This window comes from Spermophilus citellus (assembly GCF_964194105.1).
Source record: "Spermophilus citellus genome assembly, chromosome: 15".
Classification (NCBI taxonomy): Eukaryota; Metazoa; Chordata; class Mammalia; order Rodentia; family Sciuridae; genus Spermophilus; species Spermophilus citellus.
Genome location: NC_138195.1, coordinates 37498034 through 37624551, shown reverse-complemented (window position 1 = coordinate 37624551; position 126518 = coordinate 37498034). Strand labels below are relative to the sequence as shown.

General features: G+C 40.3%; 1 long non-coding RNA gene across 1 annotated transcript; it reads left to right on the top strand.

Moving 5' to 3' along the window:
- The first annotated feature begins 60153 nt into the window (after positions 1-60153).
- On the top strand, positions 60154-119833 carry LOC308634310. The gene is made up of 3 exons (XR_014018994.1): positions 60154-60258; positions 118766-118927; positions 119496-119833. It is a non-coding gene; the product is annotated as an uncharacterized lncRNA (long non-coding RNA).
- The last annotated feature ends 6685 nt before the right edge of the window (positions 119834-126518 follow it).

Below are 126518 nucleotides of genomic sequence, written 5' to 3'. Positions count from 1 at the left end.
TAGGGTTCCTAGCCTGCAGTTTTGTTTTGTCCTTATTCATGAAGTGGGTTTGAAAGGTTTTTGGTTTTTTTCCCTAGTAATCCTTATTCTTATATTTGCCTTTTCCATGATTATAGAACATGGCAAATACATTGATAAAAACTTGTTTGTTTTTAGATTAATTTACTTATACTTAGTTGTATTTGAAATATTTTGGGCTCATATCATGACTTTTCTTTCAGATTTTAAAAAATGTTAGCATGTATTTCTCAGCTTATATCATGGATGATTATCAAATGGAAGAAAAATAAATAACTGCAAAGTCAGAAAAACTGGTGGCCTGATTTTACGAGTAGCTGTGTTAATTCAACAAATCACTGACTTCACTAGATGCTAGTTTCTTTATGGTTGTGTAGATGATCTGTAAGATTTCTTCCAGCATCTCATTAACCCAACACGGAGGACAGAAACAGTTATAAGGATGATTCAGAAAAAACTAAACATGTCTTCTATTTTCTTTCATCTTAATCTTCTTACCCAGTCCATCTCCAGTAAGATCCTATAAGGTATCTCTGCAACTCTAGTTTAGCCCTGTGTAGTTGTCAGAATTCACATCACTGTGGTGTATGGGCTATTTAGTTTAAATATGCTAAACTTGGAAATTTCTAGTGTTAGGGTCAGACTTTAAGTGTAGACATTGTAGCTAAATGCCTAATACGTTGTAGAGGTTGTATTGTGTGACATACACCATAGTCATCATTTTCTAACAGTAATTCTGTAGACCAGTGCTTTAGGGTTGGAATGGAGTTAGACTTAAGCTGATTCTTGTTTTTGTTTTATTTTTCTCAAATCCTCTTCCTTGCCAGGGTCATATTTATTTCAGGCAATGAAAGACAAGGGAGAAAGGAAATAAAAGTTAGGAGAATTTGCAGAGGGAGCTTGAGTGGGAAGAGAGAGAGAGAGAGAGAGAGAGAGAGAGAGAGAGAGAGAGACATACATGTGTGTGTGCGCGCGCGCGTGTGTGTGTGTGTGTGTGTGGGGGGGGGTATTCTTGAGTTTTCATGAGGAGAAGCTTTTGTTATGCCCAACCTGAAGCATTGCCAAAAGCCAGGTTACGATTTTTAGAGTAGATTTAAGACTATAACACCCCCTCCACCAATTTGATATTGGAGAGGTTTTCCTTTGTCCTTTAAGCAATGTGATTATTATGATACCCAAAATAGTCATGAACTGTAAATTAAATTCTAACACACTTTACCTCTCTTAATTAACTCCCTCCACCCCAATTTCATGCTTGTTTTTCTTTCTCTTTTTTTCCCTCCCAAGAAGACATCAGCTATCTCCACCTCCTCCGCTTTCCCATCTGTCCTTTTCCTCCTGGCTGAAAGAGAGATTTTTACTTTATATTTACTTTAATTAATCGATTTTAAACACAAGTGGTGAAACAGTTGATGTTCAGCTTCAAGAGGCAGTGAAAGGGAAAATCTTTCATAAGTTGCCAGAAAAGAACTGTGTGTTCGTTGTTGGTGCCTGCCTGAAAAATGACTGCAAAAGGGGCAGGCTAGGATTCCAGAGTTCTGTGGTCTTGCAGGGAACCAACACCATATTCCTGGTTTGAGGGAAGTGAACGGTGATTGGAAAAAACACTCCTGAGAATGAAATTATACTTTCTTGGGAGATGCCTTTCCCAAACAATATTTAGTAAATACTGCTTTATGGATAAAGCAAAAAAAAAAAAAAAAAAAAAAAACCTTTAAAAAATCTGCTGCCTTGAGAATTCACCTTAAAATACATCTTTTATTAATTTGAAATATATATATTATTACACATGAAATGCCACTAACCAAAGCCGTTTTTTTTAAACAAACAAAATCAATCATTAACCTCCTCCACATATATGCTCTGTTATATCATTTTAGAGAATGTGTGAGAAGTAACAGTACAATTTGAAAGGGGAATAGCAGGAATGAACAGGGAAGAATAACGACCTGAGAGGACACCAGTGCTACTCCTGGTCCTAGCAACCAGCTAGCTATGTGACTCAGAGCAAGTCATTTCACTTCTTAGAAACTCAGTTCCCTTATTTATAAAGTGAATAGTTTAATCTGAATGATTTACCACTTTCTTTCCAGCTTCTTAAAAAAAAGTATGAATTTAAAAAATTGTAATTATGTGAAATTAAGTAATATAATTTCATATGGTGAACTACTGCAGGGCATCATAAAGAGACTTTTAAATGTATTTTTTAAAACAACACATGAAAAGAACACTCAGTAACATGCATACAATGATATTTGATTTCTCTTTTGTGTCTGTGTTTTTCCTTTTTACTTAAAGTAGATTATATTAACTTTTCCTGAATGTAGATCATTGAGTAAAATGAGCAGGAGTTCTTGTTTAAAATGTTTGCCATTATTCTTAGTTTTCATAGTGTAATTTTTAAAGGAAAACTTTTCTTTCTTAGCATAAATTATCATGTGGTAAGAGTGCCATGTATTGCTATTGGGAAAAGCAAAACATGTCTTGAGTTAAGTACACATTTTAACAGGACATGCTGAGGTAATTGACAACCAACATCACTGTGCCTAGAAATTCCTCTAAGGCAGCAAAGCTTTCATTTAATTAGATAATTAGCCCTGGTCAGCCTATAATGAATGCACAGGCAATTAGCAATGAATTTGGACTGCTAACGCCTATTTTTCCTCTTTTGTGTTCCTTTGCTGTCATTAACAACTCTAACTACTGAACAATTTATATCTTCACACTAACAATCAACTTTATTGTCATCAAACTCTTTGCTAGCGATAAAGCAATGAGACCTGATGTTGGTTGCAAAACATTAAGTGATTATGTTAAGTAATGCCATTTATTTGCCTAGCCATCCTGCTGCTATATTATGTCAAACAAATAGAGCTTTTAGAAGCAGTGCACACTCCATGATTTTGATGATTGCTTTATTTGTCAAACCCAAGCAACTAGCAAGGGATGTAACTCAATTTGTAGTTCTTTCTCAGTAGCTTTCAGCAGACTTGAATAAAAGAAAACAGTTCTACAAGTTTACCAAAATCAAGACCCTCAGAAAAAGAGTCTTTCTTTGTGGCTTGAAGATTCTTATGTTTGGAAAGCTTTAGAGTTTCAATAAGTGAAAATCATAATGTTTCCTGTGTGGGTACAGTTTTCAGTCTTAGGGGTAACAGGAGAATCCATAATTGCTCTTCCTCACATGATTCTACTATAAGTCTTTCCCATCCATCTGGTGTTTCCTAGGAGAATGGCAGAAGAGAAAGGGAAGAAGAGAGGGACTGATAAAGGTAAAAGAGAGAGCTTTCAGAAGTGGAAATACAGAGGAGTTGTCAAAGAAGTATGGGTTCCATTCCTAAGACTTCATAAGTACTGATGTCATGAAGGTATTTATATTGCCTTGGTTCTGTGTGTGTGTGAACTGAAATACTTCATTGAATTGCAATCAGAAATGGATTTTGAAAAGTGGACATTTTAAGTTTCTACAGGCATTTTATATGCTGACAAAGATATGTCACAGGCAGTAGTATTAGAAACCAGTCTGATGCCATTAGAATTTATAAAGTCCTTCAAACACAGACTGTTCTTATACAAACTGTTCTACTTATTAATAAACTAGTAGGATTTGGAAGGTTAAACTTCCTTAGAATGTTAGAAAATTAGTTAATTAAAATCAGTTCAGGAGTTAATTAAAGAAATGTATTGCTTACTATTTAGGAAAATTTAAAATGTATAAACAGAATTTTTCTTCTGATTGGAAGATGAACATTGGCTTATAATTTCTTATCTTGAGACTTCCCATCTGGCTGGTCTTGGAAATATTTTTCTTTACTTTTTTTCCACTAGCAATGCAATAACTAGCAATTAGAGTTTCAGAAATGCCAATTTTAATCATAACTTCCATTTCCAAAATAGAAAAGCTTACATGAACTATAAAAAGCTTCTTCATTTTATTCAATTGACTGTTTTGAAAAATAATTTAAATAATTCAGAATCAAGATTAAGGTAACCAAGAAATGTTAATAGTGCTAACCCTAATTATGGTCATTTTTACTCTTAAGGTGAGAATAGCAATTTCACTGGGATTAATGTTTATACCAACCACATATCAGCTTTATAGCAGTTGGGCAGGGTTTTTCAACTGTGCCACTATTACCATTTTGAGTTGGCTAATTTTTTTGTTGGGGTGTGTATGTCCTCTGCATTGTAAGATGTTTAGCAACACTTCTATCTACTAGGTAATAGTAGCACCAACTCCCCCTGGAAATATTTATTTAAGCAAAAAATATCTCCTTCTGTTGTAAGGTCCTAAGACTGGGGAGGAAAATCTCCCTGATTGAAAAATCAATGATATAAAGTAAGAAATTGGCAATTTCTTCTTTTAAAAGCATTACAACATAAAAAAATGAAGTGTGTTGAATTTGGAAGTCTAGATAGTCTTTAGAAAGTATTACAGAGGTAATGCAATCAGAACCTGGTGAACTCCAATTTGGAGTGGTTTGGGAAGTACTGGAAAAGTGTTCCTGCTCTCAAATTCTGATTGGCCTTCCCAAATGGCCTGCAATAGTGCTAAAAGTTTCCACTCTTTGAAAATCTTTCCTTCTATTAAAATGCAGATATTCCTAGAGGACCATTCTTTTATGCTAAAATCAAACCTTAGTTTTCAATTAAAAAACTAAGGTATTATCAACATATCTAACTTTCTAATTATGATAAAGACATTCAGGAACAGGACCCAGGAATGTACAGTGGGAAGAGAAATTTAGGGTGAATGGGAAGCACATCCTGTTCTTTGGAGAAAAAAGGTTACAAAGATGCTGGGTGTGGTGGTGTGTGCCTATAATCCGGCTACCTGGGAGGCTGAAGCCAGAGGATCCCTTGAGCACAGAGATTGGAGGCTAGCCTGGGTGACAGAGCAAGACCTTGTCTCAGAAAAACAAAAATTAGTGAAGAGGCAACCAAGATAATCTTTAAAGGTAAATAAATAAACAAACTATGGTCTATCCAGACCATGGAATATTTTCAGCACTTAAAAAAAAAAAGCTATCAAGAAACAAAAGATTTGAAGGGAATTTACTGCATAGTACAAAGTGGAAAAAATCCAGTCTGAAAAGACTACATGCATACTATATGTATCCAACTCTAATGATATTCTGGAAAAAACAGAACTATGAAGACAGTAAAAAGATCAATGGCTGCCATGGGTTAGGGAGTGAGAGAAATGAGTAAATGGAGCACAGAGAATTCTTGGGGCAGTGGTTACATACACTATATGTTTGTCCAAATCCATAGAATGCACAGCACCAAGAGTGAACCCTAGTGTAAAGTGTGATAATAATGTGTCAGTGTAGGCTCATAAGTCATAAAAAAGTACCACTCTGGTTGGGGGCTACTGATAGTGGGGGAGGCTATGCTTGTGTGAGGAAGAAGTACAGGAAATCTCTGTGCCTTCCTCTCAGTTTTGCTGTGAACCTAAATCTGCTTAAAAAAAGTTTGGTTTTGTTTGTTTCTGTTTTTGTTTTTAAAGCTGACAAAGACTATATAGACAGTATAGTAGTTGTTTTTAAGTGTACTTTCACTCACATTGAGTATCCAGAATTACTTTTGAGAAGTTAGGGTAAATGAAGCCTAAAAGCCTAGAGAAGTATTGATTGATTAGATCACCTGATATGTAACCTTATCATTCATGCTACCAGATTAGGTCTGAAAGTTGAGGGGCCTACTTCTCAGTTGTTGTCTAACAATTAGTGACTGGAAATTTTAGACCTAGACATGGCTGCCTGGCCCTTCCAGGACCACACAATAGATACCATGAGGAATTTCCTTCCTTGTGGATTCCACAACCTCTGATATAAGTAGATGTTCAGGCTGATGATTAAAGCAAAACAAAACCTCCTAATGATTGACTTAATATCAATTAAAAGGAATTTCCTAAAATGTAGGAGGAGGGACATGGAGATCTAATGCCTGGCATGCTAAAGCTGGCTCCTGGTTATTTCATAAATAGTAGCTTCCTACCCTGAACTTCCATATAATCTATAAGATTCCAGTTTCTAAGCTTATTTTTTAATCTGTTTGATTTTTCTTATGGATTTATTGTGTCATAGTACTTAGGCCATGACCAAGCTCTAAGTATAGGTTCTATTTATTTTTCTTTTTACCATCTAGTGTCACCTGCTTCTTCATTTCCTGATTTCTTCCTAAAATGAGAGGGCCAGAATATACCACAGATCCTGCTTGGTTTTAGACAACATTTTCTTTCCAAGAGCCTGTACAGAGCCTGATTTTTGTAAACATTTCACCATTTAATATGTGAAGTTAAGTACTCCTTAACAAGTTTCTAATCTTGTACTTTCTAACAGTTAATCCAGCCTATTTTCAAAAGTTCAACTGAATATCAAAGTAAAATAAAATATTATTATTTTTTGTTTTATTGTCCTTACTTTCAGGTTATGTAGTTTAACATTTTGTATTAACCTTTTTTTCTTTTTTAGGTTCCTTATCTTAAACTCCACTAAATATTTCCTCTTTCATAATTCTGGTTTATACATATTATGTAAGCAATTGTCATAATATTATATCTGAATGATACATTTCACATTTTTCTCTTTTCCCATAATTTTCCCAACCTATAACTCTGTTTTTATCTTTCTTAACTCAGATTTTCATATAAGCTTTCATATAAAGATAGCATTTATTATTAATAATAATAACATAATACACCAAAATTGATGGCCATGAGTTTTCAACTTTTGGTGATTTGTTTTAGCCTTTTTTTTTTTCATCTTAAAATAAAGGGATCTATTCGAATGATCCCAGTTCTGCTTTCAAATTCTGAGTTTCTTTGTTCTCCTGCTTCTTACTGGGGCTTGAAGAATATGAACACCACAGTGTAAAGTAGCAGAAACCCCAGAGCTCAGGCAGTGTGGGAACCCAAGATGGCACCACCTGGGCCATTTCCTTACCACTGGGGACATGGCGGAAGGGGGCATGAGAGACCCTTGAATACCAAGAAAGAAAGAAAACTTGACAAAGAGACACTTTCATGTGTGCTTTGCTGAAGTGATGAGAAGAATAGATTTTGAATTTTTTTTCTTTTCTCTAATAGAAAGAAAGAAAGAAAAACAAGAGGGGAGGGACCAGGGATATAGCTCAGTGGCAGAGTACTTGCCTAGCATAGATGAGGACTTGGGCTGGAAAACCAGCATTGTTAAAAAAAAAAAAAAAAGAAAATAATTCTTATTTTAGATTCCTGAGCATCAGGTCTGAGGCATTAAAATGGACTATCAAAGAAATAAGCCAGTATGAGAGTTCTGGATTGCTGATGGCACTTCACCTCCCCTAGTAAAGAGCACATCTTGGAAGTACATCTGACCCTGTCTGCAGACACCAACTGTACAAAAAAAGCACTATGTCACTGACTAAGAGATGAGTTTTACTGGATACAGGGAAAGGGTCCTGGGAGGAGACTGCCTCTGCCTCACATCTTCCGCTGGTATTTTTGCTTTTCAGGCGCCACAGGGAAGCCACGCCCTCCTTTGGGTCCCTCTCAAATGGGCTGGGAAGGCTCTTCCCAGAATGGCCAGCAGTGGATGGGAGAACTAAGTATAGTCATGACAATTTTGAATTCTGAGAGACTTTGCAATTAGAGGGGATTATCCAATTAATCCTTATTCTGCCCTTAAAGGAGAATTAGGTGAAGTGCCAAAAATTATCATCATGGAAATGTACACCTTAATCACCATAAGACTAGGAAACTCAGGTTTCAGTTACCACACATCATCAGAGCTGGGTGTGGCTTGGGAAGACACCACCCTGCAATGGCATTTGGGACAAATAATTTATCACCTCTTGTCTCTTTAATGAGTTTAAATCTTTTCTTCCTTTCAACACATTTCAGTTGTTCCCTAAACTCCAATTCTCATATAAGGACCACTTGTTTTTCAGGAAAGAAACCTAGAGTGTATCATTGACTAAGTCATTCCTGAGCTCTTATTGAACGTTTTATGGAAGTATTGTACTAAATTCTGTGAGGGAAAAATAGGAGATATATCCCTGCTGATGAGGAAATGATGATCTACATTGAGACAGGATATATAGGGGCTAGACTGAAAAAAGAGCATGTGATGTATCCATATTTAAAAAGATCTGAGTCCATAGAAACATCCAAGTCCACTAGGCAAGATGTGTGAGAGAAATCTTACTGAGAATGTGCAGCTTGATCCAAGAATATACACAAGAACTAGGAGCAAAGTTATGTAAAAGAGACAGTTGAGAAGTAAAAGCTCATTGCCAGGCATGGTGGTGCACACCTGTAATCCAGCAGCCCGGGAGGCTGAGGCAGGAGGAATGCCAGTTCAAAGCCAGCCTAGCAATTTAGCAAGGCCCTAAGCAACTTAGCAAGGCCCTTTTTAAAATATTTTTTTAAAAAGCTGGGGATGTGGCTCAATGGTTAAGCATCCCTGGGTTCAATCCTTGGTACTCCCCCCCACCCCAACACCAAAAAAAAGTAAAGTTTCACCTGTGTTCCCACAGGTGACAAGAGGACTCCCCTAGTCTCTGGCTGTAAGTGTGTTCCTATACTCACAGAAGCACTGCATCTGATTTACTTCCTGGAGTTCTCTGCAATCTTGTGGGGTTGCTACCAGAACTTTCCCACATGAGTGTTCCTCAGCAGTGTGTGATCTCTCCTACCCCAGGTGTGTGTTTTCCTGTCCCTGGAAGCCCACAGCCATGCACTGTAGCTGAAAGCCAGGGACATGAAGCAAATCCCTAGAGTTTTATATATACAAAATGGACTTTAGCTAATAGTGCAGTTTTCTCACTCTGAAGTTAAAATAGAATTTTCTACCTAAATGAATAGGACTAGTGGAATTTTTCATTTAGCTGCATCCCATTCAGACTGTATTCAGACTTATTGTAAAGCATGTAGGAAGCCTACTGGATATGCCTGTTTTCATCTCGGCCCTTTGGTGTCTGCCTTGTAATTATTTAATTCACACAGCACACTTCATGCTTTGTATTTATTTATCTGCAAAGAAAAATATCTGCCATTTTTTCTGGTTGCAGAATTTTCATATTTTAGCAGGTAACTGTTTTAGCATGCTAAAATTGAATTGGTCAGGCAAGAAATTATATTGGTGGGGTAATAGATTTATACTGCTCCACTCTTCAGTGCTTCGGGATATAGGATTTGGAGCTCTGTTTAGATCTCTGTGGGTTATCCAAGAGAAAAAAACTTTATACCATGGGAGTAGGTGAGAAAGATGCTCACAGTGGATAAGTGCTTAGGAGACTTTTAAAAAGTCACTTTTGAAATTAAGAGGCAGTCTTTGTGTATAACTCCTGGGGATCAGAAGAAAGATAAGGTAATATGATATTGGTTACAAGTGGTAGATAACAGTTTTATTTTATGACATAATAGCATTATATAATAATAGTATGTGCCTAGGGAGAAAATGAATGTTTTAAATTGCTTAGAGAATCTCAAGGACATCACATTCACATGTTTTAGTTACATATTTGTATTGGGGAGGTTCTGTCCACAAGAAAATCTGCTTAAAAAAACAATTAAAAACAAGAAAATCTGTTAGCTTTGAACTGAGAATTTCCCATCATTGATTTGTTTATTCATTCTTTCAACAAAAAATGGATTAAACACTCACCCCATGTATTAGGTATGTGATACCTATGGGTGAGGGGTAGGGTACTGACATAGGATTCCTGTTTGCAAGGAATTTACATTCTCGAAGAAAGGGGCCAGACAGTAGACAGAAACAAAGGAGCAGGGTAACTACAAGAAATACTGAGTTTAAGGATGAAAGTAAGAGAGACATGATAGTAATTGGGTGGCTCCTTTAGTTTGGATCATCAGAGGGATCCTTTCTGTGAATGTAGCATTTGAGCCGAACCTGAAAAACAAGGAGGTAACTCTGCCAGGATCTGGACAGGATATTCCTGATGGAGGCTCTAAGGCAGGAATAAGCTTGGTAGCTTGAATAAACTAGTTTTGGGCATACTTTTTTTAGTGTTTGCTCAACACAGTCTTAACCTTTTCTTAGTAATTTATACCTCCTATCTGTCTTCTCCTGATGTTAGTCTTCTGCCATTTACCATCTCAGGAGATCACTCTCAAGAATCTTCCATCCCTTCTTGTTGCTATAGCCTAGGAAGAACCAAAGATGGCCCAAATAGACAAATTTGGTGTTAAACTCAACTTATACCCTCCAAATGCGGGGATACGGCAGTGAAGAGGAAGCCATGGGCTCTTGGAGCATTAATGTATGTAGACCTGACTCTTTCCCCCTTCCTGAATTTTAAAGTTCAGTGCCCAGGTATGGATCCAGATACTTGGAGCTAACATCTTCTGCCTCCTGCTTTCCCCATCTCTCATGCCAATTCCTTTAATGCAGAATTTTGCTCTCTCAGTCTTTAAGCTCAACAGCCTGCCTCTGGGTCTGTCTCCCAGTTGATTAATACTTAAGATCTGTAGACCTACGCCAGTTGCTCCCCTTCATCATCACACCATACACTTGGGCTATAAGTGGTGATGGCATTCAGTAGATGCAAATACTCTTCAGCTTTTTCTCCTCTGTCTACATGGAGATGACTTCAGGAGTCTCTCTCTCCTCTCTCTCTCTCTCTCTCTCTCTCTCTCTCTCTCTCTTTGTATTGGGAATTGAACTCAGGGGCACTTATCCACTGAGCCACATCCTCAGCCATTTTTAAAGTTTTATTTAAAGACAGTCTCTTACTGAGTTGCTTAGAACATCACTAAATTGCTGAGGCTGACTTTAAATTCATGAGCCTCCTGCTTCAGCTTCCCAAGCTGCTGGGATTACAGGTGTGCACCACCATACCCAGCTCTTTTTTTTTTTTTTTTTTAACCATGGAACATGAACACATTTATTCCAAAATTTACTGGTATTTTCCAGGGAGATCTTTAATGGATGAAATTTACTCAAAATTTTGTTTAAGGTCTTTGGTAAGTGGTAAACATCTAGACATTGCCTGCAGAAAAGATTTCCACAATATATCAAAAAAGAAAGCACACGTTTTAGATTCACATGACAAGATGATCTGGTTGTAACTCTGGTACCCCTGAATCAGCTTCTGATGGTGCTTCCAGCATATTAGGCCATGGATAAAAGAGCAAATCAATCAAGTAGGTGTGTACATGTGAGTTAGTGAAGAGAAATGATCTTTCATTGTTAAAATAGTATCTGGTCACTATTTCACAACTGAAAATTCCCCTCCTTTCCACACCTACTAGCCAAACTTCTCTTCCATTTGACATATAGAATAAAATAGTTGAACTCTCTTTGGGCCTTGGGGCTCCCCCAGGGCCATAGGGTGGGAGGTGTCTTTTCAGATCTCTAGGCTGGGGAAACCCCACTCTGAGCAAAGAGCCAATTTTAGAGTCAGCAGCTCATTAAGGAGATTGAGAATCTAAGGAGCCACAAATAAATGATTACAGGAAGGGCACTAGTAAAGGAAAACAATATCTGAATCTGGCGCTCTGACCAAGTTTACAGTTATCTCAGTATCTTAGAAAGAGGCCTATCTATTAGCAGACGAGGCAGTATGGAAGCCGGGAAAGGATGCTAGTTCCCATTTGTGGAAGGGGTTTCATGGGTAACAATCATTGGAAGATGGAAGATGATAAGGCCTTTTTTTTTTTTTTAAATGACCCAAAGAGATACTGTATGAAGTAGGAGAGAAAAGTCAATCTCAAACTTCCTGGTCACACTGCTCGCGAGTAAAAACCAACCCTAATTGTGGAGTGAGGCTCTTGGAAGACATCTGGTTTCTTTTCTGACTCTTGCAGGAATGTCTCTCAGGGGTTTCTGGACCGATGATCCCCTCCCTCACTTCTAGCCCTGATGATGCTGAAGCGTCCACTGTTGGCGATTTGCAGGAGAGGTAGCCATCCTTGGGCTGGATCATGCAATTGGTAAGAAAGTTCTTCAGGTCCAGATGAAACTGGCTTCCTTTACTCGGGAACAGGAGTTCTTCCTTTTGGCATCTGACATGTCTTCTCTCCCTTTCTCATGATTTACTCAGAGAATTTGAAGACCCCCCCAACCATCTATAACTTCTGAGTTTTCTGTTCTCCAGCTTAAGCCTGTCAGATACTCTAGCTCTCCCTCTGTTTATATCTTGCAGGGTCCTGGCACCCTTTTCTGGGTTGACTTAGTTTGTGGAGGTACTTCATGAAACCCAGGGCTGGGAATGACACATGATTGTTATGGTTGAATGTGTCGCCCGAAGTCCACATGCTGGAAAGAACCTTCAAGGCAACATGTTGACAGGTGTTAAGAGGTCAAGGACACGCTGCTTTCACATGGATCAGTGCATTTATTGTGGAAATGGGTTAGTTACTGAGGGAGTGGGTTCCTGATAGAAAGATGAGTTCTACTTCCCTTTCTACCCCTGTCCTTTCTTACCATCTCACCTCTAGAAGGATTTTACAAGATGATGGTACCTAGATATTGGACTTCCTAGCCTTCAGAACTATGAGAAACAAATTTATTTTCTTCATAAATTATCTAGCCTGTAGTATTCTGTTATAGCAATGAAAAAATAGACTTAAGAGATAAACCTGTGGATGGAGTCACTGAAGCTCCTACACCAAAATGTGGAGGACAATGACATGTGTCTATTTGTTGATGCCTTTTTCCTGGCTGTTCCAGCACCCTGCTGTATTTTCACGTGTTGTCTACAAGGATCTCCCCAGATATTTCATCAGATGTTTTGCTGGAATGAAGGCACACTGACTCTGTGGTGTTTCCGTGGTCTCTTTGCTCATTAAAGGTGAATTTGCTGTGACTTTGTGGATTTTAGTGGTCCCTTTCCAAACCCCGATTCCTCCTAGTGAGCCTCACTTTAGGTTTTTTTCTTTTTTTTTAAGAGAGAGAGAGAGAGAGAGAGAGAGAGAGAGAGAGAGAGAGAATTTTAATATTTTTATTTTTTAGTTTTCGGCGGACGCAACATCTTTTTTTTTTTTTTTGGTATGTGGGGCTGAGGATCAAACTCGGGCCGCACGCATGCCAGGCGAGCGTGCTACCGCTTGAGCCACATCCCCAGTCCCAGTTTTTTTTTCTTTTTTTAAAATTGATTTTATTTTTTTAAATACACGACAGTGGAATGCATTACAATTCTTATTACATATATAGAGCACAATTTGTATATAAAGTATGTTCACGCCAATTCATGTCTCTATACAAGCACTTTGGTTTTTTTGCATTACATTCTTATTACACATATATACCACAATTTTTCATATCTCTCTATATAAAGTAGATTGACACCCAATTCGTGTCTTCATACATATACTTTGGATAATGATGTCCATCACATTCCACCATCCTTGCTAATCCCCTGCCTCTTCCCTTTCTCCCCCTCCCCTCTTCCCTATCTAGAAGAAACACCAGGATATAATCCAAGTCACTGCTTTGATTTCCTCATTATGCTCAGTCTTATGACCTTAGGCAAATCAGCTCATCTTTTCAACCCTCCTTTTAACAAATACCTGTAAAACTATGAAGTTATTTCTAGTGTTCTGTAATTTGGAATCTGTTTAACACCCTATTCTACAATTCTGGAAACAATGAGAAGTTTCTGGAGTCTACCTTTGCCTCTCCCTTTTGCGCTATACTTTCCCTTGGAAACCAGGGGCCTTCATCTATCCCTAGGCTTTCTCTCCGACTTCTTTAGTGTTACTGATTATAGTTCTCTGATTACATCTGGTGGGGGGAGGGAGGACATGGGATGTAATTCTCCTTTAAATCAGCAATAACTGCCTGCCTAAAATCTGTCTTAAACATCAGTGCCCTCTTATTGGTAGCTGCTTTTCTTTTCCCGTTTGAAAATCATTCTTCTGGATGAATAAGATGAATGCAAAAGAGCACTAACTGAATTTACTAACCAATCTTCTTCACAGGATTTCCCTTCAAATGATTGTTGGCTCTGTGGATTTGCCATCATTTCCCTTAAACGCTTGCTGCACTCCCTCCTCAAGCAAAAGAAGTCTTGAAATGATAAAGATTCAGGAGTAGGACCAGATGTGGTGGCACACGCCTGTAATCCCAGAAGCTCCTGGTGTTGAGGCAGGAGGATTGCAAGTTCAAGGCCAGCCTAAGCAACCTAATGAGACCCTGACTCAAAAAATAAAAAGGGCTGGGATGTGGGTAGGCATCCCTGGGTTCAATTCCCAGTATAAGAAAAATCATCACTAAGGAGGATATTCTAAAGAAGTTGGTTAAGGCATTCAAGGAAACTGAAAAAAAAAAAAATTCTGTAACCGTTCAATAGCAGTGTCCTTAGGGCAAATGTAAAATGTGTACATTCTTAGAACCTTTTCTAGTAGAGAAGCTTTGCTATATTTGTTTAAAGACAGACATGGTGCTTTGCATTGACCTCCCAGAGCATTTTGAATTACAATGCCTGAACATATTTTAGTTCAGAGAAAATCTCCCAACTTAATGTTGGTATCTAGGAGATAGATACCAACTTCCCCACTGTATATATCAGTTCTCACCTTGGCCATTTGAATCTGAAGGTGGCACTGGACAGACAAACTCCAATTAGCATCATTGATGACCTGTCTGTCTCTTCCTGGCCTGCTTGATTCTAAAGTCTTTTTGACAATCTCATTTGATTTCTCAGAAGTTTTGGTCTGAAAACCAGTTTTAAAATGTAAATACACAAAATCACAAGTAGTACATCGAAACTATGGTATAAAGATAAATACAGTGTTGTGCCCTATTTAGTTGGGAGTCAGGTCTTAAATTCTTCTGCTGTCAAGTCCTGCCAAGGCCCTATGGGCTTGAAAACCTTGGGACAAGCATGTGTGCCGGGTTTCTGTTCTCGCGACTAAAAGGCTCAGGGGTCACTCTAGTTAAACTGGGCTAACTGGGCTGCACGAAATAACCACACAAGAGACACAAATACCTTTTTCTTTGGGGTCGCTGTGACGGCTCCTCTGACCTTAAGGGTCTGCAGAAAGAGAGAGAGCGAGAGCACGCGCTGACCCCTTTTATTGAGGAGAAGCTATTCAAATGAGGCAAGGGGTCAGGTTTCAGGGGGCTGAGTCTATCTTCATGATGTCCACTGTCAGCAGGTTGACTGACACCTGGGTAGGCCACACCCAAGGGCACAGTAAGAGAAGGGGACACACACAAGGCACTTCCATGGAAGATTCTATCCTAAACAGGGCAAGGGGTTGTATTACAAAGGAACAGGTGAGCATAGCTTCACCCATGGGGCTGTAGCAAGACACCCATTTCTGTGACTGAGCGCCTCAGCACCCAGCTGGGGAGTGTAACTCAGTCACCCATAAGGTTGGCCTCCCACACATGTGCATTGTATACTTTTCCCCAGCCAAGGTAGAAAATAGCTATTTAGAACCTTTTTGTACTGTCCTCGTGCAAGAAAGAGTGAGTGAGGACATTTTAAAGCAGCCCTGTACTGGAGCTCGGGAAGTCTGAGGAACCTGTGGAAACTCACTGAACCTCAGGGTGGTGTTGGGATCTAGAGGCCAGGGTGTAAGAATCAAACGGGATTTTCTTTTGCAAATTTTCTTCCATAACAGCATAAAACTGTATACGGCAATTTTATTTCTATAAAGAAAAAAAAAAGTTTGTGCAGCAGTTGACATTTTAGACACCTGATCACATTTTAAGTCTTTTTTTAATAAAAAAAGAATTTATGATAATCACCTAATAGAATCAAATAATTTTCCAATTTATAATACTTCTCTATCTGGATATATCTATGTATTCACAGCTTTTTCATCTCTCCATATAATTTGTGCACAAGACATTATCTTCAGTTATAAGCATGAAAACTCAAAATCATAGCTAATTTTAATAGACAAAACTTTTCTGTCAACATCATTATTCTCCTAAGACTTTCCCTTCAGCCTCTTGTGCTGCTCTGTCTGTGGGTTCAGAGCTGTGCATAGGTCCCTCTTACTGTTAATGGGACACCTCAGGATGGGCACATCAGGACAGGCTCCAGGGAAATAGAGAACCTTCCATGGGGAACCTGAGGAGCTTCAGCACTTGTTGTCATAACATCCTAGGCTGAATTTTCTGACCACATGGGCTTTAGAATATCTGGCTCTGCTAATGCCGATGTGACAGCATGGAGCACAATGATAAGCTGGCTTGTTTATCAAAGTTTATCAAAAGATTGCACATTGTCTTCTGGGGAACTGAACACTGATAAGAGATTGATGCCAATGTTGGTGAAATAAGGTTATTAATGGACACAGAGAGCATGGAACATATGTTAACAGGGATATGACCGGGAAGCAAGGATGCCTTGGGCTCACAGAAAATAAATTTATAAGTCTCTGACATGTGGAGGAATTTATTATTTCACAAAATAAAAAGCTTAGAGTTAGGGCAGTTTCAAGGTTGATGAATTCAGTGATTCAACAATGATATGAAGGCCCCAGTTTCTGTTTTAACATTCTTAACTTGACCTTTTCCTGGGTTTATCCCCTCATGGTTGCAAGATGACTGCTGGATGCTCCAGCCATCATATCCTCACCTGCTTTCTTTGAAATAAAGGGACAATTTCTCCAAGTGTCTCAGTTTATCAAGGATGAAAAATTTTCCTACAAGGGTCTCAAAAGAGTCCCTCTCACAAATCATTAGCCAGAATTGTGTTATATATTTATTTCAAAACCAATTACTGATTTGAGAAATAGTATTACTAGGATTGGATTAGATTAAGCCTCACTTTCTAGAGCTTTAAAGGGTCATCTCGGATGAACCCATCATCAGACAGAGTGATCAAGTTCAGGGTTCACTCAACAAAGAACTGGAGTGAATGGTTGTAAGGTGTACAACCAATACTGTGGGCTATAAGTACTTTTTGATTGAATACTACATTTACTTTTCATTTAGCAGAATGATTCTGTGGTACTGGGAAAGAAAAAGATGATTACTTTTATGCCCTCCCATGATTGGAAACAAGATACACATATTCTGCATTGAAAAGTAGAAGTTGTGTTTTTGTTTTAACAACAAAAAGAAAAATCTTATGCTTTTCATCAAGATATAAAATAAAATCAAGGGGACATCATAAGCAGTATTGGCTACTCAGCTGCCCTTCTTACCTTCTTCATTCCTTCTTCCTTGCTGATGACCCTTGATATCTTCTGCAGCATTGTACCCACTGAATCATGATTACCTAAGCTTGTCATAGCAATCTCATTCCCAGATTCGCACATTTGCAGCTTTCTTTGCTGACAGTGGTGGCCATGTGAAGTAGAAATCCTGTAGGGGTGGGGCTTCTGGGAAAATTTTGGTTTATCTGATAAAAGAGATAAGTGTTGGAAGAAAGAGCTTAATGTAGGAATCTCCCCTTCTGTCTTCTTTCCACCATGAATGTAAATGTGATATCACATGCTACAGCAGCTCCCTTGACAACATGAAGCAGTGATCATGGGGGGGGGGGGGGGCGGGAGTTCACATTAAAGAACAGTGGAAGAAAAAAATTCAAAAAGATTCTGAGTCATGAAATCAAGCCTGGAACTACCTACTTTCACATTTCTGGGTATGTGAGATGGCTGAATGGTCTCATTGTTTAAATGACTGAAGTTGGGGACCCTGTTATTTGCAACTTAATGCATACCAACTGGTAACAGAAGCAATGATGGCATCTTATGTATCTACTACAGCCATCTGGCACCTCTTTTCCACTAACATATCAGCTACTTTAACTCTGGGTTCAGAAGACGGAATAACTTGACCACAGCTATCCAACCCTTGAGCTCTATCTCAGATCATTCTGCTCTTCCACACTCTCAATACTTAAGGATCTACTAGATTTTCTACTTTTATACCTATTCATGTTTTCTTTCCTAACTAGACTTAAAACTCCTTCAGGACAGAGTCTGGGTCATTTACTCTTCTGGTGTCCATTCCTGAATGAGGCATGGAAAGGACTCTCAATGGTGGGACTCTTTCCTTTGTCTAAGTTGGCAGGGAGGAAAAGAATCACATGGCTTATCTTCAGAAGCCACACATTCACTACATTTTTGTTCTATAAGTTGGGAAAGAGAAGCCAATGCAGAGAATTCTTTATATTAAATCGTTGATCATCAGGATTGGACTTCTTTTGGAATTTTGGTTACGTATCAATATTTCCATTCTTTATAAACAACTTAGATGCACGGTTGGGTGGCATCCTGAGATCATAAGCATTTCAAGAAAGCTGTGTATTTGAGTTATAGCTGGCAAATGTGGAATAAGAGAACTTCATAGCTTCAGGCCTCCCATGAACCTTTTGCTTTTGGGGGTGGTTGGATTGCTACAACTAAAAAATTCCCTTGCATGAGTTTGTCAGTTTCAGGGGATTTTGTCATGATTCAGTGAAGTGGAACTTTCAGTTGAAGCGAGAATCTCATGTCTTCTCTGCATCCTCATTCGTGGCCAGGGAGGCACCTTGGGTGTTAACATCCTCCACTGGCTTTGCCCTTGTCCCTATTTATAGCACGTGTCCTTGCTGGACCACCTCCCCATCCAAAGCCTGTGCTGCTATTTCTTTCCCTGGAAGTACAGTGCCTTTTGTGGCCCCAAGATGTAATTCCAATACAACACTTTGTACCAAAGACTGTGGGTTTTTCCTTAAGGTAACTGTGGGTGGCCCCTCCATTTATTTTCTTGCTTCCTTTTTGTTTCTGTAAATTCTGCCCTCTGCTTTCCCCCAAGCACATGCTGTTCATGTAATCTGAATGGCCATTTAGAAGAAAGATCAGAAGTTTGTTGTTTCATTACCAACATAAATCAAAACTTTGTGTTCGCGCTGCAATCCGAGTGAGTCCAGGAATAGCTTTGGGATTGCTAAGTGTCTGGAGAGCACTGACTACACAGACATGTTTTGAAGCTGGCTATAATAGTTTCTACAGCTGTTAACAGTTCCCAGAAGAATGGCAGCATTATATATCGGCGTTTAAAATGTGCATGACTTGCATTGCACAGAAGTCAGATTGGGATACAATCAGATTTTTTTTTCTGAAACTCAGCCAGGAAAGTCTTCAATAACTAGAGAAATTCTTTTCACTACTGAAATCAACATGAAGGACATTGTGTTATTATAATTGCTTATAGCTCACCATGAAAGTTGTCTTTGTATGAGTGGATGTACGGGCTGTACTGTTTTGTTTTTATTTATTCTGCATTCTTTATTCTAATGTCCTTTCCTTTTTCCTGACCAGAAAGATTGTTATTGAGCCCTTCACAAAGCTGAAATAATGCAGTGTGTTAAAAAAATGTTAACAATTCAAAGAAGTTATAAAAATTTATAAGTTGGCTGAATGCTTGAGAAATTTCTGCATATTTTAATATAAATAGGTAATGCAAATATTTGTTCTTTGCATTGAAAGGTGAGTCTCTGTTTTCTAAAAGGCCCTAATATTTAAATTAGTTTTATTTGATTGCATTGAAAGAAGGACAGCTTCCATTTTGAATGATGCCAAAGATTAAATACCACCATTGTTATCAGATACAAAAAAACTTAATAAGCTACTGCATCTTGGGGTTAAACAATTTCCAAAAAGCAGTAGGAATTGCTTTGTGTTTCAAATTCTCATGAAGGTGGCTTGCTTTTATACTTTCTTTTCTTTCTGTTTTCTTCTTCTTCTTTTTTTTTTTTTTTTTTAGATTTCCAAGTTGAGATTGAAGTTTTTCACATCTCTGTACTCTGACACTTTGACTGTCTTTTGAAAAAAAAAAAGTTAACTGACAGAATTAATTAAAGGTAGGGATGGATATCTTGGAGGGAATAAATGTAAATAAAGGAAAAGAAATGGAGTAAAAACTAGGAAAAAAAATCAAAGTCTGAGGGGAGCACCTTTGAGCTATAAAATCAAGGTATAGACACTTTGAATGATCCTGTCAAGGGTCTTTGCAGAAGGAGGAAGATCTAAGGGCCTAGATCTTTCTGAAGCTATGCCAAGTCTCACTTGGCCAGGGTAGGCCAGGGGATGGGTGGAGCTACACAAGAGAAAACCCACCCAGGGGTGGTAGCTTCCAGAAGTAAGGTTGAAGTGCGCCTGGGATCAAATCCCTGGCCTGGAATATCTGCATTCTGAAGACTTTGGCATTGAGCAGCTTCTTTAGCAGCTGAGGGGACAATGGGCTCAGCTTGACCACACTCTCCTACACAAGTGCAAACAGAGTCTCAGACTTCCTTCACCTTTCTCAGCCCCTGCTTTTCCAGCTAATGTTTTAGCAATTAGCCATCAGGATGAGAGTGACAAAGAGAGACAGCAGGATAGAACGATGGGCAACTCCCAAGATGGGGCAAGTGTATCCCCACAGACTTTCCAAATGCCTCACACTGCTGCTTGGACAGGTGTTTGTTGCTAACCCCTCACTCCATGCTCTCAGCTGTAGGCCATGAACATCCTCCCTAGGGCTGGTCTGCACTATACTCATGGCCTTCACGTCTCTTCGGCTTTTGGAAACTAAGGATACGTGGAGGAGTCTTCTCTTCCTTAGGAAAAGTGACTTAAATAGGAATAAAATTGGTAATGCATTCTAGGGAGAAAAGCTATGAAAGCACAGACTTTTATTTCTCTAAAGTAAGAGGACCATTTGATTGAGAAATCCTATCATGGCTGATATTTGTTCAGTGCTTACCATGTTCCAAGCATCACCTTATTTTGTTCAGTAAGATGCCCACAGGTAGCATGGCAAGCAGGGGAATGTAGCCACGATCTGATGGGAGACAGTGTACAGGCCAGAGGTGAACTGGAAAGGAATCAAGGAAAAGACCCAAATCCTGGTTTCTCCAAAATCTGAGGATCCTTGGTAGATGCATTAAAGCCTGACTTTGTTGTAAAATGATATGTACCAGCCTGAAATACACAATTAAGATTTCTCAGCCAGGAAATGGTCCTAGAACAGTGGGGTTCTTTTTTGTGTGTTTGCCTTCATAGAGTCAGGGAACTCTTTTAGAAACTGAGAAATGCTAAGAGCTGTCTCTCTAAACAGTGCACACACACAAACATGTAAAATGTTGTACCCTATTCTGGGATTGCCAGCTCCCTCAGGCTAGTCTTTTTGGTGGGTGGAATGTCTGGTAACAGGAAATACTTGTAGGCAGAAAGACTAACTGGTCAGAGATTCAGAGGGAGCCTGGCAGGGGCTTCCCAGATAGTAGTGAAGCCAGATTTAAAATTAGGCAGTCAGTGTAGTTAGGTAAATTGGGTCTAATATCCAGTGAAATCTAAAATGGAGGCCATGTTGAGAATGAATTTCTGGAAAAGTTGAGCAACTCTTGAAATGTTAATGAAGTCCCCATGTTGATGGTCCAAAGTCCATCCCAAAGAAATGTTAATGAACAGCCCCAGCAGATTTAAAGATAGCCCATCCCAAAGAAGTGTTAATGAAGTCCTTACTTCTTTGGCCCACCTGTGCCAACCCTTCCGGCCTTCCCACCTACATTCCATCACCAAAAACTATAAAATGGAGAGACAACCGCACTTCCAGGGATTCCACCTCTTGGGTCCCCTTCTTCCTCCGGGAGAAGTCTTTTCTGCTGTCCTTTAATAAACTTCTAATTTCTACTCTGACCTTGCCTCAGCGCGTGCTTCTCTGGTGTTATTCTTCAACATTGGGGAAGCAAGGACTCGTCACCGGTCAACAGCGGTAACAGTAGGATGGAGAGAAACAATTGATCAGGCTCCATCTTCATGAGAGCTGGTACTGGGAATGCCTAGCTTTGGTGTCAGAGCCTAGGCATGCAGACTGAGATTTAAGGATAAAATTTCCATCCTGGAGACTCTAAACTACTGGGAAAGGAACCAAGAAAAGGCCTCAGGAAGCATATAAGAAGAGATGTAACTGAAACTGGGCTAGAAGGTATAGGCTGGGTCATAGAGGAAGCCCAGTAAACAAAACCAGGGTCAGGACTGACTTGGATGGGCTCAGGATGACTCAGCAAGATTTCAAGATTTCCCCACCTATGAGGTAGACTCTATAAGATTGGCGCTAAGCCCCCAGGTAGGCAGGGAGGGCCTATCTCTGGAAATATGGTTGGAAGGGAGGAACTGGAAAAATGTTTTTTCCCAGTTGTGCGAAGCACTGTGGTCTCTCCCTCCTCAAAGCTTTAGTAACCTGGCTACGGTGTGCCATTTTCAAAGTTTAACACATTTAACTTTGAGACCAGAGAATGTTTTCTACTTTGTGAAATTTTCTCATCTTGCAGATCTCTCTGCTTGCTTACGGTTACTTTTATCCTGCTACTGCCAGACCATCAGCCAGTTTTGTTCTGCCAAGTGGGAGACCCACTGACCATCAGGCCTTGGCCTTCTTTGGTGAAAGAAGGAGCTGGCAACATTTGTTGATCCATCAAATATTTTGAAATTCTATTAAGTCTAAATGCTGGGAACTATTGAATTATAGTATCCTCAACTTGGTCAAGCAGGTACTTAAGACGTATCTATTGAATGATTGATTAGATAATGTATTAACTATGTCATAGAAAACTAAGGGTTGAAATGTCCACTAACTTGTTTTCCTCACTCTGGTAGCTCTTGAAAGAGTAAAACTGAGACAGGCTGAGGTCTACAGACTTGTGGTTAATTAGCAGACTGGGCCCCTCTCACAGCTCCTTTGCTAAGGAGACAGCAGTCTGTTCTTCTTAAGTGGTGGCACTTTCTTTGATGGCATTTAGTATATTAAGATAATGCAGTTGCCTTTGATAAAGTAGTGATTGTTGTCAGTTATTAGTCAGCTGCTGGAGTTTTGAAAGAAAACAGACATAAAGAAAGAAACCAGTTAGCTGATGGAGTAAATAGGGAAAGCAGATACTCCAGGTTCTTCCCCCACATCACTACAGCAGGGTGTGTTGTGTTGCGTAGAGTAATCTCTGACCTCGATGATCAAGAACACAAATGGTCAGTAGAGGAGAGGGGAGGTGGGGGAGGAAGAGGAAGGGGAGGTGCTGGGGTACCGAATCAGAGCAAGATATATTCCCTGCTTTTGGAGTTATGTCAAAATGGACTCTACTGCCATGTATTCTAATTTACTCTTTAATTCAATAAAAAGAAGCACAATGTAATTTAAAATGAAGTTGAAGTGAATGCAATTTAAAATGTAATTATATGTGAACTGGAGTGTCTGTGGTGAGTTAAATGAATATGCTTCTGGAGAAAAAAAATGGGAATTCAAGGATTGAAAAATTCTTGTCAAGTAGGAAAGAATCAGTAAGCATACAAAGTTCTTTATTTTTTTAAAAAAAGATCTCAACAGAATGAAATAAATAGAAGTGACTAAAAAAACTACTTTTTACCATAGAGTCTCTAATATGGTTCAGATATGAGGTGTTTCCCAAAAGCTCCTGTGTTAATGCAGGAATATTCAGAGGTGATTAGATTATGAAAGTTGTAGCTAATCAGGCCATTCTAGTTTGAATGGATTAACTGGGTGGTAACTGTAGGCAGGTAGAGAGTGGCAGGTGGGAGATGCTGCAGTAGGCATCTTCCTGGAAGGGTGCATCTTCCTTCTGGTACCTTCCTGCTCTGTCTCTCCACTCCCTGATCCCACCAGGAGCCGAGAAGTTTTCTTCCACTGGGCCTTTCTTTCATGACATTCTGCCTCACCTCAGGTCTAGAGCAAGAGAGTCAACCTACCATGGACTGAACCTCTGAAACTGTGAGCATAAATAAACTCTTCCTCCTCTGAGTGGTTCTTGTCAGGTATTTTGGTCATAGCAACAAAAACCTGACTAACATAGTCTCATAATACTTTGAAATAGCTGTGTGTGTCTACAGTAATCTCATAAAGCAGAGTAATAAAAAGAAGGAATCACAAGACTGGTGAGGGGGATCGTTTGCCTTGGGACAATCAGACCCAACTCAATTCCACTTCCCATAAGTACTTTGAATCAATGCCAACACCTTCTTCCCAGGTGAGAATCCAGTTACTTCCAAAATGGATGAAGTATTTTAATCTTGCTTTCTTCTTAGCAATAATTAAGGGTGGAACTCAAAGTCAGGGCAAAGAATGAGGTTCTTGGGAAATGGCAAAGTTTATGAGGGGAAGAAAGTGGTATAAATAAAAGATATAATAAAGGTCTCCAGATGTTCTGAAGAAGTGGTCACCTTTAGGGGCAACCAGGAAAGTCTTCATTGAGAAGATGGTGTTAAAACTGGGCCTGAAAGGATAGGTGAGATTTTGATAGGTAGATATAAGTGGAAGAACATTCTGTGGACAAGAAAACAGCCTAAACAAAGATGTCACAGCACAAAAAACATGCCCCTTCTGGGAATGGCAGGTGAATCAGTGTAGCTGGGTAGAGTGGACAGATGTTAAGTTTCTAAATGCAGTGTAGGATTTTATTTTACTTGAAATACATGTAGACTTATCATGCAAATATGAACTCACCAAATATGAATGCCAATCTCTAAAATGTCTGCTTTCCAAGATTTGGTTTTTCACCAACAACTTTTCTAAAAGCAGGGCACAAATGTGCTCCATTGTTAGGCCAGCTCTTGGTATCTTAAAGGCAGGGACTAGTCTGCTTACCACACGTGAGGACATTCTTGAGGCTCAGGAGTCCACAGCACACTTTATACCTTTAAAGTAATATGCAGTGCTTTCTTTTTTTTCCTTTAAAAAATCACCCATCTTTATCACTGTGGTTACTTACAGAGTAAGGGTGGCAGGCAATATAAAAGTATATTTATTTTTCACAAATGACCAAATCAAGATCTCCCATCCCACATACTCTTTGTATACCATCTTTGACACCTGTCCTATTGAGAAGTGGGATCTGCATCTTCTTTAGGCTGGCCTCTCACCTCAGTGGGAGTGATATTCCAAGGTCAGGCCATAAAAGGGCAGGAAGTTTCCTCCTGGTTCTCTTGGGACATTCACCTTTGGAGCCTTGGCAGCTATGTAGTGAGAGGTCTCCATGCTGCAATGAAGCCCAGCCAATACCTATCAGAAGTGAGAGTGGAAAATGCCTCCAGATGATTCCTGGCTCCAGAGGTTAAATCAGCCCCAAGCCTGCAAGTCCTTCTTACTAAGGCCCCCAGATGTTACCGAGCAGAGCAAGTCATCTGCATTGTATCTTTATCAAACTCTTGGCACACAAAATCAGTGACCACAATAAATGGCTGTTTATATGCTACATTTGGGGAAATTTATGTATACATTAGTATCTATAATACCATTCCAGCAAACAGTAAACAGCAATGCCCTATTCTGGTTCCAGTGTAGCAGGGAGTGGAGGGAAGGAATTATCAATCGTTGGGAAGGCTCTGCTGGGTGGTTTACCTCTATTATCTAGTTTAATCTTCCTAACAACATTATGAGGCAAATATTATCAACCTTATTGCACAGAGAATTAAAGGTCAAGAGAGTGTAAGTGATTTCCCTGAGATCATACAGCTAGAATACAAGGACAGTTTTTCTCAGGGTTTCACAGTTTGAAGGATTTTTTTCCTCACCACATAGGGCACCCTAAGCTGAGTGTGTGCTCCTGAACTATCATGAACAGTAAGTACATTCTGACACCTGACCCAGTTGTCCATCAGATAGCACAGTTGCTGAGCACCTGGGCCAGGAGCTGGGAAGGAAATGAAAAGAGAGGCATTTTCCAGTTTTTCCAGATACTCTGAGCTTATTGGTTTATATACCTGATGTCCCAATGAAATTATTAACAGCATCTCCTTTTAGTCTTACAAGTGACCTGTTCTGGATGATAAGTTATATGATAGCCTTTGGGTAGTACTTCCAAAACTGAACTTTTAGAAGGGAGTAGGTTGAAGTGCTATTGAGTAACTGTGTGAAATGGCATGAAGCAGTGATTAATGGCCCAAAGCAAGTAGTAGTAGAGTCTGCTTATTCAATTAGAAACATGTCCATTCATGTGTCCAACAATGACAAAACCAAATGGTGATGATTTTGTTCAATATAAAAGTCTATTTATTGGGCATTGATGGTGTGCCCTCATTAGACAGCTTTAAAATCCGAATTGACAAAAACTATAAAATCTTCCCAACAAAAAAGTAAACCATAATTGAATTGGTCATCTTGAGTGACCTAATTGTGTCTGGCCGAAATAGCAAGAACAGACCATATCTATCTTGAGGAAAGTGAGGGCAAGTGAATTTAATACAAGGACCAGGCTGCATTTCTCAAAGGTGTGATCCACAAACTATGGGTGTCAGATTTATTTGGGGATGGGGGAAGGCAGACTGAGTTTACAGATCCCCAGGCTCCAACCCAGATCATGAAATCATTCTGCAAGGAGAGGCCCAGGACTCAGCATTTTTAACAGGTAATTCTGCTGTACCCTAAATTTTGAGGACATCTCGAATCAGATGGTTAGGACAAAGGTAACGCTGGGGCCCTAGAAAAAATTTACTGATTTGGGGATTGTTGTTAGTTGATTTGTCAGTTTAAAATGTGAATGCATTGAGAACTTGAACTAGAGGGCTGACTCCAGCCCAGTGTTCCCCTCAGTCAGCACAGGGGAAGAGGATGAAGTGGATCTGTTTTCTCACATGGATCTTAAGCCCTCCAACCAGGATGAGGAGCAGGGGCTATATTTGAACACCAATCTTTTTCTCATTATTACTTGTCATTGGAATTAATTCCATCATGGACTTACCAAGCATTACTTAATAATATTAAGGAACTGTAGAAAAATAAGGGATGTGTCAAAAAGAGCCTGGATCATTAGCCAGGTGAAGGTGAGCTGGCACAGGAGAGTCCTGCAGATTGAGGTGGGTGAAGATGGAATATCTATCTCACTTTCCCTGCACATTTGTGCCTGTGCAAACTACTTTACCACAGAATGAAGGAGCCCAGTTATGAGAGCTAAACTTGACTTTTAGGATCAGCAAGCCCCACCCGCTTTTGTCTAGAGGAATAAACTGAGGCTCAGAGAAAGGAATTGGCTGGAGTAGATCCTGCTCTTCCACTTCCTATCTCAGTCATGTTGGACAAGCCACTTACTTGTCACTAGTTTTCTTTGAAATGCAAGATAAAAGCATTGGGTCCCTTCTGCTGTCACAGAGCTAGCTGATGGTGGAACCAGACCCAGGTGTGGACCTAAAGACTCCCTGGCACTTTCCAGAGTGTGAATTTCCATGGTCTCTGTGGAGTTCCAGAGCTCAGTCACATGAGATACCTGTGTGTTGAATGCTATTTTAAGACCTTCTTACAGAGTGCTCAGGCACAATGAGCTCTGGCTGGCTGCCTCTGGCTGCACAGTCTGTTCTCAGGGGCGGTTGGCCTCTGTGCCCTGGCTGTCTGTCTGTCTGTGCACCCGAGTGGCCCCCATGTGTCTGGCCCCCTCCCTGCTCATAAGCTTGCCTTTGAGGCCTAAGATGCTCCAGTCACTTTATAGTGAGTTTCTTCAGTAAGAGCTGCCCGAGGCTTGGGATGTGGGGGCAGAGGACAATGCATGTGACTTCCAAAGAACCTCTTCTGGTCACTTCCTGGCTGTGGATTTGAGTAAGCTACTGGCCCCCAAATAGCACCTCAGTTTCCTCATTTGTTAAATCTATATCAAGAACACATACAGGATTGTTTTGAAGGCCGATGAGGAAATTCACAAAAAAGCAAATGGTCTGACCTTTGGTCTACAAATGGAAGCTTACTGTTAATTCTTAATGAAGCTTCATGAATTTAGGGGGAAATTAGAATATAAAAAAAACTTCTCTGTGGAAAGGACAAATATCAAACCAGAGAATTGTAATTTGTCATGCAACAATATTTTGAATAGCCATAGAAAGATAAGGCTGAAGTTAAGGGTTGATGGAAAATATTGTATGGCCACATAAAGTTAAAGGAATTGGTGACAGCTTTACAAAAGAAGTAACAGAAGTGACTTTTTTTTCCTTCTTTATGAGTTCTTCACTTTCTTATACCTCCCTTCTTCTCCCTCAGAGTTTGTTATGGTTGTTTAAGAAATTGGTATAAAAATAAACAAATATACCAGAAGTTTCTATCCATGTTTACAGGCCTATAATGCAGGAACTCTGAAAGAAGTTTTAATTAACAAATTATGTCAACAGAATTCATTCAAATTTATACTATAATATAATAGAACCCTGATGGCCACACTGTGGCACACTATGGTAGGCAAGTGAAATATATTTTGCTAGGTTTCAAAATAAAGAAATAAAAATTCCAATTCTCTTTAGAATTGCTGTTATTTGTTAACTAATGTGGATGATGACCAATATAAAACTCTGGCCTCTTAAAAACTTCTGCCATACTGGATAGTTAATACATTAGTGAGAGGGCTGGGGATGTGGCTCAAGCGGTAGCGCGCTGGCCTGGCATGCGTGCGGCCCGGGTTCGATCCTCAGCACCACATACAAACGAAGATGTTGTGTCCGCCGAAAACTAAAATAAATAAATAAATAAATAAATATTAAAATTCAAAAAAAAAAATAGAAGTAAAGAGGAATATTTAAAAAAATACATTAGTGAGAATAAGCTAAGTAATGTTGCAATAATAAGCAACTTCAAAGCTCTCAGTGGATGAAACTATATTTATTTCTTCCTTAAGCTACGTATCAGTTTGTCTGGGGTTCTGCTCCAAATTCCCCTCCCTGGGGACCCAGAATGGTGGAGCAGATACCGGGTATGTTGCCAGTTGCCATAGCCTAGGGAAACAGTAGTAGATTGAATCCAGGTTCTTAAAGTTTCCACCTAGAGTTGGAACATGTCATTTCAGCTCAGATGTCACTGGCAAGAGCAAGAAAACACCCAACTGTAAGGAAGCAAAGAAGCACCATCCCACGGTGTGTTTGGCAGGAGGACAGCAATGTTTGGTGAATAGCAGTGATATTACCACATTTCCATACATGTCTTACCAGCCATCCGTTCCTGGAGGGTACACTGTGATTTGTCCCTTCTTACTATTCTCCCAGCATTAGGCTGCCATAGAAATACAATGGGTTCAATCCCCAGGACCAAAAATGAAATGTAAAAAATAAAAAATAAAAAAAAAGAAAGAAAAGGAAATACAATGGGAGCTATGTGATTGACAATAGATCTGGCACAAGACAGGACAAAACAGGAAGTGGGGTCAGAACACTGGTCTTCTCTCGCTTCTTCCCTTTGACACGCTCTCCTTCCCTTATGCTAGGATTCCAACTCTGGAATTGGTTCTTTGGATACCCCTGGACGATCCTTTAGCCACTCTAAACCTCAGTCTTGCAGCTGAAAACTGAGCGTATTTTGGAAAGTTTACGATGGCATGTGTGAAAGCCAGTGGTCAGTTAAGGCTCTGGCTGTTGTCAGTGGCCTCTATGCGGCCCTTGTATGCCCATGATGACTGAGGTGCCCTACTGAGGCCTGCTGTCCTAGGCAAGCCCCTGCCATACATTGAATCTCTTCTGCTCTTTTCTTCACATCTCTCCTTTTGTTTCCATATCAAGGGTTTACCTATCCTGTATCTGGTTGAATCAAAACTTGCTCTTCTATTCAATAAAACATCCCCTATTAATTCATTAATGGATCCTAGTGTGATAAAAAAGATCCCTTTTCATCCCTGACAATTATTCAAGCTGAAGGACAACCACTCAAAGCAGGCTAATGGCAGTCAAATTCACAACGTGTCCTAAATGAAACACAACCTAGAGATCATCTAATCTGTTAGTTTTCAGACTTACTTTTTCTGGGTTAGGGGTATAGTTCAGTGGTAGAGTGTTTACCTAGCATGTCTGAGGCCCTGGGTTCAATCCCTGACACTACAAACATACACACACACACACACACACACACAGAAACAAACAAATAAACAAAAACACCAAACCAAGTCCATCTCATTTTTTTCTCAGCTGACAGATAATTCAGACTGTGCCTATTAGAGGTGAAGGTTTTCTTTGAGAGGTAATCTGCAGTACCTCTTATGAGGCTTCCTCAAATGCTCTAGGGCATGTGCATTAAATTCCAGCCTAACTCCATTGGTTGTAGATCAATCCTTTTGTCTTAGAGGAGAGAGACTGAGGCTCAGAGAGAGGAAGGGGTATAGAATTCCACAGATAGGCTGCTATAGGACTGGGATTGGAGCCCAGGTCACTTTTCTTCTTGCACTTTGACAAACCTGCCTGGAGAGAAAGAAGTGACCAGAGAAGAAAGGGTCATTTCTGATGATTCATGGGATTTGCTCATTGAAGGGAAAAGCAATTTTTTTTCTTCTAAGGCCCTAGACAAAGATAATAAGATTGAAAAAAAAAAAAACCACTTTTACCTCTAAGCTACCAGTTTGAATGTAGAACAGCCTGTTAGTTACTCAAGGCCATTATTGTGTGATGGGTTATCAAAGGCCTATGTGAAATGTGTGGGATTTTTATGAGCTCATTTTTATTAAGGTAGAATGTTTAAAGGCCTCTTATGTACAAAGTACTTTCAAAGTTCTAATGGGGCCCCATAATCATCCATATAATTATGAAGGTCAAATTGTGCTGAACAAACTTGAGAGCTGTTTTTGATCAAATTAGTGGATGAACAGAACAGAATATTAAAAAAAAAAAAATTGTTGTTGTTGTCATTGTTGTTATTGTTGCCCTTTTCAGCCTTCTGGGTACAATGAACTCTTTCTTGCAGCTGGGAACATGGCCTCTCTGATGTATTTCCCTGCTTCACGTAAACCTTTCCCTGGGTTTAGGGTACAGAATGGACATGTGTACTCTAGTTTTCAGAAGAAAGGGTTGGCTATGATGAGTACTCACATCTATTTGACAAGAGGACTTGCTTTCAGCTTGTGTCCCTCAGTGCCCCAAGGTCAACAGATGCCCATCTGGAGGGAACCTTGGCCTCACCGGATGTCCGTCTACCGAGATGCCTGCTGCTTTCACTTGCCATTCTCAATTTTCCATTTTACACTAGGAAATTGTGAGGTAAGAAAAACAATGGACTGTTTCCTTCCTCTTTCTTTAAACCCAGAGGCTGAAAGGAGGGCTTCGGGTTTATTACTCACAGGCTAGACTTCGGGGTAAAGGTCATTAAAGTTCAGCTATAACAAAAGCTAAAGCCCACACAGGTCTTAGTGAGTTGGGTCAAAATGGTGCTTGCCCTCTCATTGAGTCCTCATCTAAGCCTGAGGCTTGCCTCAAGCTTTCTAGGTATTTTGGGCTAATGTAGGGAATCTGAGCTTGCCACAGAGAGCTCAAGATTCTGGGCATGGAGAGGGGAAATTGACACAAATCAGGTTTAATTTGGGAGCAGTCTTCCCCTCTGGGGCCACCTGGAACTGTCATTGTTATCACTTGAGACAGGTGCATTTGTTAGAATTTCAGATTCAAGAGTACGGTACGATAACTGGCTAAGATGTTTTCTTCCGGCCACTTAAAAAAATTTCCTCTCTGTAATATCCTTCTGCTGTGGACTGTTTTCTTGTGGCTAGACAACTTGTGGCCAGAAAACCCTCATCTGGTGAGTGATGTAGATGCATCAGTATAGCCACATTGCCTCATCACACTGGAAGGGAGAAGGAAACCACCTTTCTAACACCAGGGGCCTGCTCTGTACTATTTTTTAAAAATATTTTTAAGTTATCAATGGACCTTTATTTTATTTATTTATATGTGATGCTGAAAATCAAACCCAGGGCCTCACACATGCTAGGCAAGTGCTCTGCCACTGAGCCACAACCCCAGCCCCTGCTCTGTACTAGTTATGCTAAAAAGCACCTGTGATTTCCATTCGTTGGATCTCCTTGCTGTACTTGAAATCCATGAGGGAGAGCCAGGAATCATAAAGCTGCAGCAAAATGAATGTGGGGACAACAGAGGAGGAGGGCACAATGGGAAACTGCATTGGACCTCATCCTCATGACTTTTATTACAATATGTAGTTGCAATTGTTCTATTTTATAATTATTGTTTATCTCTTACAGTGCCCACGTTATAAATTAAACTTTATCATAGGTCTATATGTATAGGGAAAAAAATCAAATATAAAAGGTTTGATAATATCTGTGGTTTCAGTTTTCTACTGGAGATCCTGGACCATGTCTGCCATGGATTGGCATGGGGTGTGTGTGTGGTGGGTACTGTTCAAATCCTGGCCTCATGAAGACTGCTGGAGACAAGATGTATCCAGGAAGGATCAGAGACAAGTAAAAATGGCAGCAGGCCAGCTCAGTGAGTAGAGAGGTGGTTTTCTTCTCCCTTCTAGAGTGTACTGGTGCATCTATATCCCACAGGAGATGTGGATTTTCTGACCACAAGTTGTCTGTGCACAAGAAAACCAGGACCACTGGGTGATGAGAGAAGATATCCTCACAACTAGCTCCTACCTAGCAGGTGAGGACTCCTAGACACATCCAGGAGGGGAAATGGCTCCTGACTTTTTACTCAGCAACATCTATACCACATCTTAGCTGGAATTAGTTTGAAACTAATTTAGCTGAAACTTTAGTTTGAAAAAAATTCCATATTTCAACCAGATGGGCAGCAAAGGTGGATTGGTTTTGTGTCCCTACAATACTGGTGGAATTGAACTATATGAGTATTAAGACTTCATATATTCTCCTCGGGCTAGGACAGAGAAAGCAGCAAAAGATTGGTCTATTCTAGCTGCGCTGATAATGGCAATGTTAATGGTATTACAACTACCACAGGATTCATCTGAAACATAGAACTCACTGCTGTATGTCCTCATGCGACTTTCAGTGAGGATAGTGTTGACCGCAACCCTCCCTGCCCTTCAGAGGAAGATCAGATTGTAAATGATGGGGAGTCAAGTTGTGAACTGATCTTTCATGTAGAACATAGTTCACAAGTCTGGACTTCAACTTTACCCTCATTTTAAAGCATTCTTTAATCACAACGATTACTGAATCTAGGCTTCTATGCTAAAATGGCCTTCAGTTTCTGCTTCAGTGACATTTCACATTGCCTCTGTGACCCTAAATGTCTTTGAAGATTATGGGTTTGATAAATAAACAATAAACAATAATTTTGAGACGTAAAAATTTCTATGAATATCCCAAGTCAAGTTCAAAGTTTTCAAAGGACCCCACACTAGCTCTCTGTAAGTATATGAGAGTATTGTGTCAAGAATGCAGTTGGCCATTTATTACTGTTTTGTATTAGCTGACTGGAAAACACCTAAATTATAAACTAGTCACCCCCACAGTTTAGGGTTGATTAAACAGCCCATGACACTGTTTCCCTCATAGACTGCTTTAAGAGTGATTGTAATGACTTGCCCATTGACTTGAGTTAATTATTCCCCATTTTTTTGTAGGGTTCCTCTCTGAAAACGTCCTAAAAATATCCTACCATCTTGCACCAATCTTCTGATATATTTCACAATGGACTTGTATAACCAGGAACATTTAAGCAATTGTTTGGTTCAGTTCTTTCAAAGGAATAGATAAATCATCATTGTGTTATACGATGAGAGAGAGGAAATGACAGTTTTTATCTTGTATTCAGGTAGCCTAAATTTACATGAGACCACAAAAAGTTCCTGACAGGATGTTATTGATTGCGTTTACCCTGTCTGGGGCTTGAGCTGGGTCTTCCTGCCACATCACAGACCACCTTCTTCCTTCCATGCCTGCCTGCGAATCAAATCCCATATCTTCTGATTCTCCCACAAAAGTGGATTTTTGGAAACAGAGATTTCAGTTCCTTTGGCAGATTTTCCATCAATCATCTCCCAATTCTGCTCTCTTTTCTCTATGCCAGTTAGCGACAATATCCCGTCTTGCTGGAGGCCTCAAATGGCAGTGTCAAGGAACTAAGATCAAATGTTCATTGTAATGACTGAGGTAATTGAGTACCAGGCCTCCTTATAAATGATTATGTATGTATCTTAGCTCACACAACCTCACAACCACAATATGAGGGAGGGGCTATTTTATTCTTCATTTTACAGGAGTGGAACCTGAGGCCCTGACTTGGATCTACTTAAAGACAAGACAGGCAGGCCTTCCTTCCATTCCTTCCTTCCTTCCTTCTACAAAAATCAAATATATTAATTGAACCCTCAGTGTGCACTACTGTGGGGTGGAAGAAGGCAGTGGACAAAGCAGACAAGCTCTCTATCCTCCTTGAGCTTAACCACTATCCTATGCTGCCCCAAATTGCACCTCTTCCCCAAGGAGTTTTCCCATACTAGTTTTACCCAGATTTTTTTTTTAAACCTTTCTAAGCAATAATTTCAACTCTCTTTCCATTTCAATACACTTAAGTAATTACAAAATTCAAAGTTTTATATTGAGCTAATGTTCCTGCTTTGAAACCTTTTTTTGTTGGCAATGTCTGCTTTTATTATGTACCTTAGGGAACTTGGTGCACACTCTTGGGGGTGATCACAAATTCGATCTGTTATTTTCTAGACTATGTTGCTATGAGAGAGAGAGATATACAGAGAGACAGTCAGGCAGACAGAGAAACTCATCAACAGACAAATGCCTGAGGACTTGTTGGATCCACTTCAAAAAGGGATTTTTTTTTCTGATAAAAGCATTAAAAAAACAAACCAGTTTAGTTTTCAACAAAAATGGTCATAAAGTCAATTTAGGATTTCCTGAATAAAGTTAGCAATTTGGGAGTAGAGTACTTAACCCCCCAAACCATCAATCATACTAGCTTTGGAAATCAGCCATAGCTTTATTAACATTCACCCACTGGGGAAGTTTTTAGATATCTTAACTGCAATCAGTTAAGCTCCTTGTCTCTTTCCTCTTCACCTTTCTTACTGTTTCATTTCTGTCCATATGAAGGTATATAGGGCAGACATGGTTTGATTGGTCGTTTTTAAATCTGACTTAGAGAAAGTACAATTGGGGATACCTTACTATTATGGGATATATTTCTGTGCTTAGGGGTCACTGGCATGTTATTGATAGTTATCCTGGCATAGGCATATCTTCCAGGGAAATCTTTATTGTCCACTGTGCCAACTCACCTGGTGTCATGTCACAAAGATCTGGGGCAGAGGATATGTCTTAATATTGATGTGTCTGAGGGTTTCTAGCACTGAAAGTAAGTGGATTGAAGTGGAGAAGCAAGGTTTGAGATACACAGAGATGAAAGTTAGTCTGTGTATAATTCTTCCAAATCTTACAGCTCACCTGTGGCAGAAATTCAATAGAGATTCTCCCCAAAGTTGACAATCATCTTAAAAATGAAGATGATATTATCATCAATAATAGAAGAGATTTTAATAAACTATGTTAGAAGAAAGACATTTATCTTTCTGTTTTCTCTGTTAAAAATTGTAATTACTGTCATGTAAAGAGTATGTAGTCAAAATGTAAGAAAAAACATCACATAGGTGTTCCTGGCAGTTAATTAATAAAAATACTGTTCTCATTTTGGATTCTGGTATGTTTGTAATATTTGTCAGCTTTCAAAGTTTTAAAGTATAATTTGTTGTGATTTGTGTTTGAGTGTCCAATAAATATTTATTTTTGTACCTAATTTTGTTTGTAATTTTGTATTCTTCAAAAGACCCCAATTATGTAAATTTCTGTTTTCTAAGCCTACATTCACATTATCCAAGAACAATATGATGTGGTATAAAGCAAACTATATGTCCCAAACTATATGTGTGTGTGCCTCTGTTTCTGTGTGTGTGTGTGTGTGTGTGTGTGTGTGTGTGAGAGAGAGAGAGAGAGAGAGAGAGAGAGAGAGAGAGAGAGAGAGAAGGTCACTAGCCTGGACTTTTCCTGAATCACTTTGTCATTAAGATTTTTCATTATCAAAAAAAATTTCGTTTTCACTGTCAAAAATATAAAAGACAATAAAAATCAAAAGATGATTCCCCAATCGGTCATTTAAAATATTTGGTGTCACTCTTCTAGGCACTAAAATATGATATTTTCTTTGCTCTTTGTATTGATCAGTGCTCTGTCAGTGAGCACCAACAGGTCAGTGGCTTTCACATTCAAAGTTGATTTTTCATTCATGTCACAGGCAAGCAGGCACCCCCACAACTTCCATTTAGAATCCTGGGAAGTTAATGGGATCAGAGAAAGGACATGGTGGATTGTATCATAGCAACATTCTAAGACCAGGCCTGAATGTGGCATGCATCATTTTTGTCCACAACTCATTTGCTATGTAATTACTGTCATGTAAAGAGTATGTAGTCAAAATGTAAGAAAAAACATCACATAGGTATCATCATTCATACTGTCTTACATAAGGAGGATGAGAATTTCTAGGTCTCCTCTTCTATAAGGAAGAGAAGAAATATGCATGTAGGTAGGTAGTAGAGTCTTTGCTAAGCTTCATTAGATGTTTAAAAGGACAATTTTTTTGATAGATAGAAATGGTCTCATGGGGAATTGCTCCAAATCCAGGTCTATATGCACCTAATCAGGGTGCCATTGTGCTTTGGTGAAAAGAACATGGAATTTCTGCCTGGATTTGTATTTGTCCTAGCTTACCACTTACTAGCCATGTGACCTCACTTGAGATTCGATCTTTCTGAACATCAGTCTTATCAACTGTTAAGGAGGAATGATAACATCTGCCTCACTGAATGCATAGCTTGTTTTCCGGGTCAAGTCAGATCAGATGAAGAGTTTATTCTCGTCAATCAGATGCTGTCCACGTATAAGTACCCCTCACTCCTCTTTGGTCCATCTCTCCTCTTACTGTAACTGCATTTGCTGCATTTTCCTATAAAGCTGATAAAGATGCTAATGCCTTTGTTACTAGGAGACTAAACATCATTTTCAATCTCCTTCTACAGACTGAATATTTATTATTTGAGGAGGGGAAAAACCCAAGATGGAAGGTTTTTCTTTTGAACCAGTATTAAAAACAGGGAAACAAATTGTCAGCATCCCTAGGTTTGACTTAGGCATCAGCTTTAAACTAGTGTGAAAAATCTTAACTGTCCTTGTCCTTGAAGTCACCTCCTTTGTGCCGCAGAGCGGGGTGGGGGTGGGGGTGGGAGTGTGCCACATATGTGAGGAGTTAGTTTCTTGAAATATTTTCTTTGAAAAAATATTAAAAAAAAAGATGTATTGCCTTAAATTTTCCTTGAGTTGAGGTCTTAAAAACATTTTAAACATGTGGTTTTGTTTTACATTTTAAAATTTGTTTTGTAGATATACATGCTGCAGAGTGTACTTTGACATATTGTACATACATGGAGTATAACTTCCTATTCTTGTGGTTGTACATGACGTGGAGTTACACTGGTCGTGTATTCACATATGAACATAAAAAAGTTCTGTCCAATTCATTCTTTCTACTGTCTTTCCTATTCCCATCCCTGCTTCCTTCCCTTCCTTCCCCTTTATCTAACCCAATGAACTTTGATCCCCTCCCCACTGCTGTTGTGAGTTAGCATCCACATATCAGAGAGACTATTTGGCCTTTAGTTTTTTGGGATTGGCTGATTTTACTTATCATGATAGTCTTCAGTTCCGTCCATTTACCAGCAAATGCCATGATTTCATTTTTCTTTATGGCTGAGTAATAGTCCATTGTGTATATGCACCACATTTTCTTTGTCCATTCACATTTTAAATAACTTCATTATTATTATATATTAATTATTTATATATACATCATAATTATGACCAGCCAAAAAGGATTGATTGATTTTTTTGTCAGTATAAGTAAAACATCTTCATAAAATTTTCTACTCCATTTAATACGCTACTTTAAAAAAATGTTTCAATAAACTCAGAGTGAACTATATATAATTTTTAGCAAAGTGTCTGCATGTGTATGTATTCCCCTGATGGGTGTGTGTGTGTGTACACATACATTTATATAGAAATCATATAAAATAATATAAGCATATGTAATAACAATAAAATAATATAATTTACATCATATATTTTCATAAGTCTTTGCTTTAATATATATTCTTATCTTTCATACCTATATCTCTTCCTTTTGTTGAAGCATTTACTTAATTTTTTTCAATCTTGCAACTTATCTATTACAAAACGACCATCTTCATGTTTTGGAGACAATAAATTATTTCAACATGTGAGTTAAGGACGTCTCTCTTCACTTCACAAGGGAACTGTATATACTGATTACTGGGTTCTCTTTTCAACCGTATTCTCTTTCTAGTTCATAATTTTTTTTTTTTTTTGTAATTTGGAAGATTTCTTCTTAATTAAACCCTGCTCATGTAGTCTGGATTTTTCTTTCAGCATGTAGAACTTCTTGTTATATTTTCAGGAGAATACTTTATTAAGAAAAAATTATTCAGCAAATAAAAGGAAACGAAAACCCCAATGGACATTGTGTAAGAATAGAGTTGTATCATTACCCATGAAATATTCTTTCCTATAAACAAAATGAGGAACCAGACTAGGAGGCATTAAATAGACTCAAATATGCTCAGGTCTTGGAAATTTTGACTGTGAGAAGAACACACATCACTGCACATATGTAAGGGGGATAACTCTCTCATTCTTTACATTCACTGGAATTTTAAGAAGCAGCACTAGGAGCTTTGCAAAGTCAGGGGCAACGGCAAGAGGCAATTGTCCTGTGGGATTGGCAGCCATATTTCAGGTATGAACAGGGAGAGAATATGGGCAAAATGGCCCTCGTTGTGCAGCTGTGGTCAAGATGGGCTTCCCAGCTGTGCAACTGAGAAATGCAGGTGGTGGGCTGCTGCTCAGAAGGCCCCAGAGCAGGAGACACATGCTTCTCACTGTAGGAGGGTGGGTTGCTGGTAGATCTAGCTCAGTCTCTCTCTGAATAGGGAGCATAGCCCCTTGACACAATCTACACCCCTGAAGGGTCATCCTGCTCCCGAGCCTCACACGACATCAGCTCAGTGGTCTTGTGGAGGCATCATGGTTCAACATCTCCCTTTGCCCAATCTTTCTTGCCTCTCTCCCTCATGGGTGTTCCTGAGAGTATTCACACAAATCTCAGCATCTCGTCTGTTTCCAGGACACCTGACTTAAGCCAGGGTCCAACTTTCCAGGAAAAGAGTAACTTCGGTAAACAGCAAATGTCTTGTTTGATGGGTTGAACAGAGGGGTAAAGCGAGGCAGAAGTTTGGAAAGAATTCACCATGGTTGATGAAGGAGCAGAGTTGTGGGGGATTGAGAGTGAGCAGGTTAAACAAGGGAATAATAAGATCAGGGGCAGCTGAATGAAAATAAATAGCTGAAACAACATTAAAACAATGTGCCATCATTTTTAGAAGCAAACCTCATCAGTAGTGGGCCATGTGTTGGGCTCAAGAATCAGGGATGCATCTGAGCAGATTGTCTATATAAGCAATTTTCACATACATTTTCAAAATAGCTGGTAAAGGGCAATGCTTTACCAGATTTCCCTTGACGATACTTATCCCTACTTGGGAAAAACCTACTATGTTCCACAGATTAGACATATTAACACTGAGCCTCCCAATCTGGCATAGTATTATTTTCCCAATTTTAGGGATGGAGGAAACCGAGGCTTGGATAGGGTAAGGAACTGGTCTCATGAGGAAGAGGTGGAGACGGGATTTAATCCCAGATTTCTTTAATTCAGAAGCTGCAACCATCTAGGTCAGATGAGCTGATCCCATGGAGCCCATGATCTGGGCCTCGTGCTCTGGGGCTCTGACTCATCAGGCCTAAGTGATGACCATGACATGTGTTTATTAACCCTCTCAAGTCATCTGTTCAAACTGAAACAGCTGGTCAATAGCTCCAGCAGTGGCCCTGAACTCCTCCTCCTTCAATAAGAGTGATAATCAAGAGAAGCACTTCTACTTTTATAATCTGCAGAGTCCTTTGTGAGCCGTGTTGTTGGAGGTTCACAGCAGAGGTGTGACACAGAGCTCAGACATCATCCCCATGTTCCAGATGGAGGAACCGAGGCTCAAAGAAGTTCCTGAGTTCACCTTACTCACCTCCAAGGGGGCAGAATCCAGCTGGAGTTCTAGGGTTCCCTTTGTGTTCCACATTGCCTCTCTTAAGCCATTTGCTTGAGCATCTGGGAGGAAATGAGGTTCCACAGAGAACGTGTCTCTTAACTTTCTTTGACCTTGGTTGAACCAAAATGCTCCGTAAATACACCCAGATTGAAAGATTCATCAGCTGAGAAATAAAAATGGCACTTTCGAAGTGATTAAAAATGAGGTTGACTTTACTGTAGCTTGCTGGGTAGACACCAGCAGTTCGGCACCCTCATAATCGGCTGTAATTATCTCTAATTATCATTCTGTTCTGGTGGAATGGAGCTTTCTACTTCTATCAAAACCTGATCTTTTCCCCTCACGTCACCTGGAGGGCCCTTTTTCTAAGCTCCGTAGGACTGTCGTTTAAAGTTGATTGCCATCTCTCACCAGAGCAAGAACCCAGGTTCCTGAAATCAGCACCTCCCTTCTGTACCTGACATTCCTTCGTCACTGTCTACCTGTCCCTTTGTATTTTGATAAGTTTTAAGGATTTTCTTTAAATTGTTTCTTCCTCTCTGCTGGGTGTCATCTCATCCAAAGAGCAATGATTTCTATGCTCTGTGTTGTGTTGGGTCGCTGGTTTTGCAATATTCCAGGCACTGGTGAACGCCATAATCCTGCAGGAGAAAAGAATTAAAATGGAAACTACCCTATAATGGGAAAAGGATGATATGCTGAGAGTAGCTGGATCCAGGGGTGGAGAGCTGAATAGTAAGAGAGGAGGAGCAGGCAAAGGACAGAGGTGCCCTTCGTGAGAAACTGCTCCAGATGGGCTTAGTTGGGCATCAGAGCTTCCCTGTTGAGAGAAACTTCCTCTTTTTTGCAAACTCCAAGAAAGTGAATTGTGTGTGGAGGAAAAATGACCTCATACATGATTCTGCTTTCCATGAAGTAAAAAAACTGTGGTGTAAATTTATAAGGAAATCAATTTGATTTCTCCATTTCTCTTGCTGTATGATTTTCAATATTACTCAACACTCCAACCGTTCACAGCTAAGTATGGCCTTAATTTTCCTCATTTGTGTTTTCCAACCACTTCGTTTAGCAGCTTACTAAATATAATGCTCCCTCACCGTGGGTCTTTTTTTTTTTTTTTAAATAGATGAAGGATGAGATCGGAAGTAGTGACATAATTTCCCTGGATTCACACAGTGAGTTAAGGACAGTGGCTTTAGGCTGGATGAGACTCAGATCAGCTCTCCTAGTTCTGCTCTAGGTCACTCACAGTGGGAGACCATCAACTCTCCAGGTGGAGGAGCTCATCAGAGGTTAGCAATTCTGTCCTATAGAGCAGGGTAAGCAAAGCACAGCCTAGGGCCAACCCCATCCTGCTGCTGTCTGTTTTCCATGACCTGTGAGTTAAGAATGTCTTTTGCATTTCTATAGGATTAAAAAGAGAGTCAAAAGAGGAGTAACACCTCCTGGCACGTGGAAAATCATATGCAATTCTAATTTTGATATTCTATGAAAGCAGATGTGTTGCAATAGAGCCCTGCTCATTTATTTGGGCATCATCTATGGCTGTTTTGCCACTTAGAACGGAAGAGGAGAGTAGTTGCTAGAGAAACTCACGAAGCCCAAAGTACTTGATGATTTTTAAATCATTAAGGTCTGCAAAACCAAAAATATTTACTATAGGGCCCTTTACAGAAGTTTTCTAATCCCTAATAGAGAAGATTTGAGGGGTGGGGTGTGGAGTACAGGGGTTTTGAGTCAGGCCTAGGGGTGGGTCTGTCAGTTATGGGTAGGCCGTGGATTAAGCCACAGGAAGAGCCCAGTTTTTCCCACAATGGGCCCCCTGTGTGAATCCTTAAGTACATAAGAGAATTTCCCTTCCTTTCTTTTATTTCTTTATAAGTGGTGTCTTAGTTTTTCAGTTATGGGAAAGAAAAATGAAACTTAGAGAAATGTTATGATTTTTCTGAAAGCCACACACTGGTAAGTGGTCTATGTGGGACTTGAGCCCAGATCTTCCAATTCAGGACGCTTTTAATCACACCAAACTTCTACAGAGAAAAGTCAGGTTTACTGGCAGAAAACTTCTATACTGAGAGAACTGGGAGGGCCCACAGGGGCCTGTGCTACACATGCCCGCTTAGCATGCCCCAACTACAGCACTCATAGCACACACTACCTGAAGTTCTCATAGTCACAGAGTCTCATCTTATTTCAGCAACTAGAATATGAGTGGAGTTGCCTGATCTGATAAATTAAAATGCAGTTAAATCTGAATTTCAGACAAACACTAATAATGTTTTGGAATATGTTGTATCCCAGGCAATATTTGAATCTATTTGCATAAGACATGTTTAAAAAGTTACATTAAAATTATTTATTGCTTATCTGAAACCAAAAAACTGAAAAAAAATCATAGTAGTTATAAGTTCACAATCAACTTGAGAGAAAAGTACAGAGATATCAACATCTCCCACCAGAGTGATACATTTGTTAGAATTGAAACATTTGTTAGAACCTATGTTGACACATCCTAGTCACCCAAACCCCTATTTTAATTTAGGGCTCACTCTTGGTGGTGTATGTTTCATAAGTCTGGACAAATATATAATGGCATGTACCTTCTACTAGAGTAGAAGTAGAGTAGAATTTCATTACCCTAAAATTCTACTATTCCCCACTTAATTCATCCTTCCACTCCTTAGCCCCTGGAAACCACTGCTCTTTTTTATTGTCTCCATAGTTTTTGCCTTTTCTAGAATGTCATAGAGTTGGTATTTCATGGTATGTAGCCTTTTTTGATTGGCTATTTTATTTAGTAATATGCATTTAAATCTCTGTCATGACTTTCCATGACTTAATAGATCATATCTTTTTAGTGCCAAATGCTGTTCCATTTTCTGGATGTTTGACAGCTTATTTGTCTACCCTGATTTTTCCCAGGGTGGGCACTGTATGAATCCTAAGTACGTAAGAGAATTCCCTTCCTTTCTTTTAAAAGTTTGTTTCTTAGTTTTTCAGTTAATTTCCCCCTTTTTAATATTGAGCTGTGAACCAGTCAGGTGTGTTTCTTGGTGGTGGAATTTACTAACAGCTATTATTTCTACTGTGTGGCCATCAGCATCACCCCTAATTTTTTACTTTTTTTTCATGCACATTTGGATTTCCAACCAAAGCTTAAATAAGTGATGCAATGTACTGCACCAGCAGTTGTGGAACCAAGGACAACTACTGACATTCACCTGGAAATATAATGAAAAAGTTCAACATACTCAGTGCAAAATTTTAGAGTATAGAATGCTTCAGCAAGAGAAGAAATCCCTGCTCCCAAATTTTGGTAATTATGAATAGAGTTGTCATAAACATCCATGTGTCAGATTTTGTGTGGACATGTTTTCAACTCCTTTGGATAATACCAAGGGATGCAATTGTTTGAAAATATTGTAAGACCATTTAGTTTAGTGATAAACTGTCAAATTATCTTTCAGAGTGTCCATACCATTTGTAACCCCACCAATTGAGTATACTTGCTACTCCTCCTCGTCAGCATTTCGTGTTGTTGGTATTCTGGGTTTGGGTGTAATGATATCTCATTGTTGTTTTGGCTTACATTTCCCTGATGATATACGACATGGCAATCTTTTATATACTTATTTGCAATTTAAATTGAACTGGGAATCCTGTATTTTATCTGATAACCTCATCTTTAAGGGAAGAGATTGGGGACTGACTTTATCCTTTTTAAAAAATATCTGCCTCTTTCTTCCCATGTTACTGCCAATCACACTTCTAGTTCTATCATGTCCAACACTGTGCCTTTTAAAGATACCTACCTACTAAAATTTAATGACAGCCAACTTCTCTCTAAATTTAATGAGAGCCCCCACCATGCTGAGGCAACTGACATGTAAATATTCATTTCTCTATATTCTGATATACACCAGGGTGAGACAAGAGCCATAGAAGTTTCAAGGAGAGGACCCTTAGTGGTGTGTGGCAGAAATCTGAAAGGTGTCCAAGAGCATATCGGCCCCAAGGAGGGCTTGAAAGTAAGAAGAGGAATTTATTTGACCAGGCCAGTCAGGGAAAATAAAAGAGAGGGAGCAGCATGCACCAGGTTATAACAGCAGAAAGGGTTATAACTGTGCCCAGGAACAGTGGGATGAGCTGGGTGATGGGTACACAGCCTGGGATACCCTAGGCAGTTGATGGATAGCAATTCAAGGATCCGTTTCAAATGCTAAATGCAGCTCCATAGAAGTGGCCCCGGAACCAAGACCACCCATGATCTTTGTTCTCAATACTGAGGTGCTAACTGCCATTTTCTGGGTCACTAACCTAGCAGTATTTCCCATCAATCATGTGTTCTTGACAGGTGCCTGTTTGCTTCAGGTTAGCCCCATGATGTAGTTGCCCCATCCTTGGCTATGGTATGAAGGAAATCTCACAGCAAAGTCAATAATCAGTGACTTTATTTAAACTGTTGCTGGGAAGAGACCCATGGCCTGTGCAGACCTTCTTCTACCTTGAGGATCTATTTAGCCATGAGAGAATCTGTGATTTAGAGAAGTTGCATGTTGTTCAGCCTCATCCCTGTTAACATCAGGGATGTTAACCACATGTACATTAACCACATGCAGCTCTCTTTCCCTAACAACTGCAATGGATAACATGCATTTTTTTTAAATCTATCTTCTCAGATCCCTTCTCTACTCTTCTTCATCTTGCTGGGTACTCAGGAGGATACACAGTGTGGACAGTGCTAATGGATGACCGTGCCCTCACTCAAAGGGTAGAAAGTGAGTGTGGTGGCTCTCATTCTGCTGAGTCACTGTAAGTTGACCATTTTTCTCTACAAAAAGTCATGGCATCCATCAGCCTTTCTCCTTTGACTGTATTTCTGGTCTCAGTAGGCTTTCCTTCCATTTACTGTCCACTACTGTAGGCTTTAGATAACAGTGGCTCCCACTCTTGCCTGTCCTACAGGAAGCAATCTTTCTTCTTGGCTTTCCTAAGCACTGTTCAACAGTCACCTTATTAAAATCTTCACTGATCCAGTTTTAGAGTGCCATTTGTTTCTCCATGGGATTCTGACTGATACCGATGGAGCAAGTATTACAACCATCATTCATTTGCTTATTAACTCATAAGTATAATACTAAAGATAGAGAAAAGATTAATTCAAGGACAACTCATATATTGCTTTACATACATTTATGGACAACAGATGACTATTTATTATGTAAGAAAATATACTGGGTTTGATAAATTGTACTCTCAGCTTAGTATCGTTAGGCAGTATCAAGTGTAAAACTCAAAAACAAGTGAATTATTCAACAGGATTGCTATTTCTTCTGCAGGTGTAGATATAATGGTAAAGAACATGAGCTTTGATGTCAGAGAGATCTAGTTTTGAATTTGAGCCCTTTATTTACTATCTTGTTGTTATGGGATGAGTTCCTATATCTCTCTGGGCCGTATCTGTAATATAAGTGTGACAATTCCTTCTTCACAGATTTAATGAAATAATCTTTGTAAATCACTCAGCTTGCTTCCTGGTACATAATAGGATTATATCAATGCCTAAGTGATGTTTACAGACACATCATTTTCATATGTCTGAGAATTAACCATGGAATCTACAGCAGCATCTTCTAATAGGACTTTACGTAATGATGGAACTCTTCTATATTTGTGTTGTCCTGAAGGTGACTAGTGAATTATCGAATACTCAAAAAGTTTGGTGTGTGTGTGTATGTGTGTGTGTGTGTGTGTGTAGCTGATTTTTAAAATTTTATTTAATTCTCATTAAATTTACATAGCCACATATAGCTCATGGCTCCCATATTGAATAGCACAGATCTTGGAAGTACACATAAAAATAACCAGTCATTTTGTAAGATCACCAGTGCTCTTTTGACATATGATGATGAAAGTCATCAATAGGATAAAATCAGGGTATTGGGGCAATCTATTATACTCTGAGAAACTGATGACTTAGTGTTTGCAATACTCGTTTAATAATGATTTTTGTGCTGGAGAAAGTAGATAAAGTTTATACATAAATAAATATACATATATGTGCTTAAAAGGAATACATTAGATAAGTTTATATTTGTTCAGATGATATGGATAAAAGTCTTCATTTTCTCTTTTGAGAAAGCTATCCTTTCATATTTAAGACCATTCATCTCCACCAGGTTCTGTGCCCTGGGAAGCTACCTATTTATTAATGGCATCACTGGGTTTCCTGTTGGAAGTGGCCAGTTGGAGGCACCAACACCAGCCCTGGTGAACAGATTGTAGTGAAATTGGGTGTTTATTTCCCTGATTCCCTTTATATGGGGACACTTGGACTGTGTGGACCTCAGTATTATGGTAGCTCCTGTCTCCTGTGAGGGACCCTATCCTCCCAAGTCTCTATCTCTTAGATACAGCTCCTTCCCTTTGCCTCTTTAGGCCTAAGGAGAGTAAGGGGAGTACTGCTATTGTTAGCCCCAAATGCTACCAGAGTGTTCTTGTGGCTTCTCTACACCCTGACCACTTCTCTGAAAAGAGTCCCTTTATCATAAGCTATCCTCAAATTACAAAATTTGAGTATGACACTGTTTTCTGCTGGGACTATGAAATAGTATCTGGATGCTTTCCCTCTCAGCCTTTATTCCTAGAGGCAACTGCTATGGGGATAATTTAGGACATTGCTTTTTAAAGCAGTCATTTAATCTCACTGCCTTACCAGACACCAACTCAGAGCCCTCCAGGGTGAGTCATTCTATTTGTGTGGGTGGGGTTAGTAAACTCCCCAAAGTGTATGAAAGATTATCTTGATAATGGTGACAGAGAATTTTCTCAAAAGTCCAAGTGTACAGCCACAAATAAAACAACCCAAAAAACGTCTGTGGGTTTAGAAGCCTTCAGCAGTGACCCAGAGCTCAGCACATCCCTACAGGGAAGGATGTGGTCAGAGTACTGTACACAGTTTTTAGAAAAATTACCCTTCTGAGCTTCTTCATCCTGCATCTTGGTGTGGATAAAATTAATTCCAAGTGAAACATAAAGTTGAGGTATTATGCGGGTAAAATTTGAAGAAGATATTGGAAGAATCAAGACAGCACATTAAGTGCTGGGGTTATGACTCAGTGTTGGAGCACTTGCCTAGCATGTGTGAGACACTGGGTTTGGTCCTCAGCACCACATAAAAATAAATAAATAAATAAAATGAAGTTATTTCATCCATCTACAACTAAAAATAAATTTAAAAAATACAAAAAAATTCAGCACATTTATTTTCTTCTGTCTCAAAGATTATTAAGAATGCTCACTTCCTTTATCTTGGGCACAAGCAAAGAAGGACTGACTTTCCATGGCTTGCAGAAGAGATGGCGACCTTCCTGGGTGGTTGCCTTTCTGGTGTAATGCTTGCAAAAGTGCTAAAAAACCCCTCCTTCTCCAGTCCCTGAAATACATTTCTTCCAAAAGTTCTGTCACAATTCCAGAAATTCCCATTCTTAGCATGAGACTTTCATATTATTACAGAAATCCTTGGCAGGACTAAGCATATATAGTTTAAACTGTTACCACCAAGTAGCTCTTGCAGAATGAGGAATTTGGGTCCTCATTGTGAAGGAAATAAATAAGCAAGGTGCTAGACATAGAATTACTCAAGAATGGCAGACCCATTAAAGACATATGGTGAAGAAGTCAGGTGACCATAGAAGGCACTGAATGCCTGAGTGTGCCTTTTTGTGACTAACACAATCATCAAAGATGAACCTTTTCAATGTCAAAACATGGTACTGCAGTCTATGTAAAGTGTTCAGGTCATAGTTGAATAAAACTATTTCCTTTCCTGCTTCATTTATAATGTAGCTGAAAGATGTCTCAAATAAGAGACTACTCAAGGATACCTAAGGTGTGCCTGATTTTAAACCATTAGGATAAATCAGAAGCCAGAATGTCAATCATCTGTCAGGCTAACTGATCTGGTCTCAATGAATAGAATGACATTGTTGTAGTAATAGGCTTATGGAATTGGGTTTGGGGGTAGGAAGAGATGATATCTACACCAACTCAGAGCCCTCCAGGGTGAGTCATTCTATTTGTGAGGGCTCTGCTTCAGTCCATAATTAAGAATAATTTCTGGGTGTCCAAGGGCCCCAGGTGGGCTTCAGGTGTTCCCAGTACTACTTTCCTTGATGTTTGCTTGTATGAATAATTTGGGTAGGATGCCCTTGGAGGGCTTGGGGATTCAGGCTAAATTCTGATGAGTCAAGTGGCTTGGCTTGCAAATGGAGAGATTGATTAGGAGCACATCTGTTTTCTCATTCCTATCTTCTCTGAGAGAAACCATAGGAATTATCCTTGACTTCCCAATTTCCATCACATTCCCCATTTGATTTAGCAGTGAAACCTGTCAGAATTCGTGCTTAATAGGACTACTTCTTACCACCCAGACTGCCCTCCAGTCCAAACGCCCACCATTGCTCATCTGATCTATTATCATGGATTCCCTTAAGCTTCCTTGCTCTCACTTTGCTCACTGCAATCTGTCCTTCACATAGTTTAAAATGTAAATTAGGTCGATTCATTTCCCTACTTAAAACCCTCTAGCAGCTTTCCAACATACTTGGAGTGAGATCAAAATGCCTCATTGTGGCTTCAAATATCCACATGCTGTGGCCCCTGCCCATCTCTCTAACCTCATATCCAACCAACCTCTCTCTCTCTCTCTCTCTCTCTCTCTCTCTTTCTCTGTCTGTCTGTCTGTCTGTCTTCTAAACCCTCTGATCTACTGTCTGTTCCTCAGTCTTGCCAACCACATTTGACCTCCACCTTTTTGCCAGGTCTGTTCTCCCATAGACGTTTACATGACTTTCTCATTCATTCAGGTGTCCTTCAAATGTCACCTCCTTCTTTGACTTCTTTGTCAGAAGTGATGCCTTTCCCATGTCACTTCCTATTGTCTAACCTTCATATTTTCTTCATGGTGCTTCCCATTACTGCTGGATATTATTTAAAATAGCTCTTTATGTATAGGTTTTCTATCCTCCCCTCTGGAATGCAAGTCTTTGGAAGTTGGGCCTTTGCCTATTTATTGTTTTGCCCAATGCTGGTATGAGTACCCAGAGCACAGTCAGTCTTAGGAAATGTTTGTTGAATGAAGAAATGCATTGAGAAAATAAAGGGGTCTTCTGTAGGCCATGGGGATGTATGTCAAGTCATGTGGGGGTTCAAGACCATATGCTCCTAGAGGCAAGGCAAAAGGCCACCCAAGGGCTGGTGGTCTGGGGAGCCACAAGTCAGAGAAGCATCAGAAAGCACAGAGTCTCTAGAAGGTTATGGATCAATGTCAGAATCCAAGTGAACCATCATGACAGCAGTTGGAGCTCCCAGAGCAGAGAATTTAAGGCATGTTAAGGCACTTTCTCAGATGGGAAGTTTCCTAAATGCTATTGCCAGAAAAAAGACCACAAAGGGGCCTGAGTAGCTCCAAAGTCAAGCTCAATTCAGAAATGGCAAACTCTTTAACCCAAGCTTGGAGATAGAGATTTATGGATATGAAGGCATCATTGGTCAATCCATTTAATTCTGTGAAGTCTGAGGAGAGACCCATTCCTTCAAAAACCAGCTCCCAACACGTTATAACCTCTCCCTTGCATATCCCCCCCTCACCCTGCCGCCAAAAAACACAATTCTTCAAGAGAGCTGTCATGATGTAGACTGTCCCCCAGAGACCATGAGTTCTGTGGCCCACTCACTTCTCATGTCGGGGAACTCCACTCAGCAACCAGGGGCTCTGTGCTGCCTGGGAATCCCCACTGCAGCAGCTATCTTTGTGGCGTTGAGCTACAAAATACTTTTCAGATTTAGCACACAGTCTTGTGAGGAGGGAGAGTTGCTGTTGATTCTGCTGAGAAACAAGGCCAGGGATCTGGGCAGCAGAAAGCTTCTTTCTAGAAGTCAGAAGCAAAGGTGCAAGCTGTAAGCACAGAGCATTGTGTGCCCAGTCTTCCCATCTGCAGCTTTTTGGGCACCCAATTGGGATCTCTGTAGCAAGAAGTCCACTGGGTTTTCAGAACTCAGCTCACCATTTGAGGGTATAAAGAAAAGAGGCTTGGCATGGCTTTCAGAGGAAGTAAGGTGAAGATTTCTCTCCTCTAAACAATTAAATAAACCACTCAGACCTGTCATGACTCAGAAACCACAGACCCTACAGACAACATGCACCAATTCATTCTTGTCGTCTGCAAGTATTGATTGAGAGCCGGTTGTGTGACTAACACTGTGCTTGAGGTGAGAACGTAATGGTAAAAGAGATTCACTCTCTCCCCTCCATCTTGGAGAATCCCGCTCTAATATGCTACATTCTACAGCAAGGAGAGCAGCACACTCCAATAGCAAGGACTGTAAACTGAGTTTTGCTACTATGTAGCTGTGGGACCTTGGGCAAATCACTTTACTTCTTCTTTAGCTTCAGTGTTTAGAATCTTTGTTTCAGGAAAATTATACATATGATTGAATTTAATAAAGTAAATGCCCACTGGCAAGTGTTTAACTCATGTGCTAATAAAGCCTAGCAATAATTATGGCTATGACTTTATTTTTTATTTTTTTAGTTGTAGATGGACACAAGACCTTTATTTTATTTGTTTTATTTTTTATGTGGTGCTGGAGATTGAACCCAGTGCCTCATGCATGCTCAGCAAGCGCTCTGCCACTGAGCCACAGCTCCAGCCCTATGGTTATGACTTTAAGTTAAGACTTGGGAGAGACTTGCTGTTGGGGCACATTTATATATTGAAATATCTATTTATAGGCAAATGTATTTATTGTTAGGGCCAAGTCTAGAAATAATTTGAATAATTGGAACTACCGTATTTTTGCTTCTTGCTCTAGAGCCTGTCTATTCAAATTTCACTTCTTTTCCTTTTCCTGGAGCCCTGTGTGCTCTGGATCTCCCTCTGATTTTCTCTGTTAAAGATGATTAGTAGATTGTCAGACTGGAAGGAATCAAGCAAAGTATGCACATCACATTGTCAATGATTTAGAGCATTGCCCTTCCTAGAAGTAATCACATTTCACCCAAAGGATGGTGTCATTTCAGGAATCAGTAAAAACTGCTTTGGCTCCTCACAGAGATGGTAAGGCAAATCTGCAGAGACAGGAAGAACTCTATTCGAAGCTGGGGTAATTGGCTATGGAAGAAAAGAAACATTCCTGTTGTGTTGTATACCCAAGTAAATTCTAGATGGAATTAAGATCTCTGGAAAAAAAATGGCTTAAAATTTTTGAGAAGTAAACAGAATACTTTTAAACCTAAGGTGCTGCATCTCAAAAGACATACACCAAAAGGAAGAAGCTTATAAACATTATTTAAATAGTATACTTTTGTATAAACAAAGACACAACAAAGTTAAAATACAAGCTGCAGACTGAAAGAAGATATTTATGAATCCTGCAGCCAACACAGAATTTATAATACATTTTTAAAAAAATTCCTGCAAATCAATAGGAAAAAACAATCCAAGAAAAATAGGCAAATAATAAGAACTGGACAGTCACAAGAGAAGGAAAAAAGTTCAATCTCATTATTATTGAAAGGAATTCAAACTAAAACTATAGTGTGATACGATTTTGTATCCCTGAGGCTGGCAAAGAGGATAATAATAATGATAAAAAAAAGTTTTGGTAAGGCTATGGAGAAATGAGCCTTCCTGTCCGTCGCTGGTAGAAGTGTAAATTGGTCAGGCTACACTAGAGAGCATACTGGCAGTATCTGTCAAAGTTGAAGATGTTTGTATCCTAAGATGCAATGATTCTGCTTGGTGTGTGACCTAGAAGAATCTCTTGCACATGTGTACAAAGTGACAAGCAGGAGAATGTTTTTTTGCATCATTGTTTGTAAAGGCAAAAAGTTGGAAACCAATGAAAGAATAGACAATAAGTTGTGAATTGGTCATATAATGCAATATAATACAGCAATTAAGATAAATGAGATAAGGCTGCTTATCACAACGTGGGTCACCCTCTGAAAAATAATATTGGGGTAAAAACAAAACTATAGAAACATCTGAATTGTGTGATACTATAAATATTATTATCATTTATTTATAATTTATTATCTATTCATGTATGATATATTTTGCTTATAATACATACGTTTACTATATATGGGCTTCCAAATCTTATATTTTTAAAAAATACATACATGTTTACATAAAAATACATAGTAAATATATCAAAACCAGATATGGGATGGACATTACCCACTAAGGAAAATTTAGAGATGAAATAAAGAAAAGGAGTTGGCAGTGGAAAGGCTTCAAATATGATATTATTTTTAAATCTAGGTGGTTGATGGAACATTACAGGTGCTTATACTTTTCTATACATTTGATGTTTTAACATTAAAAAAGAGACTGGAAAATAACTGGTTCCTCTTCTTGCTTATGGCTTTCACATTGCATATAAATTGCTATGCAATTAAATAATATATGTGGGGCTGAATTATTCTCTATTGCACATCAGGGATCTGCAATATGTAGTTTGAATCTATGTCAGACTCTCTTCTTTGCTAGAAAATGGGTTCCTCTAGGCCAGGAAGGCCACATGTAGTCCCTTTGCTTCACAAAAGTGCTGACTGAGGGGTGCAAGGGCCTGAATGTAGTCCAGCCTCTGCTCTTTCCGCTTGTCCTCTGGAGCAGGCCTGCATCCCTTGTGGGACTACATCCAACCAGAGCTGGCAACTTTTGCTAATTTTGGTGCCTGGGGAGGAGCCAGTTTCTAAGTTTCTAATTTCAACTGTGTCACAGGAATACCTTTTTCTTTTTCATATATATTTATTTCTTAGTTATAGGTGGACACAATATCTTTATTTTATATTTATGTGGTGCTGAGGATCGAACCCAGTGCTTCACGCATGGTAGGCGAGCGTTCTGCCTCTGAGCCACAACCCTAGCCCCAGGAATACCTTTTTCTACTAGAACAGAGCCATAGTCTAGACTGGAAGCAGACTCATTTAGGAGTTTAAGGTCACACCAGGGCTTCCTGGCTCTATTGTTAGCAATCTTGCCAACTCTTAGTGTTGCTATCAGCTCAGCTTTGTTCCCTCCCCTCCAATTTGAGATACAAATCACAAAGATACAAGCAAGGAATACCATCTGAACAAGGCTTTATTGGGGCTCATGCTCAAAAATAAGGGAGATAGCACATGGGCTATAATCCCTGGAATGTTCTCTGAGGAAGTAGGAGAAAAGTATATATAGTTTGGTGGCCTGAGTGGAAGTATTGGTGGCTATTCTGCACACCTACCTTGCTCTTGACACTGTAACGGTGTGTAGCATAGTGGGCTGCTCATGCATGCTGGGTCCATTAGGGTTTGGCTTGAGGAAGTGCTCGCTATCACCACCTGTTATGGTTTGGATGAGATGTCCCCCCAAAGCTCCTGTGTCAATGCAGGAACACTCAGAGATAAAATACAGGTGGGTGTGGCTGGAGGGGGTGGGTTACTGGGGGCATGCCTTGGAAAGGTTTATCTCTGTTGTCTCTTTCCAACTTTCTCTGTGTGTGTGTCTGTTTACTGGCCCCCTTCAGTGAAGCATCACTCCTCCACCATGCTCTTCAACCATGATGTTGTGCCTTGTGTGGCCCAAAGCAACGGAATTGGCCAACCATTGACTGAACCTCTGAAACCATGAAACAAATTAAACTTTTCCATCTCTAATTTGTTCTTGCCAGGTATTTTGGTCATAGCAATAAAAAAGTGACTAACAGAGAAATTGGTACCAAGGAGTGGTTGTTGCTATGGCTAAACTGGGCTGTTCAGATAGCTTTGGAACTGGTTTGCAGGAGGAGTTTGGAAATGTTTGGAGTTGCAGGATGGAGAAGACTTAGAATGTTGAAAAAAGAGCTTAATGGGTGAGTTGGTGGCGACCAGAATGCTGATAGCAATGCAGATAGTTAAGACTGTGCTCATGAGGTTTCAGAGGGGAACCATGATTCTGTTGGGAATTGGACTAGAGACCATTCATGTTATATTCTGGCAAAAACTTGCCTATATTTTGTCCATGTCCCGGGACTGTGTGAGGTCAAATTTAAAGGTAATGGAATGTCGGGAGCTGCTCTGGACAGGAGCTATGTATATAACTTTAAGTCCTAAGTAAAGTAAAGGTACTGAACTGATATTGCACCCATTGCAATGTAATTGAACCTTACTTCTGCTTGGATAAGAGAGGTGTAGCTCCAGGAGTGGGTGTCATCAGATGGGGTTGGATATACCCACTTGTTGTAACCCTACCCCTTACCTCATTAGAATGGCTTCTCCCCAATAAAACTCGGGTTTGAGGTGTACTCCCTCTCTTTCTTGCCTGCCTTGCCCCCCTTGTGGGAGCTGTGGCTGAGAGGCAGTCAATGAACTCAAAGAAAAGGTACTTTCTGTGTCTGTGTCTTTATTTAGTCAGTCCAAATTCACTTGGAGTGACCCTGATTGATTTAGCCGTGTGTCCCTGCAATGGAATAATTAATCTGGCAAAGGAAATTCCAAGGCAACACAGCTTTCAGGCAGTAGCATGGATATTGCTATTGGCTTTTAGCCAGGTTTACTTTGAGAATTGGGAGCAGAAAACAGAACAGAAGGATTTTAAAAACTTGCAGTTTGGCCAGAAAAGTACACATAAAACTGGGACCAAGTATGGTATAGACATTGAAGAGATTACAACCCCTCAAGAGTACTTTGCATAGAGAAAACAGGAAAGATACTATGAGAGCATCTCAGAAATTGGCAAGACAACACCAATCGCAGGTTTAAGGGTATAAAAGTAAAAATTCTTTGGAGAAAAGACTTTGGGAGTAGCCTGCTCACTCACATAGGGGACATAGGACGTTGTTTCATCCGCCATGCTCAGGCATTCAGGTACTCAGAGGTCACTGTAGCCATGGTCCCGGGGCCCAGCTTTTAGCAGCAGACCTTGACATCATCCACATGGTGTTGGTTCTGCAGGAATGCAGGATGCTGACTTAGGGAGTCATGGAGGCTTCCACTGAGATTTCAAAGGAATGCCTGGGAGGTAAGGCAAAATGCAGCAGGGTCAGAATCCCTGCAGGCAGCCCCTGAGAGGATGATGCCTTAATTTGTGCACATGAAGCCAAAGCTGGAATGGAGATCTCCAGGATTAAGAGATGCCAGTAACTGGACTGTTTGCTGAGGAAAGCTGCTGGTTTCAGAGAGTGCCAGGCTAAGGGAGAGGCCATGAGCACTGTAGCAGGCAAGGCTAAAGGGGCAGGACTGCCCAGGCCCTTTGGAAAAGATATCTAGTAGCCTTGCACCCCATATGTCAGACATGGAGTTATAGAATTTGTTTGCCCACCTGGGTTTTGGTCTTACCCCTTCTTTATGTGCCCCTGTTCCTCCAGTTTGGAATGGGAATGTTTACTTTGTGTCATTATATATTTAATATATGTAACCTGCTTTTGCTTTTACAGGGGCTCACAACCAAGAGTTGTGCCTTGAGTCTCAGATGAGACTTTGAATTTGGACTTTTGAACAATGCTGGAACTATCAAGACTATGGGGACCCTTGGAGATGGTGTAAATACATTTTGCATGGTGAGATGGGCATGAGCTTCCAGGGGCTGAATGTTATGGTTTGGATAAAGGGTGTCCTCCAAAAGATTCTGTGTCAATGCAGGAGCAGGCAGATGGGGAGTGACTGGAGGGGATGGGTCACCGGGGGCATGCCCTGGAAGGGTTTATCTTCTCTGTGGCTCCTTCTGCTCCACTGACTCTCTGTTTCCTGGCCACCATGAGAAAAACAGTGTCTCTCTACCACACTCTTCCCCATAATATTCTGTCTCTCCTTGGGTCCAGAGCAATGGAGTCAGCCAGCCATGGACTGAACTTCTGAAACCTTGAGTCAATATAAACTTTTCTTTTTCTAAAGTTGTTCTTGTCAGGCATTTTGGTCACAGCAACGAAAAGCTGACTAACACACCACTCCAGGAAGGTTGTGTAGTGATCAGAGCCATCTGTGCTTGCAGAAGCTGTGGGAGAGGTCCCTTTGCAAGCTATGAAGAAGGGGGTGGTGTAAATAGAACTATCTAGAGATGTGTATCCTACAAAATCCTCCTTCTTATTAAAGATGGAAAACATGAGTGGGAAATCAAACATTTTTCATTTTATCCCTCTATGGGGGTAATACATATCAAATAGTTGATAACAAGGTTGAGATAACATGCTTATACCACCTGGGAAAGCCAAAGGGAGGATGGAAGAATATTTAACTTGTTCACTTGTCTCTGCTTTAGTGCGTTTTTTCCAACTCTCTCAGCATTCCCTGAATCTGCAGCACATCAGAGTGAACCAGGTGCCACTCACCTGCCCCACTCCTAACCAAAAGGCACCATGTGAAGATCCTCCGTGCATTGTTATATGAATTTGTGGGATTTTCTGATATTCTTGATGGGAAGGTATGGCTGATTGAGGTGTTATATATTAGTCTTTAGCTGGGAAAGAAAACTAGGGTGTCTGACAGCAGCTATTTGAGGTAAAAATCCATTCATTTCACCAGGTGAATTTACCTAGCACTTATTTCAGACTAGGTACTTGGAAAACTAGAACTTGAAGTCATTCTCAGAAAGCCAATAAATACATGATACTTAGGAACATAGCAAGTTTTCATGTTCATTTCTTGCTAGGGGAGTGACAGTGACTACCTACATGCTTCATATGAATTCCTGGAGCAGCAGGAGGTAGCAGTTGAAAAGTGAATTATTTAGTGCAAAGTAAACAAGTATTTATATTCTGTAATTCAAAAGCTGCAACCAATCTTTTAAGAAATTTTTATTGATATTTCCTTGAAAATGATACTTATTAGATCAATACATTATAATTGATTGTATCATAAAATTATAGGTAAACTTAAAGTTAGTATAGTTCATATAATATAAAATATTAGACTAATCTGCTTGTCCATTTTTCCTTCCCATCAATCACTCAAGAAATACCCAATGATGCCAACTATGTGCTATGTGCCAGGATAAAGGACTGAATAATAAATTGTTTCTCCTGTCAAGAATTTGGACTGTCAGAGAATCATACGTGTTTTTGAACAGTGAGAAAAAGAAACTTGGGAGAGGTAGTGAAACTTGCAGCAGGCAAGGCTATGTGCCTGGTCAGGGAAGGTACCCTGGAGGAGATGATGTCTGAGCTGAATTTAAAAAGTTGAATAGGGTTTACAATGGGAAGTGCTTTCCATATAGAGAAGGAAGCTTGCTCAAATGTACTGTAAGTGTTATCAGTCATTTTTGTTCACCCAGATACAATTTTTTTCTTTCCCTGGCTAAACCATGGGGGAACAACTCCTTTATTGAGAGCTATATTGATGGAGATGCCAATTTGCCTGAGATCCAAGTTCCAGGCCGTTGAAGGACCAGAAGCAGCAGAACCAATTTAGCCCTAAAGGACTCTCTGAAAACTGGACTCTTCAGCCAGAAATTGTAAGGAAGGGAGAGTAGTTTGGTTACTTGGTTGTTCCAGGATTACGAAAAGATTATTGACAGGTCTGGCCACCTGAATCCCCAAACTGTTCTGTTCTCAACTTTTCTATGCCTGATACTTATGTTTTCTTTTACTTCGGTGAGTTACCCTATATTCTTTTACTATTTTTTTTTAACTCCAGTTATCCAGAATCAGTATTTGAAGCTTGCAAATAAAACAACCCTAACTGATACAAGAAAAAAATAATCAGTAGTAGAAACTGTATGTCTACGAATTCTGCTTTTTAATTTATCTGCCAGAACTTAAAGAAAATTTCCAAACACTTCAGAGGTTCTACTACAAAAGAAGGGAAAAAGAAGGAATGAAGGAAGGATGGAAGGAAGGAATTTTTCATCATGCCCTGTCTGGGCATCTTGCCAGATACTAGATAGAAGTGATGGAAGGTACATTCCTGGAGATGCTGGGTTTATAGAGAAGAAGGATGGATCTTATCAGCATCATTTAAACCTCTGCCACTAGTTGGTCTCTGTCTCTCCTTCTACAGAACAGATATTACCTGTAGCCTGAAGGGGAAAGGAAAGAATATGATATTGCTTCACACAGCACCCAGAAGAAATCTGCTAAAGACCAGTCTGCATGGGGAGATAATTGACCTGGTTGGCCCTCGGAGCAGAAATGCAAATGACAAGGAGTCAAGACATCAGTTTTTGAGCCTACTGCTGGCTAAGCTTCTAAGCCTCTAACCCACAAGTCCAATGTCTATTATTTAAATAGAGACAATTAAAAGCTCTGACTTTTTCATTGTGTAATTACACCAACTTCTCTGGTACAAATTATGACTCATTTACTCTTCAAGGCAATTAGCATCTAGGCCACACCAAGGAAACCCTTTTTTTTTTTTTTGGTTGTAAAGTGGCATCACTTGGTATCCACAGAACACTGGAGACTCTAATTCTGGAGGAGGAGGTTTTGCTCAACATTGGAGTTGGGGCAAAGTTTCCCTTCTTCATGGTGTGGAATTTTACTAAAAGTACCGGGGCTCTAATACCCCCTTGAAGGATATCAGTATTTACAAGGCTTTGTTGTGATTTCCATCATTGTGCATGCTGCTATTATCAGGATTCATGTACAAAATTACCATGGTAGTTTATAGTCTGCAGAGAATTTACATAAAAATATTCATAAGGCAGTTGCCTTTGAATTTTAATGAATGTGCTTTGATTTCTTTTCAGTTTCTCTATTGGACAATTGGATTTTGTCTGATGGATGCTATCATCTAAATGTCCCTCAAATTTTGTGTTAAATCTGTGATAACCCCCGAGGTGTTGGTATTAGGAGACTGGGCCTCTGGATGGAACCTACCTGATTGGGATTAGTGCCTTTATAAAAAATATCTCAGAGAACTGTCTGGCCCTTCCACCATGTAAAGATAATGAAAAAGACTATGCATCAGAAAGTGGGCTTTCACTGGATACCAAATCTGTTGGACCCTTGATCTGGGACTCCTTTCCCTCTAGATCTTTGAAATAAAATTCTGGCCATGTGCGGTGGCACATGCCTTTAATCCCAGTGGCTCTGGAGGCTGAGACAGGAGAATCGCAAGTTCAAAGCCAGCCTCAGCAATGGCAAAGTGCTAAGCCACTCAGTGAGACCCTGTCTCTAAAGAAAATACAAAATAGGGCTGGGGATGTGGCTCAGTGGTCAAGTGCCCCTGAATTCAATCCCCAGGACAAAAAAGAAAATCTGTTGTTCATAAGCTACCCAGTTTATGGTATTTTGTTATCGCAGCCTGGATGGACCAAGGCAGCAGATGTGTGCAATGGGGAATCAGGATATTATATCTTCTGGTGAGTATTGGCTCAGATGCTCTGTCAAATTGCCTCTAGTATCTGTCACAACTCATGCTATTGCAAGTGACAAAAATCCAGGCTTAAACTAGTTTAAACACAATAGGGAATTTATTGTCTCTCGTCATTAAAAACTCAATGTGCAGATATGACGTTGACTTCATTTTGAGCTCAAGTTTCTCTCATCTTCACTCTGCTCTCTCCTGTGTTGGATTTATTTTCAGGCCCTATAGAATGCCTACAGAAATTTCAGGTTTATCCCATCACAAGGTCAAACCTACCAGAGAGGAGCAAACATTTTGAGCTAGAATTTCCTGCAATTCCATGAAATTTAAAGTTCTTGGATCAATGTGGGTCACATGTACATTCTTGAAAGAGTCACCATGACCAGGAAATATGGATGATTTCCTTGGCTTATGCATCATGCTAGGGGTGAGTTCTTATATCCTGTGGGGCTGAGAATCAGGGAAAATGGATGACCACAAACCAACCAGCAATAAACAATCCTAGGAATTTGTTGCTGTTTCAGGAGGAAAGGGAAACAGCTGCTGTAAAGAAGAGTGTCAAAAGCTCATCACATTTCTTTGCAGAATAGGACACCTCCAAGTGTGCTCTGAGGCAGAGAGAAAGAGCCTCTACTTGGGTTTTGCTTTCATTTTTTTCTCATGAGCTCCAACAATTCCTAAATTCTTCCAAGCCCAGACATCCATAGAGATGCAGCCATGGCCATAACCCTGTTGTGGGGGGTATGAGGAGGAGAAAATGAACATATAATCAGCAGGTTTGTCCTGAAATCTGCAATTATTTATAGATCTACCCAGAGCATATGAAACTGATTAAACAGTTATTTTCTCTGCAGGAATGTTGGCAGATAGATGTATGTAACCTAATGACTTTATAAATAGGTCTCTGAAAACAACTAGTAAGCACTCCCACTGACCAGTAGCTTTGCACAATATATGAGGTCAGGTACTGAAGGTTTTGTTAATTTATTCCTCACAGTAGCCTGTCGGGGAAGATACAATCAACTCCTTTACTGTCCAGATGAAGAACCTTCAGGTCAGGGAGGTTAGGTAAGTTTCTGGGCCCACAACAAGTAAATGGGTCAGCCAGGATTCAAGCCCTGTTCTGTTCAATCTGACAGCTTGAGGCATTGACCAGCATGCTTTATCCTCTTTCCCATTCTATGTGAGATTACACACAATTGACAAACTCCATCTTCCTTGCATAATTAAGCAAAAGGGATGAGAAAGTCTTCCCCCATAATGACAGGATACATTTTTATGCCATTTATAGTAGGAAAAGGCAGAATAGTATTAAACATTTCTGGAGCACCAGCTGGGTTTGAGTCACCAGTAACTGAGGGAACAATCCATTACAGCCTACTGGAAGATGAGTTTTGAGTGGAGGAGATTGTGATTCTTCAGGCTTTCTTAGATACAGTTTATGCACCAACCACAGTGCTAGAGGTTGGCATGAGCAGACACTCCCCAGCTTTCTACCTTCCAGGCTGCAACTCCCCAGCACTAGTGAAATGATGCATAAAAAAGCTGCCCTGACTCACTCCTGGAGTCTGTCCACACCAGCCTCTGCCACCCCCGCTCCATAGAGACCACACTTCTTACTAAGCTCTCTGAAGATCCTTTCGCTCCTAAGCCCACGTGGAAATTCTTCTTTGTGCTTCTTTCTGGTCTCCATGATGTCTGGATCACCCCTTGGTACTCACTATCCTCTTCAATAAGCAATAGCCTCACAGCTAGACTGTCTCTTCTTGCAGAATGCTTATAGGATATTTCTCATCATTGATAGGAATTCCTGTGTGTTTTCATCTGGGATTGATCAGTACCCTAAGCAGTGCCACTTGTTTTTGTGTTTAATATATAAGAGTTCCGTTGTTGTAGAGGTGCCATGGTTTGAACATAGCTAGTCCCCTAAAACTTCTGGTGCTGGAAGCTTTGTCCCTAGTATAGCAGTGTGGAGGCAATAGAAACTGTAAGAAATGGGGCCTAGTGGAAGGCTCCCATTTCCAGAGGTGTTTTTTGCCCCAAGAGTTTTCCATTTCCTAGTGGAGGCTCCACATTCATGAGTGAATTAATCCTGTCCCTTCGGAGTGGGTCAAGTCTAGTAGGAGTGGATTAGTTCCCACGAGAGCACGTTGTTATAAAATTAGAGAGCCTGGTTCCTTCTTGGTCTCTGGCTTTCCTGCTTGCACATGTAACCCTTCTGCTTGAGGCCAGTTTCCTTTTGGCTTTTTCCACCATGTTGTAAAGCAGCTGGTGGTGGTGGGGGTGGACAGGATGTTGGAGCTTCTAGTCACTAGAATTATAAACTGAAGACGATTCTAAACAGAATACCAGGCCCAGGTATTTGGTAAGAGCAACATAAAGTTTATTAGTAGGTCTAATATTAGAGCTCAAGATTTTAATAACTGGCCTGATTTCTGTATTAAGGTTATTGAAGAAGAGCACTGGACACCCAAATGTATTTATTGCCCTCCATCCCATCATAAGCCTGCTATAGAACCATGTTGATAAGCTGTTCTGAACTTTGATATACAGGTTGTTTGCCATCAACTTAAGGCAAGCTCAGTGCAGCTTCCCTCACTTTCACACTAAGAACCTACTGGGTCACAACTTTTTGGTTGTGGTGGAAGCATCATGCCATATCTTGGTTGTACCTTGTTATTACTTTTGGTATTATCTTGGTACCCTGGTTATTACCTCACTTCTCTCATCTTCATTACATCCAAGTTAAATCTTCACTGGCCTCTTTCTCTCATCTCTTCCTTGTCGGTGACAGTTGGTGTAGAGTGAGGAAAACAGAAATCGCACCAGTTATTTTAACAGAGAGGATTTAAGAAGGAACTAGTTAAATAAGAACTGGAAGACTGAAAATGCAACAAGGGGAATAGGAAGTACCTCTGAAGTCTTGACCATGGAATGCAGCCAGGAGAACAGAGGAAAGAGGCTGGAGTAAACAGGAGCTAGAAACTTGGAGATAATACACAGAGCTGAGGCCCAGATCACTGAGGAGGAACATGGCTTACATGGCAGGGAGCTAAGGGAGTTTGGAGAGTATAGAAAAATAATGTGGAAATGGAACACTGCAGCTACAATTAGGACAAAGATCATAGAATAGAAATGATAGGAACAAAAAGAAGACAGGAATGATCAGTCTTTTCTCCCTAACTGTGCGTCTTCCCTCTTCCCCTTTCCCCCAAATCCTCACCATAAGCAGCATCTTAAAGGACCCAGCTATCAAAGGTGAAATAAGATTTGCAGAATCCAGCTCCAGTATCACAAAGCAGAATGCAGAGGAGTGTGTGTTATAGTTTGAATTTTTATGTGTCTCCAAAAAGTCCGTGTGGTAAAGGGTTGGCCCCCAACATGGTGTTATTACGGGGTGGTGCAGCCTCTATGGGGTGGTGCCTAGTTGGAGGTCTTCAGGCCACTGGAGAGCATGCCCTTGAAGAGGAGGGTGGGTCTCCAGCCCTTTCTTCTTTGTCTTTTGCTTCCCAGCCATGATTTAAGTGCCTTTGCTCAGCCACATGCTCCTGCCATGATGGGCCACCATAAGCCCCAAACAACTAGGCCAATGGATCACGGACTGAAACTTCCCCCCAAAACTGTGAGCCAAAATAACCCTTTTATATTTGTAATTTGATTGTTATAGTGCTAGAAAGCTGATTAGCATGGTGGAGCTGGAGCTGAGGGAGGAGAGCTTAATAAACATACATGAACCTCTGAGATCCCCCTTCATCCATTCACTCTCACTATTGTCATCAATATTTCTTCAAGGAGAAATGTATGCCCAGAATTCCCATTTCCTAGGTCTTCCAAGTCATTTTCCTGATAATAAAAGTCCTAAACATATACTTCTTTCATGAGATTGCCCAATTTGATCAGAGAAGATTAGGGCCTTTCACTTAATGATATAACTCTGGATTTTCCTATACCACCTGGTAGAAGTTACCTCCCTTTCCCAGGGAACAACCCCCATCTCACTAAAATATGCTCTTCTGAGAGCCAACATTGGTCAATGGAGATACATTCGCTCTTTCATTTCTTGACCCCTCATCACTTAAGGACTAACAGTTATATTGTAAAAGGGTGGCTCTGTGGAGCCTTTGAATGGAGGTGAGTCAGAGTGAAATGAAGCCAAAGCCCGACTAAACTAAAATCAAACCAACCAAAAAACGTTAGTTACAATTCTATACATTATGCCAGACACAATGGGATTAAAACTGTGACACTTGCACTCATCAAGTGCAGACTTGCTCAACCCCTTGAGTTTTTGTTTTTATTGCTTGATATTGTCCAAAATTTCACTGTCAGTTTTTCTCTTTAGGAACATTAATTTTCAGGGTTAGATAAAGATCAATAGCCACAGTTTGACATTGACATCTTTGGAGGAGAAATATGTTGTGCAGCTGTACATAGATTGGATGGTGCCCTAGTTAAGAAAATGGTGTGTTCTTTCACAATCGTGTTCGTCGACAGGGCCCCAAGCATTATTTTATTCTGTTGCTAAGGTTCTGACTCTTTCATAGAATCATTTCTATCTTTGTATCTATCACTGGGTTTTCTTTCTTATGCTTCCATACTTGATCTCTGGAGTGGAATTTTAAGAAAAGTGGTCAAATACCCAACTCAAGGACACAAGTCACCTGCCCCTCCAGGGTGAGGCTTCCAAACTAATTGGTCTCATTTGAGAACTGTAGAACCATGGATATTTAATTAATTAATTTATTTTGGGGTTGAACCCAGGGGTACTTAACCACTGAGCCACATCCCCACCTTTTTTTTTTAAATTTTGAGACAGGGTCCTGCTTAAGGGCCCTGCTAATTTGCTAAAGCTGGTCTCGAACTTGCAATCCTCCTGCCTCAGACTTCACAGTTGCTGAGATTGCAGGCATGTGCCACTGTGCCCAGTTGACCCTGGGTATTTTGATCTTGCAAAACCCTGTGCAAAGTGGGCAGTCACTTCCCCAAACGTGGCCACTATCTGACTTGGAAGAAGGTAACCCTCATAGTCACTTGGGAGGGAAGGATTCATTTTATTCATTGCCCTTTCGATAAATATTTGTTGAGTGTTAATAAAATGCCAAGCACTATTCTAGGCACTGGAAATACATTAATAAACAAAAAATTTATAAAAATTTCTCCCCTCATGGTGGAAATTACATGTGTGTGCATGTCTCTGTGTATGTGTGTGTGTGTGTGTGTGTGTGTGTGTGTGTGAGTGTGAGTGTGTGTGTGTGTGTGTGTGTGTGTTAGATAGACAAGGAAAAAAAACCAAGAGATAGATAGACCTCTCTATTTCTTATATAGTCAGAAAGGAAAAAAATAAAACAAAAGGTTGTGCCAGGGTATGCTTGAGATGAGAGCTGCCAAGGATGACCTCATTGGCAAGGTGAAATTTGACCAGAGAACTGAAGGAGGTGCAGGGATAATCTCCACAGATATTTGGGGGAACAGCAGCCACAAAGTACTGAAGCATGCTTCGTGGATTAGAAAAGAAGCCAGGCTGGGCTAGGGATATAGCTCAGTGCTTGAGTGCTTGCCTAGTATGTGCAAGGTCCTGGCTTTGATTCCCAGCACCACAAAAAAGAAGCGAGGCTATTAGAAGCTGGGTGCTTGGAGGAGAGAGTAATCAGAGTTTGGAGTGCTGGTGGGCACCATATTGCCTGGAGCACAGTCTCTTGGCTTGATGTCTGCTAGATATTATTATTTAATGTAATTGAGGAGCTCCTATTTTAATATGTTACACTTTCAGATTTCTTTAATCTTTGTTTATTGTATTTCAATATAATTGGTTTATTTAAAAATAATTCAACATATCTTACTTTATGCATTTGAAAATATTATTCTGATAAAAATATGTAAACTTTAATAATTTTCCTGAGAGACTTACATCACAAAGCAGGTCTACAATTCCTGATGTGGGGACCTTCGGCTGTGGCAGTATTCCAACTTTTACTCAGAGGTAGATAATAAGCTATTGAAAAGGACAGATGTGATCACTCTGGCTGCCACAGTGTATATGCCAAAGAGGCAAAGATGGGATGAAGAGTGTCAGTCAGGAGGAGGTGCCGATACTCTGGGCAAATGATGATGATAGCTTGAACCAGAGGGCAGCAGTGGAGGTAAAACAAAAGGGTCATATCCGTGAGAGATTGTAGAGTCCGTGCTCACAGGATTTGTTGGCAGATTGGATATGAGCTGAAGAAAAGAAGTAGAGGATGAGATTTTTGGCCTGAATAACTGGAAGCATGGTGTTGATTTCCTCTGAGGTAGGGTACATGCAGGGGGTTCATACAAGAAGAGTGGTAAAGAGCTGGGTGTGATGGCACAGGCCTGTAATCCCAGTGGCTGGAGAGGCTGAGACAGGGAGATCGAAAGTTCAAAGCTAGCTTCAGCAAAAAGTGAGGTGCTAAGCAACTCAGTGAGAACGTGTCTCTAATAAAAGTACAAAATAGGGCTGGGGATGTGGCTCAGTGGTCGAGTGCCCCTGAGTTCAATCCCCGGTACAGAAAAAGAAGAAGAGGAAGGAAGGAAGGAAGGAAGGAAGGAAGGAAGGGAGGGAGGGAGGGAGGGAGGGAGGGAGGGGAGGAGGAGGAGGAGGAGGAGGAGGAGGAGGAGGAGGAGGAGGAGAAGACTGGCAAAGATCAGCATTAATATCTTATGTTCGAAATGCCTATGATATATCCAGGTAGAAATATCATGTAAGCTGGGTGCAGTAGCGCACACCTGTAATCTCAGTGGCTCAGGAGGCTGAGGCAGGAGGTTCCAAACCAACCTCAGCAACTATAAGGCACTAAGGAACTCAGTGAGACCCTGTCTCTAAAGAAAATGCAAAATAGGGCTGGGGATGTAGCTTGGAGGTTGAGTGCCCCTGAGTTCAATCTCTGGTACTAAAAAAAAAAAAAAAAAAAAAAAAAAAAAAAAAAAAAAGGCATGTAGATAGCTGGAAATAGAAACCTGGAAGTGTAGAGAGCAGTAAAGACTAGAATCACAAAGTTGGGGATTATCAGTCTATACTTGGCATTAAGGTGTTCTCATCCTGGAAAGTGGTTCACATGGGGAAGAGATTAGTTTTGATAGCTGTGACCTGGAGCAACCTAAGAGGATTTGTGAATCCACCACTGAGAGCAGTCATCGAGTTAAGAAGAAAACCAGGATGGTTTGGAAGTCCCCAAGCCAAGGAAAGAAAGTGTTCCCACCAGAGGTTCACATGTAATGTTCACATGATGATGCCTGAGAGCTGACCATGGATTTAGCAACTTGGAAATCACTGATGCCCTAGAAGAATGTTTCAGACAAATGGTTTGGATGAAAGTCTTATTGGAATAGGTTTAAGGAAGAATAAGGAGGTAGAGTCTGAGACAATGGGCTTAGGAAATTCCTTTGGGAAAATTTCTTCTAAGAGAATCATAAAATTTAGATGTAGCTGGAGGGAAATATGGGGAACAGAGGATTTTTAAGATGGGAGAAATGTCAGCATATTTGCCTGATGACGGAAATGACTTTTAAAAAGATGAAACAGATGATCCAGGTGAGTCTGAGGCCATGGGTGAAACAATGCCTTTGGGTACACGAGGTGGATGGCACCTAGTGGAAGGAGAAGGGGTTGGCCTTGAACAGGAACCTGGAGTTCACCTGGAGTGACAGGCACACAGGAAGGCAGAGTACAGGGGCAGAGGCGGCATGATCATCCACTAAAAGTGAGAATAAATAGGGGAAGAGGTTTAGGTTCGAGAAGGGAGGAAAAGGTGTTCAATGGTTGTCTAGGAATGCAGAGGAGTAAATGGAATAGGAAAATGCGGTAAGATTGCCTGGCAGCATTCAGGGTTTTGTTTGGATTATTGGTCAAGCATTTAAAGTGAATTTCTTTGGAAAGCTGCATTTTCCTCCAGCCATACTTAACTATTTGGGTACAGGCCAAATTAGATAATTAGATTTCATAAGTAGATTTCATAGTAGATAATTAGGTTTCATAAGGATTGGATTTTGTCATGTGAGCAAAATGATGAGAGAATAGTCAACCCTTATCTTATACTTTTTCAGACAGATTTTTTTTTTTTGGTCTTAATTTTGATAGATCATCTGCTTTTCACCATGCTCTAGGGTAACAGATGCTCTTGTGAATGTTGGTGAAGGCTGACCCAACTCTTATCCACAAAACCCTCTTTCCTGGACACCATCCAGCTAGTAGTGGCTATGTGACACGATTCTGTCCAATGAAATATAAGCAGAAGTAATCTGAGTGAGGTTTCTGAGAAATTTTCCTTTCCTGAGAAAAAGAGACAGACTTGGTAGTCATTTCCTTTTAACCCTTTGTCCTTCCTATTTCTTTTCCCCTCTGCAAAACAGATGGATTGTCTCAAGGTGTAGCAATCATCGTGTAACCAAGAGAACAGACGTGAAGCACCCAGTGTTCCTACACATGGAGGGTGGCAGAAGAGAAAGTTAGGAAGTCTGGGTTCCCAATAGCTTGTGAACCTCTGTCCAGCCTTCACCTTCTACCTCTGAATTCTTGTCATGCAAGACAAATGCATTTCTCTTCCTTAAAGTCACCACATTAGTTTAGTTTTCTACTGTTTTTAACTTATTTCATCCATAACACATAAGCTACTTTCTAGTGAATGTAAGATGCAAGTCCATTGTGTTTATGAGGGAATTTTATTTTTTAAATATACCTTATCAGATTTTTAATATATGAAAACAGAATGTATTACAATTCATAATGCACATATACAGCACAAGTTTTTATATCTCTGGTTTTATATAAAGTATATTCACACCAATTCGTGTCTTCATGTACGTACTTTGGATAATGATGTCATCACATTCCACCATCATTTCTAACCACCTGCCCCTTCCCTTCCCCTCCCATCCCTTTGCCCTATCTAAAGTTCATCTATTTCTCCCATGCTCCCCCTCCCTACCCCACTATGAATCAGTCTTTTTATATCAGAGAAAACATTCTGCATTTTTTTTGGGGGGGGGGCATTGGCTAACTTCAACTTAGCATTATCTTCTCTATAACTCCATCCATTTACATGCAAATGCAATGATTTTATTCTCTTTTATTGCTGAGTAATATTCCATTGTGTACATATGCCACATTTTTTATCCATTCATTTACTGAAGGGCATCTAGATTGGTTCCACAGCTTAGCTATTGTGAATTGTGCTGTATAAACATTGATTTGACTGTGTCCCTGTAGTATGCTGTTTTTAAGTCTTTTGTGTATAGTCCAAGGAGAAGGACAGCTGGGTCAAATGTTGGTTCCATTCCCAGTTTTCCAAGAAATCTTCATACTGCTTTCCATATTGGCTGCATCGATTTGCAGTCCCACCAGCAATGTATGAGTGTACCTTTTCCCCCAACATCCTCACCAACACTTATTGTTGTTTATCTTCATAATAGCTGCTATTCTGACCAAATGAGATGAAATCTTAGAGTAATTTTTATTGCATTTCTCTAATTGCTAGAGAAGATGAACATTTTTTCACATATTTGTTGATTGATTGTATATCCTCTTCTGAGAACTGTCTGTTCAGGTCCTAGGCCCATTTATTGATTGGGTTATTAGGTTTTTTGGTGTTTAGCTTTTTGAGTTCTTTATATACCCTAGAGATTAGTGCTCTCTTTTATTGTGAGGGATAAAGATTTGCTCCCAAGATGTAGGCTCTCTATTTACATCACAGATTGTTTCTTTTGCTGAGAAGAAACTTTAGTTTGAATCCATCCCATTTATTGATTCTTGGTTTTAATTCATGCACTATAGGTGTCTTATTAAGGAAGTTGAGGCCTTATCGAACATGATGAAGATTAGGGCCTACTTTTTTGTCCATTAGACACAGGGTCTCTGGTTTAATTCCTAGGTCCTTGATGTACTTTCAGTTGAGTTTTGTGCATGGTAAGAGATAGGGGTTTAATTTCATTTTGTTACATATGGATTTCTAGTTTTCCAAGCACCATTTGTTGAAAAGGCTATCTTTTCTCCAATGCATGTTTTTGGTACCTTTGTCCAATATAAGACAATTGTAATTTTGTGGGTTAGTCTTTGTGTCCTCTGTTCTGTACCATTGGTCTACCAGTCTGTTTTGGTGCCAATACCATGCTGTTTTTGTTACTATTAGTCTGTTGTATAGTTTAAGGTCTGGTATAGTGATACCACCTGTTCACTCTTCTTGCTAAGGATTGCTTTAGCTATTCTGGATCTCTTTTTTTTCCAGATAAATTTCATGGTTGTTTTTTCTATTTCTATGAGGAATGCCATTGGGATTTTGATTGGATTTGCATTAAATCTGTATAGTGCTTTTGTATGGTCATTTTGATAATATTAATTCTACCTATCCAAGAGCAAGGTAGATCTTTCCATCTTCTAAGCTCTTCTTTGATTTCTTTCTTTGTGGTTCTATAGTTTTCATTGTATAGATCTTTCACCTCTTTCATTAAGTTGATTCCCAAGTATTTTTTTTCTTGAGGCTATTATAAATGGGGTAGTTTTCCTCATTGCCCTTTCAGAGGATTTGTCACTGAAACACAGAAATGCCTTTGATTCATGGGTGTTGATTTTATATCTTGCTACTTTCCTGAGTTCATTTACTAGTTCTAGAAGTTTTCTGGGGCTGGGGATGTGGCTCAAGCGGTAGCGCGCTCGCCTCGCATGCGTGCGGCCCGGGTTCGATCCTCAGCACCACATACCAACAATGATGTTGTGTCCGCCGAGAACTAAAAAATAAATATTAAAAATTCTCTCTCTGTCTCTCTCTCTCTCTCCTCTCTCACTCTCTCTTTAAAAAAAAAAATAGAAGTTTTCTGGTGGAACTTTAGGGTCTTCTAGGTATAGAATCATATCATCAGCAAATAGTGCCAATTTGAGTTCTTCTTTTTCTACGTGTATCTCTTTAATTTCTTTTGTCTGTCTAATTGCTCTGGCCAGTGTTTCAAGAACTATATTAAATAGAAGTGGTGAAAGAGGGCATCCCTGTCTTATTCCAGTTTTTAGAGGGAATGATTTCAATTTTTCTCCATTTAGAATGATATTGGCCTGGGGCTTAGCATAGATAGCCTTTACGATGTTGAGATTTAATCCTATTATCCCTAGTTTTTCTAGTGTTTTGAACATGAAGGGGGGCTGTTTTTGCCAACTACTTTTTCTGTATCTATTGAGATGACCATATGATTCTTATCTTTGAGTCTATTGATGTGATGAATTACGTTTATTGATTTTTGTATGTTGAACCAACCTTATATCCCTGTGATGAATCCCACTTGATTGTGGTGCACTATCTTTTTGATATGTTTTTGTATTCGATTTGCCAGAATTTTATCGAGAATTTCTGCATCCATGTTCATTAGAAATATTGGTCTGAAAATTTCTTTCTTTGATGTGTCTTTGCCTGGTTTTGGAATCAGGGTTATATTGGCCTCATAGAATGAGTTTGGAAGTGCTCTCTCTTTCTTTATTTCCTGAAATAAATTGAAGAGTATTGGTATTAGTTCTTCTTTAAAGGTCTTATAGAACCTGGCTGTGTATCCATCCGATACTGGACTTTTCTTGGTTGGTATACTTTTGATGGCATCTGCTATTTTGTCACTTGAAATTCATCTGTTTAAATTGTGTATATCATCCTGATTCAATTTGGGTAAATTATATGACTCTAGAAATTTGTCACTGTCTTCAATATTTTCTATTTTATTGGAGTAAAAGTTTTCAAAATAATTTCTAATTATCTTCTATATTTCTGTAGTGTCTGTTGTGATATTTCCTTTTTCATTATATATGTTAGAGATTTAGGTTTTCTCTCTCTTTCTCTTTATTAGCATGGCTAAGGGTTGTCAATTTTATTTATTTTTTCAAAGAACCAAGTTTTTGTTCTGTTAATTTTTTCAATTGTTTCTTTTGTTTTAATTTCATTGATTTCAGCTCTGATTTTAATTATTCCCTGTCTTCTGCTGCTTTTGATGTTGATTTGTTCTTCTTTTCTAGGGCTTTGAGATGTAATGTTACTTTAATACATCTGTCAACTAAAAATATTTGATTCTAGTTATTTTTACAGTTACTGCCTTACCTTTATTCTTCACTTCATTGCCAGACTTCCCTTTTAAAGACAACTTTATTGAGATATCATTAACATACAAAGAAACATACATATTGCACATTCTAACTTATCATATTATACACATGCAATATGTATGTTTCTTTGTATGTCAATGACACCTCAATAAAGTTTCTTTAAAAGGGAAGTCTGGCAACATTCATGATACTATTACCACAGTCAAGGTCATAGACATGACCAACTCCTCTCCAAAGTTCCTTTGACTCCTTTTTTTTTTTTCCTCTGATGAGAACCCTTATCATGGCACTATGTTGTGCAGAAGCCCTCTAGAACTAATCTAGCTTAACAGAATATCCATTTCTTCCTCCAGCCTCTGTGACCACTGTTGGAATCCTTTCTTCTATGACCTTGTCTATGAGAGATACCTCTTATAAGTGGAATCTTCAGTACTTTTACTTCATGGTTGGCTTATTTCACTTAGCACAATGTCCTCCAAGTTTGTCCATGATGTCACAAATGGCAGGATTCCCTTCTTTTCAAAAGCCAGTTTTCTATTGTATGTATATACCACATTTTCTTAATCCATTCATCTGTTGATGAACACTGGGCTCATTTCCATATCTTGACTACTGTGGAAAATGTTGCAATAAACATGAAGTAATGATATGTTTTTGAGATCTTGATTTCAATTATTTTGGCTATGTATACTCAATATTGGAATTGCTGGATCAAATGGTAAATTTTTAAAAAATATTTTATTAGTTATTAATGGACCTTTATTTATTTGTTTGTTTATATGCAGTGCTGAGACTCAAACCCAGTGCCTCACATATGCGAGGCAAGTGCTCTACCACTGAGCTACAACCCCAGCCCCTCAAATGGTAATTCTAGTTTTAATGTTTTGAGGCATCACCATGCTGTGTTCCATAATTGCTACCCCATTTTCCCCCTCCCAACAGTGCACAAGGGTTCCCTTTTCTCCATGACCATGCCAAAATTTGTTATCTTTAATTTCTTTGTAATAGCCATTATATCTATAGGTGAAAGATGATATCTCTTTGTAGTTTTAATTTGCATTTCCTGGTAATGAAATCACACTGAGCATCTTTTTCATACCTATTAGCCATCTTCTTTGGAGATGCATCTAAGTCCTATACTCATTTTTAAATTGCATTTTGGGATGTTTTTACTTTTTCCATCAGAATTACATGAGTTCTATATTTTGGAAATTACCCCCATTAGCTACTTGGTTTGTAAGTGTTTCCTACATTCCATTGTTACTTTGTCTTTCTGTTGACTGCTTCCTTTGCTGTGCTGAAGCTTTGCAGTCTAATGTATTCCCACTTGTCTATTTTTGCTTTTGTTGCCAGGTTTCTTGTAGGATCATGCCCATGTATGCTTTCTCTACTCCTCCACCTTCCACTCATGTACTAGGCCACTGATTGGTCTCCAGATAACTCCACAGAGCTCACAACAAATATTCCCCATGACCATGTTACCTCTGTTTATTCCTCACCCCTCTTGAACCCTGTGTCCAGATGCTTCACATAGCCCCTTCCTTCTTTTCTTCCTCCATGGACTTTTCTTAATTCTCAACATCTGAATGATTTTCTTGCTCCTTTCATGGCATTGCTGTCTGCCTACACTCACAGTCTCTGTCCCAGGGTGCTTGTCTCAGTCCTCTTCCCTCTTCCTTTCTTTCACTAGATTTTCCCTAATGATGTCATCATTTCTAGGTCTTTATTGGCTTCTAAGAGGTCAATGGCTTATGGAATTATGACTTCCACCCAGACCTCTCACTTGAGCCTTGGATTCCTACTTGAAACTCTTTCTGGAATGCCTTATTTCAAACCTTACATTACTCAAACTGAATTTAATCCTCTTTTTCAGAAAACCTACCTGTTTTGTTCTTACTTTGTTTCTCCTATCATCACCATTCATTCGTCCAAGCTTCCAAGTGAGGGACTTTGAATACAAATTTAACTTTGCCCCCCCCCCCCCGTTTTCATTGGCAAGCAGCCCTATTAATGGCACCTTGGAAATATTTATCAAACATCTTTTCTCTCCTCTTTGCCATTCTCATCACCTTTGCCTTTGTTCAGGACCTTCCTATCTATCCCTTGACTCACTTTCAGGGAAGAAAGGTATTTTCTTTAAGTTCCCACCTTTGTGCAGAGCCAATCTCCATGTTTATAGGGGATACAAGTCCTATTTCCAACGTATCATCAATTAAAACCAAAGACCTGTAATCAAAGCCTGCACAGAGTAGGTTCAGGCCTTTGTTTAGTTGAGGCCCTTTCCAGCTTTTGCCCATACAATTTTTATCAAGGGCTCAGTCCAGTAAAGCAACATGAAGGGAGGATGGCCTGAAGGGCCCATCCAGATCAAATCTAACCCTTTTAAATGGGATCTGCATAGAGATAGCTGAAAGGAGATTTTTGAGGGTATAATTCATGACTTTATAGAGCCCTTGTTTCACCCAGGAGAAGTTCCTGTCTTGAGTCAATACCAAGAAGAGTGAGCTACACTTCTCTTGCACAATCAGCAACAAATATGCAGAGCATTTATGTTAACTCTTCATTTGTGATTCCATCTTAAATGGAATTTCGAACCTTGTTTTTCATTCCTATTTTATTCTACATTTATGTTTCTTATGTGTCTTTGGTATTATCTTCAGTTTTCTCTGGAACAAAATGGAAGACAAAACAACAAACATTGATCATTCAGGTCCTTTTTACTTCTTTCCATGGCTAGCTATTTCTTTACTGTCTCATAGCTCTCCTCCTGTAGAACCTTTATTGACTGATCGTGTCATGCTTTATAAAAGTAGTAGTTCCTGCCCTTGCTCTTCAGCAGGGTACATAAAACCCCAGTCTCGCAACTGTCTTTTCTTAACTTCAGCCCCTGCAGATCCCTGTGCCCTCCTTTCTAGCCATGTCAGGACATTCATTTGTGCTCTTGAAACTGTTCTGGGTTTTCATAATTCTAGTCTTTATACTGTTTAAAACTGTAGATACCATTGTTTGAGTGTGTGTGTGTGTGTGTGTGTGTGTGTGTGTGTATATATATATATATATATATATATATATATATATATATATACTGCTTCTTGTGAACTCTCATTCATTCCCTCAAGGCCCATATCAAATGTCACCATTTTGGTGACATTTGCCTTCCCTGATTCCTTATAAAATAATTTCATTTTTCTCATAGTACTTTTGAGTTGTTTCTCCTCCTCCTCCTCCTATTCTTCCTTCTCCTTATTCTGCTAATAGCAATTGTAACTTTGTACTTACTTTACTGATTTGTTCATTTGGATAATTCTTACCATTAGTTTTCATTCCACTTATATGCTTTGGTGTTGGCACAATATAAGCATTTAATAAAAGTTTGTTTTGATTGTGCAAGTGAAATCACACTGGATGTCTGTGGCTGACATTTCACCGCTACATGTTACACCATGGCCACATGACTTTGCATTTGTGGGTTTTGCTTAGTTTCATCCATAAATCACTTCTTTAAAAAATATATATTTGATTCCAACAATAGACTTATTGAGCCATAATAGTCATTCCTAGGTCAAAATAACTGATGTCTCGGAGTCTCTTTGCAGGGGCTCATCAGTCTGTATTTTAAAAATTATTCTATTTTTAATAGAATCTCACTGGTTAGAAGATTAGTGAGAAATTTTTCAAACCTTATCTTGTTGAGTTGAAATCAGAAACAAAAGCTATTACTATGGATGCTGTGTTTATGGTAGATGGACACATAATGAACCATTGGAACAGAGGGGTTTTGAAAGACAGATTTGGCACATTTTATTAACTAGTCCTTAGAAATGTACTTTAGCATCTGCCTGCCAACAATTTAGTACTCATTTTATGTGTCTGGTCTTACCCTCTTAACTAGATTGAAGTCAATCTGGAATCAGGTGTTTTGTATCAGCCTCAAAGGTGAACATAGTAACAGCAAAATGCCACCCAGCATGTCCTTTTACAGCATGTACACATCGTGGAAGGGATGCTTATTGCATCATGGGAACACGGTGCTTCCTCTTCCTCCAGCTGACAGGCTCAGAGGGTTTTGCTTTGTCTTCTTCGTATCTGGCTCTGGGGGAAGTCATCTCACCTTGAGCCCTGGGGAGGGACTAATGGGCACAGAAGATGTTTAGGGTTCTGGTCCAGACCATGCTGGGAAAAATATCAACCAACTGGTAGGACAATCAGCCAGCTCTGAAAATGGGCTCTCTACAAGGATTTTCCTAACCCTGCCTGAAGTGGTTTACTGCATGCATGCAAAAGGTTTTCCTGGAGATAAAAACCTAGGAAACATTAAAAATAAAATTTCTGTTTGTAGTCAGTACACGCTTTTAAGAAGAGCTAACCTAGAAGGTGAGGGTGTGATTTTAGGGGAGCTGTCCTGAAAGCTTTTCCTTGCTTTGCATGTGAGAGTAAGCACAGTCCCTGTGTCTGTGACACCAGGAGAAACAGAATCAAAATCTATAAATACACAAAATAAAGCTCCCAGTGCAGTAAGGAAACACAGATAAGCCAAGACAGATTTGGCTTCTTTGTCTTTGAAAAAACAAACTTCATTATGCTATTATGCTGGCATGGATCCCCAAAGGATCCAATGGTATTTGAATAGTTCTAGTTCAGAGAAGATAATATTTAACAAATGTATTTTCTTCACTGGTATCAGGCTATAGGCATCCACAGGAGCTAGACATTTATAGTCTCTGCTTTGTATTTTGCGTGTTCTCTCTCTCTCTCTCTCTCTCTCTCTCTCTCTCTCTTCTGTTTTTTAAGCATCAATAGTAGGGGTGGGTGGATGAAAATAGTCTCACACTAATTTTAGATAATTTGCATAGCATTCTTAGAACATGGTCTCTCTATACCTTAATGAGATGAACAACTGGGCCAAGGAGAATAGGACACAAATGAGGCATTTTTTGTGGAGATCTTTCGATATTTACTGGCTTACTTGGAGAGTCCTTATTATATATGTCAAATGGTTGCTTCTCTAATAACCTTTTAGGTAAGACTACCTTGACAGAGGTGAAGCTTCCTATTCTTCTCTGTAGGGGGATGGTAACAGTTAATATGTAAGACAGAACTCAAAGTGGCAGAACAATTCCATCACTGTGAAGAGTTAGAGTTCCTGTTAAGTACTAAGAGAGAGGACTGCTTCTTGCAGATCCCCTGTGTGCTCTAGGCATGTGGAAGGAGAGGGGCAAAAGGCTTGGAATTGGTTGATTAAATATTTTGAGGTGCTCTGGTTTTCTTCTGTCTTTGAATGGAGTGCAACACCACTACCACGTCACCTGCAATAGTCATAGAGGTGAAGGTGCCACCCACATGCAGTAGCTTAAAGTTCTAAGAAGCTTACAGAGCGGTTAAATATTACAAAATTAATTTTCTAAAGAAAGATTTCTTGTATTATTTTAATGATGCAATTTTCTATTAATTTAAAACTAAACTCAGCCCAGTGCCTCATTTTATTTTTTAATTTTTATTTTCATTTTTAATACTGGGGATTGAACCTAGAGATGCTCTACCACTGAGCAACATCCCCAGTTCTTTTTATTTTTTCATTTTGAGACAGGGTCTTGCCAAATTGCTTAGGGCCTCACTAAGTTGCTGAATCTGGCCTCAAACTTGCAATCCTCCGCCTCAGCTTCTCAAGTCACTAGAATTCAGGTGTGCACCACCACACCCAGCTAAGTGCCTCACTTTATTAAAAACTATTTGATATATCTTTTGCCCTTTATTATTATTATTTTTTAAATTTAACCTCTTTAGTCAGCTGATACAGAATCATACTGAAGTTTGCAAAAGTCACCCAAACTTAGGACATTTAAAGTGCCTTAAAAGTGCCTGGGAAAACTCACAATCCCTCATGAGATTCTTGAATCAGGGACTCTGATAGTTAGGAACAAAATGCCAACACACCAAGAGGTACAACTCTGTAGCATCTCACAGTGGGGGTTTGTCTATCCAAATATACAGGTAAACTTTTCTCTAACTCAAATCCCTCAATGCCAATCAGAACTCGATTTTATTAAATTTTATTAAAATTTTGTCAAAGCTCTCCTTGGACTGGAAACTTGCCTGCTGAGTTTTAGCCCAAGGCAGATTTTAATGGCCAAATTCTGCAGGCATCAAAGAGAGGAGGAGTTAGCAAGAGGATACCTTCTCTTCCCAAATCGTGACAGCCTGCTCTCCTGTGAAAACTCCACAGAAGCATCACAAGTGAGAGAGGCTGGGACATGGCTGACAGGCAGCCTGGAGTTTAATCACATCTCCCTTCTGCGATGCCACTCCAGCACAGGCATCGCCTGCCCTTAGAAGTTTCCGAATCCTCAAACTGATCAAAGCATTGGGAAGACAGAGCTAATTTCACCTACACACATTCCTTTATCACAAGTTGTGCCTTTCATGTATTAATTTACTTCTTTTTAACTTGGATTTAGCTTTGATTATTCACTCATCATTCATTTTTCCCATTTCTCTTCTCCCTGAATGAGACCCACGGAGACAAAGGGAATTGAGATGTCTGAATGGCCTTGGTGAATTCTGAATTAATGTGAAGACATGGGAGGTTTTGCTAAAAGTTTTTTAATGGGAAAATAATATACAGACAGGCCACTGCCCAAGTTTTTCACCTTCCCATTGTCCGTGTCTTGCCATGGGCATACTTTTAATAAAGAGAAGTTAGGAAAAGGGATGCAAAGGACATGATTTATTTTCTTAAATTTTCTGGGTGGAGGATGCTCAGGGGTGCAACTGGACTAATTATGCTAAAGGGTACCTGTCTGCTGGTGGGATGGTCCAGAAATAGGAATTTCAGACCAGAAAGGGTTGTCTAAAATCTACACACTGGCAGTGTTCAAGGACAGCCATTTAAGGCACAGCTTCGAGTTTGGCTGACAGCTTTGCTCTGCTCACCTCCCTGAACTCAAAGAAGTCAAAGAAAGGAGACCGACCAGAGGCTGAGCTTGTCCAGAATCTATATGGCAGTTCTGGACTCTGGATTTGTGTATGTTGGGGAAGGAGGACTAGATGGGGAGAAAGAGACTGAAGAGAAAACATTCTCAAAGGACCACAATGGCCTGGTATGGTGGGGGCACACCTGTCATCCTAGTGGCTGAGGAGGCTGAGGCAGGAGGATCGGGAGTTCAAAGCCAGTCTCAGCAACTTAGCAAGGCCCTAAGCAACTCAGTGAAACCCTGTCTCTAAATAAAATACCAAATAAAGGGGCTAGGGTGTGGCTCAGTGGTTAAGTGCCCCTGAGTTCAATCCCTGGTACCAAAAAATAAAGACCATGACACCGGCATCAGGTTAGTTAGTGTATCAAACAGTGTCAAACCCATCACAGACACATCAACCTTTCCCCCCTTGAAACCCTCCATTCTAAGTGGCTTTGGGTTTATATGTTCTGGGTTCTTGTGAGAAAAAGAACAATGCAGTTGGGGCCAAGCGTTCACTCCTACGTGGCTTTAACTCCTGAAATCTTCCTGGCCGTTGTCTCCAGCGAGGGTGGGCCTCCTTTTTTGACTAGATTATAAAAATTGAATCTAATGTTTTACTGACACTATTTCAGGCATCCACAAGAGGCAAATTTCTGGCTGATGTGGAGGGGCAGGAGGGGTCAACACCTTGACAAAGTGTCAAAGACCACAACAGGTTCAAGAATGGGTGGCATCTGTGCCATTGTGTCAAAACTGCTGTGTGTTGACATCTCAACTTTCTCACTACGACAAAATCAAGGCCACGGTGAAGCTGTCTTCTGTCTTGGCACCTCCTATCATAACAGTTAATATTTATAGAACATTTTTTAAAAAGCATTTTTGCACAACAAATTCCACATTTATGCACCAATTTAAAAAATTAATTAATAGAAGGAAAGCCAACAGAGTAGAAGAAGCAGATCCGAGAAAGAGGAGGGGGAAGGGGATAGAACTGGGGATTAAAATGGAGAGACTCATGTAGTATGCAGTCACGAAAATGTCAAAATCAACTCCACAATTATATATAACTATAATAAACTAATTAAAATAGGTAGATAGATACATACTTACATACAAACATACATTATTTAGCAGGACAACTCTCCTGCTTCAAGGAAATACTTCCAACCTTTCTCACTTTCTTGGTCTTTAAAGTTTAGAATTATTTTACAATAATTTACTTCATTAAAATGTCCCACTGGCATTTTGATAAGGATTACATTCATTTAATTGGAACACAATGAATGTTTATTAATGTATTCATCATTTATTTGTGCTGATTTATGAAACCCTAAGGCAACTTTTCCAATATACCTGAAATTTTTCTTCCCCATGTATTAAAACAGTATTTTATAGATTTCATCAAAATTTTAATTGTAGAAAATTGAACATACCCCAGGTACCCAACATCCAGCCCCAGAGGACATCTGCCCATGGCCAGTCATGCTCCATTCATACCTCTGTCCACCTTTCCTATATCCTAGACATCCCATCAATTACTGAACACTGCTAGACACTAGTGATTAACAAATATTAGCTCATTTAATGTGCCTATTAGAGAGGCCCTGTTATAATCCTCATTCTAATTGAGGAAACAGGGACACAGAAAAATGAAGTAACTTGCACAAAGCCACACTGTTAGGAAGTAGTGGAGTAGGTACTAGAACACAGGCAGTCTGTCTCTAGAGTGCAGGCTCTGAACAACTGGACATGTGCAATCAACATGTTAGCGTGTGAGCCTTTTTCTATTCTTTGCACCAGGGCCTCTGCTCCCCAGGAAAGGGCTAGAACTAGTGGTAGCTCAACCTGTGGTTAGTGTCCAGTGTTAGCATCCTGTTTATGATGTTCCTTGGGGCAAATGAAGCAACTTTCCAGTTCTTCCATCTTTTCCAGGACCATTCTTAGTGAGGTGTGGGTCCCAGGATGATGGCGCTTCCCAGCTTTCTGGCCCTTAGGGCAGTTTGACAGCTAGGGTGACTATAACATTCACGACTATAACATTTCCATGATTTGTGGGAAAGATAGCTTACCAGCACAGTATGGTATGATCCCACTGTGTGAAGAAAAATAGTATATAATAGTATTTGTTCCCAGACACAGATGAATGCAAACCACAAATACACACAGACAGATGCTGGATACATACTAGGTATACAGATGTACAGGTTTACACACAGATGTAAACCTGTACATCTATATATCATACATCTGTATATTATACAAAAGGATAATACCACAGACAAGCTTGGTATTATCCTTTTGTATAATTTTCTATGCATTTACAAACAAAATTAGAAAGTGCTGTTTATTCCAATTTTCCTTCTGTTGGTGTAAAGTTATATACTACATTTCTATTCTTTTATTTGTTAATCTTATTACATTCAGTTTTTATCATATATACAGGAACATGTTTTTACAATAAAGAACCATTCTATATCTTTCTCTGGGCCAGGACAAGAACCTTTACCTCTCTTTGCTCTTCTTCCACTGTCAATGTTCCAGAAGATAGTTCAAAATGTCTCTAACATTTTAATTAAATAAATTTCTAGCCATCTCAATGAGTGTCTATTTAGAATTAACTTACTTGCAAGTGTTTCTCACGTCCCACTCCTTTCTTCTATGTCCTCTGTCCCTCAACTAGAACATATTCTGGAGTGTTGTTTTTTTAGAAGGTCCTCTGTGAGTGCTAAAAGTCTGAAAATTGTTCTGTTTAATTTTCTCTCTTAAAAATGGTTTGTTGAAGTTTGCAGCTCCTTTGTATAACACATCGCTGATGGGAAATCTGAGGTTAGACTGGATTTGGTCTTCTACATAGAATCAGTCTTTTCTTGGGTAACATTCACATTTTCTAAGTGTTCTTGAGGTCCTGAAGACCTCAAGATGTCTATAGATTGAGTTGAAAATTTTCCCTTTTGGTATCTTGATGCTCAGGGGAGTGGTGGTGGCACTCATTGAATGTAAGGATGCTTGTCTTCCTTTGACTCTGGAAGGTTCTTCCTTCCATTCACTCTATTTTCTTCTCAGAACAGCTTCTATCCTCTTTCAAGTGTTTCTGTGTTTTTAAATTTTTTTTTAATTTTGCGTGTCGACTCCCTCCAGCAGTTTTACTATAATGTGACCAAGCATGAATTTCTTTGTTTTCAGTCTTTTAGAGATTGTTGATCTTGTATTTGGGGGTTGAGGTCTTTTTTTTTTTTTTTTTTTGAGTTTGTTGATCTTGTATTTGGGGGTTGAGGTTTGGGGAAAGTCTCAGCCATTCTCTCCTCTGTGCACACACTTGTTTTTCTCCCCTTTGAAGTCATTATCTCTTTAAACATTTCGCCTACTTCATTCTCTTATCTTCCTGGAATCCCAACTACACACACACACACACACACACACACACACACACACACACGTGTGTAGTCAGTTATATGTGTTGTAACTGTTTTCCTGCAGACTTTATCATTTGTCTTTCAAATATATTTGTGGGAGTATTTTTTCAGTACACACGAAAATTTGAATGTCTTATATAGATGGCAGTGAATAACAATATTGTAACTCTGCATTGTTGTCGTTTTGCAAGTCAGACTTGATTATGTCTAACACGTAAAAATTGGTAGCAAATATATGCCTTTGTTGATTTTACAACAGTTTAATAGTTGAGATATGGTCACATAGCACAGTATCTCGTGATGCCATATTGAAAGTAGCTTTAGTCCAGATGTTTTGGTGGTTTTTTTCTTCTGTTTTGCATTTTGGGTAACATTGAAAGTACTTATTCATTCATATGTTAGAGCTCAGTGTAAGATTTTGTTTGCAAAATATTCTTTTCTAAATGTGTAGCAAAAAACCACTGGTCTAGGTGATCCTTCAGGAATTGGATTTTGATTGTGTTATTTATATGAAAGTCTGTCTTGATTATTGTTTGGGCTTTTGTTGTGTTTTCATTGAAGGACACTTCTGTTATCCCTTTGTACATTTGTGCCAAACATTAGTTCAGTACCCCCAAGGGCTCCCTGAAAATATTTCTGCTCTAAATTCTACTTCTCTGGCCTAGGAAGCTGTATGGACTCCTCTGGAAGATTTTCTTGGCTGACCTGTCTTTCTTTCTTTCTTTCTTTCTTTCTTTCTTTCTTTCTTTCTTTCTTTCTTTCTTTCTTTCTTTCTTTCTTTCTTCCTTCCTTCCTTCCTTCCTTCCTTCCTTCCTTCCTTCCTTCCTTCCTTCCTTCCTTCCTTCCTTTCCTTTCTTTCTTCCTTCCTTCCTTTCTTCCTTTCTTCCTTTCTTCCTTTTTTTTAAAGAGAGAGAGATTTTTAATATTTATTTTTTAGTTTTCAGTGGACACAACATCTTTATTTTATTTTTATGTGGTGCTGTGGATCGAAACCAGCACCCTCGCATGCCAGGTGAGCACGCTACTGCTTGAGCCATATCCCCAGCCCAACCTGACTTTCTTCATTGGATATTCTATGTATGGTGTAGGGTTTCTGAGATTGAAACACTCTTTTTTTAAAATGACAAAACTTTCCAGATTGGTTGCACCAATTTGCAGTCCCATCAGCAATGTATGAGTGTGACTTTTCCCCCACATCCTTGCCAACATTTATTTTTGTCTGTATTCTTGATATCTGCCATTCTGACTGGCATGAGTCTTTATTTGCATTTCTCTAATTACTAGAGATGTTCAACATTTTTTTTCATATATTTGTTGATTGAGTGTGTATCTTCTGAGAAGTGTCTGTTGGAATGGAACCACCATTTGACCCAGCTATCCCACTCCTCAGTCTATACCCAAAGGACTTAAAATCAGCACACTACGGTGATTCAGCCATGTCAATGTTCATAGCAGCTCAATTCACAATAGCTAAACTGTGGGAGCAACCTAGATATTCTTCAATAGATGGATAAAGAAACCGTGGTATATAAACACAATGGAATATTACTCAGCATTAAAAGAGTATAAAATTATGGCATTTGCTGGTAAATGGATAGAGTTGGAGAATATAATGCTAAGTGAAGTAAGCCAATCCCCCCCCCCCAAAAAAAAAAAGTTTGAATGTCCTCTCTGATAAGTGGATGCTGATCCATAACGGAGAGTGAGGAAGCATGGGAAAAATGGAGAAACTTTGGTCAGAGAGGATAGAGGGTAGGGAGGGTGCAGGGGGGTGGGCAGGAAAGGTGGTGGAATGAGATGGGTATCATTACCCTAGGTACATGTATGACTGCACATATGGTATAACGCTTCATCATGTACAATCATAGAAATGATGTAGATAATTGTGCTGCAATTGTGTACAGTGAATCAAAATGCATTCTGCTGTCATATATACATAATTAAATAAATAAATTTTTTAAAATGACAAAACTTAAAAATCTAATTAGTATTAAACAGAAGATAGCTATATCACTGGATATAGCAAATTTTCATTAATATATTAATGAACATCTATTAAATGTGCTTACTAAATTGACATGAAATGGTCCTTTGGGATACTTGTAATACTTTCCGGATTTACTGAAAGAACCAGATTTACTGTGGTACTAATGAAATTTCAACTGCAGGGGACTTCCCTTGTATGGGCACCCAAGAAAGCTTAGAGTTGCTGCAAGTTAGAGTGCTCTAGTGAGGAGGGGAGCCAGGTTGCAATCAGGAAGCACTTCCGTATATGCATTTGTGTAAATAGAAACTAAAGATTTTATTTCTAAGTATTCAGGAATATTTTGTAATTTGTTTTCTCATTTTAAATAGAAATGCACATCTTTGACTCATTTCATAATTGTTTATATTTTTTCCACAAAGAGGGCTACCTATGTTGTATAAGCCTCAGGTCCCACATAAAATGCTTTATGTACCTCAATGACATTCTCCCTGAGCAGATGCAGTACAGGGTACATGACAAAGTGCCTCATGGCTTTGATGATCTTTTGTAGGATACAATATGCACAATTGCATGTGACAACCCTGGGGTCAGTGTAAGGATTTAGGAAGTGCATACAGATTTATAAATGGAAATAAAGATTAATTATAATCCTATCCAAAAATAACCAGTTTATATTTTGATAAACAATATTTTCATATATATACTTATACACAAATAATCAGTATCACACTGCATATTTAATGTTAACGACTACTTTTGCACAATATTTTGTATTAAGTATGTCCTTGTATAGTGAAATACTTTTTGAAACACCATTTATAATCGTCTACATCATATTCTATGGCAGGACTATCCCTTAATTTATTTTATATTCTTCTAATATTGATCATTTAAGTTGGTGTCTACATTTTCTATCATAAATAATGTTGCATAAAGCATCTCTATTGTGAAGTTCAGTTCCAGTTTCTGCATATTTCCTTAGGGAGATTCTTAGAAGTGGAGGTAAGGGTCATGTTCTCAAATCATTTCCCTAAAATGTAATTTGAACACAGGGACCACCATGACCTCATTATATTCTTTACCTCAGTGACATGGCTTTCACTCAATCTGCTCCTTCAGTTTCTGGTAATCCTATGATGTTGATTTGGTCGTGTGACTCTAGACCACAAAAACAACTCACCCAAGGCAATTTAATGTCTGACCTAAATTTTGCAAAACTATCTCATTTCTCCAACCTGGAGTGAAGCAAACACTCATGTCTGACAGTGTTATAAGTAACTCAGATCAAAGTATTGATCAGGAGTGGATATGTTGTTTTCCAGTGGGAGGATAAGGCTTGAGAAGCCAATCTATTATCGTCTCTATCAGCCATCTCACCAAAAAGCAATTGGGCTAATGATACTAACTTATAATTGTCGATTTATTTTAGCTGGAAAGTAAACAATAACTCATTGTATTGTCATGGCATGCGTTAAAAGAATTCTGTTGAGGATGGCAGGTTCCGAATTTGATGTTCTTCTCATCTCATGTACTTGCTTTAAAAAGAGAAACAAAAACTAGTCTTTTCTTAAATGAAAAGCAGAGTTGGCTCTTCATCTTCTCTTCTTGACCTCCAAAACCACATATTTTAGTATTTGATGAGAATTCTCTTCTGACTCTCTGATCTAATGACAAAGTTCTCTTTCGTCAACCACCTTATATAAAATTAATCAGAGGCTAGTCAGTGTCCTGGGTTTCATAAAATAGAACCATAAAGCCTTCTCCTGAAAAGACCCTTGAAATCCCATGGCCCAGAATTGTAATCCTGTAGCCTTTAGGCTAAATCTGACACAGAGACGTTTAGTTTGGTGTGTTGCATTTTGACAGCTTAGGGATAATAATAGGTAATATTTATGGAGTGCTTACTTGTGCATTTTCCTAGATCCCTTACAAGTGCTGTGTCATCCAACCCTGGCAATAACTTTATGAGGTGTCTATTACTATTGTTGTTATTTGATAGGTAAAAAAATATCAAAGTATAGAGATGTAAAAGAACTTGCCCAGTATTGAAGATGGTAAGACAGACCTGAGATTCAAACCCAGACAATATAGATCCAAATTAACTTTCCTAACCACAGAAAGTAATGATTTGCCAACACTTTAAACAATGTCAAGAGGTTTCACACAATCATGGAACTCATGCCCCTCTTCAACAGGTGTAAGATATGGCGAGAGTCCACTGGAGGTGAGTCGGATCCTCTCCTTCTGTTGCTCCTGAATTTACCTTTTTTGTATCTGATCTAATTCTCTCACTTTGTATAATAGCTTGAGCTTTATTGGCATTTATTGACTCCTGGCCTAATTCAATGGTTCTCATCTGGGGTGATTTGGCCCCAGGATATATTTGGCAATGTGTGGAAATGTATTCAGTACTCAGAACTGGGGTGAAGGGGTGATACTGGCATCTGGTGAGTTGAGGCCAGCAATGCTGCCAAACATCTAAAGAATTATTTGTTCAAAATATCAATAGTGATGAGGTTGAAAAACCCTGAACTAATTCAATCTCCCCATTTCTTACATAAGAAAACCAAGACCACATTGGACATAGCTTGCTCTAGAACCCAAGCAGGTGTCAGGTGGGGTGAGAATCTGTGTACTGTAATCCTTCCAGAACTTCTTATTCCAAACTTTGCAGAACCTGAACAGAAACTTTAATAAGGGATATTTTTCTAGTTTGTTTTGTTAAGATGAGAAAAAAAGAGATCTAGACATTACAGTGGTCGTAAAATATCTTCATTGTCTAATCTATTGGATAGAAGATTTGCTAATTAAGAATCTTCTAATTAGCCTGAAGTGAAAAATTGTACTGCTTCAAAGCAGCTGCCAGGATCCAACTATAAATCACACCCTTTTCAAAGAATCTATAATGGTGTATTTATTATATAACATGCACATGTTGGGTGGGAATATTACTGCTTTTTCTTCCCAAAGTATACAACTTACAAGGATGGGGAAAGACATTATGTTCCATTTTGATTCGATTAATAAACAAGGCCAGGAAATCCATAGAAAATCACTATGTTTTTTTTTTTTAATTGTGGGTTCTTATGATTTGTAGTCTGGTGAGGTCAGGTGATAGTTTGAGCTCAAATCTCTGGACCTGATGGCTTTGCTTAGATGCCACTTGGGCTGTCGCCAAGGTTCAACAGATTCTTTGGGGGCTGAACATTTCTGCAAGTTCTTGAAGATCTGGAACAGGTCACACAAGCCCGTTACCTTCGCCATGAGCTTTTTCACTCAAGGGGAAGAAAGAAGACACAGAGCTAGGAACTGTGCACACGTATCATAAATAGTATAACAGCTGAAGTTTCCTCTAAGGCCATAGAAATTTCTTTGTGTGTATTTAATTCCATTTAGCCAGTGTCTTCTGCACCAAATTCTGTTGATACAGGAGGAAAATTTTGTTGTTATATAATCAGGTATGCAAGGTAGAAAAGCTCCAGGGTTGCTTAATCCAATGCCATCAAGAACTCAGGTTCTTTCCTTCATTGCAGCCTGCTCTTCTCAGGGTGGTTGGAATGTCCTTCGGTGAGAGAGCGGTTGGGACAGAGCAACATGGTTGCTGTAATTCCAAGTATCACATTCCAACTTGACAGTTTTTTAGGGGATGACAGAAAGATCATTACCTTCTCTGTGTATGTTTTTTTTAAAAAATATTTATTGTTTAGCTATAGGGGGACACAATATCTTTATTTTATTTTTATGTGGTGCTGAGGATGGAACCCAATGCCTCACACATGCCAGGTGAGCGTGCTACTACTTGAGCCGTATCCCAGCCCTGGTTTGTTTTTAATACAGTGTAGAAACCTTTTCAGAGCTCCTCCTGCCACAGTCTAACCTTCACAACTGATAAACCAGCATAATGTCACTTTTTTATTCCTTAGTCACTCACTCACAAGAGAAATGGGCTTACCATAATGGGAATAATGAAATATCAGACTGTGAAGAGGAGGGTTAGCCAAATAAATTTAGGAGTCTATTAATAGGACAAAAAAGGGAGGAAAAAAAAGAGGCCTGGCTGAGGGATAGTGAGTAAATCAACAGGGTCTCCTCTCCTGGAATCATTTTGAGTTGGTTTGCATTTCTGTTGTTGCTGCCTTACCTCTGATCATGATAGAAAGCCCTTCCCTAAGTCAGTGAGTCACATTTTACACTGCAGGATTGCCCAGTCCAACTTCTAGGGTCTCTGGACAGCACTTGAAGCTGAGACAGTCCTGAGAGAGTGGGTTATCCTACCCCACCAGAGTGACCAAGAGCGAGAGCCCCACATGCTGCTTGTTGACAGGCAGTTCCTGAGGTGCTCCTTGACCTGCTCAATGGCAGTGCCTAGGTGAGCAAGTGGGGGATCACAAATGATGCCAAGGAAAAACTGAACCCACAGACCACCATTAGCTGAAAAGCTTCCTCCCTCAAAACCAAGAAAAGTTTTGAGTCTTCCTCATCTGCTTTAGTGGCAAGTTTGTTCCTTTGAGATGTCCCATAAAGTTCATTTTCTACTGATTCATCCAGATTCACATTGATGAGGAATCCAGCTTCTTTCTTTCTAGACTTGTGCACAGCAAATTAGTGTTTGTATTGGATAAACATAGACACTGGGGTTCCTAATCCAGAATCCTAACTCTACCAATTGCCAGTTGGAGACCTAGTGACTTAAATTCTTAAATTCCAGTATTCCTACTTACAAAATATAGATAATGTAATAACAAAACCTGTCTCTTGGTGTGGTATTTCCTGCGAGAATGGAAAGAGAATGTGTATGTGAATATGTATAGAGCAGAGTCCAACACACAGTAGGTCTCAATGAAATGTAAATATAAACATTATTTTTTTATGACATATGCAGAAGTTCTAGAATATTCCAGATCTGACAAACTAACACACTGCAGTAATCAGCGTCAAGATCTACGACTAGACAAATAGGTTTCTTCTAATTCTGCCTGTTCCTGTATGCCTCAATTTTGTCTTCTAAAAAATGTCCTGCAAATGTAAAAATGAGCCTGTTGTGAGAATTAAAATAGTGTATCCAGGGCTTAATTAAACATACCTACTATAAATAATATTCCAATTTTCAGGGATAAGACTATGTACGTGCCAAGACTGTATTGGGGTTTTTTCCCCCCTCTCCCTTCCTGCTCAGTTTCACAGGAATGCTCTGCAGGCCTCCAGAGACTGTGGAAGTTTATTTAAGCTTCTGATTTACAAACTGGCTGTCAGTTCCCTCCTCTCCCACTCTTCAAAGCCCTGGACCTAATTGGGATGCAAATGTCACCCCTGGTAGCTGAGTATTGCTTCTGTCACCCAAAGAAAACCCTTGGCCATCTAGGGACAGACACTAGGCAAAAAAGACCTCTCCCTGGGGTTCTCCATCTTTGTGGGGAGAAAATGATGATGATGTATGAGACAGCCATGCTGTTGGAGTCCAAGGAGGACATGACAGACAGGATAATATGGGAGGCAAATACTGTCTCCCTAATGGAGACTGATGGCCTGTTCTTGTCTTCCTGGCATTGTTGGGCGGGGCTGGAGCTGAACAGGTCTTCTCCAGAGGAACTTCTCTGGGTGGCAGGTTCAGTATGTCAGCCATGCTGTCCTCAGTGGTAGACTTCAACCAAGGCAGGGTGACGGGAGAAACCCTGGAGGGGCACTTGGGGGGTTGAGTGGGAAACCCAGTGGCCCCTTGGCTTTGACATGCGTGCTTGTCAGAAATGACAGTCCTAATTTAATTGGCTTTCCCTCCCCTCCTCCTTCCACCTTTAACTCCTCTTTGCTCCCCTTACCCCCCACCAAATAAGTTAAACTAAAACTCAGAAACTTAAGGAGAAAAAAAAAACCCAAAAACTTTAAAAACGGATCCCTAAACCTCATGAAACCCCTCCTGCTCCCTCTTTAGGCCACAGGAAAGAAAGCTTAAAACTAGAGTAGGAATGTCATCTTTAGAAATCATCTTTTGGAGCAGTTTTATTAATTTCACTTCTCTGTGGTTACCGCATGTTTGGGGAAGACAATTGATTTCACAGATCTGTGTGGGAGGCTGAAGATTTGGCTCTGAGGCAGCAGAGAAAACCTACCACAAGAACAGGCTCACTAATTGACATACAGCAAAGACATTCTTTAAGGAAACTTTTCTCTTAGTGCATGCTTCTTTCTTAATGCTTTTTAAAAATTTGATTTTAATTTTAATTCAATCGTATTTTTTAAAAGAGAAACGGAACTTTCTTCTCTCTCCACCCATATTCCTCACCTACCATAAGCCCTTTCCCAAGATTTTCACTTAGGAAATTAAAAGCCAAGCCAGACAATGTGTTAAGTCATACATTTGATTTTCGAAGACAATGCCAATAGCCACTAGAGAGGCCAAGGCCCCATGGAAATGGGTCCTCCATGCCTGGGAAGAGAAGTTTGCTTCCATTTCCGCTTCCGTTTCAGACCTCCAGTCGAGGTGGTTTTGGACTGTACAAGGTCTTGGCAAAGTAAGGGAGAGGTGGGGGATTCTGGTGAGTCCATGAGACCTCCTGGGTTTGGCACCAGTCTACCCACGGCCATGGAGGTGACTGTCACAGGACCTGGTTGGAACTTTTTAAGGGGGAGGGGACTGTACTGTTAGATGCTTTGAGATGTCAGCTTGAATGACTGCATCATCCTGATAGAAATCACTTCTGATTCTAAATAAATAATAGACCGAGCTGAAAAAAAAAAAAATCTCAATCACTAGATCTGTGGGTGGTGGTGGGTGAGTCTCTGCTGTTTTAGAACTTTAAATGTGGGTTCCTTGGCATTAGCTTTATTTAAAATAGAGTGGTAGCTCTTTACACCCTCTGAAAAGTTAATAGCCCACCTTAAAGGAGATGGTAGCCCGCAGTGTTTTTGTTACTAATTATATAGCTCTGGTGGGAGGAGTGCAGGGTGCTCTAGAGAACTCATGGAAGATGGGGCTCCTCCCCAAACAGCTTCTCTGATGACTGGAGACAGGTGAGGCTCATCAGTGCAGATGTGGCCTGATGTGAAATAGATGTGGGGGAGTGGGGCCAAACAAAGAAATTCCCAGGTGGTCACTCTGGCATGGCTGAAGCCCAGCTGGGGTCACCTTGCTCCTTCCCTTTTTCTTCTCCTGTGTCTCTATTCATTTGTTCAGAAGTTCAAATTGAGCTGGGAAGTGGGACCGAGGGGGACTTTCCCCCACTATCCTGGTTCTGCCCCCAAGTTTTCCTGAGTAGCATAAACGCCAAAGTGGATCAAGCTGCATGGCTGAGCTGATCAGAGATGTGGATCCTGAACGACTGACTGTGTGAAGATATGGGAAGGGAAGGAGGCACCAGAGAAGGCTGGGTGTGAGAGGGAGGCCATGCCAAGTTCAGTCTATGACAAGAAAACTGCTGTGGGGCTCATCCTGAGCTCCTGGGGCAAGGAATTGAATCTCAGCTCTGTTGTTTCTGACCCTTTCTGTGACCTTGGCTGAGATCAAAACTCTCTGCATTGTAGATCTCTCCCAGAAAAATGGAGGTTATATTATATCAGTCTGCCAAAGACGGGTATTATTTCAAACACTAAAGCATTACATTAAAGGAAAAAAAAAGTGAGACCCAGGGGAAGGAAGGAAAATGGGGGCTGTGAGCGGAGAGGAAGTGACACGTTTCATGAAATCGGAACTTTTTTAAGGTTGTTTTGGGCACAGTTTCAAGAGGAAGTGCCGGTCATTAAGACAAACAATCACTAATCTAATCTCTATCAGGAGACATATCTCAGTTCAAGTTCACATTTTTTTTTTTTTTTACTCTTCTGGATTTTGTATTTTCAACTGAATGCTGTAATATGAGTACAAATCTGATTGAAGAAAAACAATTTAAGGAAGAACTGTTTTTGATTTCTGATCCATGCAATGAAGTTGGAGAAAAATGATCAGAAGTCAAGAATAAACTCGTTTTTGGAGGCTTCTCCTGAAGTACCCTTCCTAGTTAACTAGTTCATCTTCCTTGAACTAAGACCACTTTTGAACACTTCCTCATGCCCCTGTGCATCCCCCCCCCTTCCCGGCTCCTGCAGTCCCTAGCTCACCTACATCCGGAACACATCACACTAGACTGGAATGGCCCAGTTATGTCTCTGTTTTCTCTACTCATTAGGCTTCTTGAAGACTGGAAACACCTGGACCATGTTCAATGCCCAGTAAGAAATCACTGCTGACTACAGAGAGAAATGGAGAAATAAGGATCATCTCATTATTAATTCACTATTATGTGTAACCAATTACCAAAAACTTAGTGGTTTCAAAAAACACATATGTTATTGTCTCACAGTTTCCTTAGGTCAGGAATCTGGGCATAAATTGGCTGGGTCCTCTGTTCAGAGTTTCAAAAAGCTACAATTGGTATCGGCCTGGATCTCAGTCTATCTGAAGGCTCTTAGGACTGATACACTTCCAAGGACATTCAAATTACTGCAAGAATTAATTTCCTTTTGTTTAAAGGACTGAGGGCTCCTGCTTCTTAGCAGCTTCTGGAGGGAAACCACCCTAAGGTTCTGGATGCCGCCAGAAACTTAGCACCTGGATGTCTGCTTCTTCAATGCTGATAGGAGAATGTCTCTCATTCAGGTCAGTAGCTAAATATGTTTAAATAACATAATCGGGGGAGAGACATCCCATTTACTTTGCTGTACCTATTTGTTACAAGCAAATTTTAGGTCAAGGCCATACTCAAGGGAGTGGGATTGTATAGAGGCATAAACCACTAGCAGGTGGGTCACACGAGGTATGTTGATCTCAATCTCTGTGTATACTATAATAAATACTCTCACGCCACACTACCCATTTGTTGATTTGAGTCTTACAAGACTTTAGCTTAATATTTCTGGTCTAGGGCTGGGGATATGGCTCAAGCGGTAGCATGCTCGCCTGGCATGCGTGCGGCCTGGGTTCGATCCTCAGCACCACATACAAACAAAGATGTTGTGTCCGCTGAAAACTAAAAAATAAATATTAAAAATTCTCTCTCTCTCTCTCTCTCTCCCCCCCCCAACTCTCTCTCTCTCTTTAAAAAAATATTTAACAAAATATTTCTGGTCTGTGCTGCATGATCTGAAACAGTTTTTGTAAGTTTGTGGTTGCTTATTCAGAAAATAAAAACAGCAATCTGATATTTCTTATATCTTGTGCTGTGTAAAGGTCCTTATGTCAGTTATTAAGCTATTGGTTCTCCTTTCCAAATCCACTTTTCTCTGCTCTCTGTGATGCTGAGACTATCAACTACCCTTCTCCTTTGTTAGTTGGTCTCATGTCAGGTTTTTACAGTAGGGGAGAGTACAGAGGACTTGCTTCTCCCTCTTTGGTTGTTATTGTCGACATCACCCCAGCAATGGCCCTTCACCTCGGTGGTGGCAGTTCATTCCAGTTCAGCTTCTCCAAGCACTTCCAGATAGCCTCACTGCAAACCATCAGACTGCAATTCTAGTTGGGCAGTTCTCCTTCCATGAAGTTCTGAGTCCCAGGTTTCTGGGGCCTTCCACTGATACTTAAGGGTATGATAACTCCAATATCTTTGTTCTCCTTAGTGCTGGTGGATACTTTCTGGACACTATTACTATGGTGTTTGCTCAGTGTTCTCAGTTTTTCAGTCTCCTGACAATTCCTTAATCAAATCCCTATATTATATTCTGTCTGCTAAAGTACCTTGTATGGTTATTTTCTTGATTGGACCTCAGCTATATAGTAAAGTTGTCTTTTTAAATCCTTGGGTGATTGGTTCCAGGCCTGTCTGTGGATACCAAAATTTGTAGCTGCTTAAGTCCTTATATGAAATGGCATAGTATTTGCATATAACCTAAGCACATCTTCCTATTACTTTAAATCAGCTCTGGGTTACTTATAACACCTAATACAAATTACTGCCTTGGCTTTTATACTGTATTATTTAAGACATAGTGATAAGAAAAAGAAGTCTATATATGCTTAGTACAGACTATATATACTGGAAATTGAACCCAGGGGCGTTTTACCCCTGAGCCACATTCCCATCCCTTTTTATGTTTTATTTTGAGACAGGATCTCACTAAAGTTGCTTAGAACCTCACTAAGTTGCTGAGACTGGCTTTGAACTCACAATCCTGACTTAGCCTCCCAAGTCGTTGGGATTGTAGGCCTATGCCTGGCTAGACACAATTTAAAAAAAAATATTTTTGACCTATGATTGGTTGAATCCACAAATAGAGAGCCCATGGATATGGAGAACTGACTGCACTATAATTTTTATCCAAGGTGTCAAGAAATTGTAGGGTCTCAGAAACCACTGTTGGAATTTTATGCTTCAAAGAAACTGATGTCTAGCAAACAGATGAAATCTATCTTCTGGTTTCCAGGTGTTGGAACATTGAGCCCGTAGTTGACTTTGCCAGTCTATTCAAGGCTTCTTGGCTAAGTAGTAATAAGTATAAATAGACACACTGAGGGTGATTCATACATTGACTCTTCAAATTACAGTGAATCATGAGTAAAGAGACTCCAGACCCCAAGAAACCCACACTAAGAACTTAGTAAAGCTATTTTTGGAAGTTGTAGAATGCACCCAGATATCCCCATTTCACAGATGAAGAAACAGAAAGATTAATTAATTAATTAGTTCAAGGGCTTTTGCTAGTAGCCTCCTTAGAGTCAGGCAACATAGTTACAGATGTCTTCTCACTGTGCCCTGAACTGATTCCACTTCTTGTATTTTCTAACTTTTTTTTTTAATGGCATCTGAATCCAAGTTCAAAATCTTTGATTCACCAAAAGATAACTCCACCCCTTCTTTTCCCTTAAATTAAGCCTGCTGATCTTCCTCCAAAACATTACTCCCCTATGTTCCCTTCACTTTTTTTTCTACAGTCTCTGGGTTTGTTCAGTCCTTTACCATCTCTTACCCAGGCTATGAAAATCACCTTCTGGTTGGTCTCTCTATTGCTATCTCTGCCATGCCAGCCAAAACCATGGCCACACTTACGGCCACACTGTCCCTCTTCCTGTGGAAAAACACTTTCTGATCATAGCCTCCTCCTCCTATGCCATCTCCTTTCCTTAAAATCCACCCCCTCCTCGAAGAGCCAGCTCAAATTCTACCCCCTCCATCCAGTCTTTCCTAATTCTCCTACATGGAATATCTCTTCTTTTGGTTTTCAGTATGACCACATCAGCATATAAAGATGATAAGAACTACCAGCACAGTTCAGCTAATGTGTAATGGTGGCTTTTTCTGTGCTCCAACATGGTGCCGTGCTTTTTAATTGCATCATTTCATTTAATCCTCACGAAGATCATGGAAATGGGTACTTTCTGTTTTCAAAATGAGGAAGCTGACTTAGTGAGCTTACAAAAATTGCTCAAGGTTACAGAGTTCATTTTCTGTCTTATGTAAAGTATTCATATATGGTCTTTATAGAAAATATTTATTTTTTAGTTTTAGGTGGACATAATATCTTTATTTTACATTTTATGTGGTGCTAATGATCAAATCCAGTACTTCAAGCATGGTAGGTGAGCACTCTACCACTGAGCCACAATCCCAGCCCCTCATATATGGTCTTATCTCTCCTTCAAATGGATAACTCACGGAGAACAGGAAGCATTCCTTCTTCAGCTAAGATCCCCTGTTCTAAGCTTATGGAGTATTTTGTATAATAAATGACCAGTTTGGGGAGCAGTTTCAAAATTCACAACTTTTGCCTCCAAATTGTTTTGTCATAATTTTTTAAAATGTTTTAGCTGTAAGTGGACACAATACCCTTATTTTATTTTTATGTGGTGCTAAATATTGAACCCAGTGCCCTCACACATGCTAGGCAAGCGTTCTACCTCTGAGCCACAACCCCAGCCCTTTGCCATAATCTTTGATGCTGAATTTTATTTTACTTTTTGGTCCTATATTAAGCGTACACCTGTGTACTATGTTAATGTGAGTCAGAGTAGGATTACTGTTTTTCAGAAGTTTGGAATAAATTGATACCTGTTTTCCTTCTTTAATGGTTTGGGAGGTGATCTTTATTTGACAATGACTGCTGAAGCCTTTGCTTCAAGGATATAAATGGATGCTTAAATTCAGGATCACTTGCAGTTTGTACAGAAACTGGAATTGTCATCATGTGATGAATCTTCCAGAGTGTCTGTTAGTGTTAGTTGTCTAAGTTTGAATTTTTGTTTATTGGCCTGTTTGGAAAGCAGGGCTTCACTGATGCACAACAAGGGAGGTACCTCTATTTGGGAGATCAAATGCAGCCAGGGCTGGGGTGGGATTTATTCAAAATCTACTCAAAAGACTTTAAACAAAAAGTCAGGAGCACAGATCTAAGGTCACAAGTTAGAACTTTGGGGTCAAAAGGAATTCATTCACTTGGAAATAAAAAGTCTGATGTTTTAGGAGGGGAGGCTCTGTGGACATGGCCATATGGATAACAGAATTCATGTGCAGAAGGAGACATTTTGGGCAAGGATATTCGCTGGCCTTTTGCTCAGACTCCAGAACTCTTAGACTTATGGGAATCACTCCAGATTTGGAATTGCTTTCAAAGAACCGAGGGCTCCTTATGCAGCCGCTTCCTGGTGGCTATTTTGTGTTCCTGTGAGGGCCCCAGGGAACAGCGATGGATGCAAGTGTCTGAAGTGTGGGGGAGGTGGGAGGAAGTTCAGGAAAGAGGCAGGGCAACCAGGCTGCTTGTTGAACAAGTGGAGGAGCGGAGCGTGTGTAGGAGAGGCCTTCAATGTTCCTCTTTCTTTTTTTCCTGGGCACCTTGTCTGGGACCCATTCCTATGATCTTTGAAGAGGGATGGTCATTCTAATGAGATGCACCCTCTTTATCCATGAAAACACAACAAATGTCCTGTCCTTGGTGAGGCCTGGGCTTGGAAGATTTCCTGTACTGAGCATGGAGTCCTATTGCCCCCCTCCACTATCCTGGCCTCAGGTAGAGTTGTTCTGCAGTCATAGAATAGGGCAGGGTTAACAGGGCCCCACAGAATTGTAGTCTCCTTGCCAGGCCTACTGTGCTCCATGTCCTGATTGGCTCTCTCCCACTGATCTTATTGGACATAGAAAATTGGACCTGTAAAGGCAAACTCATTGCTCTGGGCCCAGGAGCTATTCAGTCCCAGGCTGCGAAAGTTCAGGCTGGACAAATCCAGTCTGGCTTTTGTTTTTGTAGCTAAAGTTTAATGGGAACACAGCCAAGCTCATTCATTAGGTGTCATCTTTGGCTGATTTCACAGTAGAACAGAATAGTTGAGTAGTTGCAACAGAGACTCTATGGCTGGCAAAGCCTGAAATATCTACTGTTTCTTTACAGAGAAAATTTGTCAATCCAGAGCTCAGTGCCATGGTGGAACCAATGAAAGACTTTAAGTAATGATGTAACCGTGTCTCTGATTTAGAAAGATCTCACTAAGTAGGATGAAGGAGACTGGCAGGAGAGGAAGAGGGGAGGCTACTGTGATAGACTCTAATCCATGCAACCAATCTCCTTTGAGGACCCCCTTTAAGGCAGACCCTGTGCCCGGCTAGGAATGTAGAGATGAGGACACAATCCATGTCTTGTGACCACAGCAAACTAAACAAGAAGAGGTAAGGGCCTAGACCAAGGCAGTAGAAATGAGGATGCCTGGGAGGGAATGGACCAGAGAGAGGTAGAGAGATGCCTCTGGGATTCCAGGGCTCCAGATTTGGGACCAGGTCATGGATGATGTCCTTCCCTGGCAGGGGGAGCAGGTTTACTTCCACTTAGCTCCTCTTTAGCCTCTTTGAAGTCTCACTGCATTTGCCCTAAACGGTAAAGCCCTTAAGAACTTCGTGAGATGTAATTGTTTTAACTAAATTTAGGTTTGTCTGAGACTGATCCCCTGAACAAGAACTGACTTATTAAAATGTGTGCCATCTTAATTCATATTCCCTTAAAAAAGAGACAAGCCCTGAGTGGATTTGATTGAAAAGGTCCTATACAGGACAATGGAAAACCTATGCCACAAATGCTCCCCTGAGCTGGCAGGTAGAAGGAACTGGTCACCCTGGAAGCTGCTCAGCAAGTGTGTGGTAGACGAAAATCTGGGGTGAATCAGTTAGGGTTCTGGTGAAAAGAGATGGCCCACTCAAGGGCTTCAATGGAGGACTGTTCAGCAAACAGAGAGAGGTGAGGGCAGGCAGGTGGATGCAGTGGAGGTCATGAGGGATCCAGAGATGAGCAACAGTGGCAACTGTATTGCCAAACCCAGGGTCTATCCAGGGAGAGCTGGGCTGTAAGGAATTTCCATCACTGGTGAAGCTATGAACTGTCACGGAGTGACTGGTAGAGATGAAGAAATGAGGGGAATAAATACCCTAATTTTCACTCCTATCCTCTGATCTGCTGGTACCTCTCATTGGCTGACCCCAAGCAGAAGACCCCTAGCAGGGGAAATGGGATAACATGGAGGGTAGTGACCATCTTCCCAGCACCCAGTGCCAGGAATGCAAGAGTATGTTTCTAATTTCTTTTAGTTTAGCAGAACCTGAGTCTAGTCTCACTTGCACTAGCATTATTGACATACTTGGACAGACACATCATTATTCAGCCAAATCAATATTTATTGTTTATATATTTCTGCAAGTTGGTCTGGAGTACTTAACAAGTGCCAGATACTTCACACCTTCTAGCTAGAGAGTTTTGCACAGACAATGCCAAATGGGAGCACTCTTGTCTTTAATGAATTTTTGAGTACTTCAGTAGTGTAGATGGCTGGAAGTGGAATCCCGGACCAAGGAGAATCCACTGTTTACATTTTGATAGGAACTGACCAATCTTCCTAAAAAGGTCAATGTATACTCTACCTGTATTCAAGCATTTCTATTTTGCCATACCTTCTCCAGGTCACTTGCAAGGTTAAGCATCTTTTTATGTACTAAAAATTCTTTGGTAATTTTTCTTTGGTGAAGCACAGTGACTTAGAGCCTGGTGTTTGAAAATAAGACTGCTGGGTGGATTGAAACCCTGTATTTGCCGCTTATTAGCTGTGTGAGTGTGGACAGTTATTTAACCCTTTGACATTCTCAGTCCTCATATGTAACGTGAAGATAGTGATGTTATTTACTTTGTGCTTTTGTAGATTATTAAGTTCTTAGTGCCATTGTGAGCTTGATGGAAGGATTAGCTATTGTAGTACTTGTCCACATCTCTTGCCCATTTTTCTCTCCCAATGTTGGAGAAATACAACCAGTTTGAAGGAAAACTAGGTCTTTCTCTGGCTCCTCTCTTGTTCCTGAAATAGTGCACTGGCTCCTGTGAGCTGTGCTGAGATGGTAGCACTTATTTTCCTATCTGGACCACAGACAAGGATGCATTAGATGGGTAGAAGGTCATTTGTGTACCTTGGTTTTCCTGCTATCTCTGGAGTCCTAAGCTGTTGGGATTTGACCAAAGTCCTTAGACCCAGTTTGCTCTAAAAAGGAACAGCCAAACCTTGTGCATTCACTGCTCAGGATCAGCCCAGAGGCCTTTGAGAGTGACCAGCCTTTGCTTAGGCAGCCACCAGATGGAACTGCTTGGGAGCTCTGGGGCTGCAGGAGGCCAGGTGCTCTGTGCCTCTTGTCTCATTTGTAGCAGGCTGAGGGCTGTGGTTGTGGCTGCCTGAGCTATTGCTGCCATTGTGGAGATCACACGCCCACAGGGGGAATGCCTCAAGTTGATTTAAAAAAAAAAAAAAAGTTAAAGGAGGGAAAAAAAAGCTGCTTCCTTTATAGGCCAGCTCCACAGTTACGCAACACTGACTCTACATTTTCAGAATTTCCGTGCCAGTGAAGGTCTCCTTAAGATAGATTAAAAAGCATGTATCCCCAGGCATGCCTATAATCTCAGTGCCTCAGGAGGCTGAGGCAGGAGAATCGTGAGTTCAAAGCCAGCCTTGGCACCTTAGTGAGGTCCCGAGCAATTTAGCAAGACCTAGTCTCAAAATAAAATAGAAAAAGGGCTCGGGATGTGACTCAGTGGTTAAGCGCCCCAGTTCCCCTCCCCTCCAAAATAAAGCATGTAGCATAGTCACAGGAAAGTTGAAGAGTGTGAGCATGTTTAGGTGTTGCTTTGGTGGTGAGTTTGTGTGTAGAGCTTCTGTGATGAGACTGAGACTTATTCTGGCAATGAAAGGAAGTCACCATCAAGCTGTCAAGCCGCTGACACCAGTCCTAGCCCCAGCAACACCCTGGCTCAGTGCCCTTGTGCACTAGGAGTTGTCTAACAAGTCAGCACTGCTTCTCATAATAATACAGCAAGGAAGATATTAGTAGCTCAATTTTATCAATGATAAAATTAAATTTAGAAAATTTGCTGGGCCAAGATCCATCAGCTGGACAGGGGCAATTCACATTTTGGAGACAGATCTTTGTGAGGCTAAAGCTCATGTTCTTTCTACTGCCCAATGTGTAGAGGTGCAGAATTTAGAACTTGAAGGGACTTTGGGATTAATAATTTCTCTTGTAGCTCAAGATCATAAATCTAGTTAGTGGCAACATTACAAAAAAGCATCTCCTATCTCCTATTCAAGTACTCTTTTCATCAGACAAGTTTATTTTGTAAAAGTCTTGGCTAAATATTGGGCAAATGAATAAACAATATGTAATAGTCGAGAGTCAGCTGAGGAAGGTGGAAGGTGTTACAGGTTATAGATTCAGACTTGAGGTTCTACCATTTCCTAGCTGTGTGGGCAAATTACACAATTTATATAAGCCTGTTTGTCATCTATAAAATGGTAATGGTAATACTATCAATTTAAATGAAGATATTGAAAATGAGTGAATGACGAACACATGATATGTAGCAGATAGAAGAACATTTGAAATAGAGCTGGGTGTAAAACTTTGCTTTTTTTTTAAGAGGGGGATGCCAGAGGTTGAAACCAGGGGCACTTAGCAACTGAGTCACATGCACAGCCTTTTTAATATTTTATTTTGAGGCACGATCTTGCTAAGTTGCTTAGGGCCTTGCTAAGTTGCTGAGGCTGGCTTTGAACTTGCCATCCTCTTGTTTCAGCCTCCTGAGCTGCTGAGATTATAGGCGTGCAGCACCGCATCTGGAAAAATTTTGCTTTTTAATTCAAGGTAACTTGGAAGTGGGATCTGGTAGAGCAGGGCTGCTTGTTGAATCCATAAGCTGGCAATGTTTTCTTAAGAGCACAGATGCTAGAATCAAGACTGTGTACCTTCAAATATCACCTCCACTACTGGTTAGCTGTGTGACCCCAAGCGAGTCACAGAGACTCTCTGTACTTCAGTTACTCATCTATGATTAAGGGTAATCATGTGTCTCATTAGGGTTGTGCTTGGATAAATGAGATAAGACAGGAAAAGCATGAGCATGGTGTATTAACATAGTAGATTCTCACCAATTGGTGGGCTAATAAACAGGGGTAGTCTTCACCATAACAGTCAGGAAAGCTTGGATCTGTGAGTAGAACTAGTGTCAGACAATCTAACAAATACACATGCAGAACTACTCTGTGGATTCAGAATGCATTTTGCAAAATGGTAATTTGCTGTCTTATCTATACTTAACTCGATTTGGGGAAGTTTCAATACCAATTGGTACAATTTGACCAATCGTTTTATGAACTGTCTTTTAAAGAAATAAATGATGATTTGGTTGAAGGCACACAAGAGGGAGGTCCACCCTCTACACTCTAGTGACAGGAACTGCATCATTACACTTTTCTGGAGGGCAGCAGAGCAATCTATAAAAAAAGTCTTTAAAGCATTCGTGTTCTCTGACTGAACAATTTCATACTCAAAGTTTTACTCGAGAAGAGAGTCAGGGTGGGCAGCATTCTTGGATTTGTTTATTTAATAGATAAAGTCATTCACTTATTTCTTTACAAACAGTAAGTATGTACCACAAGCCCTTTGCCAGGCACTGGGGAAGACATAGTGAAATATGGAGTTGCAGAGGCTGCCCTCGTGAAGCTCATAGTCTTCTAGGGAAGATTATCACTAGACAACAATTACATCGTCAGTTAATTTATTGTAGATATGGTAAACGCAATGAAGAAGCTGTGTAGGGTCTATGAACACAAACAACCTAGGGGCTGATCTGGGCCAGGAAGTCTCTGAAGACTTCCTGGAGGAAGCTGCATTTGACTGAGACCTGAGAGACAGTATGCATTAGCTGGTGACAGGACAGTGAAAGGGGAGCCTCAAGTCGAGGAAGCACCATTCTCCAAGGCCATGATCACTCCAGCAGCAACATGGCAACGGATTTGAAGAAAGTCCTGGGAAGATGTGAGAGGCCTGGCTGGAGGACTCCAACCATGTAGGTGTCCATCACAGAACTATTTACCAGGGTGAAAAGCTGAAAAACACAACGAAACCAAAACCCTCAGAGCCTAACTATAAAGGATTGGTTAAATAAGGTATTCTCCATTCATTCAAAGGAATACTGAGTTCTATACAGGCTCTTATATCATAGAAAACTATTTCATGATAAATACATACATAAATAGCATATTGTTTCATAAGCAAAAGTTATAAAACTGCATAAATTGTATGTCTTAACTTTACAGAAGAATAGTATGTACAAGCATAGAAACCTCTGTGGGTACAAGTGTCAACAGGTTAGTGACTACACACACACACACACACACACACACACACACACATGCCTTTTTTCTTAAGATATATTAGGTTGGTAGTTTGAGGTAGTGGTGACATACAGGGGCTCTAGAACTGGGGAGACTGGGTTTGGCTCTCCCCTTCTCAACCCCAGGACCTGAAGCATGTTTCTATGAGCCTAACCTGTCTGTCTGTAAATGGCATCGTGGTCATCATGAGGATTAAATGAAACAATCCCTGGAAAGTGCTTAGCACGTTGGTAACAGCTCAACAATGCTAGCTAGCAATACTGAAAAGAATGATAACCAATGTTTACAAACACTTACCCTAGAAGTGGTTCTTTAGTCTGCTTGGTTTTGCATTTGGGACCTGTCAGGGGAGAGGGTCACATTGCACAGTTGTGGTTACTCACACTGTGCCTGCATTGACAGAGGGGAGGGTGAGGGACAGTGCTCAGAATCAGGTTGGAGCTGAGGGGACAAAAGGTTTTTCTGGTAAATGATGAGGCTGAGGAATTCATCCTGGCCCACACCCTGTTCCCCTCCCTGCCCTATCTACCTCCTACCCCTTTCTCTCACCTTCCTCCCACCATCCCCTTTACTATTTTTTATGCTGAACTGTGAATTCCTGAGGCCAGAGACCACACATTAGACCCGTGCACATCACTTCTGCCACATGATGTACCTACCACTGAGCCTTGTGGGCAGCGGCCCCCCTTGGCAGAGGGAGACCTGCCAGAGATCTTCCATGGGGTGCCACGTGAGGGAAGAGTGACTGTGGAGGCAATGGAGGGGAAAGGCAGATGGAAGAAGTCTTAAAAGGGAAAATAAAAGATCTTGGTAACATATGAGGAGAGTAGAAACTCTGAAGTCAAAACACCTGGGTTGCAATCTTTTTTTTTTTTCTATTTTTTTAGAGCTTTATGTTCATACATGGTAGTTGGGTTCATTCTGACCAACTTATACATCCATGGAAATCGATTTCTGTTCATGATCCCCCTTTTCTCCTATCCTGCTTCCTTCCCATCATCCCTCCCCCTCCCCTTCACCTTCCTTAACTCTATTAGACTTTCTTCCCATTTTTAAAAGTTACTTTGATTCTACTTTCAGGCAAATTCTTTAACTCTTCTGTGCTCCTGTTTCCTAACTTACAAATGGAGCCAGTATTGTCCTTTCATCACTTGTTGCAAGGACTGAATGAGGTAAGGGGTGAAAATATCCAACATGGTGGCTGGTATTCCATTGGAAACAATTTTCTTTCTTCCATTTTAATTTTCTTCCCTCTGGGGCTTTGAGCACATGGTTGATGGAGGGAGGTGATGCTCTGGATAAGTAACAAGCTGGCATAATTTGTGGATGAAGAAGGCTTTGCATGGGTCTTATTGACTGTGAGGTGCTATTGAAGTTGCATTTGGAAATAGCCGTCTGAAAACTGAAATGAAGAATAGATACAAGCTTCCAAACCAGATTCCTAACCTCTAGACATTGTTCTGGGGTTATCCAGAGGAGATGGTAGCTCAGCAAGACAGAGCACAGAGGAACAAGGCAAATCTCTGAGCTCAGGTTTGTAGAAGGGCAGTTTCAGAGTCTGATGGATGGAGGAAATTGGGTGAAGGTCAAAGTTGCCAGTTAAAGATGTCAAGAAATTAAAACTTACACTTGTTTTTTATTTATTTATTTATTTATTTATTTATTTATTTATTTATTTATTTTTATACTGAATATGGTCATATTTATTAGTGTTTCATATAAATATGATGATTATCATCATATTTAAAAATTTAACCATACCTTTGACTGTTTCCATATTCCTAGACATATATTTACATGTATTTGCATTCAAGCCAATGTGAAATTGGGAAACTTTTTCTTCAGTAAGAACTTAACATAACTGTCTGATGCAATAACAGAAAGAGAATGATTAGCAGCTATCCTCCAGTAAACCACAATGTCATAAGATTATTGTTTGTTTTACCAAAAGTTGTCTACTGATTACAAATCACGAGGAGCCAATGATAAAGGAAGCCCTAAATAGATTTCATAAGTGTGTTTGAATTTCACAAGCTTTTCATATCTCCCAGAAAGCCAAATTCACCTGGTGTTTTAATACAATCTCCCAACCTTACTTTTTGGAGACTGTCCTTCACTTTCCTGTCCACATTTCCAAATGACATTAGTTTTTTTTTTCCCTTTAATTTTTATTGTTGGTTGTTCAAAACATTACATAGTTCTTGACATATCATATTTCACACTTTGATTCAAGTGGGTTATGAACTCCCATTTTTACCCCATATACAGATTGCAGCATCACATCAGTTACACAACCACTGCTTTACATATTGCTATACTAGTGTCTGTTGTATTCTGCTGCCTTTCCTATCCTCTACTATCCCCCCTCCCCTCCCCTCCCATCTTCTCTCTCTACCCCATCTACTGTAATTCATTTCTCCCCCTTGTTTTTTCCCCTTTCCCCTCACTTCCTCTTGTATGTGATTTTATATAACCATGAGGGTCTCCTTCCATTTCCATGCAATTTCCCTTCTCTTTCCTTTTCCCTCCCACCTCTCACCCCGTTTAATGTTATCTTATTCTCTTCCTCCCAACTCTGTTCTTAGTTACTCTCCTTATATCAAAGAAAACATTTGGCATTTGCTTTTTAGGGATTGGCTAGCTTCACTTAGCATAATCTGTTCTAATGCCATCCATTTTCCTGCAAATTCTATGATTTTGTCATTTTTTAATGCAGAGTAGTACTCCATTTTGTATAAATGCCACGTTTTTTTTTTTTTTTAATCTATTCGTCTATTGAAGGGCATCTAGGTTGGTTCCACAGTCTTGCTATTGTGAATTGTGCTGCTATGAACATCGATGTAGCAGTGTCCCTGTAGCATGCTCTTTTTAGGTCTTTAGGGAATAGACCGAGAAGGGGAATAGCTGGGTCAAATGGTGGTTTCATTCCCAGCTTTCCAAGAAATCTCCATACTGCTTTCCAAATTGGCTGCACCAATTTGCAGTCCCACCAGCAATGTACAAGTGTACCCTTTTCCCCACATCCTCGCCAGCACTCGTTGTTGTTTGACTTCATAATGGCTGCCAGTCTTACTGGAGTGAGATGGTATCTTAGGGTGTTTTTGATTTTCATTTCTCTGACTGCTAGAGATGGTGAGCATTTTTTCATGTACTTGTTGATTGATTGTATATCCTCCTCTGAGAAGTGTCTGTTCAGGTCCTTGGCCCATTTGTTGATTGGGTTATTTGTTATCTTATTGTTTTATTTTTTGAGTTATTTGTGTACTCTGGATATTAGGGCTCTATCTGAAGTGTGAGGAGTAAAGATTTGTTCCCAGGATGTAGGCTCCCTATTTACCTCTCTTATTGTTTCTCTTGCTGAGAAAAAACTTTTTAGTTTGAGTAAGTCCCATTTGTTGATTCTAGTTATTAACTCTTGTTACACTTGTTTTTAATCACAAGGAAAAGATTCTCAAGACCCCTCAACACAATCCATATTCCAGAACCAAGCTTCATGACCAAGTACAGGTCTCGTTGCTGTAAATATTTTTATTTCCTTCTCCAGTCCACAATCTAACTCTCCTGCCTCCAAACTCCTAAAAAATTTCTTTTTTTAAAAGAATTTACTCTTATTTGGAAGAGGATTTGAAAACAATATTCCCTTAATATTATGTTGCTGAAGATGATGTAAGGTTAATTCCATTTGTTTCCATATCCAAAGTATACATCACTGATATGCTGATTCACAAATTCTTGGTACCTCATGCACTATGCCCACATGATCTCTTACTGCATTGGAGACAAAGCAGCTCTGGGTCTGATCCCTCCTCACATGTTCCAGGTGAGGGCAACTTTTGAGGTCTGTATAACGGCCTCTCTTGGCACATGTTCATAAGCAGGCAGCCAGCCAACCATGGGCATGCAAGGACAAGGATAGAATCCATTCACAAGCTGCCCATGACTTTCTGGTGGTCCTCAAATCATTGCATCAGGATGACACTGATGATAATGAGGAACAGGCATGGCCCACTTACAAAGTCTGTCATTTCCACCCCTGACTCCCATCAGTTAGGACTCCATGTGAACTGCAGCAGGAAACTTCCATCTGATGTACTCAGATGACTGTTTTACCTCCAGTCCTCTCAGTTGTTAGACCAAAGGTGTCAAATCCCGACTTTCTCTTATGTCCCTTTAGGACACCAGTGTTATCTTATTTTCTCTCCCTGGTAGCCAGCAGTCTTTGTGATAAAAATGGGTTCATGAGCATGGCAAAGGATTGCTACCTTCTGGTGGCTTCAGTAAGCACTCTGTGAAAGTTCCATGTGGCTAGAAAGGGATTCATCCTATCTGCCAACACTGGTTGACTCTATGACCTGTTCTGGACACTGTGGGAAAAAACCATGATGGATACACATGTCTGTCTTAGACATTGGCATGGGGACAGTGGCACATGTGGTGGGGATTTGCTGATCACAACAAATGGCTGTTTTAGTTTGAGTTCCAGAAAATGAGACACTGAGACAAGGACTTGAGTACCTACTCTGTTTAGGAAGTGATTCCTAGAACCACCAATGACCAAGTGGGACAGTGAGGCAAGGAAGGAAGGAAAGTCAGCAGAGTGTATGTGGAAATGTGGTTACCACTGGCGCACAATCCTTCCCAGGATGCTGGAAGAATGTGTAATGCACCCTAGATTCCATCAGAGAGCAGGAGGCTGGCACTTACTACCCCCCCATCATCTATTAATTGTGGTGGCCTTTTGTGGTGCGAGAGACAAGAGCCATGAAGACAGCTGAGCAGGAAGCTCCCTGAGTGCAACAAAGCTCAGGTGAGTACAGGGCAGGGCGTCCCCAGCTCTGCGATGATGGCCTTATCCTATTGTTTTTTCATCTCCTTTCTTATTTCTACAAACCACTTGAAGGCACAGCCCCCATGAAAAGCACATGGCACAGTGCCTGACACCTAGAAGTATTCAGTCAACAGAAAATGGATGATTATCACCCATTAGGAAAGAAAAAAGGGGAGAAAGATGAGATTCCTTAACTGGGGTTTCTTGTTTAAGGTCCAAGGTTGGACAGTTTGAATTAGCAGCTGTGAAGCCCAGCTATTTGGCTAGTGCAGTACACTTCTCATCTAGATCATTTTCCTCACACAGATATCAGCTAGAAGGTCAGAGAAAGAGCGTGTGCTCAGGAAAACAGCTCTGGTTTTTGAGAGGAAGTGGGAGATGACTTCCCCAAGGCATTTTAAGGCAGGATGGCATCCTCCTACCAGCGTGGCAGCATTGACTGCCCTGGGAGGCTGTTGAATGGGCTTCGTTAAGATAGAGCAGTGGCCATCCAATCACACATTTTTGCTCTGCAGATTTGAAAGATCTTTTGTAGTCAAAAGTGCCTCTTTCACCAACTCGCCATGGACGATGTCTGCTAACTAAACAAAATAAAATGAAAATTCTTCAAAAAAGAATGAATCCCTGCAGCAGCCTTACCAGAACCCCACTGTTATGGACTCATTTATATCTTCCCCAGATTCATACGTTGGAGCCTCAACTGCCAGTTTGACTGCAGTTGGATCTTGGACCTCTAAGGAAACACTTAGAGTTAAATGAGGCCATAAAGGTGGAGCCTTTATTCCAATTGAGCTAGTGTCCTTATGAGAAGGAAGAGAGGTTGGAGCCTCTCTCTAGCCTGTGAAGGCACACAGATGCCGGCAAGACAGGAAGAGAGTGCTTATCCCCAAACTGAATTTGCTAACACCTTTATTTTAGACTTCCAAGGCACCAGAACTATGAGAAAATAAACTTCTACCATTTAAGTCACTCCAGTCTATGGCATTTTATTATGGCAGCTGGAGCCAATACACACATTCGAACCCCATACAATAGTCCATGCTGAGGTCCCAGAAAAATGATACCAAACTCAGTCTCACATTAGAAGAGCAATTTCTCACCTAAGAGTTTCACTATGGCTTCCTTCATAGCCCTGTGAGAGAATTTGGCAAAGAATTTTTGTGTTCACCCTAGAATCAGAGAACCAAGGCCCTCGAGCATTTAGCCCAGTGACTTTTTGCAGGATACAATGTTGGAGCATTCCAGGCCTGAAAGTAAATTCTGGCTCCTGTGCCAGGACTCTCTAGTCTCATCGGCATTGCCTTTTCCATAACATTACTTAGTTTAGATGCCAAGAAAGGACTTCTCAAATTGAAGTTTCCTGCAATTATAATCTGGGTTCAAACGACTGAGTGATTTTCAACCGGTTAAGTCTTAGTTTGGGTCCCCCAGGTTCAAATCATAGAGTTTAGTGTGGGAGGATGGGAAACAACAGTATGGTGGTAGGAAGAAGACAGGGAAAGAAAGATAGCTAATAAAATTACATTGTCAAAGAAGTCACCACTGTCACTACTGGAACTGACTCCCCTTAGGGACCCTGAGGGCCAAGTAGGAGCACATGCCACCAAAAGACACGGGAGCCAGGGTGCTTTATACACCAACTCTTGTCAATTATTTGTTGGTGGCTGCTCCTAGAGGACATTCATCCTCCAGCATGTCTGGCTTGCTCCATGCAAGAACACACCAGCCTCCAGAGGCCGATGGAGGCTCTCAGGTAAGTTCTTACATTTGAAAGTTGAAATGTTAAAATGATGAAGGCCAAGGAGATATGGATAGGCTACAGACTACATGTGCCATCTATAAAAGTAGAATGGTGCCCAATTCATTAAATGAGTTAGCATTTGGAACACACTTAGAGGAATTTTATGATCTCATTGGTTCTATGAGAAACCCTGACACTCTTCACTCATGAGTGGAGACTATTTCTCAGACCCTTAAACCCAACAGGACTTTGGAACTGCCTGGGTGACCAGAATGCTACCTGAAGTAAAGCAACTGGTTTCCAGGCGATAAGGGTTCACATGCTTTTTCTGAATCTCTCTTTTTCCTTCTTGGGATCCTTATCCTGAAGACTCCATATTATAGAGATCATGTGAAGGGACAACACAGGAATAGAGAGAGATGACCAAGGAGCCTCAACTGTTTGAGCTGCTTCAGATCAGGTGCCAGATGGGTGAACAAGGAAAGCTTTGAGATGACCCAAGCTGCAGCCAGCCACCTGATTCCCACAACCATGGGAGAGGCCCTGAGCTAGACCTGGCCCATTATACTTAGCCAGGAGAGATAAAAAAAACAATTATTGTTATTTTAGCACAGTAAGTTTTGAGATAACTTCTTATACAGCCATATAGGAACTGGCACAATGCTTGATAAATCCGTTTAATCTCATCCCCTTAACTTATAGCCCCTCCTAGGAAAAGAAACCTTCCATATTCTGGATTTCACATGCTAGCAGATGATTATAGATGGCCCAAGCTAATATTTGCTAACAATCAAATTTTCACAATGTTGAACTTTTTGTAGGCCAAGATTTTGTGGGCTCTGAGACGGGACACTGTGGTAGCGATTTCTCAATATCTATTTTGTCCTTCTTCCATTTAAAAGGAGCCTGGTTGTTTGGTCACTTACTTCAGACCCCAGAAGTAGGCCCTGCATGTTCTTAAGCCATTAGGGAATCCCAAGCCTCGTGCCATAGTGAATGGAGCACACAAATCAGGCATTAGCCAATCAGCGTTTGGTTAGAGATGCTGTCATCAGCACCAGACCTTGGAGTATCACGGAGAAACCTGGGACATACAGGCATTCTTTCTCTGGGAAGTGTGGGATTCAAACATGCCCACTAGAACCATTGTGATCCTCTTGCTACCACCAAGGAATCTAGCCTGAAGATAAAATTGACACAAGAAAGAGGTGGGATTCAGAGAATAGCAGAGAAATAGTCTAGAGATCAAATTAGTCTAGGGATCAAATTGTGCCCAAAGTCCAGGCTACATTTTCATTTTCAGGTATGGGCCCCCAAAGTTTTGCTTCCATTATCTAAACCACTTTAATATGGATATACTATTACTTATAACCAAATATGTCCTAATTAATTCAGGTACTAACACCTCAGATACTGTCACTAGTAACTAACTCCTTCTTATTCTCCCGAGGAAAAGAGGAGTAACCTATTATCTATATAAACCTTTATCTTTGCTTTCTTTGAACATTTTTCTTATCTAAATTTGAGTTCTGCCAAGAAAATAACTGCCATCTTCCCGGCTACATCCTGTATATAATTACCGTTAACATATTAATAATGATTATTCTTTCCCTGGGAATTAATTTGCTGCTCACAAAGCTCCACTGATTAGGTGGGATCAGAAATTTATTGCTACTCTGTTTGGGAGACCAGAAGTCCAAGATCAAGTGTCTTCAGGGCTCTACTTCCTTAGGCATCTCTCCTAGCTTTGGGTAGCCTCAGGTGTTCCTTGGGTGGTAGAAGGCTATGTTCTTCCCAGTGTCACTTCGCATATCTTCCCTCTATGTGCACCTGTCTCTATGTCTAAATTTCCTCTTTTCATAGGACATTAATTTTATTGGATTGGAGCCCATCCTAACAACCTCATTTTAACTTGATCACCTTTGTAAGGTCCCTTTTCCCAAATAAGGCCACATTCTGAGGCACTGGAAGTTAGAAGTTCAACATGTTTTTTGGTGAGATGAAATTCTACCTATAAAAGTGAGATAGAGGAGATAGCTTCAGAGGATTATACAAGGAGATAAAAAGACATCAAATATAGGAAAGTTTTTTAAAAAACACCTTATCAAATACATAGTTTTGGAATTGTCTGAGTGTAAGAGGCCTATTTTGATTTGTAGGAGAATAGAAGGCATAAGTTCCTGACTGAAGTCACTTTATCTGCAGAGATATAGTGATGGACACGACAGAATCCCAGCCAGGTTTGTGAAACACAGACAGAGCCTGTGTTGCCTCTTTTTCTAGCCTGGATATTTCCATTACAACAATCTCTGTTTTGTTGGGTGATTTTTTTTTTTGAGGGAGTACACACAAAGCTTTGACTTATATTATTCTCATTGCATCCAAATGAATGAAATTTATGAAGCTTCTTGCACAGTGTGTTCTTTGTTTAGGGTGGGATGATTAAAGTGTCAGGAATATTTGCTTATTGAAAACAACTCAGGAAGGCCCTGTCTACCCAAACAGGCCTGAACCACAAGCCATGCCACACGATGGACAGCTGTGTCCTTTGACCTGCTAGAGCAGGAGTAACTTCCAGGTAAAGTAATTTCATACCTCGAAGGCAGCACTGGATTAAAAATCAGAACTTATTTCTAACATGGACTTTACAGTTCACTCCCACTGTAGGAGTTTAAATAAATCATTTAACTTATCTAGACTTCAGAGTCAATAGAACTTAATCCCAAAACAGTTCTTTTCTACCTCATAGGAATACTGTGTAGTTCAAAAAAGTGAATTCATGTGTAAACATTTTATAAATCATAAGATGATGTATACATGTGTATCAATAAAAATTTGTCATGTCTCCTTTGGATCAAATGATGACACTGAACTAGTAAGAAACACGATGAAGCAATGTTCTTATTATTCTCTATTTTCTCCCCAAGATCCACTTTCCTCTATAGTGTGCCCTCCTCCTCTCCTTGGGAGACTGAATACCAGAACTTTCTTACCTTGTGGTTTATACTTGGGTTTGGCCAATGAGAAATGCCTGGAAAATAAGATAGGAGGACAGAAATTGGGGGGTATTTATTCCTCCTTTCTCCTCCTGACTAAAGAGGTTCAGTTCAGTTCTTCTACAGTCACATCTCTGATTGACAGTCTGTTCGACAGCTGCCCCTCCAGCCCTCATTCGGCTTCAGTAGCAGCGCTCCCTCTCCTCATCTTCAGGTTGAGGAGAATAAGTTACCACCATGGCTGATCCTTGGCTCCTGTCTCTATAAATATTCCCTTCAACCCTTTGATTGTGCCACCTGATTCCTAAGCCTATTGATGCAGCCCCATGACCACAATGTGGACAATAAACAACCCCACTAAGCTGAGCGAGGGGGGCATGGTATGGGTTTTCTCTTGCTGTGGCCATTGGATGAAATGATTCTTCTCTTATGATAATGAACATCCTTGGATCTTGAAGAACTACAGGTATTTGGAGGACAGTGTCTTTAGGTTTACATAGTGGCAAGGTCTCTGCTTTTTCTTTCTCTGATACTTCCAGTTCCTCCCTACATTAGGGGGCTCCCCAAATTCAGTCTTCCTGCTCTCATGCTACAGGGAGGTGGCCTTAGATCTTTGTTTCTGGTCTCCACTCCTGACCTGGGTCTTCAGTGGTCCTCACTGACCCTCCACAGGGAACAGAGTCTCTCTTTCCTTCTCCACCCTGCATCCCAGCTTCCTGTTCCTGTTCTTGTTGCCAGGCTGGGAATCTTGGCTCATCTTAACATCTCTAGTTGCTCCTTAGGTGTGAGCTGCCAGCAGCTCTTCCTTGCTCCTTCACTTTATTTCTTGCATTCCTTAGGACTCGCAACATCTCAGTGTGGACCTCCCTATACCTCCTGAATTTCCACCACAGGATTGCCAGTTGGTCTTCCTTTCTACAGTATCTCCCCAATGCAGCCAACACACCTTTTCCATTTTAGTTGTCCTAAAATTTGGCTTTCATTGTGCCTCTCTTCTGTAGGAACACCTCCAATGGCTCTGCTGCCCATGAGACAAAATTTGAAATCCTGACACTGTTTTTGAAAGTCCTGCACACCCTGTTTCTTGACCCATTCACTCCCTAAACGATCTTGTCTACCCTTCTTACTGCCTTCTGACCATGCCAGGGGCTTTGCAGCATCCAATGATCCAGGAGTTCTCCTCCTGCCTCATTGGGTGATCCCCTAGTCACTCTTCAAAACCGAATCCCAGTGCTACCTGCTCTCTGAAACCTTCCATGATTGCCACAAGCCACACAGAGGCTTCTCTCCTTTCAAGCCCTCTCGCAAGTTCCCAGACACGTTTGCTAATTCCCCGTCTTTAATCAATATGACTTTAGAACATGGTTTGATTTCATATGTCTTTCCTAGCAATAGCCCCTTATCATGAATAAATAATGAATAAATACATATGTGAAATACGCCAGCTTATCCAAACTGCTGATCTTTAAGGGATTAGTTGTTCATCTGTATTTTGCCAATGAGTGTGTGGTATGGTAGGCTTTGGATCTAAGAAAGAACAATGATGATGAGGAGGATAAAAATTAAAATTCCTACCAATTTATCAACTATCTACTATGTGCCAGTGCTTCACAACATAATTATTTTTTTATCTTTATAGTCAACTTTATATGAGTATTGTCACTATCTGTACTTTATAAGCCAAGAATGAAAAGCTCAGAATGATTAAGTAAATACCCCAAGATGATACACCCACCTAGAGGCAAGGCTGAGTTTGAAACCAAGTCTGACAATGCTACAGGCTACCCTACTGACCAAACACCAGGCAGCCTTTGGAAGCTGGAGCAACCATATGTTTAGTGTGGTAAATACGCATGTGTAAACCATGTCTACTTTATCCCATTTCTAGCTAGGGTAAGGATCTTATTTTGACACCCCCACAGTATGCCTAGTATGTGACCTTGCATATAATCATCCCTCATGAATAGGTTAGTAGTTGATTCCCAGCTCTGAGCCAGTCCGTGCCTGGATTTCAAGTGTTTCTTGTAGTTTCAAGTGTTTACAATAGTTCTAGAGTTTCTTATTATGGCCAGGTTACATTATGAGTTTGAATAGGATTTTTCTTTTCATCCCACCCATATCATAAGCCCTTCAGTTTATGTAATTACTTGTCTCTGGAGTTCTCTCTCTGGAAATGGCTTTGTTCTGGGTCAGTTGGGCTAAGCTGAATATATTTCCCAGAATTTTCTTCCTTGTGTGGTTCCAGATGAGAACCGGCCACAAGACAAATCTGCAAGAGATGGGGAAGACAGAGGGAGCAGAAGCACCTTCCTGCAGATTGTTGGAGGGTGCCAGGCAGCTCCCCTTACCTCATGCTGATCTAATGGCTCATCCTGTTGGCAAGTGGAATGTCCTGGGTCTGTGTCCCTTCAGCTCCCACGCAATCTCCTCTTTCAGATTCTCTGAATCTCAAGCTTGCTGTGTGTGCAGTTTCTTAGAGATGGCATTAGCTCCTGTAGGTCCGCTACCTCATTGAAACTGGAGGCAGAGACAGATGTGGGTCTTACTCTATCCTCACTGGTTCCAGTTTCCCTATGACTCCAGGTGTGGGCTCTCCTCCACCTCAGTTCGAGTGTTCCTTCCTTATTTGCAGAACTGCCGTGACTTTAGCCCTCACCAGAGGCAAAGGCAACTTCCTATCATTGACTCCCCCTCCAGCTCCCATGGTTGTGCACATTCTTTGCTATATCACCCAGAGTGGCTCTGCTTCTCTAATTAAACCCTTGCTGATACATCCCTCTTCCTTGGGTCCCCAGGCTAGGATGCCCTTAGTTATTGGCTACCCACTAAAATTTGTTCATGGTAATTGGGCAAAGTCACTGTCAAAGCAAGAAGAAATTTAGGACTGATGATCCTCTCATACCTTCTCTCTTTCCTCCACTAAGACTATTCCTTTCAGAGTCAATCAAGAGCTAGATCCATCTGACTTGCAGTGAAACCCAGCTGAAGAAATCTCAGAGATATTCAAGTCCCCACTTGCCCAAGCAAACCCAGGCTGAACTCAGCTCTGACATCACTGCTTTGGGTGGTTGTGTGGCCACCCTGACTCCTTTCCACATATTCTCAGATGTCACTGGCCTCCAGGACACCTGTACATGGAACTGGGCTTGTGAACAATTGAAGGCCAACTGAAGCACAGGATTATTTAAATACTGTGATCCAAGGGACTCTAAAGACAGTTGTTGAAAAGTGTTGACCTTCAACCAGGTGTTTTAAAGCTTGAAATGTCACCACGACAGCATCATTCCTTTGGATTACTCTTCCTGACGTTTGTTACTAAGATGACAATATACCTTTGATGAAGGATCATTTGCAGAACACGGTCTCTGCAATCAGATAGTTCTGAACTCAAGTCCCATTTACCATACCTCTGAGACTACAATAAAATGTCATTATTCACTCTCTTCCAGTTGTGGTCTTCTTGCCTATTAAGATGGGGAAATGATATTCAATCTGGTATCCAAGGCAACAAATGTGAAAGTAACTAGGTCAACACCTGGCACAGAGGTGACCCTGGGGAAATGTTAGAGTCACTCATGATTTCCTTTTCTCAAACTGAGTAATGCATTGGGATTCCTAGTAAGGTGCTGGGTGGCATCTTCATTGCCTTCTCATTGGGATCTCGTGGGTGGCTGAGTGGGAGAGAGTCTGCTATAAATGTGCATGTGTGTTTTGTTAGGTTGGGAAGGGAGGGAAAGAAGGAAAGGGAGAGAGCATTAATAGTTCATTTTAGGAGAGTGCAAAGGTCATCAGGAGAGGAGATGATTAAGTTTGGAAAAACTGGTTTATTTCTATTCACCTTTCACATCTTCCATTGCCACTATCCTAATTCAATTTGTCTTCTCTCATATGGATTCCTCCAATAGTCTTACCTGGTTCTTTTTAAATTTTAATTGACACATAATAATTGCACATATTTATGGGGGTACAGTGTGATATTTCAGTTCATGTATTCAAAGTGTGATGATCAAATCAGAGCAATTAGCATCTTCATTACCTCAAACATTTATTATTTCTCTGTGTTACCTGGTTCTTTGGATTCTGATCTCATCTCTTTTTTAGTTGATTCCTTTTTGGAAGCCAATGATCTTTTCAAAATGTAGATCCAATCTTACTCAACCCTATGACCATTCCCATTATACATGGCATTTGATCAAAACCCTAATCACGTCTGGAAAGTGCTCCACACACTGGTCCCTGGCCTCCTCTCTCAACTTCATTGCTCTCCTCTCTTCCCTCTGTCCCTCACGACATTTGAGTCACATTAGAATCCTCCCAGCTTCTTGGACTCATGAGCTCAAGGCCTTACCCATGCCCTCCCCCCAACACATACACATACCCCGGCTCTTCATGTGTCCCCACTCACATTTCCTTCTTCTGGCTGACTCCTACCAACCTTCGCATCTTTGTCCACATGTGAGTTCTTCAGAGACGTTTCTGAGCTCACAAACAAAAATCAGGCTCCCCTCTTATTCTTCCTCATAGATCCCCCTGTATGGTTTTCTCCTTATAGCCCATCACATTTCAAAATTAAAGAATTTTGTGTGTAGTTTCCTTCTGAAGTGTTGCCTCCCTTACTGAGTGGGTACAGGACAGTCCATTCCAATTATACCATCACCAGCAATGCCCAGTACGCTCAGCCCCAGTGATGCTGGTCAATGATAAATGAGTGCATGCTCCAAAATAGAACCCTGGGTCCAGTCCATCTGTAGGAATTCACTTTTTGTTTCCTGACAGAGGAGTCAAAGTTCTTGATGTTGTGTCTTATAGAAGCCTTCCAGAAAACACCTTATTTTTTTGTCATCCAGAAAGAGAATAAACTAAAAAGAGTTCAGATCAGAATCAGTAGAACCAGATTAAACAGAAATTACAAATGTTTGAGGTGATGGGTTTGCTAATTACCCTGATATAATCATTACACATTGTATACATGTATGAAAACATCACACTATACCTTGCGAATATATACAGTTCTGTGTGTTCACCTCTTAATTGTTGTTTTCTACTTGTTCTCTTGAATTAAAGCATCACTTACACAGAGAAAACTGTACAAATGTTAAATGTGCAGATGGTGAGTTTTTCACATGCACATACCCATGGAATTATCCCTCCAAACAAAATCTAGAATAGTTGAGCATCTGGCAGGCGCCTTTGTAGCCTTCCAGTTCCACAACCCCCAACTCCATTCCAGACAAGAGAAACACTCTTCTCATCTCCTTCTCCATAGACCAGTTCTGGCTGCTTCAAAATCTCATAGAAATGAGACTGTACGGTGCATTTGATTTGGTGTCTGGCTTCTTCTTTTCAACATGTTTTGAGATCCATTCAGGTTGTGTGTAGCAAGAATTTTTTTTTTGTTTTGGCTTAATTTTGATTAATATTTCACTGAATCTATGCACTATAATTTGTCCATTTTAATATCATTGGACAATTAGTTGTTTTCAAGTGTGGGCAGTTATGAGAATTTATGTACATGTCTTTTGGTGGACATGTCTTTGGGTACAGAGGTAGGAGTAGAGTTGGCACATCTCAGCTGAATTTACACCTGGGGTAAGTTAGGGGTGGTTATCCACATGTAATAGTCTATTTGCTGGTAGGGATGCTTCATACAGCTTTTCTTTAAATGAACTTCAGGGGTTGGTGTTAAGGTCATTGAATTATTTGATACTGAGCCTATGGCAATGACAGGCCAGAACAATTTACAATCATCATCTGAAGAGGTTCTGCCATTGACACTTACTCAGGAACCATGATAATTCATCCCTAAAATATTAATCAAGAAAACATCACTTTATTTGTTTAAATCATTGACTTATTATTTCCAGGACACATTTTTCCAATTACAATAATCCTCAGGCAATTGGTTTGGCTATTCCTATAAATTGTTGCAGTTATTCCCGGTCTACCATTTATTCTCTGATTGATACTATCACCAATAGTAATATTGACTCCTTCATATCCCAGTCATGGGGGCCTTTCTGAACTAACTATGTAGTGACATTTTCCCTTTCTTATGGGAACAAATAGAGTTCAATACGCGGTGACCCTTAAATAACATTCATCAATTCCGTGTGCCTTTTTCTCAAAGATGAATTTATATTGAAGGAGGGAAAAATGTAATCCCTGCAGAATTTTTTGCTAAAAGTGTCCTCATCTAGAAAGAATGATCACTTGTTGTTTTCAAGTTCCTACTGGAGAATTCATAAACATTAGTGCTATATGAGGCAAGAAAAAAACCCCATTCCTGCCCCAGGATAGGTAATGCAGTTAAGTCTTCTATCGAACTCCAGAGGTTTATCATCTTGGGAGGTTGTGACTTCCCAGACAGAGGAGAATGGACCCTTCGCACGAGAGGGAAGCATGTGAGAAGAACCCCATCAGGCTTTGAGCAGGAGTGAAGAGACAACTGCATTGTTTGGTTTGTGTGCTAAAACATCCTTCTCATTATGATTAGAAGTACTCCGAGAAAGGAAAGGGGCCATCACATTTGCCTAAATTCTGAAACAGAATTAAATGACCTTCTTTAATTCTCCTGAAATATCTACCAAGGACATATCACCACCATTCCCTAAATAAAAATTTGGAAACTGAAACTCAATGAATTTGAGTATTTTGCCTGCAGTCACCCAGCTTTGAACTTGGGAGTGGAGATTTGAACCCAAGCTCCACAGCCTCCAAAAGGGTCTGGGGAAGAGTAGTTTCCAACACAGGGTGACACCCTCGCCTCCTACACACCACCTTGTTAAGCTCATCTGTAAATATCAAGAAGTACACCTTTACCACAGGAGGAGATGAAACAAATAAATAAGGGGGAGGAGGAAATGGAAAATCAAACTCCCACTGGGGTCTGGCTATTAACATGTCTGTCCTGTTCCTACACTCAGATAGGTCTGACTCTGAGACTGCCACGAAGAGGAACCAAAAATGACCATGAATTGAAACTCCTCCATAGGAAGGTGCCGCCATGAGCTCAAGAGACCACAACCCTGCGAGGGCTGCAGCACATCGTCACGGCTCCTTCCAGCCGGCTGCTGGGAGGATGCTGGGTAGGTGGTTTCTTGTTCTTATGAGCTACCTGACTGCCAAGGCCAAGCTGGGCTTTCCTTTGTACAGATGAAGAGACTGGAATGTACAAGTCTCTTCCATCAGGGGTTTGTTTTGAGGTACTGACTGTGGAAGAGAATCCCAGGTGAAAGGAACATGGGGAGGGATTTCAGTTCAGCCAAGCCCTCATCTCCTTTACCTCATCTCCTATTGGTTCTCCTTTTTACTGGCTTTTTTGCTGCTCCACGAACATGCCAAGTATCTACTACCTCAGGACCTTTGCATGTGTCCTTTCCTCCAATTGGAATCTTTTCCCCTAGATACTTCATGGCTTGCTTCTTTTCCTCTCCTCTCTCATGCTTTTCCTCAAATGACCCTCTTGCAGTGAGACCTTCCATAATACCCTTTCCAGTGACAATACATGCACTCATACACATTCCTTCCCCACTTCCTTGATTGATTTTCCCCCTAGCACAACCACCTTATAATCTGCTCTACATTTATTGTCTTCTCTTGTCTTTGACTCTCCTTTCACTTGAGGGTAAGGATTTGTCTCTTTGGCTCCCCTAGTTTTCCTGCACCAAGAACAACATGCAGCTGGAACTCAATAAGTACATTGAACAAATAATGCAGAAGAAGAAGAAGAAGAAGAAGAAGAAGAAGAAGAAGAAGAAGAAGAAGAAGAAGAAGAAGAAGAAGAATCATCTTAGCTCCTCCATTTACTGAGCAGGCAACCTTTATCAAGTTAATTATTTTTGTTAAGTTCATTTCTGCAACTGAAAAATTGAGATGGTAATCCCCCCACCCCTTGTGAGTTTTTCATAAGATTACAAATGTACGCACTCAGCACAATACTTGCATGAACTCAGTAAGAGTGGGCTTAATGATTTACATTGTGAATCAATAAAAGAAATGAAATTACATTAGCAAAATTTGTAGACTATTTCCTATGGGTCAAGCCTCACACTAGGCATTTCCCCTTAACCACACCATTTAAGGTGTATACTATGATTACCATCACCCTTGTTTTAGGACTGGTGCAACTGAGTGGTAACTTGCCAGAGGCTATATGAGGAGCAATCAGAGACTGAATTTGAAGTCAGACCCATCTTTCTCCAAAGCCTGTATCTTAACCACTATACCATCCTACCTCTGTGGATCAAGGAGGCACAATTCATATAATACCAACCTGGGAGAATCTGTGTAAGTAGTGAAACCTCCTTTTCACAATTTTTAGTTTTTAAACTAGTGAGGACCTTTGTGGATCAAACACAAGGATGATTCATTCTAAACTGGGATCTTCATTTAGAGGCCAAGTTTATTGATGAACTCAAGCCCTGAACTACTTTTGGCCATGAAATATTACCATAGAGGAGATATTTAGAAAGTGTTTTATTTAGTCACACTTTATATGAACATGTATATGTATACCATTTTTAAATAGAAAGCAGTGTCATTTAGTTTCCAAAGTTGAGTGGAAACAAAAACCTGGGCCGTGTAGACACACCCTATACAAAGCACCTGCTTTTGAGGCTGCTTCATATATTATTATCCTGTTTTTCTCATGAATTGTCTTCTACTGCTTGTGCACTCCTGTGCACCTAGTATATCTCATAACCAGCAGTCTTTCATAGTCTATTTTAAGTTCGATCGTTAAAGTGTGAAGTTTTGTTCATGAACGAGATCAGTGAGGCCACGTCTTCTCCATTCATGGTGCTTGTTCTACGAGCCACTGCACACTCAAAGGGGAGGCGCACAAGACTTTCCAAATCATCTTTAAAGGTTTTCAGTTCCCTTTTTTCTTTTTTTGGTGTCTATTGCCTTCCCAGTAATGGCTAAGACACTGCCAGTTTGTCTTGCTTCTTTTGATTTCTCCGGAAGGCCTTATGGCCCAGTTCAGTTGGGACCAGGTTCTAAATTCCCCTGGGTTTAATTTGGCTCTTTTTCTTGCAAGGAACAAAAGCCTATTCAAGCCAACTCAAGACAAAGGGCTTTTGCTTATTATACCATGTCATGTTATTTTTTTTTTAACGATAAAGGAATGTTCATGGAAATCCAAGAGCAGGCGTCCTATAAAATCTTGGCCTTAAGGAGCCCAGAACTTAAAGGTGGTTCCAAGCTGAGTGCCGTGGTACATGCCTGTAATCCCAGTGGCTCAGGAAGTTGAGGCAGGAGGATTGTGAGTTCAAAGCCAGCCTCAGCAATTTAGTGAGGTGCTAAGCAACTCAGTGAGACCCTGGCTCTGAAAAAAATATATTAAAAAGGGATGGGGATGTGGTTCAGTGGTTAAGTGCCCCTGAGTTCAATCCTCAGTACCAAAAAAAGAAAAAAAAGAAAAAAGATGGTTCCAGACTATAGGCCTTCAGCAGCAGGTATTCATGGATTAGTGATTTCTATGGTTCAGCAACATCCCACCTGTTTCTTCTTCTGGTCCTGGAAATAATTGATGGTTATTTGTTTGTTTTAAGTTCAGGGACCCAAGAGGGGATCTAATTGGTCCATTTCATCTTTCAGCTTTTGGACCTTTTGCCATTGGCTCAGATGCCCAGGCTAGGCCCAATCATGCATGACTTCCTGGGTCTGTCCCTTCAACCGAAATCACTGGCAAGGTGGATCCCCCCAGAAAGGCTGTGGGTGGGTTGGCACAGCGTTGACCTTTTCAGAATACCATCTTGGCAGACACTGAGGTGCATGCCAAGTCATATAGTGGTATTTCAAGGTAAGATGATATTATATTGATACAGACACAAGTGCAACTCAGAAATACATCTGCAAAGTTGCATGCATGTGTCTCTGTGATGGGTGTGCTTCAAACATAAAACAAATTTGATGATTTCTTCATGATCCATTTTATCTAAATATGTATTCTATTGTCTGATAAGCCCAGCTATCAACATCTCATGACTTCCTCAGGCAGGGCTTCCCAGCCTTGATAAGCTGAGCACTCTGAGCACAATTCCAGCCAATGCCATCAGTAGAGATTTCAAAGTGAAACTAACCCAAAGCTGCATTAACCTTTGCAGCTCCCATCAGTCGAGGTTTTGTTGTGACTAAGCTGCTCAAAACCTTGATGCTTTAAACACAGGTAGGATAGATATCTATATGACTTCTGAGTTCCCTCATGCCAAATAAATCATACCCATTGTGTTGGTGACCTCTTTTCTGAGGACTGTCTCACTTCCATCCCAGACTTTGAAGAATAAGGGACATTTGATTGGGATATATTTTTTTAAACATTTAATTTTTTTTTTTTAGTTATAGATGGACACAAACCTCTTATTTGTATGTGGTGCTGAGGATGGAACCCAGTGCTTCACACATGTAAGACAAGTGCTCTACCACTGAGCCACAACCCCAGCCCCTTGGTGGGGATATTTTGATCAGAGTGAGAATTTTAAGGTGCAGGGGTTGAGATCCAAGTCTGTATGTGCTGCTGTGATGGGTGGGCGGGTTGTAGTGGTATGTGTTGCAAGTGGCCAATGTAAAGGCAGAGAGTGTGACAGAATAGGCCTGTGTTACAATTCTCGTGAACCAAAACCCCTAGACAAAGACCAAATCCTTGGGTTCAAGAATTGTCTGAAGACAATTCAACCCTTGGATGCAGGCATTATGACCTGCATTTACAGCAACCACGCTCTTTTTTTTGAGCCCCAAGCAGAAGACTCTCTTTCTTGTCACTGGAGGTTGACAGCACTCTGGCTGTGCTTTACCTATGCCCCATGATGCTTTCTACCTGTATTTTAAAATCTGGACCATAACATGAAACAAAAATCAATGAGAGTGGGGCAGATCAGTACCTAATTCCCTCTTCCCTTTGAGTGGAAATTTCTCAGACAAAGTAAATGTCTGATTCATTCTGATGTTTTGGCTATGCCTTGGGACATTTAACAAATATTTGTTGGATGAATGAGGGTGAGAACCTAAATTCCTTTTGAGTCACCAAAAGGATCATGATGCGTGTTGTCATGTGCATGGTGGCAGCATTTGGAGCAGGAGGAGTATCTGAGATGGATCATTGCCCATTGAAGCTAAAATCCCTGTCCTGTTCTTTAAAAGTGTTAAAATGTCTCTGATGCAGTTACTGTAGAAACACCATCAGGATACCTTGTAACATGGGGAGGGGTGGACAGGCACCACTGATTACCGTGGAAAAGGAAGAATTCTTAGGGGCAGATTAGAAAAGTTCTTTGAGTGCAGAGAAGGAGGAGACAAAAGAGAAGCCTGCAAAGAGAAGGATCCTCAGGAGGAGCCTACCATATGCCAGGCCCTCCTATAAGTACTTTACATCCATTAACCCATTCCACACTCACAGCAGCCCTAGGTGGAAGGTGCTCTTACCCATTTTACAGATGAGTCTGGTGCAGAATGGGGCAGATGTACTCCTCTGGATCCCTGGACTCCTTTCTCACTGGGTTTTCCTTTTTCCCTTGCTTTCACCCCACCCCCACCCTTCCCAGGACACCTTGCATGGCCAAGATGAGGCAGTGATTGCTTCTGGTTTCATGCTGGGTGTCCATTTTGGCTCCATACTGGCCTCTCTGAAGTAAGCCACGGTTATTAATAGTCTTCAAAACAGTGTTGGAAAGATGGACGAATCAATTTCCGGCTGATATTCAGAGCTCCTGAAAGCATAATGCTGGTGCAATATTTTTCAAAACAAAACAAAACCCTCCTTCACAGGTGTGAGAATAGAGAGAGGCAAGGTGACGGAAGAGGTCAGACAGCCCCATCCTGCCTCCGCTGGATCTAGTAACTTCTGTGCCAGCTTGACTGACCTATTTTTCAATTGTGTCAGATGAAGTTCACTGCCTGGAATCTGCTCTGACTGTCAAAAACGCTACTTTAAAACCTCCCATATTATTTATTTGGCAAAACAATTCCTACTTCCCTGGAGGGTCCCTTTGTTCCACACCTGTTTTTATCGTGGATGTTTTGGTTTGACAATAAAGAAAACCTTCTCTCTAGTAGCTGGAGAACATGTCTAAGACAAAGAAGTTTAGTCAATGGCAGGAAGGTTTGGTTTATTTCTAACAGACTGAAAAAAATTACTCTTCCAGGAATTTAGGTACCCTCTGTCCAAACTGCCCACAGAAAAGCAGAGATTACACAATTCTTCAGATATTTTTAATATATTTAGCCAAAGTGGATAATTAAGGTGGCATCCAGAATTCTGGTTAAATATTTCACAATATTATGACTTTATCCTTGTGTCCACATGCCTGCAAAAGCCTGGTATACATTGGCACTCAATAATTACTTGTGGAATGAATGAATGAATGAATGAATATAAAAAGTCTAGCAAGGTATCAATCATAAATGTTGAAAGTAATTACTATCTCTTTAAATAGCTGCATGTTCTAGTTTCTATTATAAATATGTATTAGTTTTATAATAATAGTTTTAAAATGTAACCTCAAATTTCCAGGAAATTACTGATTTGGAGCTAAAATGAGGGCAAAGACAGGGGTTTTGCCCCCTTTATTATGGCCAAGATCAGCTGTATTCGTGTTGTATGCTATAGTCCCTAAGGGTAAGTTTCTGGAAGACTGGGACTTTTCAGAATCTGGATCAAGGCAGTACTTTCTAGTCAATGGGGGGAAGAAACTACTTTGTTCTCTAAGCACAGGGCTTTTCAGCATCACAAGATTTTAGAGGGCTCTTTGACTAATTAGTTTTCCAATGAAGGACTGAGTCCATAGAGGTGGTTGGCTCAGAGTTAGTCAGTGATGGATTTAGCATTAGCACCCAGGTCTTCTAGCTTTAAGCACATTTGTTCCTTTCATGATGTGTCAGTCAGAGACCTGTGAAGAAACCAAAGGCATAGTCAATTGGGTAATTAAGAAAATTTTAATAAAAGTGGTCAGAGTAGGAAGCCAAGTACCATAAGTCATAAAAAATATGGAGAGCTGTTATGCCCCTAGGCTTGAGGGGGATAAGCCTTGGAGTAGCAATATAATCCATAAAGAGCAGGGGTACCCCTAGTGTCTTACCCCAGGTGACTGACCTCACCCTTCGGTGGAGGGACACAACCGATCTGTAGAGACCCATCAGCTAGAGCTCAGAACTTGGGAATAAATAGCCCACCCTCATTCTTCTCCCAAAGGGAACCTGAAGGTCAAGGGAGCTTATTGATGCAGTTCAAGGAGGTAGGTCCCAGAGGAGTGCAAAGTAGAGTGAGGAAGGGTGGACAGTAGATAGGAGGGGCCTATGGAAAATACCCAGCACAGTTGCCTTCTAAAGGAGAAGACCAGTTCTATCATTGCCCTTATATCAGCTTCAAATCAGCAATCACTTGGACGCCTGAAGTTACAGTTTTAAAAACTATTATTATACAAATAATACATATTCTTAAGAGAAAAACGAGAACGTTCAGTTATTTAAAAAAAATAATTGCTTTTTACATTTATGATTTATACCTTTCTAGGCTTTTAAAAGTCATTCATTCATTCCTGCCAATGAGTGCCATTCTCTTTTAGGTATATGAATATAAGTGTAAACAAAGTTAATAAACATGCCTTCCCTCAAGGAGCTAACTCTCTAGTGGGGAAAGGAGGAGTTACAATAAACAAAATAAATAACCCAAGTGATAGAACATGAGATAATGATTAAGTTGTGAGAAGAAAAAAAAAGCAGGGAAATGAATGAGAGTGTCACAAGAAGGTATTGCAATTCTAAATAAGGTGTCCAGGGAGGTGTGAGTGTGTTTGTGTGCAAAGGAGAGACAGAGCAAGAATAAGCAATGGCTGCCATTTGTAGGGTTTTCCTCCAGCTAATTGCTGAGTGTTCAGGTAATGGGGAGTGTAGGTGGTGTGACTTCCCCCCTCCCTCGCAGTTTCAAAATATCTCTCATTAGATTTTTTAAAGGGCAAAGCTTTCTCCACTCCCTATATTAGCCATTTAAAAAGTGTCATGGGGAATCCACTGTGTAAGTTTATTATCCAACTGTGCAGTGTGTTTGTGTATCCCTTTTTAGCAATGACTTGGGGGAAGTCATTTAACCTCTTTAGCCTCAGGTTCCTCATGTGTGAAAATGAGGGCTTGGGTGACAATGAAAGGAAGTAAGATTAGATCTGTGAGAGATCTAGTGCCCAGCACATCATTGGAGATGTGTTGATGGTAGCTCCTTGCTTTGGGCAGGCATGTTCTCATCAAACTGCAGACCTCAGGAAGGGAAAGTTGGCCAAACAGTCTGGTGATAGTAACAGCTGGCATCAACTGACCTCTGTACCTTTTACAGGTATCATCTAGATAAATCCTCAGATTTTAAGATAAGGAAATGGAAGCACAGAGTCCCCTTGCATGGGTAGTGGATGAATTGTAGTCTGATTAACATCAAAGCCCTGTTCTCTTTATCAAAGCCCTTTACTCCTCTTCTCCCCTGCCCCAGCCCCATGAGGAAGTATCAAGGATGGATCCAGCCAGAGTTGAGGGAAGAAGGGTTTTTTTTTTTTTTATAATTTGAAAGCCCTCAAAGATACCCAGACTACCAGGTAAAGATTATTTTTATTCTGGAAAAGCTTCTTTACTAAATCCCTGTAGGGCACCGATTCTTCCAGTGGAGTGCTAGGCTGATGACCTGTGGATCGCTTGGGT